We start from the raw sequence: 144,179 nt of genomic DNA, 5'->3' as shown, positions 1-144,179 counted from the left end.
TGGCTTTTGATTGCTTGTTGATGTCTGTCTTTTTGTTTTGGTTACGTACTGTTTCACAAAGACTTTAACCCATTTTATATATTTATTACTTGACAAAGTAATGAGGCTTGTTTCTTTTAAAGACACTAAAATAAAATAAACCTGAAATCATAATAAAAGCGGCTCAGTAGTCTTCAGATGTGAAGCTTGCAACAATTACTTTTTGGCCTCCTGAAACTAGATTTCTCCAAGCGGTGAGGTTTGCTGGACAGTCTGATCTGCATTGTTGGTGTGACAGCTGTTCTTTCTGCAGGCACACACTGAAGACCTTCAGAGGAAAGAGCAGCTGGTTCTTGATTCTTATAAAGGTATTTTAAAAACAAACAAACAAACCCAACACCAAACCACCTCCAAACAAACAAACCCAAAAAACCCTAAGGGAAATAAGAAAAACAGGGCTTCTATTAATCTTCAGATGTGAAAATGGCCACAGTTCTTTGGCCTTCTGAAACGGGATTTTCCAAGTGGTTTGTTTTGCTTGACAGTGTCTCCCTATTGGCAGCAACATCTTCAAAAATTCCCAGCCATCCACTGCTGATGGTGTTTGCAAGAAGTGCCAGTGCTCAGTTTCTCACAGTCAAGCTGCAAAAACACTGCCAGGACTTTGTCTCTAACAAGCTCAACTTCAAGCAGAGAGTCATTTTACTAACAGAAAAAGGCTGAGTGGATGATTAGGAATTTTTTAAAAACTTGGTGCCAGCAGATTTCCAATGTTGTTCTTGAGAATGGAGCAGTTTTGATTAAACTTACCTGGAGAGTTCTCTCTCCCTAACTGGAATTGGTGGTGAAAGTCAAAGGGAAGTGTCCCAGGCTAGCCAGTGGCTAAGTGGGTGAAGTCAGATTCAAATCATCCTCTTTTTGCAGAGGTGAATTGTGGTAACTCTGTCCCATTTAAGAGGGTGGCCAGGTCATCAAAACCTGCATTTAGTTACTTACCTAGAAGTGGTGCAGTTCTGATAGGAAAGACTTACTGTCTTGCTGATTAAGAGACTTTCCTGAGATGTGACACTTTGAGTAGTAACTTGAACCTACTTTAGCACAATTCTTGGGAGTGCAATGGACACTAATTCCTTAGGTATTTCTTGGGTTTTCTATTTTGTTATCTGAATAGAATGAAAACATTTTGATTTCATCCTGATGTGGCATGAAAGAAAATCCCTTTGAAGTTTTACCTTTTCTATAAAATGGATTCTTTTTTCCAGTCAGCTTTTGTAATGAAATGTTCTGATGTTGATGCAGGTTCCAGAACATGGTACAGAGCACACGTGAGCATGTGAGATATTGTGAATATGGTGACTAGGGCCCTCTTGTCTGAATCAATACGTTGATAAATCTGACATTCACTGAACTGACTGCAGTGGTAGTTCTCATCATGCTACTCTGATTTAGTTACTGGAATGCAAGATCTCGTGCTTCGTTTTCATCTGTATGGGGATTGCCTCATATTATTGGCTTGAAAGTGAATGTCAGACATGAGTTACTCTCCTTCCAACGTCCCACTTGCACTCCCGGAGAAGTTTAAGTGTCAGTGAGATTCACGTCCTAACTGCCATAAGCAGCCTGCTGTCCTGTGCAGATGCGGCACTGGCTGGTTTTAGCCCTGATGCTGTAACGTGTTAAGCATCTTCATGTTGGACTGACTTTAGAACTGAGTAGGACTCTGAGAAATTTGCAGTGACGTATATTGCCACTGCAAATCATTTTTATATGCCTCATATGGAAGAATGGGCCAAAGCCATGCTCTGCACTAGAAATGAGCAGAGCATTTCGGAGAATAATGTTGGACTGATTTGGTTTAAATATTTGTAAGTTTTGAGGTATTTTGCATAATCATTTTTGAGTATTGCAACTATATTGTTGGATTTATCACCATTATTGTGAAATAGGCAAAATTCTCAAGTATCTCACAGAAAGGAAGTCACAATAAATTGAGGTTTTCTGCTCAGAATTTTGCTGCTAGGATACAATCTTTAAAAAAGCAAGTGAACATGGAAAAAATAGGTTGTAAGGAGAAAAAAACTTCAAAGGAGTAGGATCCTTCCAGAAGTCAAAAAACCCATCAGATCTGAAGCATGGTTTGGGGTGAAAGATACTCTTTTTGAATGTATGGATCCAATTAAAATTGAGATGAAATCTGCATCCCTTACTGGAAAGTTGCATGTACCTAATTAACTAACAATGGAAATGAAGGTGAATGATTAAGGCAAGATTTTTTTGCTTTAATAACCAAGAATATTCCGTTTAGGAGAAGAGGGTATGGTGCGTAGGCATTGCAGAGCATCCCTGCACTTTCATTCTTATGTAAAAGCAAAATTTGGAGAAGGATTAGCAACCACATGGGACAATATAGGGAAAGATGAAGTAATGTTATCCCTTCTAAAAGTATGTGGATTTAAAAAAAAAAATCTTATTTGAGAAAAGTTTTAGGATTGTTCCCCTCATACCAAAACAAGTGCATTATTTACAGTCCCTTTAAATGTAAATGGTCTATGAGCTCTTGAACAGTATCAGCAATGACTAAGAAGAAAGATGAGTTCTGCTTTTTGGAGTTCGAATGGAGCCATTGTACAGACATGAACCAAGACCAGACAGACCTCAGGATCTTGAAAAGCTGCCCTGCAAGTCGTTGTAGGGGCAGCCTTTGCTTAATCTTCACAAAAGTGACTTTGATAACTAGCCCTTTTAAACTAAAACTTTACTGGAAGTAATTTTTTCCTTTTTTGTGAGAACAGAAATCTGGCTTAATGTGCATGCTGCTATCCCACTTGGGCTCAGAGTTTAATTTATGAGTGATAAAGATCACTTTGTCTTTCTGTTTCCTGAAATGCATGTTTTCCTACATGTCTTTGCTCTATTCCCTCCAGTAATTTGTTCTGCCTAATTACACTGAGTGTCACAGCACGAGCAGGTGGTATGTGCTGCAAAGAGCTGAGCTATCCATTTTCCCAACTAGAAGCTGCCTCTAGTGTCACTAAGGTTTCCATACGGCTTGTTTTGCAACTTGTTCTGTTTATCAGAGCTAACATTTTCACCAGAATACACTGATTTTTCTTTCTGTCAGTCTTCCAGTTCAACTATAATAGGACTTTACAAGAAACTCAGTGAGTTTTCACTGTCCCTCAAGATGTTTTGCTGAGCTATTACACAGTTTTCAGATTCTTGTGCCTTACATTATAAATCACTTGGTATAGTGCATCTAACTCCTGAAGGCAGCTAGCTGTATACGCCTCATTATAAACTTTCATGCTATATCTTGTTCTCATCTTTGAGCAGTTTTCTAGTTCTGCTGCAGCTCAGTCTTGCAGCTGTGCACGTTCCTCAGGCAGCAGGGCCAGTACTGATGGAGACAAAACAGGTTCTGAATAAGTCACTCTTGTTACTTGAAACATCGTGTTGTTTTCTCAGTGAAACAAGGATTGGCGGCTGACACTAGGGAAGGTGCCTGATCTAGTTGTTGTTCTTTTTTTCTCTAACTGTGGAAGCAAATATAAGCCTGTGCAGCTTTCTTTTTTGAGTAGGAAGTATGAGTTTGGTGAGTGTGGAACTGGCTTGAGTAACATAACTAGTTCAAAAAGAGTCACTTCTTTATAGTTGTCTTAAATTTAAATCAAATCTTGGCTTTTTATTTTTCTGGAGTACATATTGTGTGAATTTTATTTGTATGTTCTTGGCACGCTTGTCATATGCTGGAGCAAAAAATCCCCAACCCTTAGACAAAACAACTTTCTTCTAAATCAAAGAGGATCTCCTCTTCTTGGTAAGCAAACCACTATTTACTTTTCAGTATTTGAGGTTTGAGTGGCATGTAAAAGGAGATTGCACAACAAACCACGTTCTTAATTTACAAATGAATCAACATCTTAAGAAATAAGCCTTGTAAAACTCCAGCTAGTGTATTGATATATGCCAGCTTTTATTGTTGTTTTGATGTTTCTGAGGAGGTGCCCAGCCTAAAAACTTTAAAGGAAGTTCACTCTCATTTTCTAGTTATAAGGAGCAACATAAAAGAGCAGGCTTCATAACAGAACTTTTCTATTCTTTTTTACGTTCTCTGTCTTGGGTGACATTAAGGACACGCTTTTCACGCGTAGATTCTCATGTGAAATAAGAATTTAAAATGTCTACTAGATGGATATGTCTTAGAATCTTGATATGGTTAAAAGTAGGATAGATTATTCCTCTACTCTTACAACACATGTAAGTTTGTAATCTTGAGAAAACTGACTGCACAACCAAGAAAACTTGATCTTACATTTCCAAGCAGGAGAGGAAAATTTGCTATAGACCTTGGATACCCTGCTGTCACTCTGAGCATGTAAATCTACTGCATAGGTACTGCAGTTATTCTTTTTACTCTCACTCAGCTGGCAGGTTGCCCTGGTTTACCCCAAATCTCTGAATCTTAATTTTTTACTCCTAAAATCAACAGTGACTAAATTTCTGCCAACTTATATTCATCCATGTCAATACTAACAAAGCTGGCAGCTCTGTCACAGCTAAGCTCTAGTACCACCTACATGTTGCCTTCTCTAGCTTGTGTGTCTGATTCAGCAGCTGGACTTAGAGAGTGCTTTGACCCACTGGGAAAAAAATTCAGGTGAAAGTGCTCTGTAATAGCCTTCTGCCTGGCTTAAAGACTTGGATACAGTCTTCTCTAGCAGCTTATCTGGGGTGAGTTGCTCTTTTATTCCAAATCCTCCACTTGATATGGAATATGATACAAATATGGGAACAGCTTCTTGTCCTTGCTCCCAGAAATATTTAACTAGTGACACAAAGCAGAGCAAGTTCCTGAGGAGAAGCTGAGAAACTGCCAGCTGGTAATTAATGACTGCTGTGGGAGCTTCAACTCAAGGGTTCCCATCCTTCCTCCAAATCCAACGAAGCTGGGTCTTGGTCCTAAGTCTCCTTCACCCTGTGTGTCTTTGGCTCTTGACTTTGGGTCGAAGAGGATAGCACTAACTCTTGTCTTCTCGATTTTGTGTGAGATGGATTCACTTGAATTGGTGCTCTCCAGGAGACTGTTCTGGAGATAAGCATCTCCTTTCAGTCCAGAATTAAACACTTCAGAATCCACCTCTCTCCTAGTCATTTTTAATATCTTAGCGAACTGCTGTTCAATGTACTGGCTTCTTCCTGCAAAACCTTATGAGACACCTCCTTTGTTACTGTGATAATTAATGAAGTGTTTGCATTTCTCAGTAATCCCAAATGGCTAGGCATAGGATCAGAACCTGTCCTTATTTATCTAGTTCTTTGAAGATTTTTTTCTAAATGTGAAGGTTCTCACCTCAGCTGCAGCTAGAGACATGAATAGATTAGGGGCAAATTAAGTGCTGACATAAATGTAATTGAAAAAGTATAAATGAGACAGAAGTGGAATTTGAAGTGATATTTTTCAGCTTGCTCAGAAGTTTGCCTGCTTTTCTTGCTCTGACATCGAGGTATAAATCCCATTGGGCTTGATTTTAAAGCAGCATCTCCTAATCTTGAAAGCATTTTGCTTTGTGACACCACTGTAGGGTAGGATTGATGTTGGGGTTTTCCAGGTGAGGAAGAGTGGCATGAAAGGACTCTGCATCACCTGAAATCATACAGGATTTCTGGTGGGGGAGAAAATGTTGAATACACAACTTTGGTCGGTATCTTAATCTCTAAACCCTTCATTTCTGGAGTGAAGTCTCTATATATGGGAGAAGAGTAATAAATGAAGGTTAAGCAAAGCTGATTCCTATGTTGTTAATGTATTTGCCAGCTAAAGTTTTCCACTGCTCCTACAGTCATCTTTAAGTATTTCAAGTTGTTGTTGGGTTTTTTTCTTTTTTGCATCGTAATATTTTTGTTAGCAGTTAGGATATCACTGAGCTGATGACAAATACCAAGAGTTCTCGACAAGAAAGACGTGACCAAGGCTGACATTAAAATTCCATCTACTTCTACCTTCGTAAAAGAAGGGTGGGGAAGGTCCCCCTGTGCCTTCAAATGTGTTTCATTGCAGTGAAGTGAGGTATTCTTATCCGACCTTGAGGGAGAACCTCAGTCATGTGCACCTGGGCAGTATCCTTGGGTCAGAGCTAGCATATTCGCCCAGGCAGGATTACTCAGAAAGCCTCTGTGATTTATGAAGACACGAGAGATTGCACTATTCCAAAAGCTATGTGCCACAAACTTATTACCGGATGCACAGTCACATGAAAACAATTGTTTAAATGCTGAATGAAACTTCATAACAAGGCCCAAAGCTCCCCATTTATGGTCTGACTGGAGCCCCAGCTGCGTTTGTGAGTGATTTCCCTGACTTCATGGTCCAGAAAGCAAAGCTCCAGCTGTGTTTCTGGGAGAAAGATGTCCCATGTTGCCCCAGGAGTGCCGTGCGGAGGTGGCAGAGGAGGAGGAAGCCACCCCAGCCTGGAGCACCAGGGACGTGCAGAGGAAGTGACTGCGTATCGAGTTTGAGGGGGTAAGGTCAGAGGAGGAGTGAGCTAAAGCCCTGCGAATATGATTTGGCCTAGGGCCACGCAGAAGCTAGGAATGACCTTAAATAGTAGTCTAACTTGTGTTAGCATGTGCTGCCTGAACGGCAGCTAAGGGACATCCCGGAGTGCTGACTCACCGGCTGCTGGGGTGAGAGCTGGCGACACCACGGCTTGCACAATGTGGAAGATGAATGCTGCGTTATTCATCACTGTTCGGGATGGGATGCTGTAAGGTGTCCAAAGACTCTTGCAGGAATTGACACGTCCCAGTTTCCTTTGCATCAGTGCAGGGAGTCGGTGTTGCTGTGGAACAGAGGCTGCTGGCTACAAACTTCAGCAAAAGCCACATTCAGCTGAAATCTAGATCAGACTCTGGATGTGCTGCTCTGGTGTCTGATCTGCAGCATGGATGTTGTCTTGGTGTTTTAACAAGGAAGCTTCATGGGCATTTCCATTCACACAGAATGATTGTGCTTCAGGGGGAAAGACTCATCTGTTAGAAAAAAAAAAAAAAAAAGCCTCCCATTTTGAATAAAGTTTATAAAAGCGTGTACTTGGGTGTAGGTGGCAAGGTTTTGGTAGCGGGGAGGCTGCAGGGGTCTCTGTGAAGAGAGGCCAGGGATGTCCTTTGCTGGACACAGCCTGTTCCAGCCATCTCCAGCAGGGCACAGCTGGGCTACGCTGGTGCTGCCTCTGTGAAAAATGTATTTTAAAAAGGAACAAAACACCACACAGGCAGTGAGGATGAGGAAAAAAAGTGTGAGGAAGCAGTCCTGCAAACACCCAGGTCAGTGAAGGAGGAGGGGGAGCAGGTATTTCCCTGTGGTCTGTGGAGAGGATCACACTGCAGCCCCTGGAAGACCCTGTGCTGGAGCAGGGGGATAGTTCCTGGCAGGAGCTGTGGCCCGTGGATGACCCACACTGGAACAGGTGAAAAGTGTGAAAAGTGTCAGAGAGGAGTTGTTATGGACTGACCATAACCCTGCATTCCCTGTCTCCCTCCACAGCTCGGGATTGGGGGGGTAGCAGAGGAGTCGGGAGTGAAACTGAGCCAGTGAAGAGGTGGGTGGTGTCAGGGAAAGGTGTTTTAATTCATTTCTCACTTTCCAAACTTATTTTAATTGGCAATACATTAAATTACTTTTCAAAAAGATGTCTGTTTTGTTTATGGCTGTAGTTGGTAAGTGATCTTCCTGTCTTTCTCAGACCACAAGTTTTCAATCTTGTTTTCTTTCTCTGCCCTGTTGAGGAGGGGGAGTTTTCTTAGTCTCCTGATATTTAACCAAAACCTTTTCAGGAAGAACCAATGCCTCAGCATCCACATCTCCACCAGAACAGCCACCACTGCCCAAGGCCTTGGCAGCTGCTGCACCTCCCTGAGAGCCTGGGAGGTCTGTGAGAAGTGCAGGAGGTACCGTACAGCTGGAAGCTTGGTAAGCACGATTTACAAATGCACACTAATTCTAGATGGGAATATAATGTTACCTTGGGCTAATCATTTTAAAATAAATCATCTGAATCAGACACCTGCCTAGGTAATCACCATAGCAATTTCAAAACAAACAGTAGTAACCTTAAAATTACCAAGAGAACCTAAGGAAAATGAGGACCTGGGTTGCAGTTTTGGAGAGTATTTAAGATTATGTCTACATGGTCTTTTTGCAGACAAACATGAGCTTGTTTACCACATGCACTGAACTGACCAAAAGATACATGACTCTGTAGGACTCTGTGCCTGAACATGTCATACGTCTGCAGACCTCATTAACTTGGGCAAAACTATGTACCTGCAAAAGCTCTGCCACGCAAGGTTCAAAGGGACTTGTGGCTGTCTGGACCTGAACATAGGTGTAACAAACTCCTGCCTGTGTGCTGGGTACCATGTCAACATATCCAAAGTGAATCGAGAGCTGAAGCTCGATCAGCAGTCCCTGAGCTGCCCTGGTATCCACACGGTTCAGTGATGTTCAGCCCTCAAGCTGGTTAGGGAGTATCTTCCTAACTGTGTGTATACATATCTTTCCCTCAAAGCTATGCATGCAGCTGACTGAGCTGCTTGAAATCATCATCTGGATTAAAGAGAAAAACAGTAAACATGATTAAATGGATATTAAAAGGAGTCTGAAGGAAGGAAAAGGGCACAGACACCCGTATATCTCACTCTGGGGTATCTGCGTCAACAAGGCCAAAAAAGCAGCTGTTGGGATTGTTAGCAGAGAGCTCTTAAGCGATGATGTCTTTACATGAAAATGTGCAGTTAGCATCCTGCTGTGATTGTATCAGCAGCTGCTTCTAGCTTCAGCCATTCTCTGGAGTTCAGGCTCCACATGCAAACCAGCTGAACTCTGTCTGTCCACATCGAGGGGGGAATACTAGGCACTTGGACTGGCTTCCCTGCTCTAATCTGGAAGAATCAACGAGTTCACAGCTCAGGAATGCTCGTAAGAAACCACAACAAGGGAATATGAGCAACTGCAGACATGGAAAGTCTGTGCACCACAGACCCAACTTCCCTGCAGAGAAGAGGAAAAAGGAGACAGAGGTGGGGATGACCCAAAGAAGAAAAAGCTCCAGGATATCTGACTCATCTCCCTTAAGGGGTCTTAAAGCAGCACATCAGGTTGCTTCATGTGGAGAACATGGGATTTCCTGGTGGCACCTGTAATAGGCTGGGGCAGGTCTGGCCCCTCTAGCCTCCCCCTTGGTATTTGTGAGCTGTGGTGAGTGTGATGCACATGTGCATGTGCACTGTAACGGCTCTCGCAGCTGCACCTAGGGAGGAAAGGCATTGAAGAAGGAAGTGGCTCCCAGATGACTGGTGATCTTCAAAGACACGTGGCAAAAAGGATTGTATGCCACAGATCTGTAATTTTGCAAAGAACCAAACCTTCAGTGTGTGATTTATTAGAAAAACAAAACAAAACAAAACAAAACAAAACAAAACAAACCCACAACAAACCATAACAGAGAAAAAAAGAGGAAAAAACCCACCATTAGAACTGTTGGATGCCAGTATAACCTGGTTTTAATGGTATCGTTTCTTCATCCATCTTACAGAGCAGATGGGTGTTATTTTGCATGTAAGAAGATATAAGCTATAAAAGGCAATTAGTAGAAGAGTGTTTCTGGTTTTACAGATCCTAGAAATGTGCTAGCTCTGCACTTTATGATTTTTCACTTACTTCAGTTTTTTTTTCAAAAAAACCAGTGACTTTGGATACCCAAAACTGGAATGGTTGGTACATATGTGCAGGTATATACAGAAAAAAACATGCTGTGGTTGTGTTGAAAAAAGAAAAGAAAAAAAAAAATACAGATGTTTATTCATAATGGGAATGCTGTAATTTCTCCAACATGTTAACAGATAAAGGATACAGCAAACAGCAAAAGGAACACCATAAAAGATTTAAAGAGATTTTTTTTTTTTTTAACACTAGCCTCACTTAGTATTTGATTATTTCTTTTTCCAGTCAATTGTTTCTAATGGAAAATTACAATGTAGTATCAAACAACTCAAAGTTGATTAATGTGAATGGTAATTCTGATGTCACAAACACATGTTTATAAAGCATGATAATTATTAACAATTGTAAAAATTGTTGTGAAACTACTTTTTCTCTTTTCAGCATAGTGGTGTAAGTACCTACAAAGGACAGAATCTTTCAGCTGGGTTATGGGGGAAATTCTCACATGGGACCAAATACCACTTTGACTTTGGGCTATAAAATAGCAAAATCTCATTTCATGGACAGTTGTGTGTACATCATAGCTTTTAACAAGGGCTGTCCCAGCTTTGACAATATTCTTTTCATGCCCCTCTTTCCCCAGCATACCGAGCAACCCTGTATGCTTCCCAGAGCAACTCTGTATCTGCAAAACTTCTCTGAGACCGATAACCCTGTTGACTTCCTGTCTACAAAAGAAAACATGCAGGAGGTTGTTGCTCCCGCTAAAGAAGTCATGTTGTCTTGATTAACAGTTTCACATGGTTGTATATCTAGACACTGATGCCCTAAAAGCCATAGTCTTCTGAAGAAATGCATACTGCACATACTTGATTGTCTGACTCATAACACTGGTGCCAGGACTTTAGCTTTTCACTTCTATTTACTAACCATGGGAAACCTAAAGTACAAATACATTGGATGAAAGCCTGGCTCCAGTGAAGTCAAGGACAAAATTCTCATTGATTTCTGTAGGCAGAGAACTTCACTTCTGTGCTTTTGGTTGTACTTTACTGTTCCTGGCTTAGGGCTAAAGTGACATTTGAAAAGGCTCTGTTACCCATAGTGATGATGAATTCCAGTGGCACTTCCAAACACAGCCCATGTGTACAAGAAGCATCTGTTTCTAGCCTGAAGAGCTTGTAGCTTATGAAGTAAGCCAGATTCGAAGGAGTGTGCAGTAAGGATTTTTTCACCGCAACGCATACTCGGACCTTGAGTCTGTTTGAAGCTCCCTCATGCCAGGCCAATGGGGGGAAAAAGTAAATGTGGCTGACCTAGGTGTGGATTAGCTTTTAGCAGCATGCAGAAGTTTGGTAACAAGCGGTCTTCATGCGATGGAACTTGTGCCCGCCTGTCCTGCAAGGAGAGGCCATGTCCAAACAGCCCAGGTTTTGATGGTTCTTTCAGTGCTAGAACAGCCCCTTCATGGTGTAAGCTGCTCAGCATACATAGCAGCAGCACTATGGTTACTCTAACCTGTGCTGCAGGACCTAGCTTTGCTATTTCTCTACAGAAGTGAAAAGAATTATTTTGGATTATACTGAAGTGAGGGAGCTGGACTTGGCTGTAGCCTTCTTATTAACACATTGCAAGGGCTCACTGTCTTTTCATGTGCTTTGTCAAGTACAAATTCTGATAAAGAATCTTTAAAAAAAAACCAACAAAAAACCCCAAACCAAACCATGCACTTAGGAACAGAAAATTTCAAGAAAATAACCCAAATATCTTAAAGTGCTTAGATCCATTGGTTAAAAAAATAATACTGACAGCTCCCCAGTGCCCAATTAATCATTTGCTTTTAACAACAGGGACTCACAGGCAGACACAAAAGTGGAACAGGAAAGCAGGAGAAATGAAATGCTCCTTTGTCTTGTGGCTGAACTTGTTGCCCTTGCCGGGACACAAACAGTTCATCTGGGCAGAGAAACCCACTGGCCCACTTGGCATCCTGCAGCTCCTGGCATGTGTTAAACAGGTCGGTAGGTGGTCTGGCACAGACCTCTTGGACGTGCTTTCTCACAAGGTTCCTTGCTTTGCAGGGGGACAAACAGTTCAACAGAATGATCTTTTCCATAGGGTTCATAAACTGTTTCATGGTACTTAGAATACTCTGTTACATATGTAGTTAAACTTTAAAAACGCAGATAAATTCTGTAAGGCTGTATAGGTATTTCGATGCTACCCCATAGAATTTCTGTGGAAATCTGTTTTGTCTCTATGTTCTATACCATTTTAGTAGAGAAATTATAGATAAAACAGAATTTGTACATTCAGAAATCATTAAATTATCGGGTGAAATAATCCAGCTGAAACTTTCAGCTAGTCTAATTGAGAATCACAGTGCTGCTGCTGTCTGCCTTAATAGCTCACAGTGTGATTTGGCTGTGAAGGCTGTGACACGTTTCACTTGCTTACTTCAAATCTATGAGGGAGTTGATTATGCTGGTAGTTAAAGTGTCTTCTACTGCTTTATCATTTTTATTAATATATTATTATTGTAGGAATATATTAATCTTTATATAAATAAAGTATGCCTGATTTACCCTAAACTCTTGGAAGAACTTTCAGGCTTTAAGTAGGGAATCAGATGGAAAAAGGAGGATGGATGTGGAAAATTGAGGACATACTGGCCAATTTGACACACCTATTTTGTTTCAGTTTAGTGTTATCTCTTAGTGATTCTTCCTTCAGAGGTTGTTAGTGTAACAACTGACTGTTACTTGAAAGGTAACAATTTTCCTCTACAAGTTTTCACTTATATGCAGTGGTGGGGATGCCAGGTCATGACTTTCTGAGGCTGAGGCTGTGAGACATTGCTGAAGTTGATAGTTAGAGCCTCAGCAGTATTACTGTTTATCAGCTGGATCAGCAAAAAAATGACCCAAGGTGGAAGATTGTTTCTTTCATTGGTGTTTAATCTGGCATGCTTTCACTCGCTTTCTTTCAACAGCTTAAACTGGTGCATTTTGCATGTAATACAGAGGGATTGTGTGTGCTGATGACCTCATCAGTGGGTAACTCCTTAAGCAGATACAATTCTATTTCATTTCATAAAATTGTCCGACATTTTAAATATTCGAATTTACTTCAGTTACTGTTTAATATAAAGCGCATAAGGTAGGTACACCCTTGCGCTGTCAACTCAGTGGCTGATTCTTTTCTATGAATTGGCTTTAGATGGATTGTTCCACATCAGTGGAAAGGTGGAAAAGTGGCCCAGGGTTATGAAGAGCCCTTCCAAGTACGTGAGCTAAATGAACTATTCTGTGAAATTAAGAAATAGGGCTTTAGATATCAAGGGAGTTTTACTGGAAAAAGTGTCAATAACAACAAACTTAAAAAGGCTTTTGAAGCTGTTTGAGATGCCTGAATTCTGTCAAGATCCCACTTCAAAATATCTAGACCTTAGTTTTTCTGTGTCTCATATCTTTAGTGAAGACAATAAGTTGCCTTCTTTCAGGAGGAACGTTGAGTCTATACTCTCAGAAGCTGTCAGGCGAGTGGGTAGTGCAGGAAAGAGACTCCTAAAATACATATGAACAACAGCTTTTCATTCAGAGTCTGTTCTGTCTTCTAAAGCAAGAAATTGAATGTGCTGCACAGTAAGCTGAAAAATTTTAATTACTTTTTTTTTTTTTTAATAAAAGGGTGTGCAGAGAATCAGCTTAGTGTCCCACTATCAAGCATCGTCATCTCCATGAAATCTGACGGCCCAGACATTGCTACAGCTATCTTTAAACCGTTGAAGATTTCATGAGTTCCACTGGCAGACATGAAGTCAAGTCAGCAGAATATTTCTGGGAGATGTTCCTGCTTCCTTTCCAGCCAAATGTACCCACTTTGTTGGTCTGGATTGGCCTCCTGAATCTTAAAGTGTTTGCATCTGCTTCCCATTACTGCCTCCTTCATCGTGAATTCCGTAATGTCAGCAATGTTTCTGCCTGACTAGCTTTTGTACAAGTAGATAACACTATTCCTTAAGAATCTGTTCCTAGGGAGAAAAAGAGTCACTCTTTTCCAAACAATTGTCAAGAGCTCCTAAGCCTTCTGGAGCATCACAGAAAAGCGACTTAATCCTGCGCTCTGCAAATGTCATGTTGCCTTGATCTCTCTTAACAGGAATTTGTTAAGTTGTTGCTACAACATTTTCAACAATCATGTCCTGTGTCATTGCAGCGTGCCACAAATCACATGCAGAGAGCTGTCGGGAGTAACAATAACATATCAAGGATGAAATGGCTTAAGTCCTGTGTGAAAGATACAGTGCCATAATTCCAGATTGTTCATTGGGTTTTCTCTGTGTGCTTCTACTGGATCCTTTGAGACTGAATTAGGTCATGGATCTGTAGGGGGGGTGGAATTTGCTGTGTAGAGAAAAAAAAAAAAAAAAAATCAAAGTTTAGTGTAGCTGGGGCTTGATGCCTTCATAAGGATTTACTGAAAGTAGTTCTGCAGTGTGACCTAGTCTACAGCTGCAGAGCCAGCACAGGGAAAAGGGAATTTGTTACTGCCTTGCTGTGGGGGCAGAGCAGAAAGCAGACGAGCTCAAGACTTGTCTATCAGGGGATAACTACTGCCATTAAAGTTTATTCTCATACTTTTTTTTTTTTTTTGCAGTAAATCCTCCTATGGACATTCTTCAGAGTGTCTTCATGCAGTTTCAGCTCAGCTGCTTCCACACTGGATTAAGGTAAGCCTTATAATGGCTACACAGACAGGAGTAGACAATCACATACTGTACAGCATGAGCTCTAACCTGGCAAACGTGTACCAGCTCTAGTTAAGGAACTCTGTGTTAAAATGGCATTGAAATCCCAGGTAGTGCTGAGAAGGATGTATCAGCTTGGGTTTAGTGCTGGGCTCTTATTGCTGTGGATTTGCTGGCTTGTGACCTGCCACCATGGGTTGCAGGTGGAGGAGACATGCAATTTGCTTGCACGTGCCCTCGGATGTAAACTGTTAGTACAGCACAGGCATTTCTGTGGGAGAGTTAAAGCAAATTAAATACTTCACAGTAGTTTTTGTGAACTTTTTCTTCCTCAAGGCCAGAGGCCCCATCTCTTCCTTCGCTCAAAATGGGTAGTAGCTTACTTCCAAACTCTCTGCAGCAAACCTCCCTTTTCCCCTCTGTGTACTAGCCAGTTAGAAAGAGGAGTAATTGAGAAACCATCTCTCTCCCAGGCACATGCATGTCACTTTGATGATAAACGTGATCTTTCTTGCAGTTAGTTGTAGGGATGTAGACCTAGGTGAGCAGCTCTTTGTTAGTAGGTTTAGCTGAAGGTTCAGGTACTGTTCAAGAGATTACAGGTATTTTGGTTATAGTTGTACCACACTGCCAAGGTATTTACCTTCCCATGGAAGTTCTAGGTAATGCCTTGTTTCCTACAAAGCTTAAAATCCCTTTATTAGGAAAAGACTAAAATAGTATCGTTTCATTTAATTCTGAAAGATCAGCGGGGCTGAAAGTAAGCAAAAGATAAAACATTCCAAGCTGCTTCGTCTTTTTTATTGACTCTATTTTTAGCATGTTTTCCTAGGGAAATGAGATTTATACAACCTACATATTTGTGAATTTAAGCATCCAGCCTGCCTGGCATGTCTCCTCCCCCTGCACTCCACGTATGCCTTCAACTTGAACATATGGTCAGATTCTGATCAGATGTCTGAGGGGTGAAAGTCTTGATGTTAGTAAATCTGTACACATTCATGAACCCAGTGACTATGCAGACCAGAAGAGCCAAATTTGTGTGCCCACTAATGGAAAGACAGGAAGAATTTAGCTGTGACACTGCTTGGTCACAGTCAGCTGGTCAGTCAGCATGTATGTACTGACTGGCCAGTTCGGGCTCTGTCGGTCTTAAATAGAAACAGAACATGATGTCTTATGCTTGGTAGAAGTATTGTGGTAGGGAAGGGCAGAGGGGGAATTTCAGGAGCAAAGGACACAAATTGATAGAAATTCATTCTGTTCTGCTGCTTCTGGAACAACTTGTTTTGTAAACAGTGCAGTTGTGAACTGTGTGTATGTATTCGGAAGGGTAAGCTGCAAGACAGGATGAAGATTGAAGTTGTGGTTCAATACTCTAGGGCAGGTAACTCAAGTGGGCATTAGTACAATTGAGAATCTTTTTTTCAGTTTGTACAGAGAAGATTCATTCTTTTCCTGTGCAAGGAAAGAGATTTTTTTGTAAATCTTCAGTGTTTTTTTAATAGGCAAAAATAGAGTGAGAAGAAGCAAATGTTCATCTTTATAGAACATTAGGGAATTCACAGACATGGGATGATGGTAAGAGAGAGCTACTATGATCCACTGAAGATAACCTTCATCTTAAGATTACATGAAAACCTTTACTAACGTATTTTTAATGCATATTTATCCTTTTTCACCAGTAATTTCAAATGAATTACAATTAGGCATTACGCTTGCATCTCTACACCTGCTAAAACTACATGATATAGGCCCTGATTTGGCAAAACTCTTAAGAATATGCTGAACTTTAAAATTAATGTGATGTCCATGAATTTGAAGATTTTGGATTGCAGTGGTTTTTTGAGTAAGGGTAAATACAGGCACATACCTGAAGTTCAACATGTCATATGGCAGAGTCTGGGGTGTCACAGAGGCATTTCCACCCGTAACTTGTCTGCTTTCTGAATCTCTCCATCACTGTTTTGAGGAAAGCCACTTTCATGTCTCTGTTGTATTGGAAGCCACTGACTCCCTTCATAATTCAGATGAAGTCTATGATGTATGAGGGAGAAGCTTTTTTTCCCCTTAGCAGATGATATAAGTATTTCTTTTGACTGTGCTTGTACTGGTTTTGTGTTCTTACCTATGGTGCCAGTTTGTCTTTTAAGTAAGGATTTAAATTTGAGTATTTTTCTAACAAGCACCTGGTAAAGATATGGGTACCTCTTGAAAGAAATTGTTGGTCTGAAGTGTCAGAAACCCTCACAGATTTTTTATTTTTTTTTTTCTCTATTTTCACACATAGGCTGTACTCTGAGTCTCAGGTCTCTGTGATAATTTATTTGCTATAAAACACTTTAATTCTGTTTTTCATCTGAACAGTATCTTTGAAGTCCCCGCCCATTGCTACTCTAAATGTTGCTTTCCCAATGGTCTCCACACAGAAATCTGTTTCAATTAGAGAAGGAAATCCTCTGGAAATAATTTTCCAAACTGATTTTCACCTCCTTTGTTATTTCCAGTGGTAAAATGAGACTTTATAGCTTCTGGGGGATGGGGGCGGGGGGGGGGGCGGGGAAGACAGACACCTGAAGCAGGGCCTCTGCTTAGGTTGTGATCATCAAAATCCTTTCTTGGCTCTAACCCTAGAGCCTTGGCTAAAGGTAATGAAGTGAAATAATAGGATAAACAGCTTACCCCAGTCCTCAACTGAATTTTTTACAGATATATTCTCCTGGAGTGAGAACCCCACTGAACACATAAGACTTCCCTCTACAGCTCTTTTATTTAAGAAAGTGGTTTTCACATGTGAATTCCATTCACTTATCATTGGTGACTCCCTGACACCTGCTGTGTGACAATTCCCATCCTATGGAGGGGACAATTGACAGTGGATGTAGAAGAAAGTGCTGGAGTTAGGTAGGCAAGTGGGCTTTGTACATGCAGTTACAGATCATTAGTTGTCACTCAGTGAGTTTATTTTGGTCTAATTTCTACAGTGAAAGATACACAAAAGGTGCAAGGAGAGTCCTCATGTCTGTGTCCTGATGAAAGCATTCTTCATTCCTGGAAAAGTAAGTGGTAAAAGAAACATATTTATTTTATTACATCGTTGGGATGAAGTGGGAGGAGGTCCAGTTCTTCTAACAGGGCTTTGAAAAAAAATTGTCAAAGTGATTGCTTTGTCCATGCTACTCATCAAGGACCTCTAGGATTTGCAGAGAGCCTGAGTCTTCTGTCAGAGGGGTCTGGACATCTGCAGAGAATTAATAATATTACTGATTTTCAGATATACCTGCTAGATGCAGCAGCCCACCATCACTGTGGAAAAATAAAAATTAACTTTTTGTAGAGAGGATTAAAGGAAAGCAGTTTCTCCTTTCTCTTATAAAGTAACTGCTAATCAACATTTTAAAGAGAGTTTTGTAGAAAAGGAATTCCCCATCTGGAGGAAAGATGTGGTGTGCGGGTTCAGGTTTTCTGTTATAATAACAAAGCTGTAGAGTCTTCTAGCTGATTTTTGCAGCTGAATCACTGAGCCAACTGTTTTGAGGGGTGAGAGGAAGGCTGATCAAGAATGGTGCATAACGTTCTTAGAAAATTTTCTCAAGGTCTTGCAATTAGATTATTGTGTCATCACAGAGAAAGGGCAGCCTGGAGGTCATATCTGGTATGGGAAACCCCAGGCAAGTCTTTTAAAATAGCAAGGGCAAATCAGAATGACGAACTAATGAGAGAAGGCCAGCTTGTTACTCAGCATGACTTCACCAAAATCAGCTGTGCCGTATCAGAGTAGAGATCTGGCCCTGAATACAAATACACGTGCAGCATGCTTGGACTATAGGATGTCATATCCTTATAAAGTATAAATCCAAGGAGAGAGCTTCCTTGCAGACCTTTCTCATATAAATAGTCTATAATCACATGATTTATCAATCTGATTATTCATATAAGTAAAGATTAAGATCTGCTGCACAATTTCATATGTGTCTGTGCAATTCACAGTAGGGCTATGAGACATGAAAAGAGTATGTCTGCTGATGTGTTTGGAGGCCAGAGTGTCTGTGGCTGAGACATCAGGATGTGTTTCGATGTGGATAGCCACGCAGTTTGGGACATTAAAGAAATGATTCCTTCATTCTTCATAAGGCCAGAATATGCATCAAGTCAGCAGTGCCAGGCTAGCAGCATCTGGCATGCAGGGTGTGTGGTGTTTCAAGAAAAGCAGGACAGAAGGACACTTGAAAAAAACCCAAAAGGTTGAAACAATCTGGCTCCAGGCAGCCAGAAGAAGGAGAACTTGGGTTCACCATGTGGAAACACAGCCAACACATGCTCTAACCCCAGGCTGTGTGACGTTTCACAACAGCTATGTAAAACAAGGACTCTTTCACACTTCAGTCCCCCCACAGCTATGGGGTGTTTCACTGGGCTAAGTGTTACCTGACTTTGATGTTCTCCAGACAGACCCCGTATTTGTTCATGTTTACACATTTTGACAGGGAAGGAACAGCTCTGCTTAATATCCCCTGGGTTTCCTTGCAGCAGTTTTAAACACTGCAGTGCAAATAACAAACCCAGCAGGTCCTACAACAACTCAGTTCCCACTGGGCAGTTTGTCTCTGGCAGGGCAGTGGGCGAGAGCACAGATTGCTGATGTAGATTTCAGACCTAGAGCCTCTCCTGCATGCAGATATTTGGAAAGATCCCATTCCTTCCAAATAGGGATAGGAAAGTGATGGAGAAGCTATGATAGGCCAATCGGTTAGCTCCCTCCTCCTCCTCCTTTCTGTTTTAATCCATCTCAGCATGTTTCATAAATACTTTTCACAGTAGCTGGACATTGAGGAGCTATTCCACATACCAGTCGCAGGGATATACTGGAATCATAGAATCCTGGAATGGTTTGGGTTGGAAGAGACCTTAAAGATCACCTAGTTCCACCCCCCTGCCATGGGCAGGGACACCTTCCACTAGCCCAGGTTGCTCAAAGCCCCGTCCAACCTGGCCTTGAACCCTTCCAGGGAGGGGGCAGCCACAGTTTCTCTGGGCAACCTGTGACAGTGTCTCACCACCCTCAGAGTAAAGAATTTCTTCCTTATATCTAATCTAAATCTACCCTCTACTAAATGGTCAGTTTAAAACCATTACCTCTTGTCCTGTCCCTACACACCTGATCAAGTGTTCCTCCCCCCTCTTCTGTAGCCCCTTTAAGTCCTGGGAGGCCGCTCTAAGGTCTCCCCGAAGCCTTCTCTTCTCCACATGTACACCCCCAACTCTCTCAGCCTGTCCTCACAGGGAGGTGCTCCAGCCCCCTGATCACCTTCGTGGCCTCCTCTGGCCCTGCTCGAGCAGGTCTGTGTCCTCCTGATGGAGGGCTTTATCCCATGATACTCTACCAAGCAGACCCCTGAAGAGGCCCAAGTCAGCTCTCCTGAAGTCCAGGGTAGCAAGCTTGCTGTGCGCCCTCCTCTCTGCCCCAAGGATCTTGAATTTCACCATTTCATGGTCACTGCCCTTGAGCTTCATGCTCTCCACCAGCCCCTCCTTGTTGGTGAGAACAAGGTCCAACATAGCACCTCTCCTCATTGGCTCCTCTATCCTTTGGAGAAGGAACTTATCATCAACACATTCCAAGAACCTCTTGGATTGCTTATGCCCTTCTGTGTTGTTCCTCCAACAGATATCACGGTGGGTGAAGTCCCCCGTAAGGACCAGGGCTTGTGAATGTGAGGCTGCTCCTATCTGTCTATAGAGGGCCTCATCCTCTCGGTCTTCCTGGTTGGGTGGCCAGTAGCAGACCCCACTATAATGAATCACATGTTCAGTCAGTAGTATCCTGCCTTTAATATCATACGTGAATATGTCACTAAATCCCAGGTTTGTGGAATATTTGGCTTTGTGTAGCTGATGCTTTCTTTTCAATGTTGAACTTAATTCTGATTTGAGCCTTTATATATAATAACTGGGATGGGGCTAATGTACTGAACAACCTTGGTCAACTTTTGTCCTTGATTGCATTGTTTTTACTCAGTATTTGTCTTACTACAGGCCCCCTGCTTCAATCTGTTGTGTTATGTGCAGATGACCTGGAAAGCAAGGTAGTTCCTGCCCTGAAAAGTTGGAAGAAATAAAAGACATAGGTATGACTGTATTTCTGATGAGGGAACTCAGGCACAAAGAATATTAAATGATTTGTCTATGTCTTGGGATTAATCAGAGCATTTATTGCAAGACTGTCTTTCCTTATCCTTCTGAACTTTGATCATATTTAGTATCTTCTTTTTAAATGATTTTTCCTTTTGAGTTAACAAGGAGAAGCAACAAAGAAACCAAAAGTAAACCTGAAATGCGTATAATCGCTATACCTAAGACACAGCATGTCTTCCTCTGAAGGACCTTTCATCTAAATCCTAGGAAGCTGTATTATCACTAAAGGGAATAACAAAGAATTACTGTTATCTGAAAGACAAGATAAGGAAGGAATGAAGGCAAGGAATATATACACATGAAAATGAGTAGTGGCCTGTATTAGGGTTAAGCTTTCCTCTTTGCAAACAAGCAACAAAGAAGCATTTGGTTCCGTGAATACCAGCACTGGTCTTCCTGGTCTTCTCTTAATCTTTTTGAGAACTTGGGATTTTCTTGACTTCTCTTTTTTTTTTTTTTTTTTTTCCCCCCCTGCTCTGAATATTGTGAAATAGAACATTGTGTCACACTTTAAACTGGAATCCAAGTTGAAACTTTATTTACATTCAGGATCAATGAGGTTAAATGCAGCAAGCCAAAACCTTCATTAGGAGGTAATGTCAGTGTCCAAGGTGCAAGAATGCAAAGAAGCAGCAACTAGAAATAATGAATACACTGCACTGTTGAAATTACATGAGTCTATTTCTATGTAATAGCTGTATTCAAAAATGCAATCCAGTCTTACTCATAATTAGAAATACAGGACAAAACTGAGAGGGGTAAAGCCTCATTGTCTCTAAATAGATATTGTCAGAAAACAAACTGGCCTGCTGCTACTGCAATAAAATCAGTGTTTGGCTCTAAGGCCTGGGGTTTTTTTGCTGTGCAGAAGATGAAATGAGAGTGGATTTAGAGTTTCCTCTTCCCAACCCAAAGTTTCTTCAGTCTGTAAATAAACCATGGAAAAAAACAAAGTCCTGGGCCAAAAAATCAAGTCCAGTGCATTTGAAGAAAGCACCAATCTACTCAGTTTATACAAACATAATGGATAAAGAGCTGTCACATGGCTGAAAATCATTACAGTTCATAACTGGGGTTGAATCTGACATGCACTGGACTGGGAAAGACTGGACCAAATAACCTACCCCCATTCTTCTGTACGAGATCAGACAATCAATATCAATCCTTAACAAGACACAGAAAGCTTAGTGAGGCTAAGGTCTTTCAGGGCGTGGTGTGAGGAGGGCGTGTAAGGCTATGTGTGTGAAGCTTTTGAAGTTCAGGAGGGACTTCTCAACTAAACCATGAGAAACCATAGCAACCGAAGTAGACAAAACAGGTAGTCTGGATATCTCATAGTATACCAAGGAAACAAGTGGTGTTATGAGGTCCCAAATATAAAGTATATACAAAACTGGATCTGCAGCTGATGCAAATTGGCTGAACTCTATTTGAGAAAAGTTGAACTGTATTGCTTTATATTTCGTCAAGTTCTCTGTATTTGGCAGTGTAATAGTTTAGGCTCTCTGACACACTTAAGTGTAGATGGGTGGATGGAACAAAAAATGATTTCATTCAGTCAGTTGTTGTAAATGTTTATGAACATAGCAATCATTGGTAGGGAATGCGTTGTTGCTCGGCATTAATAAGAATGAAAAGGGCAAACATGACCGAGGCTCATAAGGGCAGATTTATATAAGGATCTGTTCTTTGCCAGATTTTACATATCCTTCTGAAGTTCTAGACATGTGGGTAAATAGCTATGCAGAGGTCCATTTCAAGCTAAGAATTATTCCTGTGTTGATATTAGTGTACTGAAATATTGGAGGAAGTATTTTGGTTTGTTGAGGGCAGAAAGTTGGTTTCAGTGATGTGTTTGTTCCCTGCTGGCTTTAATAACCCATAAGCTTCATTATCCCTTGTGCTTGGGGTCCCAGTGAGCCAGTATGACACTAATGAAACAGATTTCGTGATGTAGGTGGTAGTCAGCTGAATGTGTAACTGTCTGCAAGTTCAGGGTCTGACAGTTATCATGAGTCATCAGGAAAAACTAACCTTTAACTTAAAGGTTGGGAAAGGGTTGTTGGTTTTTTCCTTTTTGAAAAGCTGAAGCGTTTTCTTCCCAGATATGTCAATTCCAAAGAAACTTTTCTTCTAGTTCTGCCTTGCCCAGAAGCCACACATTCCATTGCAGACTTGCAAAATGATGAAGGATTTGGTTTGGCTGAGGCATCCTCCTGGGTGCAAGGAGATTTGGCTGCCTCTGGCTTTATCACAGACACTGTATGTAACCTCATTTATGTCATTTGGTCATTATTTTGTTTCTGTCTGTAACTATACAAAATGCAGTGTGGGTTTCAGGTAGAGGATTTTTGAAAGGCAAAGAACAGTACTAACAAACAATTCATTGTTTTACAGGCTCAACTTTCGAACTTAGCCCTGTCTTATTCCAGAAAGGACTTTGTTGTGGTTTGTTATACTGGGAAGAACAAGATCTGTATTATGAAATACTTATTCTTTTTCCTTTATGAGGCTATCTATACAAACATTTCCATCCTTCACTGCACTACTCTAATACTTTGATTATTTTACTGAAGTAAAAAAACTGCCACAATAATCTGAAGTAGATAAAGCTCAAACCAAACATCTTCACTTGCATAGTTCTAGCCTGACACCTTAGGGACCTCTTTTGTAGGCACAGATTCATTCGTCAGACTGGCTAAACCCTCTACAAAACCAGATGTGTTTAGCTTTTTGGCTTGCTGTCCTCTGGCTTCCAAACTTGATTCTTGGAGTGAGCGTCAGGAAAGAATGTCACCCACCCTCGCCCCCCACCCCCTTTTCCACAGCCATCTTCTAGCTTCCAGCCTGCCTTGCCGGCACCTGCCTTAGCAGCACGTGATTCCTGGAAGTCTCTACTCATTGGTGATGTTTCAAGACGATGGGCTTGGCCAGATCCTGGCCTGTGGAACTCAGTGGTAAACATTCTCATGAAAGGCTTACTGTCTGTCACAACAATTTGCTAATCTGTTTATAGCTGAGATTCCTACAAAATGAAATCAGTCCCCCACATAGCCTTTTCATCCAAATATCTCCAAGAAATAGACTTGATGCTTTTGATGACATCACTTTGTTTGCTGCTGCTTAACTTGATGACTGAACAATACACCTCCAGGATTTTTCCTACTTTGGAGCTCACAAGATGTAAGAAAAATTGTAAGTGTTCTTACATCCCCCTTCCTTATTGAAAGGGAACCCTAAATTGAAGATGGTTCAAGATTGTCTGCCGGAAACTGGTTTGTAATAAATGTTGGCCAGACAGCATGAATGGGAGCCAAAGCCATGTTTGTTGAGTACATATGAAACTGCAGTTTGTTAGGGAGTCATTAAAAGGTGACCATTAACCACTTAAATGATTGTGCTATTTCTCTTATCCTGTGTTACAAGTTTGTGAAGACTCTGTAGCCAGAGGGCTTATGGATGTCATTCATGCCATAACTTTGGGGCTTTTCCAGCTGCTTTGAAAGGAGCCCTCACTGAACTCAGAGTTCACCTGTCCTTCCTGTCCTCACATATTGCCAGCAAAACAAAGAGCTAATTGTACTATATACAGGCATAACTTCCAAGTAAGCTTCAAACTGAGTGGCATGAATAGTAAGGACTATTAAAATACATGACAGATTTTAGTACTGGAGAGATGCCGCATTATATAGCTACAGTTTCCAGTAGACTCTCAAAGCTAACTTCAGTTGCAGCCAAATCCCCCACTGCCATCTTCTTATTACAGCCATTATCTGCGTCACTAAGGTGAAAGCAATATAGCAAGTTACACCGACGTTTTTCTGTGCAGATGCATCCCAAGAACACATTAGTGTGCATGAACACTAACCTCTTCCTCAGAGATCATACGTCTGCAAGGCCAAGGATCACTGTTACTCTAGGGCAGAGCTAACCCAGAAGCCTCTATAAAGAAGCTGATGTTATAGATCTCAAAATGACTCAGTAACTGTCAATACAAAGAGTTTCCCAGTCTTTGCTGTGGAAAAATTTGCAAAGATTCTTAGCAACGTTATGCTGCTCTGTTACTTACATTCTTCTCTTAACTGATATAAAGGGATGAGTTTTACAAATCTGTGCACAGCTTTTAAAAAATACATATTTATTAGCAGTTTCCAATTCAGCTGTTGTGTTCCTTTCTTTTGTGTTCAAAGTGTATTTGAAAGTGCTCAGTAACTCGACAGAAGTCACTACAGCCAGTCAGGGATGATCATGGGAAATGGAAAATCCCTAGCTGTCTTGCTGAGGAAACTCAGACAATGCTGTGTAATCAGTCCAGAGCTGTTCTGCCTGCTCTGTGAAGGGACCCACGCAGAACGGTAATACCTGGCTCAGGTGCAGTCTGAACCCCTGGCAAAAGGGGAAAGCACAGGCCAAAAGTCATTCCAGAATATACTTCATTTTCTAGGAGTTTCTGGTGTTTGGCAAGTATCTTCGTCTTTTATTTTCTCTTTCTATTTGAAAGAGCCAGACACTTATATAGAGCCTTTGGGTATGTCTGTTCTACAGGTCAATGGTACGATAGTAGTTTAACCTTGGCTCAACTATATGCATATAAACTCCCTAGTTCTGGTTGTAGGACTGCAGTGGTGCTCAAAGAGGGCTTCAAAACTCTCCTGGGATTCTGAAACACACCTCAGTGACATCTATGTTGTGAGGCAACCTCTTACCAGTCTGCATGGAAACTTCAGTTTCTGTGCCTTCACATTCATTGCCATCTAGTCCAGAACCAGTTGGCATAAGTTGCTTCTCAATTTTTAAATTGCAGTTTGTCTAGATATCAAACCCATGTTGCATGTTTTTTAAAGGGGATAACTCAAGAGGCTGCAGCTGTTTGCAAGAGCTGTGTGTGATACAGGGATAGTTTATGAAGCAGGAGAAAACATCTTTACAAGCTGTTTCTGAGCCTTCCCCTGGATCCTGAATTGAGGTTGAATGAGGGGACATATGGCTTCACAGTGCCTGGCTGGTGGAACAGAAGGTATTGAGGGCCTGCTCCTCTACCTGTCATTTCCACTGCAGGTATGAGAAATAAAGTAATTTTGACTATGCAAAGAGTGTAAAATGAATGAGGTAGGATGTTTCTCTGAGGAGATTTTGGCAGCAGTCTAGTGTCGGTTGCACGTGCTGGACAAGCTTATCCTGGGCATAAGGTGCCAGGGGTTGCTGAACGTGCTGTGAGTCCTGAGGGTAAGACAAACATTGAGTTGATATCTAAGACCTCCTTCCCTCCTTAATGTTGTCATTGTGAATGTAAGCCTTTGTTTCCAGAAAATGTTGTTTCTGTAGTTGTGTCTCTGGCTAATACCTGTCAGGATCTGGTGAGGGGATGTCATGGTTTAGACTTGGCTGACAGCTAAACACCACACAGCCCCTCACTCTCCCTCCCCCTGCCCCAGGGGACTGGAATTGGAGAGGTAAAGTCACTCGTAGGTTGAGATAAAAACAATTTAACAATTGAAGTGAAATAAAATTGAAATAATAACAATAGTAATAGCAATAATAGAATATACAAATGAGTGATGCACAATGCAATTGCTCACCACTCACCAATCAATGCCCAGTGCTTTCTCAGCTAGTGAACCCAGAGGAGGGAAAATCCCAAAACTGCAATCCCGGAAGAGAGACACAGCTTCCCAGCCAACCTTCAACCTACTGAGCATAACATTATATGATATGGAATATTCCATTGGCCAGTTTGGGTCCATTGCTCTGGCCATGCTCCCTCCCAGCTTCTTGTGCACCTGCGCACTGGCAGGACACGGGAAGCTGAAAAGTCCTTGATTTCTTAGCAACAACTAAAAACATCTGTGTATTACCAATATTCTTCTCATACCAAATCCCATCCTGAACACAAAACACAGCATTACTCTAGCTACTAAGAAGGAAAATTAGCTCTATCCCAGCTGGAACCAGGACAGAGGGACAGCTAGTTAAGTCATGATGTGACACTTCATAGTTATTCAGGACTGGAGAGTCTGGCACTGACCAAGTGCTTTTCCAATTTGGTGGTGTACATGGTCTCAGACTTGCATGGCATAGGTGTGGCATTTCATGTCCTTTGACCACCTTGTCTGGAGAATGGAAATTGTTGTTTTTGCACAGTTATAATTGACTTCAGGATGGGTCTGTGATCAGGAACTTTCATCGGTGAACTTCTTGGAAAACTAAATAAGTTATAGTAATTTTTATTAAGTCTTCAAAACTCTTCTGAAGCTTGCATTTAGCAAGCAAAGGAAACGGTTCAAATTATGCCTAGCAAGTCCCATAGTTCTCTGAGGAGAGCTGGGTCTCATGCTGTGCTCAGCCTAGTTTCCAAGCCAAATTGACATGGGGGCATTTGGAGAAAGCTTTGTAGAAGCGTCCAAATTGTTGATGTTTTCTCCAAATAGACCTATTAACCTGTGAAGGAATTTGAGATTTGCACACCCTGAGTTGTGAGGGTCCCTTAGCCACTTTTTCAATGATCACATTATTCATATTCTCGAGGTAAAAAAATATTCCATTGACGTATTATGTCTCGCCTTGTGTTTCCTGATACTATATAGGAGACTGCACCTATGCATTTCTGATGTCAAATTTGACCACATTTAGAAACTTTCTTTCTCCAGGTGGAATATAGTCTATTGACACAGTTGGCTTTTTACAGTGCGGTGAAACATTAACCGCTTCCTCTCCTCCGGTCTAGAACATCAAACTTTTGACCTGTCATTTAGGAGGCAAGATCATTTACATCAATCAAAACCTGAAGTAATGTCATTTTTTTCAGGGAAGCTATTTTGGATTTACACCACTTTAAGAGCAGAATTTTCTCTTGAGTGCTCCCCTTCTCAACCTCTTCCTGCCTAGTTAAAACATTGACCTTTTTGTAGGCTCCCACATTAAATCCACACCAGCCTGGAGGTCAGGAGGTTCTATGTTATTGTGGTAAATATATCAATTCGCTCTGAAATAGATTTGCCTTTCATCAGATTCTTCTTTAATGTGGTAAGAGATTTAATTTCATGGTTAAAAAAATAAAATTAAATAAAAGATATGTGATACATGAGCAACTCCATTAGACTGTAAGGATATTGGAATTGCCAGACTAGGTCTAGACAGCAGTCCAGGCCGTCCTGTAACTTGTCTCTGATAATGGTTAATTATGGAACAAATACCTCACTTTCAGTGCTGCCTTGAGAAAAGTTCTGACTATCAGATAGTCCAGAAAGTGGAGAGAAAATTCCCTTCGTAAGAAATGCATCTCATACATTCTCGCCTTGGCAAAGTTCATTGAGCTTAAAGGAAACATAAGGACTAGAAACAAAAAGCGAAAGGGAAGAGCAGATGTCTCTGTGCAAAATAAGCAAGTGCATACATACGTGTGAGCGTGTATGCCTGAACCACCACCATCCTGTGCTGAACCCTCTGGCCAGCCCGTGGGCACAGGCCAGGGCAGTTCTTCGCTGGAGTGGGGGGAGAGAGCTCAGCAGTGTAACGCCCGCTGTGTACCAGGCTGTAAAGTGGCCACAGTGCGGGGGGGCTGGATGTGACCCTAGGAAATGCTGTGCACAGGGACTCCCAGACCTCTGCAAGCTTTTCATCATCTGAGTCTTTTATGCACAAGAATTTTTGTTGGGTTTTGGTTTTTTTATACACAGTACAAGAAGTATTAATTCCCTGGACTGCTTTCAGAACAGAAAACCTGAAAGGGGGTGTTGTTCCCCTCAATACAGCTCTCATACCAAGTGTGTCCTTTGCAGTCGGCTTCTGGAAAGGAAACGAGGTAAGTTAGAAAACTCAGAACATTTTGTATGTTCCTTGCCCTCATTACTGGGCTGTTTGCTTTTGTCTGTCAGTAGTTGTAAAAAATGTAAAATAATTTTTTCCTCTTTTACTGGGAGTTAATTTATTCATCTTTACCACAGTGTTGGAACTGGCACAGGTGCCAAGAGTCACTTCCAAGATTATATCTTAATAACTTCCTCAAGTGTCCCTTAGCCTGAAGATGCAAATTGTTTTACTGAGGCATTGCTTGTTATTCTCTCTGTACTTCTTGGGGTTTTTTTGCTGGATCTGAGACCTCCTGAATCCATGTCTCTGCTGTCTGAGCCAGCTGTTGAAAGGAGTAAAATCTATTGTACTCTCCTTCCTGAATTGTAATGTGTCTTTAAACATATGCAGCTCATAACAGAGGGCCCAATAGAATAAAAAGAGTATTTCTCTCTAGTTCTCTTGCTATCATTGCTGGCTGCCTGCACAGGGGCTTCTTACTTTAATGGTTTTTAGTACTGTAGGACTGTGACACCTCCCCTAAATAGGACATAGGCTTGCTTATACCTACTCATGCTCTTGGCTGGTTAGAAATGCCTATTAATCCTCCTAAATGTGAATATTGAAACGAGTCATTTTGCATTCACACATGCATGGGGCCCTGTAGTAGAAGAGTCAATGCAGGAAGGGTTAATATCCCCCTTACAGCCCTGTCCTGAGTGCCTGACATCTGGGAGCGTGGATGGGGAGGTGGCACAAACAGGAAAGATGCTTTCTGGCCCCATGAAGCCTTTCTGTGTTGCCTCACCTAAAGGAGGAGCCATCAGTGTTTTAATAGGGGCTCAGTGTCATTTTGTGGTAGTCTCTCAGTTGGGGCTGAGCATCCTCTACCTGCAGAGAACTGAGATACTCCAGCTCACTTCTTCAGCTACCTTATGAGATACTCTGAATGCAAAGGAAGTTATCTGACAGCTTGTTTCAGCAAACAAAATCATTATTATTGCCAAATGCTTTCCTCCTGGCTTGCCTTGGGGTGGGCAGGTGGGGGAACACCCGGAGCTAATTAGAAACAGGTATTTGTCTGCAGGTAACGCTGCCAGACAGAAGCCCTTTTGCATCTCACGGAGTCCACGCAATCTGCAACATCTGAACAAGCCCCATGGGGAAAGAGATGAATTTTTCACACCTGTTTCTCCAAATTTAATAATAATAAAAAATTCCATGCAAGCTCAAGAAGGCAACATTCCAGTAACATTTCGCTTTTACTGACTGAAATTTCCCGTAAGATGGGCCTCTGGGTATAGAATGGAAAATCTTTCCTCACTCACTTCCACCTCAGTACTGGGTGGACGTATAGAGTCTGGTTGCTTTTTTATTCTTGCCAGGGCTGCTGCAGTAGCTCTGTGCTTGTTAGTCCCGGGTGCCATGAAGTCAGAGCCACGAGTCTCCCCGTCGCAGTAGGCGGTGGGGGTTGGTAGTTTGTTCCAGGGGACGTTCCTAAGCCCTGTGTCACTTCATTACACAGCAAATTGGGAACAGACACCAGTAACGTAGACAGAAGAAATAAAGAAAAGAAAAAGAAGAGTCATAATACTATCAGAGAAGTATGTGTAAAGTCCGTAAGTGCTTTTGCACCTTGGCCAAATGCCAAGTTGAAATCCAAGATGCTTGATGTGTTGAATTCAGAGTTTCCCACCACACCGCTCTTTTTTATATTTTATTTTTATTTAGCAACAGGTAGTGAGGTACCAACTTTACTGTGTAGCAGTTACCATGTTAAGGTTGTGGAAAACTACACTAGGAGGACATGGGTTGAATTTGGCTATAATTGACTGGAATTCATGACGCGGAGTATCTTTTGTTGGCTTTACAAAATGGAATCACTTCCTAACTGTAATGAGCAATCTTGGACATGATCGTTTTGGGATACTAAAGCACTGGCTGTTACATGAGTACTTCTAATCCTTATTGCATAATGGTGTCTGTAAAAAGCTTTTAAAGAAGAAATAAAATATTTGGAATTTGATATCTATCTGAGGTATGAGGTTCCGAGTCCTCTGTTCTCCAGGCATCAGTTTTAGAATTCAGCCTCGTGGGAGGCACTGCCTGTGCCAGAATAAATGCAGTAGAAAAAACTCTCATAATGCAAATGTTTGCCCTAAAAATTTCTTTAGATGAGAGAAACCTAACTGCACTCTAACAAAATGCAGACTGTTCTGGAGATGACAGATTAAAGCAGAGATCTTCAGTACGAATTCTTTTTTTTTTTTTTACTTGGTTAGATCCTCATTTTAATTGTGTGCTTCTGTGCATTCCTTATTATAGACAACAACTGCCATTTGTTTGGGATAATCAAAAAGATGAATTTATCCCTCTACACAGCAACAAGACTTTTCTGATCTGTCTTAATTGTTTTGAAAATATACGTATTATTAAACTATTGATACTGATAGTACAAAAAAATAAAAGAAATGTCTGTTCTTTTGTGAATTGAACTTGTGCATTCAATTAACTTCAGTTTTGTAAGTGAAGTTTTGGAGGAGTATTTGCACAATATTTTCATATAATTTACACTCTGAAAGTATGGAAATAAAAGAATTGTACTTAGAATAAAAGCAGCATACATGATTTCTATTGTTCTGCTGTCATATAAATAGGTTGCAAGCAGCCTTATTTCAGTGTGGAATGATTTGGATTATTCTGTTGCGGAAGGTTTGTTCTGAAAGGCAGATAATCTTAAATCTGAGCTGAGAAAGGTGGTTGAGACTAAGAGATAAGGTTTAAACTGAATTTGCTCTTCTGTTGTTGATGTTGAGAGCCCCAAACTCATCACAAAATAACAGGGTGCTCCTGGGTTTTAGGGAATGCAGGAAAGGTGGTTGGTATAAGGAGTAGTCAGTTATGCATTTTTCTGTCTTACTCTGGCCTATATTTTGCTTCTGCTGTGTTATCTGATGGACTCTGGTCTCAGTCTGGAGTGGACTACACTGCCCTATTAAAGATCTGAAGAAATGGGAAATAAGAAAAGGTTGGTCAGAGCTGAATTACAGACTTGCATTTTTTTGTTAAATTCATGACTTAGTTGCTTTTGAGAAATTAACTTTTTTTTTTTTTTTTTTAATTTTTTTCTCAAAATTATTACTAAGCCTGGATTTCTAAAGATACAGAAGCAACATAAGAAGTGAGCTAACCTATTTGAAGAAGTCTGGGATTACAGCTGTGTTTAATAAAATCTGAGTTAGCTATAGAGAATGTAAGTAAGCTAAATCCCATCTGCTTTGAGGTTTCCCTTTGGTCCCAGAAGAAGCCAAATGCAGGATATGAGGAGAGGTGTATGGGCTCCTACCGGAAATGCTGGGAAAAAGGCAAGGAAAAAAAGCCTCCCTCTGCTCCTTTGGTCTGCTTTTATGATGTGACCTCACTAGCGACACGGTGCAGTGTGTTGAGCGATACGCAAGGAGAGAGCAGAAAGAGCTTGTGTCCCCCCTCGCTGCCATATAAATGGGATCAGAGCTCTGTGAATAGCCAGCATCACCTCTCCCTTTCCCCAGTGCTTTGCTGTGTCCATAGATATCTCAGGTAAAGCTGGCAGCACCAGGATTTGGGCTGGTAGGACTATGCTCCTGTCTCTTCATGCCTGGGTGCAAACTGGAGATGAACAGCTCGATCAGGCAGGACATCCCTGCAGACTCTTGTGAGTGATGTGGGATTAATCATGCAGCTGGCCCTTGCCAGGCTTTGACAACTTGGATGTGATATCCCAGCTGGTCAGGGGGCAATTCTGAGAAAAAACAGAGGAGAGGGAGACACTAATTCGCACTTTTCACTGCAAATCAGCAAGATCGGAGCCGGGGAGTCAAGTGGAAATTCTCCCAAGTCTGCTTTTCCTTGACCGTGTTTCTTGTTACATTATCAAGAAGTGAGGCAATAATTAGGCAAATGTAGCTGTAAAAACCTCTTTGTTAGTACTTGAGGAATCTAGAATTATATTTCAAGCATATGTGTCTATTGTACCTACCAGCCCCCCTTGCCTCTGCTCCTGGGATATTGCTCTTGAACCTGAGGTTCAACATCCAAAGTTAGTTTTTCCTTGAAAATGAACAGATTAGTTTCAACTCTCACACTGAAACCCTTCGCTGGTCTGTACAAATGCTGTGCAGGTCAAACAGCTCTGCTGTCTGGCTTGTCTCTAGTATTTCAGTGAATCCTTCACCTCTTCAGCTGATTGCAGAGGCTAAGAATTACAAAGCAAATGATTGGTTCTTCATCAGCCAGGTTCCTGAGTTTCACTAATGACTTTATCTGCTGCTCATCCCCAAAAGCTGGATGGAGAGGTTAAATATCCCCCTTGGCTAATCTGTGACCATGATTTATTAGTTTAAAACAATTTTAGGATATGCTTGAAGACTTGAGACGTAAGTGTCTATGACCACCATGAACAGGTAGATTTAGTTGTTTTGGGACATTTCGTGTCTTCTCAACCACAGCTCGAGATTTCTGGTACTTGGACAGACAGCTTTCCTCCAAGGTTTTGGGCCTTCTTTTTCTTTTTGACTAAAGGACAAACAAACACATCTCTTCCTCTCTTATCAGGATGCTTTGAGTAGAAATATTTTTCCCCTCTCTTTTATGTCAGCGGATCAGGACTGTCTTTGTAAAAGCCAGTCAAACTGTGTAAGATGGGCACAGTGTGTCTGCTTATCCTCAAGTGGGTCTTTTATGGATGCTATTGATAGAACATTGATTGGATTGACTATTGTGAATACTAACTTGTCTATATGCTTTCTTACCTTCACTCACAGGGATGCCGGTGATGATATGCATGATATGATATTTATAAATGTGGCTAAACAGCAGCTTTTATTTCATTTCCAGAGAGCATATAACTGAAGGTCCTTCTGCCACATTTTTCTACAGTGTCTTGCTGTGTCAGGGTTTTGTTTTAGGATTAAGACAGCCATTGTAACCACTTTCTACTTTAAAGGTTGGACATCGTTACCTTGACAGTCAGTGGGTCTTGTCTCTCCAATTAGCAAAAACTAATCACTGCACAGTGATCCAAATCCTCATAAAGCTTCTCTTTTGTTATGCTGGGAGGGGTTGCATGTGTACATTTGTTATGGGTTACCTGGTAAATAGCTAACCAGGCCAGGGACAGCTTTTAGACTAATTAACAGCGTTGACTGAAGCATGAGTGGCTGGGTATTAGAAAGTCTTGAACCTTGTCTTTGATTTCTCATTCTGCTACTGACATGTTTAATTTTGGTGTAGTTCTCCCTCAAAAAAGAAGTGCTGTAGTCTTTGCTGAACTTGTTTTACTAAACTGTATTGGTTTTGGTATAGCTTATTGTGCCCTAGGGAAAGACTATATTACCTTTAAGGTCGCATCTCATTCTTTTTCTGTGTGAGCTCTTTGACGTTTTTGGATGAAATGTGCAGTTGGGACTAAATATTGCTTAAACTCGTGAAACCATTTCTCTGTCTTTTAGTTACAGAACAGCATGTCTCTCACTATTTAGAAACATTTAAGGAAGTAATTAGCTACCAGAGTTAAATCTTCATTCTCCTTTTTCCTAAGAAAGTAGATTTTATATTTAGTAGCAGCAAAGGAATCTATCTCTATGTGACAGGTGTACATTCCTGCAGAGTAGTCTCATGCTTATGCTAAGTGAGTGGTCCATTTCTGGCGACCAGCTGGCATGTCTCTTAGTGATTGAACATATTTTCTGGGAGCAGCATCTCACTTGGGGAAGCGCTTCTTTCAGGCACCTTTTACTGCAGGGCCCTTCGGAGCCATCACTTAGTCCAGGACAGCATCAAAGATTATGGAGCGTCCACAGTGGGGTGTGGAGGAAGTGTATGGGAGGTGTTAATGTGGCATAAATGAGGATGTTTGGGTAGCAAGTGCCATCAAATTCCTACCCAAAATTAAGACAGATTCTTATTAAACAAACCATACTTGATATACCAAGATAGAGACCACAGGAACGTTGTTACCAGTCTCTGCGGAGAGCTACATTCTTCAACTACCACGTGCATTAGATGCCTCCATCTCTATCTAAGGGATTACTTAGGTAGAGCAGTCCTGTGCATAACATAGGCTACCTTCCTCCCAGGCCAACCACCTTGTGATGATAATTGGGTGAAATTGCATCACCTGTTCTAACAAAAGGGTACTTTAGTGTGCTCACATCTGTTGGTGCTAGCACCAACAGCATTACCAGCATTAGGAAGCCTCCTCACTGTATACAGAGGTGGCATATGCTGATACTGGCTACTGTTGCATTTGAATATGTTTCCTATAGAACGGATAAGCACTACAGACCTTTGCTTTGTTGGTTTAATTACTTAAGCTTCAGTAGGGAAGCTGTTTCTGCAAGACGTTTAAGGATGTGTTTAATGTGATTAACTGCAATTTTGACATCAGTAATCTTAAAGCTGCAATTTTGACATCAGTAATCTTAAAAACATGATTACAATGAAGTGCACATAAGTATTTAGGGATGCATAGAAGCCTGTGCTTAAATATTCTTATGAACTCAAGCACTTAGAGGATACAAATTGCTGTGACATGGTATAAAACCTTTAAGGCAGCTGAGTTACTTTCCCTGTGTCACCTATGGATTAACCATTTATGAGTAATGCTAACATGCTGATAAAAGCTTTACCCCATCCCACATAGCAAGCTTCACTTTCTCACTCATTCCTCAGCAATTTGGTGTAGTCTTCGTTGTCACTCTTCCTACCTTGATACGTAGTGAAAGTCATATTTTGTCTCATAAACTTCTAACAAAATCTACTGGAAATAATAAAAGCTAAAGATATTTATGAACATTAGAAGTCACTCTGTGTCACAGAGTCTGACACCAGCAGTTTGGACAGAAAATATTTATGTACTGGCATAGTTATTATTGTCTATTTACTATTTTTTGTGAAGCTTTGATTTTTCTTGAGTGAATTTTTCATAGTGCTATCTAGATTATTGTTGTAAATGTTTGTAGTATCACTACAACAAATTCTTGTCTAAGGTTATTATCAGTGTGTTGACGTCTACCTTGCAAAGGACATTTATTCTAGAGATCAGGGAAAGAGATGATTGAGGTCATCTTTTCAGAGCATGGCAGACCTTGCATTAGAACTCAAGTAATCTGGCTCCACTCTCATGTATCCCTTAACTGTTAAAACAGTTTGAAATAACTTTATTAAACACCAACATTTGCTCAATTACCTCTTTTTTGTGATTAAGCTTGTGGTCTTTCCAGGCCATGCAAATACTGCAGAGATGTACTTAGCTCTTAAAAGAACAGCTAAAGAAAGGCTGAATGGATATCTGTCACACCTGTCTTCCTGTGTAGAGGCAGCACACGAGCCCAGTGGGTCTGCTCTCAAACAGCTGCTTCCTCTTTCTTCATTTAGGGAATGGATGCAACCCTTGGGAAATGTCCTGATAATAATAATAAATTCAAATGATAGAGGAAATTTTCTTTTCCTTTTTGGAGATCATCTCTCAAAAATTCTAAAATTGGCAAGTATGTTTTTGTAATTTCATGTTTGGTGTGATATTTAATATTTTAATGGACATTATGAGGCCTCAACTTTACTGTCTTTACATGTGCAGTTCATTCTACTGAAGTTCTCAGTAGTGCTGATCTGTGCAGCACTTGGAAACTTGTACTTTCAGTTTCTGCATTTGTCTATTTAGGTCAGACTTCCCCTGGGTTAAGAATGAGCTTCTGCATTCTCTGATGCCAAAACAGTGGACACCTTTCCTGCAGTTGTCAGGATCATTCCAGACTCAAAGCAATGTTGTCTTCAGCATGGTTGAACATGGTCATACCAGTGTTTATAACATTTGGGGAAGGATGGTCTATGTATAACTATAACAAATCAGTGTTCTCACCTAAATATAAGCACTGGGCAAGTAGCCAGAAGTTTGCAGTGCTTGAAAGCCCTTATTCTGTATGAGAGTAATCCCATCAGGGAAGGGAGAATATTAGTGTAGAGGCAACATGAATTGCTGCAAATAGATATATAAAGCAATAGTTTAGATATTCAGATATTTTCTGGGGAAATAAGTTGAAATTTCTTCTGGTATATTAATGTTACATGATTCTAAATAACAAATGCTATCACAAAAATCAAAGTCTGTTTGAAAATGATTGTCAAGTAAGTATCAGTGAATGCACTGGGACAGTGATTTGCTGCAAATTAGTGGGAAATCAACTGAAAAGCAGCAGATAAGATGGTAGCCCAAGAGACAAAGTTTTAGCAAGATTGAGAGAATAGTACTCAATGTAAACTAGAATTAACTGAAACAAACAAACAAATCAGGGTAATGCAGATGTAAAGACAAAAGTACTGTGGACTTGATTCTGTACCAGTGAAATCTTGTGAATATGGTCTCAAAAGACAGAAAATGTAGGGAAAGGATATTCAGTGAAGAAGTATCAAAATGTCTCCGGAAATTACTTAAACTAAAAGTAGCAGCTGAAAGAATGGAGCATCTTTAAAGTCATGTCCCCTTAAGGATGAACCCTGTGACATTATAATCTCTCTTTAAATCTTGATTTTTCATGTTCCTCTTAACATTAAGTAAGATAAGCTTTCATCAGCAGGATACATTTCATTGTGACTAACTCGGTGCTGTTTCTCAAGCTGTCTGGCTTGGCTGTCTCCATGTTGTGGTCTTGGGTGCTGCTTTTGAGAACCATCCTACTCTAACACTAGTTTTCTTTGAGAAATATATTTCCTTCCAGCCACAGGCACTGAATACTTCTCCTGGCTCCTAAACTTGTTCAAATCAAATATCTGTTTCCTTGCCCCAAAGCAGCATCACCTGACCATGTATGTTTTGTAAGTTATATTCCAGTGGCTCACTGCATTCCCACCTGCATGTTACTGAAGTTGGCTGCTCTATGTGTGTAGCGAAAGACTTCCCAGGCTGCGCTAACAGTAGTGTTAACTCCCCATGTGTTCATGTCTTTGCTTTCAGGGCAGCTATTACTCTCTCAAATATGCTACCACAAAAGTAGTAGGACTGGGTGAACCAGCACAGGTATTGAATTGGAACTAAGTCTAATTACTTATGTTGTAGCAATTTTGTCCCAAGGTAATAATGAACATATTTTTTGCAATTCACTAATATTAAAAAAAAAATTTAGTTTGGTCACTTTTATGCTTTGTAAATATCAAGATATTCCCCGGTTTGTCTATATGTTATACTCTTCTCTGCGTCTTTGAATTTCATCTCTAATATGAGCATAAAAAAGTTCAGTGTTCATTTAGTTTCTCCCTGTTCCTTTCACTTAAAAAAATCAATTGCTATCAACATTTATCTAATGAAAGAGGATACCACAGGGCACAGAATTCAGTTTCAGTCCTGCTTGTTAGAGATCACAACCTAAAGCTATCTTTCTGATTAAAATACTTTCTCCCTGTTCTTTCATGTTATCATTTGCTTGTGACTCAGTGTATCATTCAATGTTTGCAACAGAGTATGATTAAGGATGGGTGATTCCAAAAAGATAAAACAAGAACAGGCCTGGACTCATATGGCATATTCTTTACCTGAAACTCATCTCATATGGCATATTTTTTTGAAGTCAGATAAGTGGGTGGAGAATTATTGGAGAAAAATTTAGTTTAAATTTTGATTCAACAACTGTTGGCAAAAAAGCTAGTGTTAGCGAACGCTCCAAAAACAAATCCTGCAAGTTGCTTTCCACAGTTTACACACAAGCTTTAATTATCTTTAGACTTGCAGGTGTGGACAACGAAACCAAATGTTTTGCAAATGTCTGTAAAATGACTACTGAAGTAAGAGACAGTGAATGGTTCATTTAATGGGGAACCATCTTCTGAGTGCCTACCAGATTTTATTGGAAAAATTGTGTTACATCTCACATTCATGGTTTGACCTTGAGTACATGTTTTAATTGAATTTCACTGGACTATATAATTGCAGGAGAGCTAATGTAGGCTGGTACCAGGACCATCATGAGAATATTCTGAGAATTACACAAAATTTGGAGACTTACTAGTGGCTGTATACAGTAACCCTATTGCCTTTGAGATTGAGATGTCCAGAACAAGATTTACTTTTATGAAATCAGCAACCAAAGAGGATCTGATGCTTTTACCAGGGATTAGTCAACATTTGTGGCCCGCTATCCGATACAGTCTCATTTCTTCTCTTGGGGAATGACTGCTGTGAAACACAGCATGTCAAAAAATTAACACAGAAATTGGAAATCAGTGTTCATAAATGGCTGATATAGATGCATCACTGATTTTACTGAAGCTTTTGATCTCTGTTTTTTGAACACTTCCATAATTGGTTGGAGAAGCAGCATGTGTTTGCTGGAAAAATAATTTGCAAAAACTTCTATGAGGTTTTGGGATTTTTTTGGGGGGGTGGGGAGCGTTGCTTGATTTTTTTTTTTCATCAGCGTCTATTTGGAAATGACTAAAATTTGTGCCTTCTGCTGAGGAAGGGAGCTTGGCACGAGCTTAGTGATATTATTAGACACAAGAGAATATACACATGGGGTCAATGTTATGTATAAAAGCCACAGCAAAGAAAATTTAAGTAGTTCAGTGAGCAAAAGAGCTTTACTTTTTATGGTCTCCCAAAATAATGATTTTAAAATGGTGATTCAGAATTTCAGGGTCAGAAATTCTCCCATCCTTTCCTAAATGTGTAGGATGGGCCAAATCTTCCTGGTAGTGCTGTGCTTGTGAAGCAGCAAAAAGGAAAAAATCCTGAAAATGATGTGTGAGTCAATGGAGCCTGGGAAAGGCCAGCTGGGAGAAGAGGAGACATTCAGAAAGAAACATGATTAGAAAGGCCCAGGTAGTCAAATTTTTATCCTTATGAGCATCCTTGTTCCTGAGTAGGATCCCACTACTTTCCTACTGGGCTGTCCCATAGCCTCTTGAAATCAGTATATTTTGTAGTATTTTGTGTTTTCGTTGTCTTCAGAGGTGTTTGGATGTCTTGCATTCTAAATCATCAAACAGAAGAGTGATTTCATGCTTTATCCTATAAGATAGATCTGAAAGTTAAAGATTTAAAGATTAATCTTCCTCTCTCCTCCTGGGCCACTGCCCAACCCCCCCCCCCCCCCCAAAAAAAAAAAAAAAAAAACCCAAAAAAACCAAAAAAAACCAAACGAAAAACAAACCAGGAGTGGGCTGGGGTGTGGTCAAGGGAGAAGTAGATTTTTAGTATCCAGCAGGAGAGAGATCAGTGTTAATGAGAGCCCTTTAACTGTGATCTTTACTTTTTGCCACAAGCCTGAAGTTCAAGGGTAGTCAGAGATAACAAACACCCCTGAAAAGGTCCCAGATGAACACTCTGTGTGTTACTGATAGCTCTGGGATGGGAAGCAGAGAGAATGCAATGACTGAGAAACCGTAAACCTCACAAAAGTGGCTGGATTATCTTTACACACACAGCCACGTAATCTCTTTTTATCAGATCTGAGAAGAAAGGGAGTCCCTCCTGTGTCATTCTCTCTGGGCTTTTATATCTTTTTTTTTTAATCTCTTTTTATTTTTTTCTCAAGAGCCTCTCTCTCTGGAGAGAGCAGGAGTGCAAAAGGACGCAAAGGAGATCACAAACTTAAAAATAGGGGGATTTTCCAGATTGTCTGTTTGTGTAAATCTGAATTTTTTAGTTGATTCCAGTGGAGTGGAGTTGATTTATGCTAACTGCACATTAGACACATTACATTCTGTAGGAGTTTCTGGACGTGAAATCCTGCTTGTGATTCCTCTGGTTTTATTTAAGTTTGCTACTCTTTCGCAATGTTAAAATAATGGGGATGAGGGGATTAAAACTCCTGATAATGTACTTCGCTGATGCTGTAAGGAAAATATTCTGCTTTCTGAGTCATTTGCCCTGAGCTGACTTTCTTTTTTAATGGTTCAGGGGTTTCCTTCTTTAGCCATAAATTGCATGCAAATTCTTTTTTTGTATGTGTGCCTGTGGATGACAGTGTGTGTATGTGAGTGTGCGTGTGTGTCTTTCAGAAGCTAAGCCAAAGAGCGAGGCTGTTCCTTTAAAGCAAAACTGAAAAAAAATGCCTTCAGGCATCCTATTACAGTGGAATGAGCCAAGGATCAGGATTTGCAGCTCAGCTATATAAACCCAGCAGAATCTGGCTGATCTGACCAGTTTGCCTTACTGTCAAACGTTTCTGTCTTTCACATGCTCACAAGCAAAATTAGGCAACGCAACTTCTCTGAGTTTTGACAGGACGGCAACAAAGTCAGAAGCCGATAGCTGACTTTAACATATTTATTTCATGGAGACTGCTCACAGCGGGATCTAATCTGTCAGAGTCTGTAAGGTAAGTCTGCTTCCTTCCTGAATTAAAAAATCAGGAGCTCTTCTCCCACACAAACTTGCAATGACACAGTGTTCTGTCATGACCCTCATAGTTATGACTATCAGGCTGAGTAGTCAGGGATCTTATCAGGGAATATTTTTGAATTGGAGCATGCCTGCCTTTAGTTTGTCTTTATTATCCGGTGTAATAATAATGTAAGAAATGTCTCAATGACAACAGTCTGATCCAGTGAATGAATGAAGGATGAGTTAATTGAATGCTGGACATCTACAGAAATATAGTCAGAAAGCTAATTGACAGAAAGGGTAGAAAATCAGATTTGGGATTTCTTCTTGGCTACTGAAGTGATATAAATGTCTTCCCCATCCTCACCTCGTGTACCAGACTAAATCCACTTGCAGATCTTAAACCTCCCAGGTAACTCCTCTTCCTGTGCTATTGTGTGTGACTTGAAAAGAGTCAGGCCCTTTTTCTTTTTTAATTTGCTGTCTGCACACTTATTTGCACTGAAGCCTTTGTCACCTTCCTCCCTGCCCCCACTGGGCTTCAGTTTCTTTTAAAAGTATGGTAACATTAGTCTGCAGTGGGGAGTAAAAGACAAAGGAAGATTCAGCTGGTATCTGATTACCAGTACTTAAATGGGTGGATTCTGGGCAGTGGGAGGGTGAAATTCTCCATCATCATGGAAAAATGGAGACACTTGCCTTACAGTGTGTCTTAACTACTTGCTCCCTTGTGCACTGAGTTTTTCTGCATGACTGTGTCTGCACTTACCAGTTAGGCTCAAACTGACTTAAAATACAGAAGCTGACTGGGAGAAGGTGGTTGCACTTTGCTTTATTTAGGAGCTAAGCCCACTTACTCAAAACTTTGTGTTACATCACCTTTGCAGAGTTTTCCCTGCCTGATTTGCTCTCTGGAGAGCAAGGAGGAGAGTTTTGGGCAGTTATCCTAAACTTCTGAAAAGTCTGTATCATACTATGCAGGAGAAAGATATGTTCAGATTGAAATGATGGTGACATGTCCTCTTGCACACTGAAGATGTTATAAAATTAAAAAGCATAATAAAGTTATTTATCACATTTTCTTTCATGAAAATAACAGAAACCAATGAAGTGCATGCAATTCTATGGACTGGGTAAAAGCCTTATTGTCAAGCTGTTGTGTCTGGTTTTATCTCCCAGTTTATTTTTTTTTTAAAAAATCATATTAAATAATGGGAATTCATTTTACACTTCTCCTGATTAACGTTATATGTGTGGTTTTTTTCATTATGCTGAATTTGGGCATTTGCCTTTTAAAGCCATGAAATCTTAAGCATGCTGTAGTTCAAGAATGAACTGGACAGTGGGGGCTAGCGACAGTCCTTGGAATTCTAGGAAGACTTTCAGAAAAGTGTTATGATGTCTTTCAGGTTTTTTCTTACTGCTATTAGAAACTCAGGAGCAAATGTTTGATCAAATGAAATTGTTTAGCCAAAAGAAGAGAATCTGTTTATCTGCAGTTCACCTTCCCTGGCAGTGAACTTGGAAAGTCTTGGAAGAGTTACCAGGGTGTTCCCAGTACATCCCCTTTGCCACCCCTCTGCAGCGCTGCTCAGGAGAGGATGTGCCTCTGAACTGAGCAGGGCGATTACCAGCTGCAAGGGGGCAGAGCCGGAGGGATGCTGCCCGGGGGACTGCTTGCCCCCACTGTCACTGACCCTATCACAGTCACTATCCTCAGCAAATTGTTATTCATTTCCCATATTTTTTGCTCATTAATTTTATCCTCCGGCTCAGCCCAGAGAAAATTCTTTGGAAGTTCCAGTCCTTAATCCTATAACTACAGTTACTTTATCAGTGTTTCCAAAGCTGTAGAAGAGCCAAAGGATCTGCTGAAAAGTGTGCAGCCTGCAGATTAGAATGTCTTGTCTCGTTTGGAGAGGAAGCTGATACTCTGCTGAAGGAATCTCATCCAGGTACATTGTGGTGACAGGCATACAAAAAGCAAACCAACCAGATCCAATTCTTCTGCTGAAATAACGATGCTTTATGATGCCTGAACTTACTGGGAGTATCCCTAAACTCAGGTCAAAAAGTGCTCGACAAAATTATGAGAAACTGTGTTAGCTGGAGATTTTTTGTTAATGGAAATCTATTACTTTTTTTGATCCCAGCTGTTTCAGACTGGATCATTTCTCCTCAATATTCACTTAAACTTAACTATCATGTTGCTAGAACAGCATTTCTAAAGGTGTTGAAGTTTAGATTAGGTGGCTTATTTTTCATATTACTGATTTTTATAAAATATCTTAAAAAAAGCCAAAGACTATTCATGTATGAAGATGTTCTGACTTGCTGTAAAGAGACTGTCAAAGTTTGATCTTGAGTATTGTTTCACTTTTTGATAAGAAAATGAGATCAGATGGCAGAGTCTGTGCTTCTTGGGGCTTTTTCATCCTCAAGAGTGAAGCAGAACTGAGAAGCAAGTGTGCATTTGAAACAGCATGTTGCTTTGGAGCCACAGCTTTAACCCTTTCATCCCCTCTGGTAAAACCATTTGAAACACTAGACCTGCCTGTGCAGTTCTCTGCCACTTTCCTTGTGTAGCACAAGAGTACCTCTGTTCATCTGGCTTTGTAGGGTGTCTTCAGAGGTCTGAGTGGTGCTAAATGGCAATGAAGTGTACTGGATTGTATAGTAGTTGTCTGGTGTAAGCGGATATCCTGTATTGGCAAATCTGGAAGGGAGAAACAGTGTTCGTTCAGTTGGCTGTTTCCATTAGTGAACCCTGGTACCTGTCTAGGTTGAATATTACATTTGGAAGTAAGCAGAGGGTGGTGTCAGCTTTGTTATCAGCTACACGTTTACCTGTCCTATCTGTGTGACATATATTGAAACATGAGAAATTGCGTGGTTAAAAATTACTTTAATTTGAAGCCTGTGACTTCATATATATTCATCCTTGGACACATGCCATCGCAGCCTGCTAAGCTGAAAGGCCATTGACAGTTTTAAGGTCCAGTGTCCCATAAAGCTCTAGGCTTAGAAATGGATGATTTATATTACTAGAAAGTTAAAAATCTCAGCTTTCCAGTAACAAAAAGGTATTTGTTTTGAACTGTGGCAGTTTGAGATATTGGTCTTTCAAATTGTGCTCTGATTTACCAACCTGCACTTTCTCAGACTTAATTTCTGGTGTGAATTCAGCACACCCATCTCCAAGACTGATCTCTGTTATCAAAACCAATGGTTATAAACTACAGAAGTCTGAAGCTACTCTAAAACGTAATAGCTACCCATAGCAGTAAGGAAGTCACTGATGTAATATTAGAGAAAAATCATTGTTGCTGAAGTAGAAAACTAAGGAAGATAGCAATCAGAGTGAATGAAGTTAATGAGTAAATATTTTATCATCACCCAGGCTCAGAAATAGGCAAAACTAGTGCAAGTATTTGTAGGGCTGGTAACTAGTAAGTTCTGGACAAGAAACATCATAACTTGAGCTCAAGAGCTGGAAAATAAGGGATGTGTACAGATCACTTATAAACTTATAAGATGTAACTTAATGCATTAAACTGCTTGATATCAAAGTGGACTTGCTGTCCATGGCTTCTATTGGTTTTGTGTAGGAGTTTATTGTAAGTTGATGATGATGTTACTATTGCTACAGCATTTTAGGGCTTCATTGTATTAGAAAGAGTGAATAGACAGAACAAGTGATGCTCTCTGCCACAAAGAGCTTACAATTGCTGTTATTAGCTGTTCAAAAAAGTCCTTTGTGTAGTGAAGAGAACAAAAGAAGGAAGAAGACAGTTCTTTGAGAAACAGGACTACCAGAAAGAAGGAAAATGAACAACCCTGAGAGACAAACTTGAGCCATCTCGGTTTCCACCGAGCTCTGGGGTTTATACAAGTGTGAAACTTCCCCTAACTCAGTGCTTACTGTCCACTCATGCGTTCGACCCTCTGTCCAATCTGAGCTGAAGTTAAATGCCTTCCACATGTGGGAAAAGTTAAAAACCGGGCATTCTTCCAGCTAGTGAAACCTTTCAATGTATGATGTAACTAAACTGTGTGGAATGGGCAGACTGGGGAGGAGGAGTCAGAATAGGATTCTGCCTGACAAGAGATGTCTCCTGATCCAGCAGAAAGTGGTCAGGCATTGAAAGAAGGAATATAATAGGGATCCTTCTGCTAAAAGGACAAAGTTTGAATTACTTAGTGTCTCTTTTTAACATTCACTGGAATGATATACGTGCCCTTATAACTAGACATGGCCTTAATGTAACATTTTACTGGATTTCTATATGCATCATTTATCTCTCTCTTATATACTGCATATCCTGTTGCTGACAAAATAACAACAAAAAACCCCTGCAGCTTCAGAGGGTATATCTGGATGTAGACTTTAAAGAATATTATATAACGTATGTTAACTACCATAAAGTACTCCTCATAAACAAATGTGAGATTTTGCTGCTCAGGTTGTGAAGTCAATGAGAATAACTTTCCATTTATGTTTCTGTTTGGCTTATGCATGAGTCTGTCACCAAAGAGAAATTCATCCTGAGTTGATCTTGTTGCAAGAAATTTCTCCAAATTCACATCCTTAATTGTCTTGCCACTGTAGTTTCAATTAAACTAAGGTGGGATGTTGCCAAGTTTTCAGAACTTCCAACTAGAGAGTGCCTGTGTACGAATAGCCTGTGGCATTTTGTATTCTTTGGGTAGCGGAGAACAACGTTGCCAAGTTTGCATTCAGTCATCCATCACATATTAGCCTACTGGAGGTCCATTCTTCCCTAGCAATAGGGGAGCTCTGCTTCCTACTTAGAAAGATTACTCACACAGAAAGCTCTTTCCCCATAACCAGAACTGCACAGGGAAGAGAAAGGAAGCTTTCTTCAATTCATATAAGTGCTCGGTTTCCAAACTCTTGACAAAAATGATATTGTTTCATGCTTAGAAAACATATTCTTTTTAGTAATTGAGTAGAAAGTACAGGGTGGTAGAACAGAAATCTTTAATACAGAATTTAAAAACAATTGCTTGAATCATAGGCACAACAAAGGTCTATTGTAGTAGTCTGCCTCTTCCCCATGCCAGGCTGTAGCATTGACTATATGTGTATAGATACTGGCCAAGATACTCAAAGGAGTCTGAAATTGGGTGCCTGGGGAAATTCCACTGTAATGATTTTGCTTCAGCTAAGTACTTGAGCTGTGCGTTGTCCCAAGATGCACCAGAACATGATAAGCTCATGAACCTAAAATTACAAATGCTACTTTTCTTATGGGATTAGGATATTAACTGTAATATTAATCTAAACTGTCTTGATTCTTCTTTAAATTTATGCTCTTTTACACTATTCTGGCAGCACAAAGCTAAAAGGGGATGTAAATATCTTCTTCTGAGTATACGTGAAAATTAAATTGTGAGATCGTTTCCCTGTGTACCCATCAGAACTGGCTAAACAGTTATTTCCACAGTCAAGGAACTCCTGCTGGAAAGGGATTTATAAAAAGATTTATTTCCAAGAAAGGAGTTAATATTTCATTCCCAAGAAATTAAAAGAACTGGAAACAGACAGATTTTGTCACAGTTTTGGGCTTGTCTCAAAGACAGTATGCAGGGTTAGCAGGTGACAGATCCAACTGTGAGCTGAACATCCTTGTGACTGTGGTTTTCTACCTCTTTGGTTTGATGAAAAGCCTTTATTTGGACAAGAAAGGTTCACTTTTAGTATGTGTTGTACACTTCAGTACAAGACCTTAATGGTTATCTTCCTTCTTGGCCGGGCATGATCTCATTTTGTCAGAAGTCAGTTTGTTAGGCTTTCCAAAGAGCTCAGTGTCCACTTTGCACTGGTTCTTTGTTTTTACGGGTTCTTTTGGAAAGCCAGCCTCTTTTGGATATGCTGAATCCTCCTAAATAGTTTCTCTGTGCTGTGTGACAAAGGTCTATGCCAAGAAAGATATAAAGGTAGCTTGTGATGTGTAGGCAATCCATTCCTCTTAGTGAGACACAGTGTAATGCATATTTTTCCTTTACTTGTGGCTTGTACTTCCCTTCTGCATTGCTTGTACTACAGTAATTCAAGTCTGACTCAGAATGAATGCTGCACACTGTAGACTACAAGTCAAATGAGAACAGGATGCATATTAAGGGAAAGGTCTCAGATCATTTTTCTTATTGAAGTATTTTGGCAATGTAAATAGTTTCCAGGAAAAAATGCTGGCATTTCCCATGGTGAGCAGTTCTTATGAATGTCCTATCTACTTTTCCAGTTTGGTGGCCAAGTGAAGTGTTTATAAGAGGATATACCATCTACAAGCCAGGGAATTTATATTTCCACTGCCAAGTGTTAATTATGATGTAGACTTAGACAATTTACAGGTTAGCAAGTCAATCACAGTGGTCCAGCACTACAAGTGATGCAGTTCCTGGTTTGACAGAAAGACTGCAGGACCTAGAGAGAGTGCCATTCCCAAATGCATTAACATTATTTGTACTTTATTTGTCATTCTCAGGCCGTTATTTCATATATTTGCCTTCATAGTAGTACAGTGGGATTTGACAGGGTTGCTGGCAGAAGCAAGGAAATATGGTTTACCAGCCAGCCACTCTTTACACAGCCAGCCATGTGTGCCTCTCTGCGTTTGCCAATCACTGGACATGGTGCCTAGGCTCTTGCATGTCTGGAAACTCAGTATCACTGCCTCATCTGCGTTCTCAGAAGCCCCGTGCTTCTGGTTTATGTAATGCCATGTCAGTGCTGAGGAAGGTTGTTTTGGACACAGAGTTCATTTGCTTTGGTTTGGTTGGGATCCCTCTAGATTTGGGTGTGATTACATTTCCACATTACCAGTGGTCGCACTAGCTCTATTCAAATGGATGAAGTCTCATCTGTAAGAAAAGGGAACGGATCCTGAATTAATACAGTGATTTCCAGGTTGTGGCCTGATGCTACTATTTATGTTGCTCAGAACATGTGCAGAAACCCTTAAACCATGTTTGTTTCTGTGTATGTGCATAAAACTCACATTTGATGTAAGAAAACTGCAATTCTTATAAATAGAAATATGCTCTATATATCCTATAATCCTGTGTTCTAATATCCTATTAATATGCCCTACTACACTGATGAAAAGGGTGCCTTAGTGTAGATAAAAACTGAGTCTACACTGCCTAACTGCAACAGTTTTACCCGAGGAGAAAGCTTTTTCTGCTGGCATGAGCAATTATTATTTCATTTTGATATGGGGTGTTGAACATGCATATAGCATACTAGCTTGGTGTTGTCTTAATTACATAGTAGAGAAATTTCTTTTTGCAGAGAATACCTTGACCTGATCTGATTTGGCTTGTGCTTAGATAAGTCATGGAGTAGCATAGAGATAAAACCAGTCTGACTGAGAGGAAATTAGAATCCTCAGAGCATTTTTCATGCGTAGAGTGGCCCTTCATTGTCTGCATTATTCCTTGTCCGCTTCACTTCAGCTTGCATTTCTGAGGGGATGGTTTTCTCCTATGCAGGGTTCAGAGGCTGCCAGCCAAATTCTCATGTGACACAATTGCATTGATTTCACTGGAGATCTGTTGCTGGATAATTGAGCTCCACATCCCTTCTTTTATTCCACAGCTCAAATTGCTGTCAGCTAAGACTTTAGCACAGACAGGCCTCGAGTCACTGTGGGTTAAGAGAACGAGGTCAGAACGCTGTTGGTGGAGGTCTCTCAAGTCTCCCATTAGTGTAACAGTGCCCAATTTGTTGACATTTGAAGCAGCAGCGCAGATTTTTGTCCGAGTTCAGTCACCATTGCGACTAATCACTTGCTCAGGGCTGTGTATATGGCTGTATTTTCCATTACATTACATAAGTGCTTCTGCTTTACATCAGCGCACTGAGAAACATCCTCAGATTTAGAAACAGTCTCCTCTCTTTTTCCAAATGCCTTGCACTCAATTTGTTTCATATTTTGTGAATCTAATTTATATTTTATTTTGTCTTGCCAAGCCATGGTTGATTTCACTCCCATCTTCACTCCTCATCATGTATTTTGTTCTACTAAGAGCTTGCTGCCCTTCCCTAGGTTGCCAAAGATGCAAATTCTTGATGCTACCACATCTGACAGAACTAGGCCAAACAGATATCCAGCCTGGGGGCTATTACTGGAAGTCAGATTTCAAGGAACTCCTTCTGTGGTCTTGTGAGTTAGAAAAATGTGCACATTCCTGCACATTTCCGATGCTAGTACCAAGGACAGAGGAGCTCTGGTGGGGAGGAAAAGCTGCCCAAGTAAACTAATAATTAGTTTAAACGCAAAGAATTATCTGGGGAAGGGTTACCCATATGTTTCCCCAGCTTCTTTTAAGATGATGACCAAAGTCTGCTAATGACAGGAGGCAAGTAATAATATTTCTGGTCGCCAAGAATAGTACAGGCTTTTATGACTGAGTTCTGAGACATTTTTAGAGATGTCATTTTCAGTGCTTGAATAAGCATATGGTTAAATCAAAGTAAAATTAAAAACTGCATTCAAATAACTGTAATTAATTCTGAAAGTACCCTGCTGCCTGCTGACCAATATAATTTGTAGCAATTCATACTACTTAAACAGTTTTAGTTATTCCAGACCAATATACACGTAAATTATTTATGCTCTTAGTTACAGCAAAGTCATTAAAACAGAATTCCTCATCACTTGTCTCTGTATGTGCCATTCCTTCAGCTAAAATCACTTTAAATATGAAAAAGTGTAATGCTGGGTGTATGGAGTAGAATTTTGGCTAACCTCTTCCTTCTGACCTCCAGGAGGAATTTAAAAAACCAGCTTCACCAGAGATGCTGTACAAAGCAATGTTGTCTCAGTGTGCTTAGCCTATTCACTTGTACACTATGTGAGTATTTGCTTAATGTGTCAGTGGTCTCTGGTTCTTATAAATGCGATGAACCTATTTTCACCAATATTTTTGGTAAATTTATTCATCTGGCATCTGCTTTTTATAGGAGATCACCTGTTTATTCACCTATTCATATTATATTTATCAAGAGTATTCTTGATTCATTTTCTACCTCTAATTATCTGCAGAAAAGCTGATGTTTGATACCCCAGTTGTGCATTTTAGAGACAAATGAGACTGTCCAAGCTCCTATCTCTAGAATTGGCTGCTGCTTTGTTTTCAGAAAGTCTTGCTCAATGTGAAAGGAGTGGGAAGAAAATTCAGAAGTCCTGAATTTCTGCTCTTCCCATCCCATCACAAAATCATCTAGAACTTTGTGAAATGGTCTCTGGAAAACCTATAGGTGGTTTTGGAAGAAACACTGTGGAGAAGGGTCTGGAAATGAAGCAGAGCTTTGTATGTGGAATGAACCTAAGTTACCATGATTCATGCAAAAAAGCACACAAACCTCATAGTTTGAAACTGCATAAGCAAAGACCTCAAAATAATTCAAAGTGAAGTCTCTAGTGTCTACCCAGAAAATAATGAACTCCTGACAAAGTGTAACTTGGCAAAGAAACTTTCCAAAGACAAGTTTAGAAAACTGTAGATCTTTTCCAGCTCTGCATCTTTGCTATGAGGAGGAAAAAGCCAAGAGACCAAGCAAATGCTTTTGCTATTAGGAAAGGCTTTATTAAAAGGTACGGTCCATACTTAGGAGTCAAGAGTGATTTCTGCTGTGAGATTATGTGCAAACGTTGCTTTTGCTGTGAAAGGGGTTTTTTATATTGGAAAAGGCTCTAATCTAGGCTTCAGTGTCTGTGGCAGCTCTGCTATGGACTGGATTCAATTCCATATTTAAGTCCAGAGTCCTACATGTGTCTTCAGAGACTAATGGGTAAAACTCGCTTCTGTGCTGTAAATGCAAATGGGGGTTTCAGTAGGAAAGTAAGCAAAAGGAAGGTGTGAACACATCCCTTTTGCTTTCGTGGGGTCTTTCTGAGATGACCCATTTCTACAGTTCTGCTTCTGTTTTTAGAACAGTGACAGTTTTTTCTGAGTCCATTGTCTTTACTGCTGTGCACATCACTGATGTGTCCTGCTGTTTCTAATGCACAGTTTTTGTCTAGGCTGTATCTGCTAGTGGCTTTTTTCTTCCAGCTCTGAAAGCTACAGTAAGAACAGAGATTGCTTTGCAGATGGGAGAATAAAAGCAGATGCATAGTCCTGTCTTTTTTCTTTTTTTTTTTTTTTTTTTCTCTCTCAAGTTGGTAGCAAATTGCTCTACTTGGCTGATTGCTGTGCACCCTGCCCTGAGTCTGAATGCAGCTCAAAAGCACCCCACTGACTGCCTTGTTTTGATTCTCTTTTCTGAGTTCCCATTTCCAGAAATTGATGCTCAAGTGTTCAAGCTCTTAACAAAAAACCAAGCTCCAAGGACAGACTGAATTCCCTGTTAACTTTTGCCTCATCTCAGTCGCTGGGAGCTACACCAGATGGGGTTGGTGCTAGTTGTCCCATATTTACCTCTTTTAATTTTGTTTCTCTTTTTTAGTTTATATGTAACACATTTGAATAATCTGCCCCAGAAAATAACTATTTTGTTTCTTGTGGCTTGTATAAAAATCCTTCTGTGGTTTGAGCTGGATGTAGTAGTATTCTCTACTTCCTGTCTGAAAGCATGAATCACTTCAGTTGTGTAACAGCAGAAGACGTTGCTACACAACAGTAGATACAGCTCATCATGGAGGAAGATTGTGTCTACATGTGTGTATGAATGATTCCTCTGATTTCATAAAATGTCCGGAGACTGTTATAGATGAAAGAGCATTCTGTAAGATAACTAGCTGGACCCATATATTTTGTTTCAGTTGCAGATTTTTCTCAAATATTCTGGTGTGTTTCTCTGAGGGTTTTGTTAACCATATCATTTATTTCCATGGATTCTTAATATTATTCTGGTAATTGACTTGGCACATCCTATATTTTGGCTTCAGAATAAGTCTTCAATTTTCTATTGCTACCCTAGAATTTCAAGCAGTCGTGTAGCTATCTGCATATTTGCTACACAGCTCTGGTCAGACGTTTTTGTTCAGTGAAAAAGATGCTTCCCTATCTGTGATTCTTTTTCTCCCTTACCTTGCAGGGGATAACACTCCAGTTCTTTGCCTTTTAGTTATGTATTTTCTGGCAATTTTATAGCACTCTTCAGAAACATGTTTAATTATGGAAATGAGAATTTGACTGTGAGGTCCTTGGAATACTTAATTCACTGAGACATACATTCCCCCTGTGGGGTTTTACCAGTGGAGAGACCGAGACACACCAGATGATTTATAAAGTAATTTCCATGCAGGATGCCTGAGTTTCAGTCCTCAGTTCTAACCATGATACCACACCATTAATCCCAAGGTTGTGAGCACTTTCTGGAGTCTCTGCCGAGAGCACATGGTTCTGTGGGAACTCCACACATCCAGCCCTAACAAGCCAGCTCTATTTAGCTTCATTTCTCTCGTTACAGTTCAGAAGACTCAGAGATGGCACATTCTTGGTTAGGAAGCTTTTGTCTGAACTACTGTTGAGAAGTAGTTTTTCCAGGCCTGGGGAATCCATTCAGTGGGAGACCTGTTCATTTCTCACTTTGCAATGATACTATAACTGTCTATGCCTCACTGTTCTGTTGAACTATAAGTCCCAGATGAACATATTCTTTGGCTGCCCTATATATCGGTTCATCTCAAATTTTATTTCCATTTTGATTTTCCCATCAGTCAGCAGTAGACTCCCTAGTAAGTCCATCTGGCAGTTTGTATTCTCAGTTTTCATGAAGGAGAGTTTCTGATCTCCAGAAAGATTCATCCTCACAGCACCACAAACCAAGGCTCTGTGGTAAAGCAGAAATGAGCTGCGTGCTCCCTTGCCTGCCATCGCCTTCTACATGTCCCTGCAGAACAAATCCAGAAGATACTTGTTCATTTTCTTATGCTGCCGGAGTAGCAGGGCCCAAATCATACCAATGTACAGGCCACTCTTGTAAATGTCAGTTGAAATATATTTAAAACAAAAAAAATACTCCAAATGAACTTTTCTTTGGCTTTTTCAGCTCAGCTTTCAGAGTTTCACCTTTTCACATAATAAAGGGAATAAACCTAATTTGTAAAAAAACCCTGTGTATTTTATAGATGCAGCATTTTAATTTCCTGGGCTTTGCACCTCTAAGGCAGAAAGAAGCAGCAACATAAACCCTGTGAGACGTTACTTCAGTCAACCTACTACAGATTGCATTATTCCCTTGAACTCATCCTTTTACATGATCTTATCCTTATTTTGCCTCAAACAAAAACTGTATTTTTAAAAAAGTAATACAGAGACATATTTTTAGCTGCTGTGAATCACTGAAGTGCCGCAGGTCAAATTCACCAGCTGGTCTAACATGCCTTGTAGGAAAAGAGAAAGTGGAGTTGGTTAATACACCAGAACAGTAAAATCAAATTAGAAAACTGAGAAATCCTAGTATCTGTCTCCCCAGCTCCCCCTCCCTGCCCCCTCCCCAGCTCTTCTTTCTTCTCTTTTCCCAGTCTTTCAAGCTGTTTGTTTCACATCTTGAGCCAAGATGGTTTCCAGCCAAACGTGCTGGAGGGTGCAGGAGGGAGTGTTATTTATCTGTAGTTACGAGACTTTTTTTGTATAATAAGCAGAACTTGCATTGCAAACAGAAGAATCAGTGTCCTCAAAGATAGTAAGAAACAGGAACATAATTGGACAATGAGTCCACCAATAAAAAGCTTTTTGTCTCTTGACCACTATTTCTGAAGTATTTTGCTACCTGAAAATTCAGTTTGGTGTCTAACGGTGTTTTAAAATGCACTGATGTGTCTTACTTCCCCATGGGCACATCTCTGCACGTTTAGAGTGTAAATGAACGTAAGATTAATTCTTTTTCTCCTCCTGTCCTGGGATGAAGAAGAGCATGAGTTTCACTTTCATAATACTTTTCACTTAGTAGTTGAAGTCCAGGCTGCTCTGTGTTTTATTAGAAAAAGGAGGTTGAAGAAATGATTGAGGTGGTTATTCTTTCAAAAAGGCCATTTTCTTCAAAGAAAGCCATAGCAGAAAAATTACTGGCTTGAAAGAACATTTTCTCAGAACGGTTTTTCAGGGTAGGATGGAATTTTTTCTTGAGAAAGGGAACTCCTGAAATGCTACTGACTATATTTTTGTTTTTCTTCTTGCTGAGTTTTCAGAATAGAATGAAAAATGGCATCTTTCAATGGCAAAATATGAATTGTGAAAAAACTTTCAACCAGTTGTACCTGTTACTTTATCATCACTTGGTCACAGTTCTTCTATAGTGCTTTTTTCATAGAGCCAACCTTTATACATCTACATGGTTGCTCAGACATCCAGTGGAGAGGACAGGGAAATACTGAATGCAATAATCCAGAATGAGAGGAACTGAGGTTTTTTTTCTAATCACTGATGCCACCAAATAACTAATCTGAAATAATGTAATTCTAATAAGTACAGGTATTTAACAGTAAGTATTTTACTGTTTATAGATGTCTTTGAGTGCTTACAGATAAATTATTGCAAAACAACTTGAGCTTTGCTCTTCTTAGACTTCAAAACCTAAGACAACCCTGGGTATGTGTCCTGCAAGGGAAATTAGTAATGATTTAGTTATAACTCACTCTTTCCCTGCTGTCAGAGCCGAGCTGGTGTTCCTGCCGCATGGCCAGGGGTACTACAAAGCATTACAAAAGTTGCCTGAGCTGCAGGATGAAAAATATTCTCATCCAAAGGGCTAAGTCTTTCTGAAGTCAAATAAAAATTGAGGGCACATTTTAATGTACCTCCACATAATGGAACAAAAGCCCAATGTTTTGGTAAAGGATTTCAGTGCCACAGAAGGTAGGTGCTGTGTCACTCCAGCAGTGAGAAGCATACGATGGCTTCTAGGAGGTTTGTGCTATTTGGATAGTGCACTGTGATCCTTTAAGGTGAAATATGCCACATGGATGTGTATAACTAGTATCTGCCACAGGGTTGGGCTCTCTAGAAAATTTGAAAATAGATTAAGACCTTTGTGCTGTCATGTGAGAACAATGAATCCCTCTCTTGTGCCCCTTTCCCATCTTATTCCTCTCTCCTTTTCCTGTTGGATAAAGTGAAGAAAAAAAAAAAAAAAAAAAAAAAGAACCCAAACCAAAAAACAAACCCAATTTATTTATTCACTTCTCAATTCTGCCTGAGACTGTTTTTTAAAGACCCTTCTTTTGTGAGTTTAATCAGATGCTTGATAACAGAAAAAGCGTTGCTAACTAACCCGGGGTACAAAGAAGCCCCTTCAGAGGAACACATGACCTCATCGACAGGATTACTCTATCACATGAATTCAGACTCCATCACACACCCAAAATAAATGTTAGGCTCCATTTGCAGCGAAGTGCTTTATTCACCTCCATTCGGCAGGGCATATGCTTTGCCAATGTCTTCCTCAGTCACTGGGATTAAACATGTATGGAAATTCAGCACAAGAGGCAGATTTTCCTGGTCACAAATAGCCTGCCTTGCACTCAAAAGCTGCTGGCTGGACCGTGCCTTTGGGCCATTGCCCTCCTGGAACCAGCGAGCTCTGGCACAGGTTTGTAGTTGTGGAGCAAGTCTGATTTTCACTCACAGCTCCCATTGTCTGTCTTGGTATTGTTGGGTGCTCAAAGCCTTGGCAGCCAGGAGCTGACTCTGGGAACACTTGTGGGGTCACACACAGCGCTCCAAAAACTAACTCTTTGCCAGAAGGTGGCACGCATCCCTCCCTGATATATAAGAAGTGACACCATTGTATTGCCTCGATGCCTTTGGGGTCTCTAGCACCTAATATTGGACAGCATTGATATCCTTAGGGTATCCTTTTTTTAGCCACTGCTCGGGAAGTATGTGGATTTCTAGCCCAGTGCTTTGAAATGTCAGTCTGGGTGTACAGACATAGTTCATGTTGCCCCTGTGAATGAAGAGGAGGACATGGAGAACAGTGCAGCCTCCCACGCTGGCACGCTTTTGCTAGACAAGGTATAGCAGCAGAGACTGTAGGGTCTTGAAGAGGCAGGAAAGGCTGCTGCAGTTGTTGAAGTAAAATTAACTAAAAAAGGCAAGATCCTGCCAAGTCACAAGCTGGAGGCATGTTTGATATAAGCCACATTATCCATAGTCGGAATCCCATGAGCGTGCTGGAAGGCAACACATCTGCATTTATTTGTTTCTAATTATACACATTTAACAGTATATTACATGAGAGATTAAACACCAAGTTATAAGCATGGTTTGATTAATTCTGCATTATGCATCTAAGTCACTCAGCAATTATCTTCATTCTTTCGGAACTCAGATAATGTTATTAATTCTGGTGGTACAAAAAATTAATTATGAAGAGCTTTGTAGTCCTGTGTTTAGTGTGGGTCTCCTTCTGAGTGTGGTTGGCTCTATAGAACTATTACGTAATGCCACGTTGGATGCTTCTCATATAAACAACTGTTTAAATGACCATGAGGCTCTGATACAAGCCAAGAGGAGCTGGGATATTCTAGGATTCAGCAGATGCCATTTCCTTAGGGTCTGATTCTGTAGATGTGAATTCTGCATAGCACTTGTGATACCTGTTGGTGGGACAACAGATGTTGCAAACCCTTGTTCTTGAGGTTTTCCAATTGATATTCATGATTGTTTTGATTAAGCAAGGGTTCAAGCTGTTATGAGAGCCTCATTACAACACATGCTGTGCCTTTACATTTTCTTAAGGGACAGCAGGCTGCTTTTTAGCATGACAGCCCGAACATACAAGTTTGAAGTTATTGGCAGAAGGCAACGTTCAGGGGTAGTGGCCCCTCACGCTCCCTGAGGAGTTGTGCTCGGGCCGTAAGCAGAGCAGAAGGTGTGCAGGTTCTGCCACATTATTTGCTGCCCTGGCATTGCTGGTGGTGCAAACTGCAGCAGGGGCTGTTGCTGCACCTCCCCAACACACTTGAAATTGAAATCTTCTTATAGTAACACAGAGCATTTCCATAAGACTAATCTTTTTAAAAACACAGATTTATTTAATTTTCTCCAATGGTGGCTGGCCTCTGGAATGGCTCCAAAGGAAGCATTGAGTTTATTCTATAAAGAATTGTGTGGGCATGGCCTTAACAAAAGTATCTTACACTCAACAGCCCTAAAAACATGGTAGTTGTTTCAGAGCAGCTCTGCTCTAGCCAGGCTGTATAATTTCCAAGGGATCTCATTTGCCCTTTTCACCATCAGTCCTGTCTACTGTCTACCTGTGCCCTATTTAGAAGGTGTCTGTGATTAAACCTTATTAAGAACTGTAGCCACTTGGCTACTGTTTTTTAATACACTTGGGGCTTCCTCTAGTATGTGTAGCATATAAAAGCATTAAGAGACAACCCCTAGCATGAAGATCCTAGAACTTAGGCAGAAAAATTGAGAGCAGGAAAAGCCTTTTCATAGGAGGTAAATTGAAGAATCTCTCAAGAGGAACAATTGAAACCCTGAAAATAATTAAGTAATTTAATTTACTTATTTGCACTTTGTTTAGGGTGCACATCTCCCATAGACTTATTAGAAATTGGGATGATAACTGATTTAGCTAAACTCATGCCAGAAATTAGGAATAATCTTGGATCTCACAAGTCCCAACACAGTGCCATCTCTACACACCTGGCTCTCCTCTGAGTTCTTGCTCCTTTGCTCTTGGTGGAATAACAATAGCAGCAGTAGTATATTCAGGCAGAATTTCTTTGCTTTTCTCATCATCAGCCAGGTAATTCCTAAGAAACATAAATCAAAAAAGTCTTTAGGACTATGAAACTGGAGGGCACCTCTTGGTTGTTGAGTTCAATATCCTGTTATTGCAGACACCTCATCACATAATTTGTTTTTCACTTCCATTTAATTATTTCATGTTTTTAGCAGTCAGTTTCTCCCAGCTGTATCTCTGCCAGCTGACTTAATTTTTCATTTAATTCATGAGATTTGCTCATTATATTTAATACTTTATTGATCAAAGGTGTTACTGATACTGGAAGAAGACCACCTCTGATCTCTGAACTTTTGCTCTGCTTTGAAAAACAGCCAAACTCATTGTTTAGTTTGGAAAGGTCCTTTCTCTCTCTGAGATCCTGAACAAGGATAGACCTAGAGAGATTTTTCCATGGCTAAGAGTACAAAACTTTTGAAACAAAGTAGTTTATAATGGAATAATCATGCTAATTTAACTCAAAATAGTCACTGTATGACAGAAGGTTTAGTCTCTCATGGGGCTCCTTTTATGCTTATCATTCAGCATTTGCTATAGCTCTTTCACATTTTTATGGGTGTTGGCTTCAGTAGGTTATTTTTCCTTCCCCTTTTGTGGCACTGTCATGCTGATGGCTTTGAAATATGAGCCTTTGCTAAATTCTAAATTGTACACAAAGCAATTAATTAAAATTCCTTCCAAAACAGCCTTGGCAAAGCCCTGTCTATGTGCTTTTCAGCCAAGGTAGAATGGGCGGAGGCTAAAATGAATCCAAATGGTTTTATTTAAAGATGACGTACAGTAGGATCTGCAAACCAGAAACTGTACAGCTTCCCTAAAGTTGAAATGTCGTCTAAGAGCCAAAGCCAACGATGAAAAATTAACTGGAATGAAGAGTTCACACTTCGCTGGGTGATGCTTAATGCAGGACCTCATGGGCTGGATGGGGCAAAAAATATCTTTGTATTTGTTTTAATTGCTATTCTCTGAAACAGTCTGAGGTATAAATCTGATCACAATTCTTGTGATCACCAGGATCTAACGTAGTGTTCATTTTTGGTAATCAAAAATTTGTTTTGTTTTTATTACTAATTCCAGTGACAAGGGCAAAGCCATCAGAGTGTATGACGGATGCATTCTGCACATGATAACTCTAATCTGTGAGAGCTCAGGAATCAATCATGAATTAACTGTGCAAATCAGTTCCCATCTCTGCATTCAAAGTGCCCTTAATTTGTAAGTGTTCTCAGTCCCATGAAGGGGGCTGCTCTTAAATGTGTGGTGCCAGCACTAGATGAAACACAGGTGCCTTCAGGGTGTATCCAGAGCTCTGCGTTGTGGATGCTTACCCACATCAAACACAAACTGCCAGTTTGCCCTTAAATAAAAAGGGTTGAAGTCATAAAGCAGACTCATGAAAAAGAAAGCATGGTATTAGGGTCTGGTACTGTAAGGTGCTGTAAATGCCTTCTGGGAGGTGTTTGTGTTTGAACTACTGTGATGGGACTCAGCAAAGCTGGATCAGCTTTGTCAGTCTTGCAGTGGGTAAAATACTTAGGCCTAAATGCAGAGGCTTCTAGGAGCTCGGGTGTCTCAGTTTTCCACATTTAAAGTGGAGGAAACGACGTTTTATTTGTCCATTATAATTACAAAATCTGTTGCAGAAAAGGGTTTCTGCCACACCTACAGCACACATGGATGCCATGGGGCCCTTGTTCTGGCACTACGGACATCCCTGAATCACTTCTGTAACAGAAAGTGGATTTTAGTACCTATACCACCTTGTATTTTTAGACTTCATAATTCTCTAGTTAAGCAAATGTGTTTTAAAACTTCCTTCCTTGTTGTTTCTTCTCTGCCTCTTTCTCCATGCCTTTGTTCCAGAAGGTACTTTCTCCCTCTTTTCACTATTGTTGGACATCCACAGACAGCAAGATCTTTTTGGTTAATGCTTTTCTTTCCTTTTGACTTCCAGGAATAGGTTCAGTTTGCAAATCTGGAGCAGGGTGGGATGGCAAAGGCTTTCAAATCAGTGCTTTTGCATTTTGCTATTTATAAAAGGGAGGGTGTCACTGAGTCTGGATCCATAGTTGTTTGTGGGTTTTCCAGATGTGGGATTTCTTATACAGAAAACCGTAGAGTATATGCAGGATGCTTTTTCTTCATGAACTGCCCATGGAGGCAGAAGTGAAGTTGGTTGAATATAGATTACAGGTAAGTCTTTACAGTGCAACTTGTAAACTGGATGGATTACACCTTATCACACTGCATTTTATCTGTTAGAAATTTTGGCAATGAGGGAATCACTTTGCTTCTTCTTTGATAGTTATGATCCTCTTTTCCTCTCTTCATGCAGTTGATTTAAGACTTTGAAGAAAATTTGTGAATTAGGAGTATTTTCCTTTGGAGCTTCACATCCTAAGGACCTATTCATATCTGTGGTGTCTAATTGGTGTTGAAACAACTGCAACATTTCTTTGCACACATGTTCTCTGTGAGCTTTGGGGAACACAATGGATTTTCTGAATTACTCTAGATTTGGCTGCCTTAAAATTCTTCTCCTTAGAATGAACACAATGTAAATAAAGAAGAAAAAAAAAAAAAAAAAGGAACAATTTGGCTTTGATCATTTCTGCTGGAGATATTCAGTACTGATGGTTTAGGACTGTTATGAATTTCTGCTCTCCACTGTGATTTAATGTAGTTTGACCTACAGTGAGTGACCCTGCTGATTCCTTTGCCCTGTTGGAATTGAGAATGGAAAGAAAATTATTTTCTGTAGTTATGAATGTATGGAAACAGCAGTGAAAGATGATGAAGTCAGAACTGTTCATGTTTCAGCCTGCCATATCAAAACTTTCAGCCACACCCCAGTCCCTTTCTTTGAGAATATTTCAATTTACCTCATTTGTGTTTGAGAAGATGCCTGGGGCCTCAAGAGTCACGTGCTCTTGGCAAAAGTACATTAGCACTTTTTCTTTAAAAGGTTGCATCTTTTGAAGCCTTGCCTTGTAAAAATGCACTCCAGTAGACAGTTTCAATTTATTAATACTCTGTAATAGCACTGCTTATATTCCTTGTAGAAAATGCACAAATTCCCCATGTCTGCAAGGAGGGAGTATTCCAGGTCGGATCAAATTGTTAACATGGCTCTTTTGTCTGCATGACAATAGATAAAGAGAAGAGCACCATGGTATGATGATGCCAGTGCCTACACATGTGCACTGCTGGATACCCCAGTCTTGAGGGAACAGAAGGCCAGATTATGCCTTGGTGGAAATTCTTGCAACATGAAGTTTCTTCAGTTAACAGATCACAGAAAACTATTTTAGGTTTCGCAATTAATAACTTCGAAATGCACCATTTTGTATTTTCTGTAGAGGGCTATGGCTCTTCTGCAACTGAGGCATCTTCTCTGTCAGAATCCAGCCCACTACTACTTTTATACAGACTTTAACAAGATGTGCTTGAGCCCAATATATGCTGACAATATTTGATCCCCCCCTGCTGTAATGTTGGAAGTATCTGTTTAGGGAATTGTTTCCTTTTTTTCTCTCTTTTTTCCCCTGCCTTTTTAAAGTCTAATTTTCAAGTCATGACTTGCAGAGGGTGTCTGAGCAAATCTAATCAGCCTTCTGCCTCCTTTAAGAAGGACAGCTGAGATACTTTTTAACACCTCCGCTTCTTCATTGCTGCAATCTGTTTTGATTAAAATCACACAGGGTTCTCATTTGCATTTTTATTGCTCCACATACCCACAAATCGTCTCACAACTCTGCCACTCCTGAATTTGCAAAAGAGACTGGAGTGGTACACTAAAACCTTAAACTATGCAAACATTGATTTAGTTTCTCACACCTGCTGGTTTCCAGCAAATATGTCTTTGGGGAAGGAAAATATTCATACATTACCTTTGCTTAGTATTCCCTGGGAGACAGGATTCCTGGGGTTTTTTCAAGATTGATTGAAAATCTCCTATTAAGAAGCAAATTTATAATTAAATTGAAATGTCCTGAAAAAGTTCTGATGTCGGGAGGGGGGCGGGAAGTGGAGGGAATGTCCAAACAAGAAGATAACCCTAACATTTTTTCAACTTTTGACAGCCAGACTATGATGTGCTTTCAGATCCTCAGATGAAAAGGCTGCAGTGGAAACTAAAATTATTCCTTTCCTTTGTGCTACTGGCAGTCCAACTTACTTCTACCACATATTATTAAAAGTATTGCTGGTTAATGATCAGGTTTTTAAGGAGTGTTTTTCTAGAAATGGTCTTTTTTCTTCTCTTTGGACAACGTCTAACTTTCAAAGTTAGTGTTTATACAAGACAAGGAAAATTTTTTTCTTGAATCTCTTTCTGCATCAGCTGGTACTGCATAGATGCCATGATTAGCTTCTCAATTCATTGTCTCTATTCTTTTTAATAGGCCAAAATAATTCTAAAGGTAACAGTAACATGCTTTGATCCAGCCAAGACCAAGGAGTAGAAAGGAGATAGCAAGTTTAGCCTGTGGCTGGGATGAAAAATGTGTATTATCTTCATACCCTTCTGACTTGAATTTGAACCTAACTCTCCTTGCAGAGATTCCAAACTTTCAACACCACTACTGCCACGGTGGCTGAGCCATTGCCAAACGCCCTCTTCCCCAGCCACGTTGATACTGACAGCACATTTATCAGAGAGAGACTGACATCTCTATCCTGGGCACCTAGACCAGTAATTTCAGATATATCACTTGCTAAGTTTATGTGCTCTAAAGAAGATCTTGCACAATTTAAGAAAAAAAAAAGTACTCTTACAATGATAGCTGGTGCATCAGTGTTAGTGATCCAAGGTTTCATCACTCAGCCTGTACCTGCACAAACTGTACTCAGCTGGGTAAGGCTCCCTAAGTGTTCTTGAAAGATGTACACAGCAGGCTGCAGATGACTCTGAGAGATACAGTCTTGGATCTATTTTTTATCTGACGCCAGTACGCAACTCATTAAGTGACGGGACTGCAAAATTCAGTTCTGCAGGAAGTCACTCCTGATCAAGGAAATTCAAGACGTGTGAAAGGCCACAGCACCTTTTGTTATTATTTATATTGTGGTTCTGCCTAAGAAAACAGGAGAGAAGTAAAAGATAGCTCTTGTCCAATGAGGGTGATGGCTGTGCAAAGATGCCAGTGATCATACTGGGAAAAGCACAAGCTCTAGACTTTATTGTTCTGCATGACAAGCAGAATATTTTGCAGACCAACCACATAATTAATGCCAAGATTTCTGAAGCAGTTGTGTTGTAGTCAGGATGGCAGGAAGACATGAGGGGCACAGTTCATTAGGATGGGTAATATTCTGTATTAGACAAACCACTTGTAAGAAATGGACACATTCTTGGTCATAAAAGCCTTTCAACATATCCGAGAGATATGCTACAAACATCACCCAACTCCTTTTATAGGTATTACAGCAAGGTCAAATTCACGATGAGAAGGGTAATCTTCTTTTACAAACCCTTGTTGCAAGACTTTTAGGTGCCTGTAAATAAGCCAGCAGCTAATGTCTGCAGAGAAAATATAGAGAGGATGTCTCCAAGGGGAAGATTTAAAATACAATCTATGTGAACTGTTTTGAAGGTAAGAAGATAAAGAAAAATGAAGGAACAACAGAGCCTGACAGTTGCTGTGGCTTCCATTTCTCTCTAGAATGGCCTGCTCCTGGGTGGTCCATTGTGGTCTGAGCTGTTGTTTAGATATGTTTGAGGAATGGGAGTTGGAGAGAAGGATGTAATCTTTGTTCTTCCAGCCAAAAATATGGCTGATTTATAAATATTTGTATGAAGGTGTCTCATTTTGTAGATCTCAGATCTAGGAGTTGAGCTCAGCTAATCATGCTGGGTCCTTGACAGATCAGATGCGAAACACCTGATCTGAATTAGCTCAGATATCACACTAGGTGTCAAAACACAGAGGTCACAGATCAGACACTGGGGAATGCTTCTTCTAGACCACCACAATGATGTTTCATAAAGTTGAAGACAGTGTCAGCCAAGATACATTAAGTCTTCCAGTATCATCTGCAGGCTGAGAGGTTTGGCTGACTCTAATGCAACGAGCATCCAGTAAAAGTAATAGTGTTCATGTGGCTTTCATCAATAATGAAGGTGACAGTGACTCTTGTCAGAAGCAGGATTTTCATTTTCCAGGCAGAAAAATCACAGTTTATACTGTAATAAAACGATACGTAAACTCACATCAGTCAGCAGAAAAACCACAATAAATTTTCTTGATTTGGGCAAGGCCCATATTCTTGTAGGTTGGGACTTACAAAAGCCATAAGGAAACTGATGCTCAGCTTTCACTAAAATTCAGTGAGAATTGGATGCAGAGCTGCTTCCAGTTTGTTCCATTTTCCATTGGTGATACATCTGTCAAGCAGCCTGTCCCTTAAATAACTGCTTGAGGATTAGGTACCAATTTTACTATATGACCTTGTTTCAGAGAAAAAAGTGTATAGCACATGGAATCTCATTGCATGGAAAGCAATTTGCAAACCATGAGTGGGAGTGCTTGAGAGTAAAATCCCACTTCAAATACTGTCCTGAACATGTTTCATGAACTGGCAGCCAAATTTAGCGATTGACCTGAGTCACAAATGAGACCTGGACCATGTCTGTCTTTGTTATTCTTTATTAGCTACCTTGTGTTCTCTTCTGGTGCAGAGAGGGGTTGCAGGCATACTTGAATAAATGGGGTAAGTGTTAGAAATGGCTTAAAGCTGAATGCTTTTCCATGACAAGAAAAAAGCTTCCACTGCTGCTTGTTTACTTCTGATTTATTCCCCAATAAAAAGGGGTGAAGTTCACTCTTTGTAAGCTTAACATTGTCCATAAAAAAATTAACTTCAGTGAAGTGTCTGATGTATTATTGTCATTCTTTCACAAAAGCAGCTGGGATAGCATGGGGAAAAAATGAACTCTAGACTTTGGGGGAGGCAGAAGAGTGGAAGAAGGTAGTCTCTCATCTGACAAATGAACTATCATCAAAAGAGTGGTGTTTAGAGAATAAATTCCTGTTTCCTCCGTTACTGGCATTTCACTAGTTTACAACTAGTGGAAGCACAGTCACTGACCTAACCATTTAACCAGGCTTTTCTGTGAGTAGAAAGAAAAACAAATGCTAAGATGACGTTTATTAGGTGTGCTTGTTTAGTCAGTCTGTTAGCTGCTTTTGATTCTTACTCTCCATGCTGAAGGGTTGATTCTGCATGGAAGTCAATAGATGTCTTTCAGCTCCCTTGGCTCATATAATTTGAAAGGAGCAAGGTACAGGCTGAGGAGGAAGAGGAAATATTGAAACTAATTGAAAAGAATGAGTTTCAGGAAGAGATAGAACAGCCCATCCAGGTGCTTGTAACCATAAGCAAGCTATCAAATTATAGTTGGTGAAAAATCAGACAGTGGGAAATGTTGCCTGGTGAAAAGGTGTATTGGTTGCTAAAAAGATGTTTTTACACCTGTATTGATGTAAAGCTTTCTTTTTCTTGAAGGATTTAGATGATCAAAGATTTTCTTTTCCTTCTCTTCCTCTCCATTTTGTGTGTGTGTGTGTGTGCACGTGTACTTCTATTGCTGTTTCTTACAGTGTGTCTCCCTTGTTGGAGTCTCATCTTCTGCTGTGTCTCACTACTTCTATGTTAAAATATTGCTTGCTGTGATACAAGCGCTGACACCAGAACCTTCAATCTGCAGTGTTCTCCAGACACCTCCATTTATCTTCATGCTGTAGACAAATCATCAGTATAGTGAAACTTACTATTGGGCTTCAAGCCCTGCAGTTCACATTCCCAAGCAACTGGAGTAATTTAAAGCATATGGAAAAGGGCTGCAATGAGCTTAGTAGTGTTGATACACCTTTTGACAATGCTTTGAGTTTCTTACATGATCCAGCCTTCAGTAGCCTTCAAGCAGTGAACTAATGGGTGAAGGAAATACAGAATTCTAACAGCTGAATCATAACAGAACATATATTTATTTTACCTACATCTGAACGTAGTGTTTTCAGTTGAGATGAGACTCAGCAGGCTTCTTTGCCCTGGTCTTCTGCTTGAAGCAGTTAAACTTACCATACTCCACTATACTTGTTTTAAATTGGAAATAATAGTAGCTTCCTTCACAATTTATGTCTTGTGACATTTTGTTCACAAGCACACTGAGATCCTGAAAAGAAGGTAATGCACTGTTATTATATGTAAGTGCGAGCTCAGCAGCTTGGGTGAAGTGAGATCGTACGTTGAGTAGCACCCCAGCCATGTTCTTTAAGGATGCCAGCATGCATCCAGTGTCACAGGGCTTTTGTTGGGTGGTGTAGCTGCGGTTCATCCCTTACACAGCTCCTTCTTCTTCTAGGAAACAAGTGTGCCAGGAAAAGAAAGGATATCCAACTTGGTTTGAACTGGCTCTCCAATTTCTGCTCCAGATTACAAAGGCCAAACATATATAAGACTCCATTAGCTTTGAAAAGGAACTGAACGCCGCAATGGGACTCGCCACTCGGGTTTTGACCTGTGCAATCTTAGCTTTGCTGTACCAGCACGTCAGTGGTGGACTCATCAATCGAATTATCCGGAAGAAGCGGGCGACTGGGCTAAATGTGACCTTGCCAGAGGAGAATCAGCCTGTGGTTTTTAACCATGTCTACAACATTAAATTGCCTGTTGGCTCCCTTTGCTCTGTGGACCTGGATACAGCAAGTGGTGATGCAGACCTGAAGGCAGAAATTGAGCCCGTCAAGAATTATGAGGAGCATACGGTGAATGAGGAGAACCAGATTGTCTTCACGCACCGTATTAACATTCCCCGCCGGGCTTGTGGCTGTGCAGCTGCCCCAGACATTAAGGATCTGCTGAGCAGACTAGAGGAACTGGAGGGGCTGGTATCCTCCCTGCGGGAGCAGTGTGCCAGCGGGGCTGGATGCTGTCCTAATTCCCAGGCAGTAGAAGGTAAGGCAGACTGGGGAGCTGCTCCCGGAGAAATTCTTGTGCTGGCTGTAGATCTTGTTTAGAGTAGATATTCAAATGTGTTTCAAGAATGAGCAAAAGTCAACCTGTTAAATTTGAAACGTAATCAAAACTGGGAATGTATTTGGCCAGCTTGCAAGATACGTTCATTCACAGTTTTGCACTTTGATGAATCTGTGGGTCAGAAGCCTGCCTGGGCCACTTTGTAGCTGTGGCATTGACCATGTACGGCACTTGGGCAGGGTGACAATCTGTGTCGGAGTTAAGATTAAAACTCACACAGTCCAAGCTCTTGGCTCCACATTTTGTCCCCTTGAGTAAGCTGCCAAAGTAACCATTTTCCTTTCCAAGTTTTCTTTAATAGAGACCAATAAAAATACAGCAGGACATAAGGCAATAGACAAGCACAGATAGTTAGAGAAGGGGAGAAAAAAAGTATCCTTCTGGCTGCTTTTTAAACTGAGGTAAGAGATTGCTCATACAAGAGAGAAAATACAGGTCTTCCCAGTAGTAATCTGTCCCTCTGAACACAGAGTCTGTCTTGCAGTTGATGATACAGCATGCTGCCTGACTTTTTGTGTTCTGGAGTGAATTGGTGAATAATGCTTCATGGTGTATGTCCTAATGAAGCATCAGGAAAGCTGCTCACTCAGTGCGAGAGGGATTTTGAGAAGGGCAGAGGAATCCAGCATGCTCATTTCCCAAGTAGCTGGCAGGGGCTTTTCCCTGGCATTAATGTTAATTAAAGCATTCCTGGTAAACTAAATCTCACTGGAGAAAGGAGGAGGTATTCTCATTTAAAAGATTTGGTGATTCTGGAAATTTTGTCCTGTAGGGAGCTAGGAAAAGCAGACCCCTTTTAGGTCGTGTGTGCCACAGTGGCCTAATGCATCCCAGATCCAAGGGGAGTAACGGGCTTTCTGGATCATTGGTACAGGTCACCTGGACACAACACCCTATTGTAGCGGACACGGCAACTACAGCATCGAGATCTGCGGCTGCATTTGTGAGCCTGGCTGGAAAGGCCCCAACTGCTCTGAACCAGACTGCCCACACAACTGCTTCAATCGGGGCCTCTGTGTCCAGGGCAAATGCATCTGCAACGAAGGCTTCACTGGCACGGACTGCAACCAGGCCACCTGCCCATCTGACTGTAATGACCAAGGCAAGTGCATGGATGGCGTTTGCGTGTGCTTTGAGGGGTACACAGGCACAGACTGCAGTGAAGAGCTCTGCTCCCAGGGCTGTAGTGTGCATGGGAGGTGCGTGAGCGGGCAGTGCGTGTGCCACGAGGGCTTCACCGGCGACGACTGCAGTGAGCCTCTCTGCCCCAACAACTGCCACAACCGCGGGCGCTGTGTGGACAATGAGTGCGTCTGCGACGAGGGTTACACTGGCGAGGACTGCAGTGAGCTTATCTGCCCCAACGACTGCTTCGACCGTGGGCGCTGCGTCAATGGGACCTGCTTCTGCGAGGAGGGCTTCACCGGGGAGGACTGCGGGGAGCTGACCTGCCCTAACAACTGCAACGGCAACGGGCGCTGCGAGAACGGGCTGTGCGTCTGCTACGAGGGCTTCGTGGGGGATGACTGCAGTGAGAAGAGGTGCCCGAACGACTGCCACAACCGTGGGCGCTGCGTGGGCGGGCGCTGCATCTGCCACGAGGGGTACCTGGGTGAGGACTGTGGGGAGCTGCGGTGCCCCAATGACTGTCACAACCGTGGGCGCTGTGTCAATGGGCAGTGTGTGTGCCACGAAGGGTTCATTGGGGAGGACTGTGGAGAGCTGCGGTGCCCCAGTGACTGCAACAACCGCGGGCGCTGTGTCAATGGGCAGTGTGTGTGCCATGAGGGATTCATCGGGGATGACTGCGGCAAGCTACGGTGCCCCAACGATTGCCACAACCGTGGACTCTGTGTCAATGGGCAGTGTGTGTGTGATGAGGGGTACACAGGGGAGGACTGTGGGGAGCTGCGGTGCCCTGAAGACTGCCACAATCGTGGGCGCTGTGTGGAGGGGCGCTGTGAGTGTGACAATGGCTTCACAGGGGAGGACTGCGGTGAGCTGTCCTGTCCCAACGACTGTCACCGGCGTGGGCGCTGCATCGATGGGCGTTGCGTGTGCCATGAGGGCTTCACGGGGGAGGACTGCCGTGAACGGTCCTGCCCCAACGACTGCAACAACGCGGGCCGCTGCATCAATGGACGGTGTGTCTGTGACGATGGTTACATGGGGAATGACTGCTCCGATGGTATGTTGCAATGTCCCTTTTGAACCGCTTCCCTGGGTAATTCCCTGTGTCCATCCAGCAGCCTCGGAGGCTCTGTGAACCTTTACCATAGAGCTGGGCCCTGTTGCCGCTCTTCTCTATCATAGTCCAAACAGCTGAATCAGAGAAGTAACAACACCAGTAGCAAGCTCTTGGCCTCCCTCACTTTTTAGGGCTATATTAGTGTAGTGGTTGCTGGTGACATTTGGTAGTCAGCGAGCCAGCAGGCTGATAATGATAATGAGCAGTGCATTTGTTATCTTCAAGTTTGCTTCCACCACAGTGTCACTGGAGCTGTAGTTAACATTGGCTGGGATTTGTCACCATGACCTTTCAGTTTCTCATAGTACCTCTTGATGTTAAAAAAAAAAGTGTCTGAAAGAAACTGTTGTACTTATGGAGAAGAGGGAGATGTGTCCAGAGTCTTCTTACTAGCAGGATTAGTCAAAAGAATATGGACTAGATTTTGACTAAAGAATAAGGCTTTGCAGGAATGAGATAATGTAGATAATGAGTGTCAGTGAATAAAGAGCCTGGGTATCAAAAGTTTCTTACAGCCAGGTTCTGGTTCCCAATCTCCTGCTGGATGGATAAGAAAGGGGTTTACATTTACAATGCCATCACTATTGTAAGAGCTGAAAATGAAACACTTAGTCCTGACAATATACACTGACAGACCCCAAGGGCTCACTGACTGCTTTGAGGGTAGATCTCTGAGCTGGAGCCCTGGTGGAGGCAGAGAGTGTAGTGGAGGCAAGGTACACACAGAAAATAATGTTGTCCTATCTGAGTGATCTGTATGAGACAACTGTCACGATGGAATTGCCAGATGTTGCAAATATTGCAGTGCAAGCTTTCAGGATTATTACAGGGCCTTGGCTACCTCTCAATTGGCCAAATGGATTTTTCTCACTAAAGTAAAACTTGATTTTATATCTATATATGTGTGTGTGTGTGTGTGTTAGATCTGACAAGAGCTTAGAATAAAATTGTGGAATCAGCTGGAGTGGAAACTTAGCTATAAAGCCACATGCTTAGTTTCCCAGTACCATTGACTCTATGGAAATTGATAGAAAATTTTGGCAGCTAGATAATGACGGGAATTACACTATAAACGAGGTAGTTTTCTTTAGTAGATCCCAGAGGAGAAATTTTGGAACTAAGATCTTTGTAGAGTAATCAAAGAGTACTTTGGCCTTGGGAACATTATAAAAGACAATTAAAACCCTTGAAAAGAAATTCCCATTTTTCATCTCTTCCCTCTGGAAGACTCCTAAGCCATATTTTGTGCTCTTGCTCATGCAGATGTGGAGTAATCTATTGAAAGTATTTACAAAAATAATAATGTTTTATTATACTTCGGAAAATCTGTGCAAACCTCAGGACTTCCAGCTATAAAATCATGTGTTGCTGGCAGTTGAATTAAACATCTGAATCCCTAGGGACCCAGCTATAGCAATCTTGTGCAGTAGCCATGAGAGGAGGAGCTGAAACACAGTCACCCATAGGTTGTGTGCAAGTGTGAGAGTAGAAATTGGCTCGTGACTTTTGGAAATGTCTGTAGTCTTCATCAGCTGAACATTCCTTTCTTCAAGCGGCTAATTTGTGTGACATGTCTTCCCCATTCCCTGTTTGTTAGATGATTCTTATAAACTGCTTCTGGGAAAATGTGAAACTGGGGAAGTCATTATTTTCTGAGCCTTGAAAACTTCTTATAAGTTTGTTTTGTATTTTCCCCCTTCATAGTGTCTCCTCCAACTGAGCTGACTGTGACAGATGTAACAGATAAAACCGTAAATCTGGAATGGAAGCATGAGAATCCTGTCAATGAGTACCTCATCACCTATGTCCCTACCAGCAGTGGTGGCTTAGATATGCAGTTCACTGTGCCAGGAAACCAGACAGCTGCCACTATTCATGAACTGGAGCCGGGTGTAGAATACTTTATCCGTGTCTTTGCAATCCTTAAAAACAAGAAGAGTATTCCAGTCAGTGCCAGGGTAGCAACATGTGAGTTTAATATTCCCTGTATTCATTCTTTTGTCTATTCTGTAGTATGTATTTATTTGCGTCCCTTTTTTGGGGTATTCTTTCTTTCTGATTTTCTATTTTTAATTCATCTTCTGTTCTGGACAAAGACAGCCTTCTGCACTTCCATTTTCTATTCATTTCCAATGCCAATCACTGTGTTAAAAGTACAGTTCACTAGCTCTTCTGCTCTCTGCAGTGCCTCCTAATTAATATCATGGGGTCTTCGTAAATTAAGACCTTTAACTTCTTCATAATAAGGTACATTTTTAAAATTTGGTACTGTTTCCTGAAAAAATATAAGAATGTAGCAGCGTGTAAAAGAGCAATATAAAATCACTTGGATTCAAACTGTTTTGACTAAAATGGATGTTATATTTGCTTTACATCTTCTATGTGTTTTACCACAACTTGCTTTCTATCTGCTTGTCCGTTCACTTGTTGTTCATCTTCCTTTTTGTATTGTGCTCACCACAGTCATATCTAAACGTTCCTGACTCAAAAGATGCTCTTTGACTTCTGCCACTGTGGTCATTTCTAGAGACCTGGGCAGGATCCATCTCACCTAACCTCAAATGTCCCATACTAGGCTTCTTTCAAGAGTGAAAAAAAGAAGAGATTTCTAGGGCGAAATTTGTTTTATTCTAAGGTGACCTCTAAAACAGGTCAGAGGAATGTCTCTCCAAAGATAGAATAAGTGGCTGTGAATAGGGTTTAAACATTTCAGATGCAGATACCTACATGGCAGATATTTATAGCGGTGGAAAGGTGTCCCACCAGCGTCCTATTTATGGGAACTTGTTGCTCATGTAACAGAATCCTTTTTTTCTGTCACAGATCTGCCCGCTCCAGAAGGTCTGAAATTCAAATCTGTTAGAGAAACATCCGTCCAGGTGGAATGGGATCCTCTGAACTTTTCATTTGATGGCTGGGAGCTGGTCTTCCGTAATATGGTAAGAAAGCAGTGTGTCTTGTATAGAGGCCATATATAAGTGAAAGATCCTGGATTTTTTACGTTTATACTAACCGACTGTTCCATGTGTTACAGAAAAAGGATGATAATGGAGATATAACCAGCAGCTTGAAAAGGCCAGAGACATCTTATATGCAGCCAGGTTTGGCACCAGGGCAACAGTATAATGTATCCCTTCATATAGTGAAAAACAATACCAGAGGACCAGGACTATCCAGAGTGATAACCACAAGTAAGCAGAACCTGTATGTGGTGTAGTGCCACCAGTAAAACAGCTGCTGTTTGATGTAGCCTAGGGAGTTCTTAAACAAAGAGAAAGACAAGATCTATACTGTGAATTGATAGGGGGGGGAAAAGGAAGAAGAGGAACTGCTAAAGAAGAATACATGAGGCAAAAATAATTCCTTTCCAAACTATCTGTTTGAAGAGGAAAGGAAATTTATATTTAACTAGAAGGTAACAAGCAGTATGCACTTTTAATCTTTTTCAAAATGTACATCCACAGTAACTAGAATTTCTTTCATCCTGGTGACATTTGTAATAAGAAATTATTTGAAGAAGAGTTTCTGTTGTGCAGATGGAGAACCTCTTAGAGTTCCTGCTTGTCTTTCTTTTGGCAGCTTCTGATGTCAATGAATTCTGATGAATTTGCTTCTGATGAATTGACTCCATTTGGCACTTTCTTCTACAGCTATAGAAAGTAAAAGAAGAAAGTGAATGAAGATAAGCTTCAGTTGGTAGAAGCCATTCATTTTAATTTTGCTCTGAATCAGTGATTAAAAGCAAAAGAAAGTGTATGATTTTTCTGGCAAGATTTCTTTAAAAAAACCACTGTTTTTCTCTTTTTATAACAGAGCTTGATGCCCCTAGCCAGATTGAGGCAAAAGATGTCACAGACACCACAGCTCTTATCACGTGGTCCAAGCCCTTGGCTGAAATTGAAGGCATAGAGCTCACTTATGGCCCCAAGGATGTTCCAGGGGACAGGACAACCATTGACCTCTCTGAAGATGAAAACCAATATTCTATCGGAAACCTGAGGCCACACACAGAGTATGAAGTGATGCTCATCTCTCGTCGAGGTGACATGGAAAGCGACCCCATGAAAGAAGTCTTTGTCACAGGTAAGAGGCTTGGATACCAATCCAAACTTCTGGGAAGGTACTGCAGTCACCATCAATCTTCCTGTGCTCTTTGCATCATGTTGCTTGAATTGATAGTTACTGCATCAATACAGAATCAGCATTGTTACAGAGGTACATGAAAGTAGAGAATGTTTTTCTGTGTCTTATATACCTTACTGGCTCAACAAAATATTTAGACCATCCCCAAGTATCTAAATGTATTTTGAAAATGGGAATTATATTATTAAATCTCTTAGAAGCTTTTGTTCATCATACCCTAAATCTTTACTTCAGGAAACAAATTCCTCTGGATTACTTGACTGTCTGTTGAGCTAAATAACTTCCATGGTTCCTATTTCATTTAAGACCTGATTTCTGTTTGTCTAAATGCATAACAGATTAGCAGAGAACTGCTTTTTTTTTTTCCTCCTTCAGTTCTACAAATGTTTTCTGTCATGCTTTTATAAATTTACCTTGTTCCTTAGTAATCCTGGGAATGTTTCATAAAAGTATGGGTCCCTAAGCATCTTGTCAAGGTTTGATGCATTATGGGAGCTGAGTAAATGTTACATAGAGAATTACTTCCCTTTTCCTAAAATGTAGTTGTTCATTCAGAGCAAGATTTGAGTCTACTATAGGTGTGAACAGTGAAAGCCCAATGAATTTCTACATAATATTCACCTTTTGTTTTGAGACTTAGAGTTCCTTTCAGCCATGAATGCAAGATATTTACTGAACAGAGATTCTAGAAATGATCAATACCTTTTTCTTAGCAGCCTTTTTCTATTTGAAAGCTGAGGTATTTATAAAGGAAAAAATAGTATTTTCATCCAAGTATGTTTTTCCACAAGCCTATTTTGTAATAAAAAATAATTACTAAAATTAAAAATGTTATTTTTGTCTTAGGAGATGAAAGTTGTATTCCTTCCACTGACATTTTCCCCAAAGCTTCTGAGCTCTCCATTTCATGCTAAAAGAAATGTGCTTGATGTAGTTAAGAAAATAGTAGTGTCATCTGAGAGGAAACTTACCTTCAGCTTTATGAATCATTTCAACCTTCTAAAAAGTACTGTTATAAGAGATTGCTGTCATAAGAGAATTATTCCTTTTTATTTATTTATATGTTGATTGATTACAGACTTGGATGCTCCAAGAAACCTGAAGCGGGTGTCACAGACAGACAATAGCATTACTTTGGAGTGGAAGAACAGCCATGCAAATATTGATAACTATCGAATTAAGTTTGCTCCCATCTCTGGTGGAGACCATGCTGAGATCACAGTGCCAAAGGGCAACCAAGCAACAACCAGAGCAACACTCACAGGTAGGGGAATGGAGAGATTGTCGTTAATATCATGCTGCTGCCATCACCCTAGAGCACAGTGGTGTAGTGAAAAAATGCCTTTTTGGTCACTATACATAAGAGGTACAAGCAGAGATTACGCACTTTGAGTACAAGCAATTAAATTAAAATACATATATTCGCACACCTGCAGATGGATAACTAGCCAGCAGAAGGTATGTAGCCATTTCACTTTCATGTGCACCTCTGAATCCCACTAGTCAGTTCCCTCAGTTCTAGATAATTACGTGTCTTTGTGGAGATGCCTTCACATCCCTGAGTTCAAAAGGATTTTACATGTGCTAGGGATGATATTTACTGATGCCAGTCTGCAACTTTTCCGTGTACCTGAAAGTTGTCTTACCAGCCTGCAAGGCTAGATAATGGTGCTTTCTCCATGTCACATGGATGTCTACCTGCTTTTCTCTGGCAGAAGTACCTGTACTCTTGAAAGTAGAAGCTATCCCTGATCATGCATTTACACAATGTCCAAAATTCAATCTCAGTCAGCCATAATTTTTATCCTTTGGCATATACACAGAAAAAGATTTATTAACATCAGGTCAGCTGGAGGGTAAACTGAAACCTCGATTCTCTGCATACACAGGAGAGTATATATCTTACGTTGTATACATTCAGGTTTCCTTATTTAACTAAATGCCTGTAGGCATATTCCATGGACAGGAACCCATATTTATATTCCTTATCTTTTAGGTTTGAGGCCTGGAACGGAATATGGCATTGGAGTGACAGCAGTGAGACAGGACAGGGAAAGCGCTCCTGCTACCATTAATGCTGGCACTGGTGAGTAGCTTGATCCCCCTTTGTGCTCTGGAGGAAGCAGCAAGTCAAGTGGAGCCACTCTGATGTTTCTTTCATTTCCAAGTGATGCTGTAAGAAATATTTTAGAAAGTTCTTGATTTCATTTTGGTACCAATGAGACATTTCCCCTCAAAGGAAAGAAAAAACATTTCCCCAAAGATCTTAACCTCTGAATCTGGCTTCCTTTTCCTGCACAAGGATCTCTTAATGTTCTGGGAGTTTCATCTCCGTAATTATCCTTAATGGTAATTATGCTTACACTGATTAATCTAGCCATCCTCTAATTGTGAGGGTTTCTGGCAGGAATGGTAGTTTTGGCCAAAAGGCTGATCTGACAAAGAGCACAGCTTCAGTGATTGCAATAGTCCTGACTGCCCTTCAAATCCAGGATTTTTCTCTCAGTATCCCCCTTTTCCCAGGTAAATTCTCTGAAGGCTTAAATTCTGCCTCTCCTCCATCCAGTGCTGATGTGAGTGTAAGGGGGGGAAATTCATTCTAGTGTGGTTTGTCTGTGAAAGAGAGTTTCATCATCCTCTACCTATATCAAGCAACGAGGCTTCAAAAGCTCCAAAAGATGAATAAGACTCTGAGCTGTTGCTAGACACCCAGTACAGATGTTGCTCTGTCTACAGATGCCTGAAAAACTGTCCCAGGGCAGTTCAGAGACACCTCAACTTTGCTTTTTTAACCTGTAGATCTCGATAACCCCAAGGACTTGGAAGTCAGTGACCCCACTGAAACCACCTTATCCCTTCGCTGGAGAAGACCAGTGGCCAAGTTTGACCGTTATCGCCTCATTTACGTTAACCCCTCTGGAAGGAAGAATGAAATGGAGATCCCCGTGGACAGCACCTCTTTTATCCTCCGAGGATTGGATGCAGGGACAGAATACACCATTAGTCTGGTGGCGGAGAAAGGCAGACACAAAAGCAAACCCACAACTGTCAAGGGTTCGACTGGTGAGTAACAGCTTTTGATGAGTGCTGGGCACCAGGTCACTGGGCGATGACCAGCTCAAGTACAACTTCACCTGATTTTTTAAGCCATGTCTGGGAAATGCTTAAAAACATCAATTACCTGCAGAGCAGACTTAGCTCTGTCTAGTATGATAGACTTAACTGAGGGATAGCTGTGTATTTCCTTACCTACCATGTATAGCTCCGTGTTCTCAACCATTTCTTGCTTATCCTTTGAGAAGACTCACAAAGAATGCAGCTATTTGTCCTGCAGGAAATACAGACCTCATCCTTTGTTTTAAATGCTTTTTTTGTGCATTATGTCTTATAACTTGTTTTGTTTTCTACAGCCAAAAACTAAGAGGAAGAGCAACTAGAATGTATTTAACATCGCTTGTTCCTGCCTAATGAATTCTCTTCACAGCATGCCTTCACCCATCATGCTTCAGCAGGAACAACAGGGCTCTGATGTTGCCCTTTTTCAGTTTTATCATCCAAAAGCAAGAAGGGCTACCACCACAAATCTGGTTACAGTCACTGTTTCCATTGGGTACCACGACTCTCACATTTGTCTACAAAGAAAGGGTCCATTTCTGCCATCTCCATTTGTATAAACCACTCCAGTTAAGCAGTATCAGTGGACTACTTATTGAAAGGTGTTTTATTCTTTGTGAAACATTTTGACCCAAAGCTTGTTGCATACAGAATTATACCTTGGTATAGAACACAAATAAGTCCTGAATCTTTACATGCCTTCAGCCTAAGTCCTGTGAGGCAAAGCCTTAACTGCTGTAAATAAGCAGAGATGGTGAAATCAGAATCAGTTGGGCTACAGTTACTGTCCTTAGCAGATATCAAGGTGTTTATCCTTTTCTCCCCAAAGACCGTTTATGAGGTAAACATATGCCAGAAGTTGTGGATTTTACTGATCAAAACTGGTTTCATATTCATGGTAGTGTTCATGCCAGCAGAACCTCTGAATGCTTTATCAAGTCAAGCAACCCAGTACAGCAGGGAGTTATATGGTATGGTGTAAACTACAGAAAACCATCACTACTGGATTACTTGTTTGATGTATAAGTCAGGCCTGTGTCCAGCGTAGGGAAATATTAGGAAGCCTCGAGGCACGCACTTACAAAAGGAAGCTGAAGATTTATGTGACAGGAGTGATCAGGCTTTGATTTTTCCAAAGTTATCTGTTTCTCTATCAGTCTGAAGATTGAGTGGTCTCAAAAGAAGTATGCATAGATGGTGAAAAGACAGAAACAGCATGCTGTGGAATTTCACATTCTGGTCTTTCCAGCACCAGCCCCCGAAGTCTCACAAGGTGGCTTTTTTTTCCTGATTTGGTTTTTGGTTTTTTTTATAAATACATTCATCTGGCCAGTGTATTTGTTTTAAGTCTTCACTCAGAGCAGCCAGTAAACAAAGAGTTCTCCGCAACGGGCTCCTTAGAAACAACAGCAGTAGTTGACATAACCTGTCTCTGTGACCTTCCTTCTGCGTAGGAATGGACAAATCCAAACACATGAGCATGGGGAGGCAGAAGTGCTCTGTAAGCCTGTGGGGTATAAGACAAGAGGTCTCTTCTTCAGTTTACTTTTTCGTCCACCCTCAAGTCAGTCCTCTTTATCCATGTTCCCAGTACTTGGGAGGTCCTGAAGTCCTCAGGCTAAGCCAAACAAACTTGTTATTTTACTGTCTCTTTCAGAGCTATGGGGGACCTCAGGTCCACTGCACTGCTGGGGAGAGTTCTTGGAGCAACCAGGGAGAGAGAGGAATGATTGAAGTGGAAAATGCCAGTAGCACAGCTAGGTCTGGACTAGCTCTTCTCAGTGGGTGGAGGAGACAGTCCTGCTGTTTGGAGGGGCATGTGCCATCCCTGCTGAACAAGGGAGCCAGGGACTGCGGAAGGGCTGAGAGTTTCTCTTTTCAGAGTTTGCTTTGCTTCTCCAGATTGCCAGTTTTTCATTTTATATTCTTTCCAACCTCTTGATGGTGCAGTCAGGCTTCTCTGCTGGCAGATATTCAGGAGTTTCCCACACATTATTTTTATTTCTTTGCATAGTGAATTTTCTATCACTGAGGGTAAAGCTTCTTTCAGCCACAGAGCTGAAGATCTTCTGTTGGTGCCTTCTCACCCCTCTCATCACATTCTTCTTCTTGTCTTTTTATGTATATCAACTCTCCACATACAGACAGCTGAAATGTTCCAAGCTCATGAACCTCTAGCAAAGGACATGTCACAAAATCTTCCATAGTACAGGATGGCAGCCTTCTGTTTCTTCTGTCTCTTCATATGGATGAAGTGCAGCTCAGCTGACAAAGTGGTTTTTTTTAACTGATGTCCATGATTCTGCATTCGAGGGATGGTAAAGATTATTAAGTGAATAGTTTGCTAAATGTTATTTTGTTTTGCTGAAAAGGAAAGACTATTTCACACTGCCATTTGCTTGTTTGTTTCTTTGTAGCTCTATATAGTCTAACCCTAATGCAGGCAATGACTCCTGATCCAGAGGAGCTTTCTGGCTCTGGGAGCTTTCTTGCTCCAGAGACCTCAGGGATGCAGGAAGATGCGCTGAGGGACCTTGTGGTCTCAAGGGTAACAGACCACAGCTTTAGTGTCTCATGGTATGCGAATACAGGAGCCTACAGTAGTTTTGTGATGGAGTACGAGGAAGTGTCATTGGCAGCTGGGCCCCCTGCAGAAATCTTCCTGCCCAGAGAATCCCTGGGTGCTGTGATTGACGGCCTCCAAGCTAATACTTCCTATAAAATCAAGGTGTATGGATTGGCTGGAGAACAGCGCTCTTCTCCTCTGGAAGCTGTGGCTACAACAGGTACCTCCTTTCTGTTATTAACGAGGGTATCACAAACTAGGGTACGGCTTATTTGTTAGAGGTCCCACCCAGCATCGCACTAAAGTTTTGGTTTAGAACCACTTCAGACATCAAAGAAAATGAGCCATTTTATTAGTTGGAGGGATCTTTCTGGCAGCATGTTTTGAGAACGTAACATCAGATTAACAGCTAATCTGTAGGGTGAGCACGTAACCCAGCTCTGAGGAAGCTGAGCAGTCAGACTGCAGCTTTGTTCTTTCTTACTCTGGTTCTGGAACTCTGCCTCCATAGCACAATGTGGGTCCTGGAGGAGGACTGATGGTAATACATCAAGCACGAGAGACCTGTGGAGATAAATGAGTGGACATTAGAGAAACCAAGTGCCAACCTTAAATTCCTCTGCTGAAGGACCCAGATTGTGCAGCAACTGTTGATGAATCGTGGATGCGATACTGTCTTGCCTCTGGAAGTGAGTTGCACATAGGAGCATGGCTTGGAGAAGTAACTTTCCCATTCCGTTGAATGTTTTTAAGAAGATTTATGCTGTTTACCAAAGACCCTTGTCTGTGTTGTGCGTCAGTCCCTCTTCCTCTCCTGGCTTCTACTGGTCTTAGATTGCACCACCCTTTATTATACAAACCCAAAGAAACATTAGGAAGAATGATTAGGTGAGCCAGTTCAATGGGAAACTGCAGTGCTGACCACTGGGAATTTGCCACTAAAGATTGTTCATTTCTTCAGCTGATTCCTCTGCTGAGATGAGAGTACCTGGAACCTGACTTCAATATGAGGATTTATAGTGGTAGCTACTGTAGTATTTCTGGCTTGTGATATACTGCAATGCTTTCTTTATGAAATTCAGAGGTACACAAGCACTGTAAGCCCAGTTTAATCAGCTGGTTGAGAGAGGGAAAAGCCATTTAGCCAAAAGGGTCTGAAAAGAATGCAAATACCTTGGTAGGCCATCATGTCTTACGGCTTGAGCTGATGAGAGGCTCTGCAGTGAAACTGGCTGATAGCCCCTCTTGGCAAATAATATAAAATCTGAGAGACAGAAGCAAGAAATAATGCAGAATACTGTTTGCTCTCTCCCAAGGAACTGGGGAAATGTCCTGGCAGAACATTAACATTCTTTTTAGTAAAATTGCCAATTAAGCATTAAAATAGAACTCCTCAAAAGGTTAGCAACAGCAGTATAGATGTATTTAGGCCATATTCAGCTTGAAGATTTTACTAAGAGAACGATATTCTGAAGTATTCCAGTCTGATAAGGAGCATATGTTTGTTGTCCATCCAGTTTCCCTTCTACATAGCTTTCAGCTCTCTGGCATCTACTATTCATTCATCTTGCCACCATGAATCATTCTATCTGGCTGTCATCCACCCACCTAGGGCTCCCGGAGTTCTCTTTCTCTTCTCCCCATCTATTCTCCTAATTGCTAAGTCAAGTGTTTGAACTCCGTTGATCTTGTTATCCTACAGTTTGATTCTTTTCCAAATTTTCTGTTATCTGTTATAGTATTCTATCATGCTAAACAATGAACACTGATACTGTCTGTGGTATCAGAGTATTTTTCATATATTCATATAATTTTCATTTTTCTGTCTGTTGTTTGTACACAAAGCCACATATTCCTCCATTACACATTAATGTGGGGTATATGTGCGTTTATATGTGTGTAGAGGGTAGACCACTCTCATCTATGAATTCATTTGTGGAGTCAAGTCATTAAACCCAAGGTAATATTCAGAATTAAGTCAGAAAAAATCAAAGGTAATATAACTACTTATAATTACATCTGCTCAATGAGACAAGCTGTACACGGCAACTTCCTACGTAGTTGCCAAAGTTGGCACAATAAAATTAATCGACTTGTGACAGCAAAATTCTGAATTAAAATGCCACTTAGGTGGTTGGTCCATCAGCTGTCGTGTAATACAGTTGAACTGCTGCTGTATTTCCCATTCCCATTAGAGTAGCCAAGTCCTTGTGTGGTTATACTAGAACTGGCAGGAATCTGGGAGAAATGTCAGTAGGGATGGTCAAGTAAAATGAGGGAAAATGAGAAGCCAGTTTTAACTAATATTACGCAGGGTTTTCTTACGAATCCTCAGTATATCAGGAGCGTAATGCCAGACTTCTTTTTTCTTTTTCCCTTGTATTTTTGTATGTTTCGTCCTCAGTTTCCAATTCAGGGTGCATGGCAGTTTCCCAGCGGGACCATCCACAGCATGGAGCTGTACCTGTGTAATGTACTGCTGCCCTTTCCTGCCCCTGGTCTGTTCACTCTATCTATGCATGTCTTCTGCAGAAATACTCCACAGTAAAGCCCAGCTACTGCTACGCATGTTAAGTAGGCAGCCTTAAGGCTGAACAAGTACCAGTGCACTTGCTTAATACCATAGCCTTTTGCCTGTTCCCAGAATAGGGAAGAGCTTGTTGGCATCTAATTGTGCACAAGCAGCGAAGAGTCGCAGGCGGCTAACGGTTCCACACTGCATGGCTTCCCGCTTTGTTACCTGAGCTCAGTAGCCCTGGTGCAGTCAGCTAATAGTTCTGACATTTGGTTTACTGAGAAAGAGGGAATTATGCTAGAGGTTACCATTGCAGGTATGCTGGTGTGATGACAACACGGTGTCTTCAGGTTGCAGCATATGTAGGGCCTGGTTCAGATCATGTGCTGGTGTAATTTAAGGAGGGCCCTTGCCTAAATCAGGAATATAAATGACATATGTAAATATAAATCACAATGGGTTTATATCTGTATTTGTTCTGAGAGTATATTTTCAAGATAACATTTCTGCATTTATTTTAAAACATTTTTAATTGATCTTTCTCCTCTGAAAACTTTTTTCTGATACATGTGTGAATTTGGAGACAGATACTGAATCCTGAGTACGTATTAATGCTGATCTGATTGATGGTGGTAGATGACTTGCTCTCTCTTAATTGAATGCAAGTGGAGCATGAAAGCAAGGAAGTCATTGAGGTGTGAAATGATGTGGTTTTCCACTAATGAGGAGATAATTCTGCATGTCAGAAAAATCACCTGCCTGTTGCCTTGCAGCTGTGATCAGAAACACATTCTCTGTGATCTCCACAGTTTTCAGATTTTCAGAATCTGACTGTACTACAGGATATATTCACAGATCATTCAGCATGTTGAAGGCCAAGTCTTTTTCCCTTCCGTTCCTTTGGATCTCTTTAAAGAAAGATTGCTCAAGTTCTTTCTGTCCTAGTTTTTAGGTAAGGATGTGTGTCCCCCCCTGCCTTTTTTGAAAATTCTGCATGTATCCAGATGGATAACTCCTCCAAGCCTGTTTTTGATTGGATAAGATGAGATTTAGCATGCTTCTGCTGTGGCTGATTTCTCAGTCTGGGTTTGGATATGTTTGCAGTATTTGGCATGCATTCCACTTACGGTTTGTATCAGAAGCAATAACTCATGTGCTGTAGTAAAGATAAAAGGCATGTTTGAGAGATTTAGGGTTCCAATCCTCACCGATGTAAATTAGCAAAGTTCTTTGGAGGTAATCAAAGTGTACTGATTTACATCAACTGAGGACGTGCCTGTTTCTCTGCTGGAAGCATTTCAGCTCATCTCTGTGTTTAATGGTTGTTGCTCTGGATCTGCTAGTTAGTGTGGTTGTGTGAGAACCATGCTGTGCTTGGTGATGCTACCTTTGCTCATGGCCTGGATTCAGTCTCCAAAAAAGAAGTACCCATCTGTTTTGTCTGTTCTTACAGCTCTTTAATGCAAAGCACACAAACTGTTTTGTAGCAGATGTTAGCTGTCTTTTGGTATATTTGGGGGTTTATTATCAGGAAATTTTAACTTGTAATTTACTTCTGTTCAGCACATCTAGTCACAACACCTGGAGAATCAATCAATGAAACATCATTTAATCCTACCAGTCCTGCACCTACAGAGCTAAGCTATTTAACAAACCCCAGCACTGATTCTCATGCTCTGCTTTCGGTGCCCACTGACCTTCCCATCTCAGAAGCCACTGGTGCTCTTCATGACCTTAATATAACACACAGGACTTTCAATAGTTTCACCCTGTCTTGGGCAGCGCAGGATGAGGTATTTGATCAGTTCTTTATCACTCTGAAAGACCTGTCCAGTTTAAACAGAACACAGGAAATCTTTTTGCCGGGAAATCATCGAGAAACAGAAATTACCAGTCTCACAGCTGGCACACAATACCAGATTAACCTTCATGGAAGCACTCAAGGTCAGCTCTCTTGGTCCCTGGAAGCCCTAGCTACTACAGGTATTTTCTATGGATTCATTAGCCATATGTTCCTTTTCTGCTTTGAAATAGAGAACTTCATTCTCATACTGCTGTTCCACTGCAGAAACGCTAGGCTTTGTGAGTGATGCATTTCTTCTTAGCTGTTATTTTTCTTTCTTCCTTTTGCACGGATAAAACTCTTATTGTTGTGGAATGAGAGCCTTGAGTGGTGCAGCATGGACAATGCCCCATGCAGCTTTTAAGGTGATGTAGCATCAATTCTCTCTTTTCAAACTGCATGCAGAGAGACATTGATGCATCTGCTATTTACAAGGCACATGAAAATAGCAAGATGCTACAGGTATTTATCTGGATTGTGGTTCAAACACACGAAAGATTGCAAGGAGGTTACAGTTTGCAGCATTGGCATGGAAGTGGTGATGTCAGAGAAAAAAAAAGATTGTAACACATTGGGAGTATACCTTTCCAAAAACTTCCACCTCTTAACCCTATTACATGAATTTCATGAGGAAACAGGCCTATAGTCACAGGGGTCTGTTCAATAATGATCAAAGTACCAGTGCATAAGTTCATATCTGGAGAGCCTAGCTGAAGACTAATGACTGTACCTGTCCATCACCCAAAACCAAATTAACAACATGAGATAAAATATTTACATAGAAACACACAGATTATTTCACACCTACTACAAGGCTAGAGTAGTCTCATCTCTCAATGGTTTGTTCTCTCTTTTTTTTTTTTTTTTTAAATAAGAAACATCATCCCTTGATATCATTTGCCATGACATAGTCATTGTTTTGTCATATGTGTTGGATGCTTTATGGATGAGGGTTTTGGAGGTCTCCAACAGTCCAGTTGGTGCATGATTTTGTATGAGAATCTCTTGGTCCCTAGAAAGCATGATGGGGTTGGTGCACTTCCATTTCAGACATGCATGAGAAACAAATGGGAGGAAAAGGGACTCTGCATCTTGGAGGTGAATGAAACTGAGCACTCTTCAGAGAAATCTAAATTGCTTTTAAGCTGTGATGATTACTGCATTACTATAATCAAACTTTTACTTAAAAGATTTTACCTTAGTGTAACTTTTGGGTTAGTTATATTTTCATTTTAAGGAAATGTGTTTGTTTTATTTGTTTCTGTTGCCACCAAAATATCATTATTTCTGATACAACCAGTTCCTTTTCTGTCCTGCTTTTTCTTTTTCAGCTAAACAGTGCTATTTTGACAGGATTCATATTTTGCCTCAATGAGTCTCATTTCTGTTCCTGATAAAGCCAAACAGCTCTGGATTCATGCTTTTGTTTGTTTGTTTGTTTAACATCACTGTGTTATATCATAAACAATCTCTTCCTTTCTGACAGGGTGGGAAAAGCTCATCAAAACTTTTGTGTTCCTGAGTAGTAGCAATTTACTATACATTAGTGAATCTCACTGAAGATAATTGACTGTGATCTATGGGTGCTCAACCTCTGAAAATATAACCTCAGCTACCTATATAAGGCTATGCAGCAGTCATACAATAAGTACTCTGTTTTCACAGGGGGAAGATTTATGAGAGTAATGTTGCTGAGCCTAATTTTCATTTATTCCAGGGCCCCTTTATCTTCTGCCTTAAAATATGCATAAATCTTGAAGTTCACAACTGACAAATTGTATCCATTTCCCTTCGTGCCTCATCTCTTATAAATACTTAGTCGTGCAGATTGGAATTATTCAGATAGACTGTTCTTATTGTAATGCTTATGTATAAGAGAAGTGCTAGAAAGTCATCGCAGTCCACAGGTCAATGATATATCACATAGCAAGATTTTCCATGTAGAAAAAAATAGGTATTACTCTATCATTTTTCCATACGACTGCTAATTTTAAGGAATCAGCTGTGTTTCCTCTGTAACAGAGGACTTTACTCTTGCTGAAAAAATGACCTAAACTTTCAGATTTAACAGCATCAGAGAGTTAGCTCTGATGGTTCCCAACTTCCTTGGCCACCCATGTGATGGTTTATGAGAATGTTGATTTCTGTGAATGCAGATTTCAATTTTAGATTAATATCAATAACTCTGAAAATCCAAGCTTCTCTGCCCCCAGGAAGGTTTCGTGGGCAGAATAATTTAATATAAGGAACACAAATCCATTAAACTGAAGATATGCAAACATGGAGGAATTTTCCCCTTCTTTATTGTTTTGGATTGGAAATAGTTTGGAAGAATAAACAGCATCCTTCGCGTGGACACAATTAAAAGCATAAATATCTGAATGTCAGCTCCTCTGAACTCAGTGTCTTCCTACCCTTACAACAGGCATTATTGCTGTGTTCACAGTCACTTCAGAAAGGCAAACACTGAGTTGTTAATAGTGCAGTAAAGTGGTTATAGTAATACTTATTTGTCTCATATGGAGTTGTATTTAATATTGGCAAAACACTTGCAGCTGTAAGATGGTCTATAAGCTGTTTTCTGTAAGCAGTCTTTTATCATTAGTCTGGTTATTATTTATTATTACATTTCTTTTCTTACTGTTCTGTCTTGCCATATCTCTGACGAGACTTTACAAGTTATCTGGGGCAGCTGAGAATGTGAATGTGTGTGTGTGGGTGCATCTCTGTGTCACTGATTAAGAGTGAAATTCATTAGCACGGAACATCATTAAATAATACGACATCACCACTAGTCTGTAATATGAGTAACTGATTGACTTTCTGTCCTTATTCAGAGGAGGAACCTGAGCTTGGAAAATTATCGGTATCAGAGACTGGCTGGGATGGTTTCCAGCTCACCTGGACAGCAGCCGACGGGGCCTATGAGAACTTTATCATTCAGGTGCAGGAGTCTGACAATCCCGAAGAAACCCGGAATATCACAGTCCCAGGCGGACTGCGCTTTATCAGTGTTACGGGCCTCAAGGCCAACACACCTTATATCATCACACTTCGTGGTGTGATTCAAGGCTACAGGACCAAACCCCTTTCTGTTGAAACCATGACAGGTATCTTTTCAAGTCACTCATCCAGTCTCATGGCTCCCTTTCTTCGCAGACAGGGATGTGAGCCAGAGCTATTGCAACTGCTCGGCAAAGCTTGCTCACTTGGTTGGCTTTGCATGGGGTGCACTGAACTCATTAAAGCTTGGCTGAACATCTCTGGCATGGAAATGTCTCATGATCAGACTTTCCAATAAGAGTCTCTGTGCCCCCATGGAGCCCTTCACTTTTAGGAATGCTTTTTTTTCTCCACCTCAGAATGGCTTGTTTTGTTCCCTTTACTCACTTTTCTGCTGGTTGACACTAACAGCAAACCCCAACTGTCTGTGGTACCTGCTTGGGAAATCCCAGGTTGCCTTGTAAAATTATAAAAATCTGTTCTTTATAGCCCAGATAATCAAAGTCCGAGAGTATGTTTAGTTTTTACCCTTCAGAAGCTACCTCTGAAATTATGCACTAGCTTCTGTGTAAATACAAACTCAGGGGTATAGTGTGTGCATCTGACTCAAGGGCAAGGACAGACACCTTCTATATGTTCACATATAGAAAAGAACACAAATGAACTCCTGCCAAGAGTGGTATCATATAATAAGACATATAAGGTTGTTAAACAGTCTGATTGGTCTCAAAAAGATGTAATGCAAGAAGAACAAATTCAGCAGAACTACCCTGGCATAAAACTGACCTGAAAGAAGGAAGGCAAGCCCCACGTTATCAGATAGTTGCATGAAACTAAACAAGCGCCACAAAAATAATTTTCTGGCTGATCTTGTGAAAGTCAGCAGTTTTAAATGAGAACTTACCATGAGCTTTGACTCTGAGATGTAAGTAGATACTTATGTCTATCCTGTATGGCTCACTGATTCCTCCAGGTGTCATGATCATTGGTAATGAACAGAGTATGAAGTAATTGGCAATAAAGGGGCACCAGTGCTCTTCCTTCAGATAATTTCTTGCAGAAAATATCTGCTGCCTCTGGGCTTCCTTACAGACCTTTGCAACCTCCTGTGATTGTGAGATAGCCAGAGCTTGCTCGTATTTGATTTCCCCAAGCACATATTGCCCAGAACAGAAGGGGATAAAAGTACACATAAGAACTAAACAGAATTAAAACATGAAACGCAGCAGAGCTTGCTTGTTTCACTAATGCTTTAGGCAGCCTGGCTTAGGTAGAAATGTGTCTGGCACAAGGCACTTGCCTTGGGCTGTGTCCTGCTGCAGGCTAGAAGTCCTGTGCCTTGGGAGTCCTGAGTGTGAGCTGGTAGCAGATTGCCCATTGAAAATAGACAAATGTGGCTAGACAAAGGAGCCTGTCTAGGGACAAACAAGAAAACAGACAGCATGGGTGTCCTGCCTAAATATGCAATGTGCTCTCTTTTTATTAACTTAATGAAAACAGCAGAAGATGCCCTGCTGAGGTTTTCCCTTCCCTTTCTGGGTCATGCTCAGCACCCGGCTTTTCAAAATTTTCCCTTCTGGGGGCTTCCAATTGTCAGAATTTTCTGAGCCTTCCTGTAACGCATCAGGGATGTCTACAGAGAGGAAGAAACCCCAAGGCAACTATCACTGTTTTGCATTTTGGCTCCAGCTCCAAAATTGCATGCCAGCTTTCATAGGCTTAAGCTGAAAGGGAAAGTAGAAGAGCAAACAAAACACAACCTTTTCCTTTGGATAAAGCAATAGCTCTAGCTTTAGCTTCTCCTAAACCTGGAAGCTGACTTTTCCAAGTGCCCCAGGGGCATTCGGAAAAGTTCTTTTGCATCTGTTTTCATGCTCAGACCTCAAAGATGCATGGCTGCTCCTGGAGGTAAAGGGAAATAGCCATAGCTTTAAAGCTTATTCTTCTTTTTTTTTTTTTTTTCCTTTTTTTCTTATTTAACATTTCAAGATTCTTTCATTTGATTTCTTCCCCTTAGTACCTGTCTGCTTGTAGCAAGCTTTTACTCAAACCCTCTTCTCCAATGGCAGATTGGAGTGCTGCCAGCATGAGCAGAGAGAAACACAGCATTTCTGACAGGAGGAGGTACAGGGCTGTCCCCTTCTGACCAATGTTGTTTCCCTCCTCAGGAGCGCACCCAGAAGTTGGTGAGCTAACCGTTTCCGACATTACTCCTGAAAGCTTCAACCTTTCTTGGACAACCACCAATGGGGACTTCGACGTCTTTACTATTGAAATTATTGATTCTAACAGGTTTCTGGAGCCCATGGAGTTCAACCTCTCAGGCAATTCAAGAGCTGCTCATATCTCAGGGCTTTCCCCCAGCACTGATTTTATTGTCTACCTCTATGGGATCTCTCGTGGTTTCCGCACACAGGCAATAAGTGCTGCAGCTACAACAGGTATATGAAACCTACCTCAATGCTAACTCTCCTTTCTTCTAACTCTTCCTTACAGGTTGTACCCCTTTCCCTGCCCTCAGCTACCCCATCAGTCTACCCATTACCAAATCCTCTACCTCATTGTTTGACACCTTCTAAGGAAGACCTGCCGGGGACATTTTGAACTGTGAATGTTAATCCACCATTCCATCCAACAAAGTCAGTCAATCACATTGTGATGTGATTTCATTCACACAATGTTTGCTCTTGCTCGAATGTTAAGGTTGGGGCAACCTCTGACACAGATGAGAAGCAAAACAAATTTCCCAAGAACCAGGTGGGAGATGATTCATTATGTTAGCCTTGCAACATGTTTTTGCATCTGTCACACAGTATAGAGTAGACACTATTTTTCTCAGATAAGCTGATTTCTAGATACACTTTTTATCCTGATTCTCTAAATAGATTTCAGGGACATTTTTGTGACAGCAGACTCCTACAAGGCAGATGCATTGTTTGAATTCAACTTCAGAATTCAGTTTACATTGGGTGAGAGATTGAAAGAGTCCATTTGACTTGATGTTGGTGAAAGAAATAGGTAGGCATTTAGTTGTTGGCACATTGCACATCTCGACGTTTTACAGTTGTCAGTTTTTCCAGACAAGACGAGGTTGCCAAATGTTTGATGTGCTCTAGTCAATTACAGTATGAAAGTGAAAGGAGAGGACTAGACTACAGAAGCAGAAGGTGATTCTCATAGTAGGCATGTAATAGCTCGTGTTGTGATCATTTAATATCTCTACCAAATTTTGCCTGCTGACATGATCTTAGGAAAAATTGTCATAGCAATTTATCATAGCAATAGATTAATGTGGTCAATGACATTAAATAGAATATCAAATTTCAGTGATCAGATATTACAGAATTGCAGTTTCTAGCATCAGCAGATTGTGAATCACCGAATCATGGGTAACATGGGCAGGGTGACTGCAGGGGTGGTGGTATGAAAAACATTGAGAAACACAAGGCTAGATGATCTTCGTGACCTGTGGCTCATGGGAATTCGAACTTCTATATTATTTTTTTTGTTGCTTTGGGTTTTAATAATCGCAATACATTTCCATTTGTTTTTCTTCCCGTAGTAGAGGAACCTCTCCTTAGCAAACTCACTGTATCAAATGCTACCTCAGACAGCATGTCACTCACGTGGGAAGGACAGGACAATGCCTTTGACCACTTTATTCTAGAAGTCAGAAATTCTGACTTCCCTTTGGACTCCCTGGTGTACACAGTGCCAGGGGCCTCCCGGCACTATGTAGTCACCAACCTCAAAGCTGCCACTAATTACACTGTTCAGCTCCATGGTGTAATTGATGGGCAAGGTGGTCAGACCTTGACGGCACTGGCAACCACAGGTATTTCACTGTTTCACCTTCCAGGTTTGCTTTTTTATCTTCTTTCTTTTGCTGTCCACCGAACTGCTCTAAAACATGGCTCCAACTCATCATCGTTCCTTTGGTAAATTAGAGGGAGATCGCTATAAGGGGAGGCTGAAATATGCTGGTCTTGAGAGCGCTCAGAAAAGAGAGATCTGAGACAATGGAAAAGGCTGAAAAAGTGCCCCCAGCATTAAGGGAGCCAGTAGTAAACCATGATTGGTTTTCTTATATATACACTTATGTGCAAGTTCTGTGTATATATAATTGACTTGCTCCAGATGGTTAATATTTTTGAGAGTATTTTTGCACTTGATCTGGAATGAAGTTCATGTTCATCCCACCCTCACTCACTTTGTTGTGGGTGGGAGGCTTTCATGTCTTTATCAGCCTGGAGAGGCACCTGCATGTCATTTTGGTTCTTCGTTCTTAAAAGCCAATGTCTTTCAAGACATTTGCATCTCTCGTGGGCGTTTCATGCAGCATGCTAAATGACCAGCCAAAACTGCATGGAGTGGTCTGACCACCTTGTGCTGGTTCTGATGTTCTTCTCTGCCTAGAATTTTTATGTGTTCCCAGCAGAGAGCAGGGCTCAAAAAGCAAGTTCACCCTTTCTTGATGGTCAGCCCACCACTCTGTCACTTGCATTGCTACCTTTGAGTCTCTAAGACCTGTCTTGTTTCACTGGATGTCAGAGCTTTTCCTATGGTGATGGTGATTCCAGGATAGCGGGAGATCACTAAGGCTTGCCTGAAGAGATAATTTCAAATTATTTTGCATGTAGTGTTCTTTGGAGTCTGGGTGTCATCATATGAACATGTCTGACTGGATGCAAGTGGCATGTGAAGGAATGTGGCCATTTCAGGATGAGGTTGGAAAGGATCAGTTTGTCCTCTCTGACCTGCATGCGGGGCTGATGGCTCCACACTCGGTTTCCCTGGGTTCTCCACCCAAGCCTGTTTGCTTTGTGGATATTTTCTCATCTTCTCCCCTGTCTTCAGAAGTACCATGCTTACATGGTGACATCTTCACTGTCAGCCATGAAGGCATTGACGGTCACTGGTTGACAGCATGACAACAGCATGTGTCCTTAATTGGGGCCACTTGGATTCACCTGTTCCTAGGCAATTCTCAAGAAGGTGGTGGACTATTATTTAAAATTCTTGCAATGAGGGACGGGAACAAAAGTTGGAACATCTTGCAGCAGTTCAGGTTTTAGTTAAGAAAAGGATTTCTTTCTTTCACTGTTCTTTTTGTCAGTGGGATACATCTTTCCTACTTTTCTCCCAGCATGAATCATTCCATAGTTATTTTCCTGTATTTCACTGGTTGCATTTCCCAAGGTGTTCTTGGTTTATACTCAATGAAAAACATTGAGAAACACAAGGCTAGATGATCTTTGTGACCTGTGACCTCTATTCCCTGGCAAGAGGAATAGTAGAAAATCAACCCTGAGAGCAGACACAGGATTCTCTGACCACCTGATGGACAGGCCATGTTTGTGCTCTCCCTGTGCTCTAATGAATTTTTAATGATTTTATGCTAAATGGAATAGCTTTAAAACAGGATGCTTAAGGAGCTCCCACCTCCTATAGTCTGAAGGCCAAGTTTCTCCCCTGGCAGGGGAGAGATGTGATTTTGAATTTCCTTTAGCAGAAAAGGAAAGTCTGCTTCTTAAGGAAGTTCCCTGACCACTGAACAGTCAGAAAGAAGAGCAACAGCAGTGTTGTGGGTTTTTTTGTTGAGTTTATAGTAGATATTCCCTGATTGTGCCTAATCAGAGGATGAGGAACACCTTATCTGTGGAATCCAGGAAGGTTTTGGCCTGAGATTAGTGCTGAGATAATCACTGTTAGTGATAAACTTCATAATAAACTTCATAAACTTCAGGGTCCAAAACAAAAGTATCTACAACTCCAGGCAACAGAAACACTAAACAGAAGCTGAACTAGGATTTCAAGGATGTCTGTTTTGGACTTACCTAATTCCTGCCTGAATCCTACTTTATCTACTTTGGAATTGCTGTGGGTTTGTATTCCTATCAAATTCCTAGTGCAGAGTGTGGTTTTACCACAGGACTGTACGCTGTTGGTGCCTCTCTAAATCAGGCCCACATTTCATTAGGAAAATTGAGTTTATTTAAGAAAATTGAATGAAAAAATAAATTAAAAGTCAGCACTAATTTCAGTGGCTTCTTTCCAAAACCTTACAAAATAGCTCTTGCTATGCTCCTTTTTTTTCTTCAATCACTTAACAAAGTTAAAACGTTCAGCCTTATCTTTAAGCGTCTATAAACCCCCATTGCTAATACCCCCAGCCCCCAGGAGTAACGCTGTCTCTTCACCTGTGTTCCTTTCTCCTTCAGAGGCTGAGCCACAGCTGGGCACGCTCACACTCACAAACGTTACCCCCGACAGCTTCAACCTCTCATGGACCACAAGAGATGGGCCTTTTGCCAAGTTTGTTATACACATTAGAGATTCCTATGCAGCACATGAACCCCAGGAGCTTACGGTGTCAGGAGGTGCTCGCAGCGCTCACATCTCAGGCCTGCTAGATTACACTGGCTATGACATTAACATTAAGGGGACCACCAATGCAGGTGTTCACACAGAGCCCCTCACTGCTTTTGTCATGACAGGTACCTGCTTAAAGGTTTGGAGTCTATGTATTGACTTATAAAAATACATATTCCAGCATGGATTTAAAAAAAGACTCTCTACAGCACTGAATATCTTGTCCAGCAACAATGGTTTTGTTTGCAAACTTAGTGCAGGGATGGGTCAGACTAGTCATGTTGACCTTAAAAAATATTTCTAGGATTACTAGTTTAAAGTGAGTTAAGAGCCCTCTGGAGTCTTTCTCCCATGTCTAATAATCTTTCTTAACTCCTGAAGTTTGAAGGGAAAAATTGCCAAATACTCAGTAGTTACATCTGAAGGATCCAGAGGGGACTGGATTTTAGGACACCTCTTGTCCTCTAATGTCCCTTCAACACATCACTTATGTCTGAATATTTTGGCCAGATTTTGACTGGGATCAGTTGTATATCCTATGCCTTCTAGATGATCAAATAAATGCCACAGAGCTCACCCTCTGTATTATGTGGCCAGTATGTGCTACTAGGGCTTGTCACATAGATGTATGGACACCCTAAATAGTATTAATGGAGAAACTGAGGCTTTTTCCTCTCTTCCTTAACATGCAGTGGCAACACCAGTTGCAATAGCAGCATCTCTCACAGCATCTGGGCTGCCAGTTCTGTAAAAGACAATGTCCATGATCATTTTCCTTAAGGCAAATTGTTACATGCCCCCTGATAACATTCAGTCACATAGTCAGAAGTGAGAAACTGCTTTCAAAACCCCTGCTCTTTTGCTCCACCAGAGCACAAATGCTTGCTTTTTGAAAATAAACCATGGACATTGGTATTTTGAGTGGAAGCTTCCCACAGCAGGGTAAACATGTGGCACTCTCCACACAGCAGAAGGATGTGCCAGCAGTTCACATAAACCTGCTGCATTTAGAGTGTTGGTGTCACTTAACACCTATCCCAGGAAAATAATTTCAGCATTTTGGGCTCTTAATTTGTTTATCCATCCTCCAGGAAACTAAACCAAAATGTGAATCTTTGGGGTTGATTAGTTAAAACCAAGTAAGCTACAGAAATGTTTCCAAATTGAGTAAATCTGAGTTGAATTTCTGGCACCCAAATGTGTAAACATCAAAATGTAAGGACTTCCAAATTATAAAACTTTAAGAGGGAATTTTTATGTCAAATTCTAATAGAACATCAATTTCAGCAGTTGTGAAATGTCAAAACCAAGCCCCGAACCCTTTCCGGAGAAAGTTTTGTGTTTAACTAACGGGTATTTTCTTACAAGTGAGTGGAATTTGAGTGATTGGAAGACCAGCTGAGTTAGCTCCTGAGCCAAAGCAAGGTTTGACAAATAGTTTAGAGAAATACTAGTAATGCCTGGGATCCAAGATCAATGCCACGGCTTCACAGAGCCAGCTGATCTTGCTATTTGACTTGTCAGATTTTGAGTGAAGCAAAATACACTGAGGAACTATCTTGTGGAAATTTGGCCTTTTTTTTCAAAGACTTGGTGGGAAAGTTTTGAGGATTTGATCCTCAGCCTCTAAACTTTGACAAATGTCATGCTGATGTGAAAAAAAAAAAGACCCCTCACTGGAATTTCTTTAAGTTGTCAACATACCACACTAGCAGCTGCCTGTGAAGCTCTTTGGACAGATTATTACTCTGTTCTGTAGTCATTGGCCCCTGCCCTTAGCCAGTGCAAACTCTGGCTTCTCTCCTATGCCCCACAAAAAACAGTCTTGCAAGTATTTAGTATTTGCACTGGCTATGACCCTGACTGATAAATATCCTGCTTCTGTCAGTCCTTCTGGCATCTCTGACCCCTCCACATTGAAAAGAAAAGCTGGAGATATTCATGTGAAGTAGAGAAGTAAAGAAGCAAAATATAGGAATTGTGAATGCAAAGTTGAGGCTTGTCCCTGAAGCATTGGTGGTGGAGACAAGTGGAAGGAGGTGAAAGCTTTATGCATAGCATTTCTAAAAGTTTTGGTTATAACTGTCTTACAGTGCATGTGTAACAGAGGAAATGTACTTACACAGTGAGCTTGGAAGGAATTTCAATGGAGCTTGTGAGATGAGGTGCTGAGACACCCTTGGTGAAAATTGAGAACTGAGCACGTAACTTCTGGAGGCTCTGTTGAAAGTCTTAGTCTTGTGGTCCTAACTATGCACTTCTATTAAATCCATACTTTGGGGAAAAATGTGATTTATGTTTGGTGGAATCTGTGACACTTTCTAATTTGCAATGTTTTTCGCTTCTTTTTTTTGTGTGTTTTTGCACCTTCCCTTCTTTTAGAGGCCATGCCCCCACTGGAAAACCTAACTGTCTCTGATATTAACCCTTATGGGTTCACAGTGTCGTGGATGGCATCGGAGAATGCCTTTGACAACTTTCTAGTAGTCGTGGTGGATTCTGGCAAGCTGCTGGACCCACAGGAGTTCCTCCTTACGGGAGCCCAGCGGCAACTGAAGCTTAAAGGCCTTATTACTGGCATTGGCTATGAGGTTATGCTTTATGGTTTTGCCAAGGGGCACCAAACAAAGCCCCTGAGCACTGTGGCTGTTACAGGTATTTTAATGTGAACAATTTGTTCTCTTCCACCCTTTCTTTCTTGCTTTTCTTCTCACATGGAAGATGTTTCTTGCAATCCATTTGCAAAGCAAACTTTGGCTTTTGCATCCTTTTCTGCATCGTGGCTACACAATAACTCCTCATGATTGATAGGTTCAGCAATGAAATTCTGTTCCTTTTAACTTGATGTTTCCCTTTTGTCTTTATGAGGGATCCTGTAGAGGCGCATGACGTGGGTTGAGGGGTGAAAGTTTCTGGTATGGTCATGCAGGTACTTCTAACCGAAGTCTTTAAAGAAAAATGGCTGCATGCGGGAGCTCGTCTTGTTAACAGCTGCTGGGCACATCAACATTCTCCAACTTACCACCTGTCAGGACCTTCAAGAAGAGTCATGGATTTCTTGCCCATGGTCTCCTTTCTTTCACTCTCTCTGTGGGTAGTACCCAAAGACCATCGCGCGTGATCATTGCCACCAATAAAGTTGGCATCTCTCTCCAGAAAAACTTAGCTCACGTTTTCAACCTCATCATAGCGGCCATTTTCCAGCAGCACTTGAGCCTTCTTGAAAAATCACTGCAGACTGATTCTCTAGCCCCATAACCACCAAGTCTTATCTGTACATTGCTGTCTATGCAGCAGTAAAGCTGGGGCTTACCTGATTGGAGGTTCATGAGAAAATAAATAGGAATGTCTTTCTGCAGAAAAAGAAGTGCATTGGAGATGCTTTAAGTAACCACTCCAGTAGCATTTCTGTAGGTGATGATGCCTGACCATACTGAGCTAAAGATATTTTGCAGGCAATTAATAACTTACAGCTCCTGGATCCTCTTGAATGGGTTCTTTCACTAAAGACAGTAGGTCTCGCATTTGAGTTTAAGTGTGCTGTTTAAGGGATCTGAATTTTCATGGTTCCCCTTTGCTGCTTCAGCAATTGTTTAATATCGAAGCGAAGGATTCATCTGATCAGAAGCATCACAGATGCCAGAAGTGCATGAAATAAGGGGTTTGCATGAAGAGAAAGACTTTGAAGTGGCTTCTGTGTTGTCCTCCTAACAGACAGAGACCTGACAATATTACAGGCATGCCTGCGGTTCTATAACAAGAGCTTGTTTTTATTGTACATAAAGGTTTCACATAGGTAGCAAGGGAGAAATGCACATCAAACTTACTGTTAGCATGTGTAACTTTGCATGTCAGAGGCAAATGGTGTATGTCCATGCAGTGGATTTGCTATTAAGGAGTGAAAGTTTGAATGGGCCTGCACACACTCACATATATCTTCTTCAGTATGTGTATAATGCTAATTTTTTTTTTTTTTTCAATAGCTGGCAGATTGTTTCCCTTTCTTTGAACTGTGGTTGGATTCTTGCAGTATGCTCTAACCAGACCTCAGACAGGTCTCTAATGAACTGTTTAAAAAGTCATTTCTTTTCCCTACTACTATCTTCTCCATTTTTAGAGGCAGAACCCGAGGTCGACAACCTTCTGGTTTCAGATGCTACTCCAGATGGCTTCCGTCTGTCCTGGACTGCAGATGATGGGGTTTTCGACAGTTTTGTTCTAAAAATCAGGGATACCAAAAGGAAATCTGATCCACTGGAACTAATAGTGCCAGGCCACGAGCGCACCCAGGATATAACAGGGCTGAAAGAGGGTACTGAATATGAAATCGAGCTCTACGGAGTTAGCAGTGGACGACGTTCTCAGCCCATAAATGCAGTAGCAACCACAGGTATTGTCTTTGCAGTAGGAAACATGTAACATGTTCATGCCTGTTTTTTTCAGCATCTCTCCTTTTCATAGCCAGCTTGGGCTGTTACTGAAGTGTTTGAACTGTCTCCTGCATGTCCCTTATCCACGTTACTGGTTCAGTGAGGTGTAGTTACTTATAATCAACCATCTCAGATTCCTTAGCTTTATCACTGTCTATTTAATGTGGTTTTATTTAATTACTTTCATGATCTGGAATTAAGCAGCGGAGTCTAGCAATTAAAGCACTGGCTTTGAGAGCCAAGAAATATTGTCCCTGTATCAGCCTTTTTCAGTCATTTTCTGGGAGTAATTACATATACTCCACAATAATTTACCTCTCTAGAAAAGAGGTATGACAAAATTAATTTACCAGAGCTATTGAGAAGTTTGTTTATGGCTTGATCAGCAAAGCACCATTAACTTACACTGATTTTACCAGGAGCAACACGTGCTCGATAATTCAAAATAAACCTGAGTTTCTTGCAAAATCAAAGCTTTGAACTCCCTCAGCAGAAATTGCTTTATATTCTTATTATTGTGTGTCAAAAATTCTGATGTAAATCAGCTTAGTGACTTACCCAGGTAAAATCATCCAGAAGAAAACACACAGGTATGACTGCCAATTCATGCCATTTCATTTTAAAAATACCAAGGCCTTAATCCTCAGTTGCAGCATACCAATTCCACAAAGCTAGAGTTCTTGCCCTTCATAGTATCACACTAATGAAGAAACATTGTAAACATAACTACAGATGTCTGCTGTCTGAAGTTATCCTAAACCTATATATGTTTCTGAAAAATCTCCACCAAAACAGAGCCTCATTTTCTCCGTGCCAGGGAGAAGAAGGAAGTTTTTGCTATTTATAACTGGAATATTTTTTCTTATATTAATTTTCTATGAAAATAAAAGCAGATATTAGTCAAGTAAAAAGCTCTCGAGGCTTAAGTTGAATTCCTGAGATTAATTTAAACAAAAAAAAGGTTTATAATTTGAAGCATTTCATTTCAGCACTTTTGAACGAAGCTTTTCAATCTTTTTCCACCAACATCATGGTTTCATTTTGAAACATATTTAGATCTAAAGCAAATGAAGCAATGTCCTTTAACCCAAATTCTCTCTTTTAAAAATGTTGAGCTCGCTGACATGAAAAGATCATAATTGTGAATCAATCTAAATCTGGGAGAAGGGTTACAAGAAGGGGACAGGTAAACTCAGTGTGTGAGGAAGCCAACAGAAATTCATAAAAGAGGCATTTGCTCAGCCGTAGCAGTGCACTCCAGACAACACACAGAAAAGGGACAACAATAACACAGAATTGAACAGCCTTTCCTGAAATAGCATGGCCTCATGATTCACCTTAATGTCTGTGGTGGCAGTTGTTAGCATGCAAAGGCACATTTCTGACCAGTTCCACTGACTGCCATCACGTCCCTTGAATAAACAGCAAGGGCATATATACACTCACCCAGACATTTACATGAAGCAGAACATGCATCCATCACGAGCCACCTTTCTCCAGCCTCATGTGGATTGACTCATAATGGAGAGGGATGTTTAAAGTCAACTGCACTTGTTAGCAGAGTGTCCCCATTTCCACTGACTTCCAGGATATTTATGGTAAACCACTAAGAGTTATCATTTTCCTCATGACTACGTTCTTATTCAGTTCTTTCAGGGAGATTTAGCACATGTCACCTACTGAAGCAAATACCCCAAAAGATGTTTGTCAGATGTAAATAGCCCATGGATAATTGATAACAGAGCTGGAGCTACAGAAATCCAGCTAAATAATTCGAACTGCAGGTTACACACCACTTTGGGTAGCTGGGGCCACCAAGGCATCTCACTAGTTTCTTATTTAGGAGTTGATTATTAGAGAAACACATGTATATTTATAGCATTTCTAGTCTGATTGCAAAGAAACATTTCTATCCCTGAAGGGGGTAGCTCAGGCTTATATTCAGCCTTGCTTTATTCTGGCCCCTGTACAAGATACAAGCAAGCAAGGAATAAATTAGCTAGACAGTCTTTAGTAGAGGAGATAGATAGAAAATAACAGCTGGGACAAAGATAGCAAACAGACCAGCAAACCAAAACCAAACACTACCATGGAAATGAAGGCAGTAAAATAATCTAGACTGAAGACCCTTCTCTGTATTCATCACCCACAGCTTCCCCCTTCTTCCCTCCCTGGGCACGTACCTGTCTATACACAAATGCAGTCTTCGGGGATCAGGTCCACAAATGGTGTAATTGGTGCAGTTGAAGGAATCTGGTTGGAGCACTGCCAAGCAATCCTCTCTGAGGGTCTGACCGTTTCTCTTTGTACAGCAAACCACCCACCTGCTGTGAGAAAGGAGGGGAGGAAGGATCTTGCAGTGTTCACCTTTTGCTGCCTCCTCCTCTGTGGTTTCCTTTCCTTCTTGCTCTTTTAAGAAGTCAGCAAGGCATTTGATCTAGTGACAGCCATGGACTTTGGATGAGGAAAGAATGAGTAGGAACAGGACTGGCATTTGCCATTTTCTCCATGTAGCTTGCACTGGTCCTGCATCTGGTAACTTGCCCGCAGGCTGAGATATTCTCCCTTGCTCCCGTCACACCAGAAATGTGGTGTGAAACTGCTGGGCATGGGAGTTGACGATAAAATTGTATCTTCGCACACCCATCACAAGTAGTTCTTCCTCTGTTATTTACTTGTATGTACAAGTGAACAGCCATAGTTTTTCCCCAGAACCGCTGATGATAATGCTGTTAAAAGGTTATCCTGTTTGGGGTGATGATGGTACCCACTCTCCCTACTCTCTGCATTTGTCTGTTTGTCATTTTACCCTCATCAATTCTGCTGTGATAGAAAACATTAATTGTGAAATCACTGTAGTGTGAAGCAGCATCATACAGACCTGCAGTGTCTAATTAAGATGGCACAAGGGAGTTTGTCCACTGTTGCTTTGAGAAGGACAGTTGGTATCTTTTGGAAATTAATCTGTATAATGTCTGTGAAGGTGCAATTCAGCCCTTACTGGTGGACCACAACACAGTTGTGTGCCACTTAATATCCCTGGTAGGAAGTGTGAGTCTCATGCTGCTACTTTCCTCTTCTTCTAACGGTGTTTCACCACACTGTGAGACCATTTTTCATCTGAGAGGATCACAAAACACTTCACATGCTCTTTATACTTGCTAAATGCAATTTGATGTTTCCTGTTGCTTCGGAGAAGAAAGCCAGTGACCGTATTCACTGTTAGTCAGTAATGAAAGAACAAATTTTTTTAGCAAAAAAATCCCCAAAGAATAGCAGCTACTCAAGTACCATGGGTGCTTTAGCAGCCTCACAGGAAATCTCATCTGTCTCTCATACAACTAATGGGGAATGATGCTGAAAGATAATGGCAATTACCTGTATCTGCCCAACAGATAAACTGAGGTTTTTTATGAGTGACAAGACCAAAGCACACTGGTTGTGTTTTATGCCTGCTTAATTTTGGCTTTCAGGTAGCTCAAGAAGATGGTTTCATTTGCTCCTTTTTCATTTCCCTGTGCTCAAAGGTACCGGTCTCTTACATCTCTGGGACACATTTCAGGACTGATTCTTGCTCTGATGGTCCATTACACTTTCTTTGCCAGGTTTGCTCCCAGGAAAGTAGCCGCAATTGGGGTAGTGGGGGATGTGAAACTCCCACGTAGTCAAGGCTCTTCTTACTACTCTTTGTTATGCAGCAGTCCACCTGGTACAGAAAACAAGCATTAATCCCATGGAAGTGTGCACATGAATCCCATGGAAGTGTGCACAGAAAAGTCCAAGAGGGATAGATTTTGTACTTTATTTTCTGTGAAAGGCTGAAATTCCCTGTGTGTGTGAAAACTGAGTGCTGGTCCACCTCTTTGGTCTCTAGAGTTATCACTAGTACTTTTCACCAGTCACTAAGAGCACCTACAATGTGAAACAAAATCAATGTGATTTTCACTTCTCTCTCTCCCAGGTTTTCTTTATGCTCTTCTGTTTCCTTCAGACTGTACCTAAATCAGTAGAAACTTTGTGTGTGATGTAGCTTTACCAACTCCACTTTTCTTTCTTCATTATCTTTCTTTTCATTCTTTCTTTGGCTTTTCTATGTAAGCAAACCCCACAAACCCAACATGTCTAGTGAGCTCCAGAGAAATAATTTACATTTCTCTGGAGAGCTCAGTTGTTTTTCTTTCCTTGCCTTTCAGTTGATTTAGTGCATTGCTGCTAGAGCTTTGGGGACACAGGGAACAAACAGCCCTCTGACTTCTTTCCCGCAGACACGTTCTTTCCAAGCTATTTCAAGCACAGTCACTTTTTTTCTCCTCTTGCCCCCCTTCCCCTGCACTCAGCCTGTCTCCATTGCTCTTAAGGTGGTTGATGTTTGGTATCTCTTCTCTTTGTGCTAATGGCCTACTCTCTGTGAGCTGAATATTTTGTTAACACGTGTCAGGGTTGTTTTAGTTACAGTCAAAAAAGCAAATTGGAAGTGAGATGCTCAGTGTAACTTTGTAGTGGCAGGTCTCTTTACCATGTTCTTCCAGAAGCTCTTTCTATGTTTGTTTTGCAGTAGCTTAATTAGGCCTTAAACTAGAATGTTTCAGACACATGTTGGTTTGCATTTTAAGATTGGGTGATTTTGGCAAAACTTGGGCTTTGTTTGCCCAGCTTACTGATCTAATTTATATGGGTAAATGTAGTGCTCAGGTTTATACAGGGAAAGGCTGGATTTTATGACAAAGAGCTGCAGTGGAACCCTCCTCATAATGGGTGTACTTGGATGTCTTCTGGATGGATGTACTTGAATGTACCTAAGAAAAACCATGGTCTCAGATAGAAATCCCAAGAAGAAAATCTTGTCACTTCTAGTTTGAAGCCAAGGAACTTACAGGCAGTCAGTGCTTGAGAGGGCGGACCCTTGATGAACTTGGATAACTGAGTCCAGGTCTTTTTTAGGCATCCTATAATAGAAACTTTATGCTCAGAAAGAGAGATCTCTTCGTTGCTAAGGGCTGCCGTTGCTGTGTATCACAGGTAGAGCTTCAAGACTCAATGAAAAAACTAAAAATCATCCAAGTGAAAGTGGGGTAGAAAAAAATGGTAAATACAATGACTCCTGGGTAATAGAATAGTATTCCTGTAAGTATTCCTCCATACTTTTCTATAAACTGAAATGTCTGTTTCTTCTGTGTACATGATATGTAGATATACGTCTGGGGTATTTTTTAAGCTATGCACTACCATAATGTTACTGAAAAAGGAAAATTTAGACCAAATAGATTGTTGCTGTCAGTATGTAACAAAACCATTAATGTTTGGTACTCCCAGCATTAGTGTTGTTTAGGACAGAATATCGATAACATCAGCTCTTGGAATAGAGGGGTAAGACAAATCAGTGTTCCAGCACTAAAGACCCATAAACAAATGATTTACCTTTTCTTTCTATGTGGTGTGTTTGTTCTCTGGTCTCCACTGACAGTTGTTGGATCTCCCAAGGGAATTACTTTCTCTGACATCACAGAAAACTCCGCAACAGTCAGCTGGACACCTCCTCGCACCCGCGTGGAGAGCTACCGGATCTCCTACGTCCCTATCACAGGAGGTGAGTAACTGCAAGGAGGGAGAGGGACGAAGATGGTAAAAAGGAGAGCAGAAAGGGTTTGCTGTGCTGATATCCATCTCTTAGTGATCCTTCCAGATGATCTTGCACAGATCATCTTTTTTTTCAAACCGCAGACCAGGAATGTGGGTGTGCCTACATGGTCCCAGTAGCCAATCTCTGTTGGAACATAGTGTCCCACATCCCATGGACGACTTGTAAGAGAGCTCAGAGCTAGATGCGGGAATGGTTGTACCCCTAATAGGTCCACTTTCACAACAATCTCTGTTCCCGCTGACCCTCCTAAGTAAGGATTTATTTCCCAACCGTCTCATTATTTTGTAGGGACTTTATGAGCTAAGCATATTTGAAAAGATGACACTTGGAAATAATAATCGTAATCCATGGTTATAATAGTTTTCCAAGGTAGTGATTTTTCTTAGTACTCCCCAATGTTGTTTCATTCCATCCATTATATCTCTGTTTTAGTGTTCGGCTTAGAAAACTTCCTATACTTAAACAGATTTTTAGCATAATTTAGGGATATCTCTGAAAGGAAACAGCTAAAGAGCAAACACTACAAATGTCAGACCATAAAAGACATGCTATTGACTAAGACAAGTAAAGATATAGGTCTTTAGAAAATATAGTATGTAAGCACACATGCACTATATATTAAATATATAGTGGTCCCACAGAAGAAAAGGAGTAACCCACAGTCATAAAGTTAGGCACTTGTCTAAGTGCTTTCCTAGAATAAACACAGAATTTGAAACAAATATGTGCCCTAAATCCTCACCCACACATGCAGCACCTCTTAAAATAATATATACTATATCTATTTGAAATGAGATGGGTGAAGGAGAAACTTCCAGCCCTTGCCAGAAACAAAGCAGGTCTAAACTGCATCCCCACAAGTGTATGAACTTCCATGTAGAGAGTTCTCTGTTTTCACCTTACATTTTGTTTGTTAAATTATATTTTTTCTCAACAGAAATGTTAATTTTTCTTACTGTTGGCATACCACTAGGAATAAATAAAAACCAATGTCCTAGATTTAGGTGTCATGGCAACAATACTTTTTCCTGAGGCTGTCCTTTGACATTGGTGATTGTAACTAACTGGGGAAAATTCACCTCCTCCTGTACAAGTATGTCCATTTTGGTCATAATGTCTTTAACTTAAAACACATCCTCCAAGCATTTACTGGAGTATTGTGCCACTAATCCTTGGCATTTGGCTTCATCCTAGGTACTCCAAATGTTGTTACAGTCGATGGAAGCAAGACAAGGACCAAGTTGGTGAAGTTAGTCCCAGGTGTAGACTACAATGTCAGTATCATCTCTGTGAAAGGCTTTGAAGAAAGTGAACCTGTCTCTGGCACTCTGAAAACAGGTAATATATAAAGAGGAAATAGCAGGTTTTCAAATGTATTGTCTGTGCTGTAGGAGAGACTTGGGAACTGGAGCTGAAGAGCCACTGAGATCCCATTTTTGCTGTCCACACAAACTGTAGGAAGTTTTTTGCCCACTCTTTCTTTATGTCTTTGTATTTCAGGTGAGTATAGAACTTGTAAGGCTCCTGTTTGCTAAGTGCTGAACCAAACTGCAGTGAGACAGAGACAATTCATGTACTTATAGTCCTAATCCATCAGAAAAAACCTCAGAGGTTTAATTAATACCATTTTACAGATGAGGGAGCAAAGGGCAGCTCAGCTGAACAGTCCAGACCAGTTTCTGTTGTGGACCCAAACGCCACATCTCACAAGTTCCAGACTGTATCCTAAGCAGAAAAACATTCTCTCTTCTGTTTTTTCTTCAATATAGATTTAAATATCCCTACAGGAAATGAGGGTCCACTATGCCCCTGCTGACCCCACTCTGCAGTCTCATTCATTCACTTTTTTGGGGGGGCTGACAAATATTCAGAGAACTGAGGCACGAAACAAGATGATGAGGATTGGATGATAACATGAAATGTATAACCAGTTCCAGCTGTACTGGAGGCAGATATCTATCCCAATTCAGGAAGAGCATAAAACTATGTGCAAAATAGAGTCCCATGAGGAAGCAAGGCAGGACGTGTGGGGATTTTGGATGGTTGGCTGGCTGTTTGATTGATTTATATTTAAACTTGCAGAGAAGCTGGTGGAAGGTCACAGTGGCTATCAGTTGCCATCACATTAGTTATTTTTCCCAGCTCTGTCTCCTGAGTTTGCTCCAAAAAGCAGTCCAGATTTGAGAGTGTTGAGAGAAAAATGTCAGCTCTGACAGAGCTGTTAAGATTGATGATATCAAGACTGATCTGAGAACATAGTTAGTTATGTCTGTTCCCAGCATTTAATCTTTTCACGCATTGACCTCCCTTTCCAGTGGAGGCATTTGATGTCTCTTTATAGGCACTGACGTCTTTTCTGCAGAGCTCCACTATTCCAAAGGGGATCATAACAGCTGCATCAAACAGCAGTGTTTGCACATTTTATATCACATATTTACAACAGAGCATTGCACAGATCTGAGAATGTTTGTCAGATTCCTTCAATCTGTTATTCTTTTGCTTTCAGCTCTGGACAGCCCATCAGGCCTAGTAGTGGTGAACATCACAGACTCTGAGGCTCTGGCAACCTGGCAGCCAGCAATTGCTGCTGTGGATAATTACGTTGTCTCCTATGCTTCTGAGGATGGTAAGAAGAATTGGTGATGGATCAGGGAGCTGACAGCATTACAGCTCTCAAGAGATGCTCAGAAATAGGTGCAGCAATGTGACGCCAGGAGGATGGCAGGGGGCTGTTATTTGAAGGAGATGCCTCGCTGGAAGCATTTTAAAGATGATCATTTTAGTTAAGCATTCGCATTTCAGACACGAGCAGAGATAACTGAGATTCTTGAAAAGAAAAGATGGTGTTATAATTCATATGAACACTAGAGAGTGCTAATACTTTTAGATAAAGGACTCTGGCGTTAATTCAGGTTCAGCGTAGGTGTAAACAGAGACATGAGCTCTGGGCTTTTACTATTTTGCGCTTGCTCCCAGCGAGTAATAATATCACTGAGTGGAGCGTAGAGGTGAGTACATCCTGACATGTCTGAATAAAGCCGGGACCTGTTCTCTTCTGTGTTTTCTTCTTAGAACCAGAAGTTACACAAATGGTATCAGGAAACACTGTGGAGTATGACCTGAAGGGCCTTCGACCTGCAACTGAGTATACACTGAGTGTCCACGCGCTGAAGGACACGCAGAAGAGCGAGACCCTCTCCACCCAGTTTACTACAGGTGCTATGTCCCACCTCACTGTGGGGAGAACTGCCATCTCTTCTAGTCCCACCCGGCTTACATTTCTCTAATACCATGAAGTCAGCCAGCACATTGTGTCTTCTTTACTAGAAACCTGAATTTTCATAGTATATGCACCAAATTTTCTCTGGTGGAAGGCTGGTGTGACTGACACAGAAGGTGGGGTTTTGTCACCAATTCTAGAGATTCTCACACAAAGCAGAAGCAGGAGCTCTTCTCTGGGGACTGTTGTTGGGGTACCAATGCTGAAGTTATCCAGTTAGTCTAATACTTATGGCTTTCAATTAGCATCAATGAAATCATGGACGTTTTTCATTTTCCTGACTGTTACTTGACTTGTCCCAGGGTGTTAGCTAAAGAATCAGGACCTGAGCCATACAAATACAGTGTTATGATCACAGTGGAGAAGGGAAGCTGTAGCCAGAGTATGAAAAATTTTCCTATTCAAAAGAAGCATCACTGGAACCAAAGCTTTTCTTCCTGGGTATATGTAAATACCAATTTGTTTTCTTGTGTGAAATAATGAAAGGCCCAGTTTTGTTTCAGAAGACATTTCAGTGCAGCTGCTTATAAATTAAAGTGGCTGAGACAAGCCAATATTTTCACTTAAATAGAATAAATATCTGTATTTTAAAACTTCCAATGGGAAAATTACTTTTTAATCACAAAATTTATGTTGAAATATTTTTTAATTTCAAATTTCTGGGGAGAAAATCTTTGCTTTTCTGGCCTGTTTTAATATACTGCCCATAAGATAGCCCATAAGATAGTGCACTAAACTCCATATACATGTGATTGTAATTGATCTGTTGTCTCCTTCAGGAATGGATGCTCCAAGAGATTTAAGTGCCACTGAGGTTCAGTCAGAAACAGCTGTGATAACTTGGAGGCCTCCGCGTGCTCCTGTCACTGGTTATCTCCTGATCTACGAGTCCATTGATGGCAGAGTCAAGGTATAGCACTTGTAAACAAACCAGAAGGGTTGTGCATCAAAACCGGGCAGTAGAGATGATCTGAAGTGTCCAGTAATGGAACATAATCATATGGTTAAGATAAACATGGTAAAATACTAAGTACCTGTTTCAGTCCTAGCTTGAACACAATTGCATTTAAAACCTAAGTACTTTCCTGTATCATATCCTGAAGCAGAAGTTCACTTGCTTCATCTCTCCACAATACAGATAAAGGCACAAGCAACTATTTTCCCTCATTCCAAACCTATATCATGGAATAAACTCACACACCCCAAAGAATGGAATTCCTCTTTCTAAACTCAGGAGAACCCACCACTGTGCAGGTGTCTAAAGCAGGCTGAATCACCTCTGAAAGTGCCTCTTGCTCTCCAACAGTTTTATTATGTTTCTACATGACTAGATTACACTAGATGCTTAAATATGAGTGAGGTGAATCCCAGCAAAAATGACAGATGATTTTGAACACCCAGCCTGGGACATCAGAAGGGGTTCTGATTTTCAAGAAGGCAAATTCCCTAAGCATACTGAAAATCAGTCTTCTAAAGTTACAGAAAAACAGCCTTTTGAAGACCAGAGTATGATATTTCCTTGTCCTAGGGTGATTCTTCTCAATTTTTTATGAGTTTCACAGAGACATCTACACCATGTGTACGTTCAAGGCATGTAAACATTTATGCTGACTTGTTTTTAAACCACACAGCTTATACATTATGATGGTAAACTTTCATTTCCAGACAACTTTTCTCAAACTTCTAAAGAAAGTTAGCTTGATAAAAATCTTAAAGGACTAGAAGTTTTGTATTAAATAATTTAGATGGTTAAAAATACTATAAATAATTACCACAAAAAATTATGTGACAGACTAAAATATGTAACAGTTTGAGTTATTATTTTCTCACTGAGATTTCCCTGTGTTATTTCTTCTCCCCATAGGAAGTCATCCTAAATCCTGAGACAACTTCCTACAGCCTGACAGAGCTGAGCCCATCTACCCAGTACACAGTGAAACTCCAGGCGCTGAACAGATCCCTGAAGAGCAAAACGATCCAGACTATTTTCACCACAAGTAAGGACCTTAGAGCACATGCACAGCTAAAATAGCATATAAGTAACTGCTCTCAGGACAGCGCTGAGCTCTGCAATAAGCAGTCACAGACCTCATAGAAGATTTTTAATCCAGCTGTCAGTATGCACTTCACTTGCTTTTAGTGTCGGTGCTAAAGTCCCTGTTTGCCCTGAGCTGTAGTGTCATCTGCTTCCCTGGCCTGGCAGGATGAAATTCTTTTCTTTATATCCACCCACATCACCTCTATAGTCCTCTCTCCCATGAAACATCCTGCCTTTTCCATGTAAAATATCAAAAGGAACATTACTCTTCAAAATCCAAACTGACACCCTGATTTACCTCTGTATTAATGCATAGCAAATTGTTGAAAAAAATCAGCATATTAAGTCGAAATGAAGCAAACCACACACACACACAAATCAGTTCAGTGGTCCGAGGAGATGAATTTCTGGGCAGGTTTTTTTCTCCTCTGTCTGAGATTGGTTTTTGCAAAGCCACACAACATGTCTGTTCCAGCTCTAACAGGACAGCTCTCCAGTGAGCTGAATGCAAGAATAGATTGGGTTCTCTGAAGGTCACTTCACAGCTGACATTAAAAAAAAAAAAAAAAGTTGTTCAGTATTAACTGTGAAACCTTGCCTGTCATTTGTCTCACTTTTCACAGTTTCCAGCCTTTCAGACCCCGTAGGACCTTCAGCCATTTCCATTCTTCCTTCTGCCACTTGTACCACCTTCAGCCCAAGGACTCTCAGAAGTGCTAATAAAAGTCACGTAGCCCCAAGTCTGCTCACAGTCACTCCTTGTGTAGAATGGGGTGAACTCCACCAACAGGCGGCAATCCACAACCAGGAATAGGAGAAGAATTAAATCTGGGTGTATTTAAGTGACGTTTGGCAAATTGACCATAAGCAGGGACTGAATGGGGTGCCTTCACCCATACAAAGAGTGTCAGCCTCATTCAGGCAGATGCTTAAGCCTGGCCTTAACTCTAAACATACATATGTGTGCTATTTAGAGAGAGGAAAACACTGAAGTAGCTCCCTGCAGAGAGTGGCTTTTCTCCAAATCCCAAAGCTGATGCAAATTCCCTGTAGCTGAGGCACAGGCAGGGATGTGCAACACACTGGAAAGGGAGCAACAGCCACTCTGTGAGCAGCAACAGTTAAAAACCTTCCTATGGACACACCTGGAACATCACTTAATTAGACCATTGGCTGAAAAAGTTCATGGCCTAAGTGAACGTAAAAAGAAAAAAAGAAAAGCTTTTATTGGAGTTAGAAATTATTCTGACTGTGACAATTCTATTAGCTTGTTGTCAGAAGGAAATGTTTAACAACATTTCCCTGCAGTTTCAATGGTTATTGTTCTGGTTTTTAAAAGCCTAGTTTTATAACATATTTAATATACTACTTGCTAGCAAAATATTTCCAATTTATTTATTTTTGGTTGTAGTCATGTCTTTGTATTTCCTGCTCCCTTTTCTGTCACATCATCAGAGGTTGGTAGATTTGGTTTTACCCAAAAGTTGCTGTAAACACAACTCATGCTATTTAAATATTTAGCTGGAGGATGCACTCCCATCATAACAGGGAGTAGTTATCTGGCATTCACAGTACTTCCAAAAGTGTAGACAGATGTGCAAAAGCATATTCAAAAGAAAAATTTACATAATCTGCTGTTTACTGCGTATCTTTTGTATGTAGGATAGTAATTACAAGCCTGTTCCTGGGCTCTGTACCTGGCTGTGCCATTGACCTACAACAGGTTTTCATGAGTCATCTGTATTCAATAAGTTCCTTGTAACTGCTGATTTCTTAAGGACTGCTCTCTCTTTTTTTGTGTGTGCAGCTGGTCTTCTCTATCCTTACCCTAAAGACTGCTCCCAGGCTCTCCTGAATGGAGAGACTACCTCTGGGCTCTACACAGTTTACGTGAATGGGGACAAGGCTCAGCCTCTGCAAGTCTTTTGCGACATGGACGAGGACGGGGGCGGATGGATTGTGAGTAGGGGGGCGAGGGCCTGCACTGCCCTTCATGTGCATCTGCCTGTGCTTAGAGCTGGGGCAGCAGATCTCATCCCCTGCTCATCTATGGCATCCCTCATAGTGCTCTATCATCAGAGTAGGCCTGACTTGTCTATAAATTTGGGGGATTTTATCTCAGGTAGGACACCTAGGTGTCTAGAAGGAGGTTACCAGCTCTTTCTGTAGTTGGAGAAGGGAAAGGTGTTCCCAAGGGATGGGTCGCATCAACGGTCTCTCTCCACTGGCTATAGGAGATGCTGAAATGACCATTTTAGATCAGGTACATACCTTCTGAATGTCATACCTTATGAATGACAGTAAAAAATGCCAGGTCTCTGTACTGACATCCTCAAATCTGAACATGCCAGAGGGACCCAGGGCACAGAAAGGACAAAGTATCTGGAGAAATACATGGCTAGGAGGCTGAGGGATGTAGAAAGTCTTGGCTGAGAAATACGGCACTGTGAGGGGCTGTTAAAAAAGCCAAGAACAGGAACTAAAAGGCCACATCACATGGTGTAGCCTGGGAACCCAATGGAGAAACTAGAGTGAAAGAAAGCAAGGAGCATTCAACAAACTTGGTACAATTCAGTAATTGCAGTGAGACTGCTGCTTTGGGTGGTAGGAGCGGGGAAGCAGCTCTGCATTTGTAAAAACCACGTTGCTAGTGCCCTTTCTGTCAAAGGCAGTCTGTCGATAACACTTCCTGCATGCGGTGGTTGTAGGTGTTCCTGAGGCGTCAAAATGGAAAGGAAGATTTCTACAAGAACTGGAAAACTTACGTGACTGGTTTTGGAGATCCTAAAGATGAATTCTGGATAGGTAAGTGGCAAGAATTTGTTGTGGTTTTGTTTTGTTTTTTTAAATAAAACATGAACAAACCCAAAAGACTAGGAGCCGCTTTGAAGCTTCCATTTAGTGGCAAGAGTATTTGTAAAGGAGAACATAGTCTGGGCAAAGGAGGCTAGGGACAACGTGCTGCGAGGGAGATTAAACCTGCCAGGTGGAAGGCAGTCCCTCCGGCTGCAGTTCAGAGATGTCATGCTTCCTGGGTCACTCAACATACCAAACCAGTGTTCACTGGTGCTCTGTAAGAAGTCAGAAGGTAACCTGAGAAGCAACTGCAAACCTTGTTCTTCCTGTACTCCTAGGACACCCCTAACAACAAAAGTGTGTGACTCAAGCACAGTGGGGAAAATAGACATAAAAAGAAAATTTTCAAAGATTGTGCTACATTTTCTTTGGTTGTAAATGAAAGACAGTGATGATCACACAGCACAACTTTGATTGCTTTTCCCGAAGAGCTACCTGCTACTGTGATTTGAAGGGAAGAGGTCTCTCAATCAGCCTGGTTTTATCTATTTGTTTTTGTGCTACCATTGTGCTACAGCTGAAATAGCTTACTTTCCTCACCAGTGTTCATGCCCTGGTGTATCTATACAGGCCAGTACGACCCCCTTTATAGCGTAATATGATGGTAGACAAATAAAACATGGGGAGACAAATGGATTGTTCATTTATTTCCACAGGTCTGGAGAACCTCCACAAAATCACTTCTCAGGGCCAGTACGAGCTGCGTGTGGATCTGCGGGACAAAGGTGATACAGCTTATGCTGTCTATGACAGGTTCAGCGTTGGAGATGCAAAGAGCAGATACCGGCTAAGAGTGGATGGGTACAGTGGCACAGCAGGTGAGATGAAATATTTTTTTTTCTTCTGATTTGCAATTTCCTCCCAGTTGGCTTGAGGTAACCGTGTGAACGTTGCAGATTGGCATCACAGCAGGTACCTCTTATACGTTAGGTGTTTGAAAATACAAACATATCAATATATTTTATGTTTCCGTTTTAAATCCTCCAGTCATTTAGGTGCCACATTTTATGGCATGCTTATGACAGAATATAAACGAGTATATTAAACAGTCATATATCTCATTTGACCAATGCTTGACTGTCATTTATACAGCTAATAATAGCTTGGCACAACCTCATCTCTCGTCAGCAGAATATGCAGCAAAGTCCTGCTGTAACATGATTTGTAATTTTACTGAACAAATCATCTGCCTTTTGTAATCATACTGGGGCAAACCTTGTAGCCCTTATTGAGTCCTCTTCTGGGCTTCAAAGGATTAAGAGATAAATCCAGCTCCACAGGATGTCTTAAAAGGAGATAATTTCATGCTGCTAGGCGCATAAAACAGATCACAGAGATGCATGTGTATGGACTCTGCCCTGTGACCATCACACGAACTTTATGCACAGCCTGCAGGGATACAGAGAGGATATGTAGCAGTAGTAGAATTAATGTCTATTTAAGGCAAACACACTGGTGCAGAGCAGTAGTGGCTGCTATAGCTAGTAGGAGTCAGTCCTACTACTTCTTCTTCCAAAGCATTCAAGTCTAAGTTTAATGGATGGAGCAACACAGATCCTAAGTCATGAATGTGAGCTCTGCTTCAGGCATACAGTGGAGGCTGCTCCTACTGCACCCAGACCCCAGGAGTGGGAAGTCAGCGGTAGGCAGACATCTCTCTGTGTTTCCAGCTAAAGAAGATGGGTATCTGTACTGCATGGACCAGATAAGTGTGGAGACTCCTTTGGTCTTGTTTCACTCCTTGTGGAGGTCTCTACGGACTTGGTTTGTCCACACTACCTTCTGTACAGGACCAAAATCCAGTTTTCAGCAGGAAGTGCAGAAATTGAGCTGCATAAAAACCACTTAGTAAATTGGGGATTACAGACTACCTGGAAAAATATTTTGATTTGCCTCCAACAACAAAACTTGTGTACTTCCTTCCGTATTAAACCAAGTCAATTTTTAAAAACTTAGATATACACGCAGGCTTTGTAGACGGTGTATGGCACAGTCCAAACATTTTCTGCAGAATAGTCACTCTCGTGTAATCTAAACTCGGCAAACCACTGACCTTGCTCCTTCTTCTGTCTCCCCTGTCCAGGTGACTCCATGACGTACCATAACGGAAGGTCCTTCTCCACCTTTGACAAGGACAATGATTCTGCCATCACTAACTGTGCTTTGTCATACAAGGGCGCATTCTGGTACAAGAACTGTCACCGGGTCAATCTGATGGGCAGATACGGTGACAACAGCCATAGTCAGGTGAGTTTGGTGTTTGAAGGCTTAAGTAATGCATTAGAGGAAGGGGAATTAAAATTATGAATCTGTCTGGTGGTTCAGCTAGCCAGCCATCAGAACACCAACCAAGCCTACTTTCCAGACCAAAGGGTCCTAGGGAAAGATACGGGAAGTTGCTCACAGAAGAATTATTTAATGTCAGCTGGTGAAATACTGCTGTTTTTGTGTGATTTTCCAAGGGAATATCCCAAGTGTGCAAGGAACAATTATAGACTTCAACATGTGAAACAAAATGTTCTTCCTGCCATGAAAGCCAGACAAAGAGTGACAGCTCTGGGATCAGCGTGTGGGCTGGTTTGTACCCGTTGTGCATGCCAGTGGCCAGAGCCCTGCGCTTCCCAAAGCCCCTCTCTTTGTTGTGCCTCTGTTCCCAAGTTAGAAACAGCCTGCAATCTGAAACGAGAGCAGTAAATGCTGACAACAGGAGAAGTGGCGAATGCGTGACCTCCCACACTTCATCTTTGTCTTTGCAGGGTGTTAACTGGTTCCACTGGAAGGGCCATGAATATTCCATCCAGTTTGCGGAGATGAAGCTGAGACCCTCCAGCTTCCGAAATCTGGAGGGAAGACGAAAGCGAGCGTAAAGCCCCAGAGGTGGCGAAGAGGCTACGGGCAGGGTGATGGGGGGAGGGATATAGAGTGGGGGTGTGGGGAGATCCTCTGGCATCACTGGGGTGGTGGGGTGTGAGGAGCTGGCAGTCGTACCAAAGCGTCGGTGACCCTTGGCCTAACAGAGGCTTCTGCAGCAGTACAAACAACAAGCCTTAAGTGTCTCAGCTTTTCCAGCAGAGCAGCTCCAGCTGCCCACCAATAACGTCCTCCACACCAAAGACAACGATCTCAAGGGTTGTATGTTGGTTTATTAAATTTTATTTTCTCAGAAAGCCTCTGGGATAAATTTATTCCACAGTCTGACTATCTCTTGGGTGGCCCAGGGTGGGGGCGGGGGGTGGGAGAAGAGCTTTGTACATTGGTAGTTTGTTTTAGAACCAGCCATATTTTAAACACAGAAAGGTGTACGGTTAATTATCATTATTATTATTATTATTAGTTATAATTGAAATTGTCTGGTTGTTGCAAAGCCATTTTTTTTATATATATCAAGTACCACAGAGAAGGAGGGGATGGGAAGGGGAAAGCAGTATGTTTTTAAACTTAAGCATAAGATTAATATTATTAATATAATGACAAATAATAATAATGATAATAATAATAAACTAAGTTTCTGTCATTTTTAAGAGAACCATGCTTTTGGAAACACAGCAGGACAGTGTCTGATTGTAAATTTTTTTTTATAAATAAAAGCACAATTACTTTAAAATAAATTTCTACCTTCTTTCATACATGTTGAGTTTGTGCATGTCCAGGGTATATTTGCATAGATGAGGAAGTAAAAGAAAGGCTGAGAATGATCAGGCTGCTGAGCCCGTACCAAAAACTGTTCCTTTTGTCAGTGATTGGTTGTAAGTATTCTGTTGGGTTTGTTATGGTGAAAAGCCCATAAAGATTCGGTTTCTTTTACAACATATTTCTTTATTTTCCTGCCCAAAAGCTTCTTACGTGTTTTTCTAAGTGTTACTGACCAATGCTTGCTCCATCTAGGTGGGAATAACTAACAGAAGAATACAAAGAAAGTACAGAGTCGTTGTTAGGTACCATTGGCAAGTCTGAACACTTGTGTAAATAAAGGGCTCTCTTTTTTTATATGAATGAAAACTATGTGTAGTTCCTCTGTATCATACTCTTCAGCTGAAGACAATAAAAGATCTTTTGTTTTAATCCAGTCTCTCTGCCCTACTTCAAGGTCGCACTTTTCAAACAGAGCAAATGTTTCTGCCTCCTCCTTGGCAGTCGCTGGATGGTGGCTGGGAAGGAAGATGCTTTCAGTCGGAGTGGACATGATCAGCTCTGTGAATAAGACTCACTGTGAAGTGCTAGCTATTAGGTACGGACACAGGGTGTAAAAAGTGTGGGGGCATGGGAAATACCACTAAAAAACTTCAAAATCAGGAGGGAGGAAAGGAAGGAGGGAGGAAATCACTTTACCCTTAGGTCTTTTTCTTTTAATATTATTAATTTCAATCCTTCAAGTATTGCATTTCTGAGCTTTAGCTGAGCGTTAGCACTTAGGAATGGTTATGTCTCAGGGTCATCTTGTTCACAATCTTGACTGAAACTCTAGCAATGCCCCCGAGGGGAGAGCGTGGTGGGGACCCCCCATGCTGGAGGGTGCACTGGGACCAGCTTTGCTGTGAGAGATCCCTGGGACAGCAGGAGTTGGTGTATGGAGACACAGAAGGTGCAGCGGGCAGGAGCATCAAAGCCTGTGTGCTGTGCTTTATTAACAGCATCTCAGCAACCACATTTCAGAAATGTCCAGCTTCTGTAGGTATTTATACTGTATCTCCCACAAACCATCTCGCACAGTGCGCAGCTCTGCATTGCTGAGCCGAGTCTAGGACCACAGACTAAGGAAACGCACGGGATGAGGCAGGGAAATTTGACTGGGAAGAGGCTGGGGAAGTGGGAGAAGTTCCGAACAGAATTAGTAAAACCTTGGAGGTCTCCTGCTCACACAGTTCCTGTTCCAGCATCTCTCGGCAGCCCTGCTCACTCTCCCCGTCCGTTTTAAGCCTGGCTCCCGGCAGATGGCACAAGGAGTCCGTCTGTCTGGGTCTGTGCCTGCTCTGCTGGGCAGCACTGGGGGAAATCCTGCAGGGATCCAGCATCGGCCCCCCATGCTGCCATTCTTCACTGTTGGCTTCTCGCGGGGTGATGTCCAGCTGTCCCAGCTCCCCGCTGTCCCTGGTGTCTCCGCAGCAGTGAAAAACCGGCTGCATGTAGTAAAGCTTATGGCCACGCAGCAGGAACTCTGCAAGGACACCTGTGAGAAACACTTTATTTTTGGCTTGCAGGAGCTAGGTCACAGCAAAAGCACATGTCAAAGAGGAACTTCCATCATGAATATTATTCCATGTACTTTGAATTTCTTTCTTCCCCCTTGCCCCCCATTGAAGCTATACTAGTGAATATTGTTTATTGTGCCCAGGGAACACAAGTTTTTGACCTTCCAGAGCACTGGCAAGGGTCTGAGCTGCAGCACTATGTTAAATACATTCTCTGTAATTAAGAGCCCTTCTTTGGTGTTTATTAGAGCAAATGATTGGCAGTATAAAAGAGAACAAATTCAATAATGAAAAATATGCTCCACTCAAGATGCTTTTCAAGTTATTAGGAAATGGCACTAAATCTGCATAACTGGGCACTTGAAAGCTCTTGCAGTCTGTTTGCAGACATTCAGAGGAAGAATTGACATTTATGAAATTATTTCCTCATTTCTAGTAACATCACAAAGCTGACTGTATCTGGCTGTGATGTCATTGAACTTGCCAGATCCAAAGAGAGCTGCTGGAAACAGCTTCAGATTTGTACCTCGCTCCAGAAATGACGCAAAGACACTGCACACAAGAAAGATGGTATTTCCTGTCTCACTGAGAGATGCCTGCTTCGTATTTTGATGATTACCACTGTGAGAGAGAAACTAGCAAATTCTGGAAGGAACACATGCCAAAACACCCTTCAGAGCTGACATCAGCTTCATTTGCTACCAGGCAGCTCCACCACTGGCTATTGTAAGGGATATTCACTGTCTGTTTTCTCTCCCCCCTCTTTCCTGATTGTGAGAATAGCTTAAAACCACCCTCAGTTTTGAAATTTATTTATAAACCTGACAAGGATGCATCAAATTGCTGTCTGGTTGGTTTGTCAACTTAAAAACCCATAAACCACCTTAGTGCTGGTGTTAATACTTGACGTGACGAAGCAGTTTAGGTGCCTCAAGGGGGCGGGAGAGGAAGGGCTTCAAAAATACAGAGGCAGCAAGATCCAAGGTCTCAGAGGCACTGAAGGAGATATTTGGGGAAGTGAGTGGGATTTATGGGGTTAGAACTGTATCCATAAGGGGTATTTTTGAGACATGTAGATGGAAAGCATCTTTTCCAGTGCCACTGTACCTATCCTCCCTCCCTCAGTCGATGTGTGTGCCCGGCCCTGCAGAGACCCTTATTCCTTCTGCAGTCCTAGCAAGATCTCAGACTTGGATTTCTTAAGTTTGAGTGAGGTGAGCACTTCAAGCCAGTTGGGCAAAAGACAGCTGGATACATAATTTTTGGGGACTGAGGCTTAAGTCGATGGCAGATTTTACGTTATTAAATCCTCTGGCTTTTTGTGGGACTCAAGACTACTAAATGATGGATTTCCTGAATCCAGGCGTGAGTGTGCAGGCACACTGAATGAGTGGCTGGAGCACCCCAGTGTGATGTGGGAGATGACAGATACTTTTAATTCCTTCCTCTGCCTCAACCAGAGGAAGACCTTGATGTTGTTTCAGTTTGACCCCAGGCGAGCACCCTCCTCTGCTGCACCATCTCTGGGAGCAGCTCCCTTACCTCTCCTGATGCTATTACATTTTGTTCACTCGTCAAGGGAATTGATCTCACCCACTGCTGGGCTAAATGTAACCGCAAAACCAGGGCATCTTGCCTGAGCCTACATTAGTGAATAAGTTGCCCAAACTATTGCAGTGATCTGTAACAGAAGACACCATCTATTTTCCATCTTTCCTGTACAAGGATGTCAATTCATTCAAAATTACAGGTTTGACTTGCTTTGCTTTAAGAGGAGTTGGGCATAACTGAGGGTTAAAAAGCAAGCAAAAGTAGGAATTGAGCATAGTGTGATCTGGTGGCTGCCCCCCGCCACCCATTTGGTCTCAGTCTTCACTACCTGAACTACAGCCTTGAAAAACCTTCTCACAGCTGCCGCATTAACTCTGTTAAACTCTGCAGGAGCAGTACTTTTTTCTTTATTTTTTTTTTTTCTTCTCCTCCTCCTCCTCCTTCTTCTTTTAATCATTCTTTGTGCTTAACCTAATGAACCTTCTCTGTCAGACCTTGATTAGTAGAAAAGAAAACTGAATAGAAATGATTAGGTGTCATCAATAAGCAGCAGTTTGATCCTCCACCCATAAACTGTCAATGTGGTGGCATCAGCCTCATAGTACCTTACCACTTCATACTTCTGCCTTCCAGGGATGTGGGCAAGGTGACACAGGCCTGTGGAATAGAGCTGGGATTGCTGAGATGGTGCTTGGCTGGTTCTCTGCACTCCGTCAGGAGATACAGGCAGCTGGAAGTAATGAGCAGATATGAGACACCTTCATATAACATTACAAATATAAGATCTTGACAAAATGATCAGGCAAAACGATAAAATGTATTTTATGGGAAGTGGGGGAAAAAAATTATGTAAAACTAAAACTAAAAAAAAAAAAAAAAGAATACATGAAGCCTTAAGCATCTTTAGAGCTCCAGGTGGGGATATCCCCTGTTCAGGATTGCCTTACCATTTTCTTTGAAAAAAGTCTGCTCAGAAACCCTCCGGACACTAGTGTTTGTTCATCTGCCTTTTTCTTGGGTATTTCCCCTGAAGCCTCCTCAGGTAAAGAAATCTCAGCCTGTATTGCCATAGCAGCTTTGTGTGGGTGCAACATATGTTTGTCTTGATAAACAAGGTGTGGTTTGTCACCAAGAGACTGCAAGCAAATATCAGCAAAAGCTGCACATATGATCTTTGTTCGTGGAATGCTGACAGCCTCACTGTAAAAAAACACATCTTAATCAGACCTTCAATCTGGAGAATAACATGACCTCTCTGTGGTGAGGCAGCAGCTGATTTAGGTGAGAGAAAAAGTCAATTTTCAGAAAAAAAAAACAATAAAAAGGTCACCTAAGAACAGCTCTGGTTTTCTGGGTCATCCTCAGCTGCTCACAAGCTGTTTCTGGCTCTAGCACAAGAAGTCTAGGAGTAGCAACACAACCCTGATACGATTGTAGGTAAGAGGTTTTCACTTGACTAGAAACCTTGGTGAGGAATTTCCACAGGGTTGAGAATGAGTCTCTATCCGGGCTTGTATCAACCATGTTCCTTCTGCAAAATGAATCAGTCCTATTTTGCAGTGGAAATGACATCCCAAGTGGAGGATGGAGCAGGAAACTATAACCACATGCAAGCATTTCAACACCTCTGTAATTTAAAGGAAAGTTTTCTGGAGGTAGTAGGAGTTGGAAAAGAAAGATAGAAGAAGTTATTGCATTATAGTTAAACTAAGAGGCTGATGTTCTACCCAAATATGCAATCTCTGTCTGTCTTTCATTCCTTCTACTCCTACATTTAAACACATGCACACTGAAAAACCCACTTCAGCTTTAGTCACTTTTAAAGTGTGGGGAACTCATAGTCTCATTGAGGTGATATCTGAAGAGTTACTCACTTGTGCCCTTTTAGCTGACATTGAGGATAAGGGGTTTTATAGGGTAAAAGTCCCTCTTCAGGACCTCTGAAAGTGAAAAAGTTTGGGCTGAACTTTTCAAAGGGGTCTTGCAATGTAGGAGGCCCAAGTTGCATTCTTTAGTGCTGATGTTTTGCTTCCCCAACTTGGCTTCTCAGAAGACTGTGGAGAGGAATAGAGGAGACAGATTCGAAATGGCAGCTATGACTATGCCATACAGACAGGAGCTTGCAAACTGCCACCCCCCACCTAGTCCCCCATTGCAGCTCCCAAGGGTCAGCCTGGCAGGCTCACACTCTGGAGAGGAGCCTCCGAAGCCCACACACTGTGTGCAGAATGACCACTAGCCATGGTGTGTTCATGGTTACAAGGTTTTTTGGTGTACAACATGCAACGTAACTAATAGCTGCCGTTATTCACAAATTCAGGACTCCCTGTGCTTGGATTGCCACAGGGAAAAATTCAAGTCTCGTGTACCTCCTGCCTGCCATGCACTGGCAAAACCACTTCAAAGGCATCTCACTGCAAGATAGCATCTGTGCTCGAAACCATTGAGGATACATGGGTAGTGATGAAGTCAAAGGGCCTGATGATTTTACTAGTTCACCTGTTTGTCAGGTACTTTCCTCAGAGGAAATCATTCAGCTTCCTGTGTTTTTACTGTAAATTATATGCTTCAAAGAGGAAAGAAAGGAAGAGACAAAGACAGACAGACACACTAGGAGGGAAAAAACCAACACATGGATGGTTTCAATACAGATAATCCCTTTCACTGCCACTTTGTGGCTCCCTTTGCCTAAGGCATCCCCCTTCTTTATAGCTCTGCAGAAAGGGTTAAAAACAACAGCTAACCTGAAATTTTGTCCACTGCTTAAACTGAAACTACTTTTAGGACTGAAAATGCTCATTTCCTCCCCGCCCTTCCCCTGCCTCTTTACTTTTACTTTACTTAGTGCCTTGTCCTTCTATTTCTGTAACTGGCAGAGAGAGAGGACAAATAATGAGAAAAAGACCGTTTCTTGTCCAAATGGAAGAAAAAAATTCCTGGCTATGTCACTAGAGAGCACAACCATTCAGATTTATTCTCAGAGATCATTTCCACTTTTTCATCAAACCAATTATAAAAGTCTCAGCTTTAGGAAGAGTTGGGATTTTTTTATTAACAAGATGTTCTAGGTTTCCATGCAAATAGGATGCTGCTTGCAAAGAAGGTACTTAGCCAAAAAAAAAAAAAAAAAAAAGCTATCTTCCCTAGAAAAAGGTTTTGAAGGGAAATTTTGCAGTAGCCCCCACAGAGACTTTTCAAGCTTATTATGATAGACCCAAGAAGTATAACTGGCTGAGATAAACTGAAAAAAAAATCCATCATATTCTGAGTAGGCATATACCCTGAACCATTTGACTTTTTCCCTAGAAAATAAAAGAGCTAAAATGAACTTAGACCCCCCAAGATTCCAATTTTTATATGTTTTAGATACAAGGTATGTGCATCCTCTACATTACAGCAAACTCTGACTACCTGGAAATAACACACCCCGCTGCAGTGCTGGCACATTAGTCCAATTAATTGCAGATCATTTTTTTAATAAGTTCATCAGCCCAATGATACAAGCAGCAGCTCTGGGTTTTGGCAGTCTCCCATCAGTCAAAGGACTCTCCTCTGAAGATCTATGTGTTGATATATTCCAGCCATGTTCATAATTGGATACACAGATACCTGGGAGGGCTTAAGAGGGAGGATACCCTGCTTTCACACTTGTGAGTGCATCTGACCAGCCTGATCTTTGCTTTCCAAAAAGCTTTCCAAGCCCTCACAGCTCCAGCCACTGCTCTGAACTCTGCTCACTGAAACGGGTTAAGGTCTCTCAGTTACCAAAATTTCAGTGCCCCTGAGCAAAATGTCAATTCTAAGCCCTGCTTCACCCCAAACCATCTCCCCCGTCCCAAACCCTTGTCATCTCACTTGGCTATGGAGCTGAAAAAAACCACTTTGTTGAGGTGCTTCTTCCACACAGTAACAGGAGAGCCTCTGTGCTGCAAGGGGAAACAGGAGTGGTCTGCATATAGAGTGCAACACTCACCTATACCAGTGCAGATGGAAGTGTGCGTGTGTGTGTGTGTGTGTGTGTGTGTGTGCGCGCGCGCCCTTTAGCTGTGCTGCCTTACTTCTGCCATCAGACCAAGGGAAGAATTCAGACAGGAAACTCCCCTGGTAAAATCCCATATGCTGGAGGACGATGTAATGTCACTTTAGGTGACACATCCCTGGTCACTTCTTCACCACCCCGCGCAGCAGTGCTAGAGGGTGCAGTCCCTTTAGCTTGTTTTTTTTCCTGTTTGCCTGGCACAGGCTCATGTGGGCTGTTGTGGGTTTGTAGAAGCCCTTGGGCTATGGCTCTGCCAGGGTGAGGGCTCTCGCCAGCAGCTTTTGGGGCTGGGTTAACATCCTGCATCCCTGCCAGCCTTCCTTCTTCTAGTTTAACTGATGTCCCAAGTGCAGGGGGAGCACTGCTGTGAGCTGCTAAATAGTTTCAGCCTTTAGTGAGTCAGCTGCACTTCAAGAGGTGCTATAGATGCATGTATGTATGCATATATGTGTATACCTATTCATATGCAGAAACTATCCATGCTGTGCTTGCCCACAGATCCCCATCTGTACTAGGGTGTATTCACTGTGCACTAGAGAGAGTGTGTGTGTGTGTGTGTGTGTGTGTGTGTACACGTGAACAGCATGCGCACACATGAACACACATATACATACATACATACATACATATATTTAAAAAATAATCACAGAATCATTCAGGTTGGAAAAGACCCTTGGGATCATCGAGTCCAACCATCAGCCCAACTCTACAAAGGTCTCCCCTACACCACATCCCCCAGCATCTCATCCAAACGACCCTTAAAGACATCCAGGGATGGGGACTCCACCCCCTCCCTGGGCAGCCTATTCCACTCTCTGACCACTCTTTCTGTGAAAAATTTTTTCCTAATCTCCAGTCTGAACCGCCCCTGCTACAGTTTAAAGTCGTTCCCTCTTGTTCTGTCATTGCAAGGCTAGAAGCATCACTGGTTTGGAGACCCCAAGGTGCTACCAGCTCAGCATAAATGTTCAGTATTTCTTGCAGCTTAGAAAGCGAGCAGAAACCACTGAGGTTTCATGTAGCAGCAAGGATCTCAGCATCGGCCCTGGTGAGCTGACAGCAGCTGCCTGTGGCTGCTGGGTCCCACCAGCCCCACACCACCTGCAAGCAGATATTACCAGTACTCCAAAGGATTTTGACGGATAGTTCCCTCCACTGCTCTGTTAGTGTGTGATAAAAACATGTTTATCGGTCTTGTTATAGTGTGTTTATGAGTAGGAGTTCTCTGATTTCTGTAGCAATCAGTTCATTCACTTATGTATATGCTTCAAAGTACATTACAGAAAAAGAAAAGGTGACACCAAAGAGGTGTCTCAGTTCTGGGAGGGATTCATTCCAGATCAGAGCTTGCTTCATGTGCTTAAGGCCATAGCAGCTGGGGAACGCAATCAAAGTAAAGAAACAATAATCATGTACTTGTAGCTTTGTTTAATGCTCCTAGCTGGAAAGCTTTGCTCTTCTCCCAGGGAAGGATTTTAACAATCTGTACCTGTAGAGCTTCTCTCCTTGCTACAGTTTGGCAATTCTCATCAAACTTCCCATCTCAATAAAGGATTGATTTGGGAGACTTTGGGTTCTGGAGCAGTCTGTTTTCTTCATCTTAGTTGAACATTGAATAAACACCACCTGATCATGTTACCTATGTGGATACCCAGGGAACTTTACAGTACAGCAAAAATGGAGACACATGGCACCTCTGAGACAAGAGACCAACTTTTCATCTAAATGGGGGGCAGTAAAAATGAGGATTTTCCCTCGGCCCTATCACAACAGCAACAAAACCAGAGGCAGCTGCGACTGATGAGCTGTCTGGAGTTGTTAGAACAGAGCAAGAAAGCAAATCATCGACATGCTCAGCTGTCTGAACAGTCAGTGCACAAATGAAAAGTGGGTAACTTGTGTGTATACTTTGTTAGACCATGGATCTGGAGAAGAACCAGCAGAAAGGCTACACGTGGTTGACAAGTGACCTTTATTCCAACTGCAAAGCAAACATGATGAGAGTTTAAGGTTTCTGCAGAAAAAAACCTCTGAGCTTTGCATATGTTACTGGCCAATGAAACATCAGCTGCTTTATTTTTCAGTTGAAGGCTGTATGATTAGTCGCAAAACCGGAACCTAATGTGAGGGCTTTGCTCCCTCCCAGGTGGTCAGATTTTCAAAGTACTGAAGGTGCAGCAGATTTTGGGGGGCTGTTCTGCACTTAGAATTTCTGGAACTAAGAGCACCTCGTTAAGTGGCCATCTAGAGATTTTAAAACCCTCACTGAGAATCTTATTTTACATTAATTTAGTTCTGAGATAAGTATCCATGTGCATACAGATTAGGAATCAGATTAAGAGTGTATATAAAGTGAATATATGGTAATAGTGTGTGCTGTTCCTGCTAGGAAATTGCTTCTATTTCAGACAAGTGGGTGTATAATGATAGTTTTTCAATCTTTTATTGATCATCTGCATATGTGAATATGTGTGGGTATTTTTTTTATATCTCTCTCTCTCTCACAGAAAGATGTTATCTATCGCCTGTAAACAGCATGGCAAGAAATGTCCCATCAGCACAAGTGTATTGTGTGTGATCCTTCAGAGTTAACAACAGTGTCTAAAAGCAAGAATATCCTGTGGACTTTCAGTGAAAACATTTCACAGAAGGCTTCGGTTATTATTATTGTTATTTGCAGTGCAGTGCTTCCTAGAAGCTCCAATGGAGAAGATGTAGCTTTTTAGGGGGACCATTGTGGGAGTATGTAACACCGTGCCTGGCATTTAGCCCTGATGCCCTTTTCTCAGAACAGGACCTTCAGAAGATGAAGGCAGGATATCTTGAGTGCACCATCCCTTAGCACACAAGGCCATCTGTAAGATGTTTTTCCACTGATAGATTAACCAAACACCTAGGCTGGTGCGGCACTGCCACGTTTCTTTGAAAAATAACGTCTCCTTCCTGGGAAGACAGGGATCAAACACGCCGAACAGGCTAACCGGCCGAGGGTGTTTGCAGGGTCTGCAGCAGTGGCAGGGAGTGGAGCTACCTTTTGTGGTCATCACAGCTCTCCCCAGGAGAAAGCTGGAGAGAAGCTGGCAGGTGTTGGCATCTGCAATAGACAAAGTGAGAAAATAATAAAGGAAGGCAGGCTGTCAAAGAGGATTTTGAGCAACCAGTGCTCATGTTAATCCTCTGACCTAGTTTCTGAAAGGTCTATATAAGGAAGAATATTCTCCACTGAGCAAGCAGCTAATAAGCAGTGCCAGCATTTAAGAGTTTGGAGTGCACCAGTTCTGAGATTCATCTCTGTGTTCCTGGAAAAAAAATAAAATACAAAAAACAGTCTTCAAACAAGTCACCGCGCCCCCCCCCCGCCCCATTTTCTAACAAAATATTTGCACCTTAGCAGGGTTGTGAGTGGGCACCATGGCCCCAAAGACATTGTTGTGTTTGCCCACTTGCGGGTAAGTTACCAGCTGGACTTTACTGAAAAGGAAAATTCCTGCCCTCAAATTACCACAGTTTATTTTAATAGAGTTCCTGCAAACATACATCTCTTAGAACCACATGTATATACAAGCAGCCATTAGTGCAGTCTTGGCAACATACTCTTCAATTTCCCTTGTGGACTCCTTTTTTTTTTATGGTTTAAAGATGTTTGACAGCCTTAAGCCTACAACCATTGTAGGTAGGTCCAAATCAGGCAGAAAACACTCTCACTTCAGCCAGCATGATCACCCTTTGGAAGTCACCTGTGACTTTGGGAGCCTTCATTTCCACTTGGGCGATGTGAGATGTTTCAAGGCTTCTTTCTTCAGTCAGGTTTAGCTGCAGGACTTTCCCTTTGACTTCCACTGGGGTTGAAGGTACTCAGCAAATTAGTATGAAGTTTATCAAGTTGGACTTCAAAAAGCTGGAAACCTAGATCTATTGTCCAAATCTGATAACTTTTGGACAGTGTTCACAGCCAGCAGCTCTTCTTTCACTGCTTACATTGGTTCTAGCTGGGTGTACAGCAATTTACTGTACAAAAAATTTCTGTACAATTTACTGCAATTTACTGAACAAAACCTTCTAATTTACTAAGTTGAAGACTACACAGTCCTTATAAGAGTCACAAGATTATTTTTCATGTCATTGTCTTTTCAAGAGATGCTTCATATATTCTAGTGTAAGAAACATCATAGTGTGTCAGTGCTTCATACCCATCTATCAAGAAACAGCTATACCAGAAATTATACAGAAGTGCCTTCCTTTCTGATAGCCCCAGTCCCTTTCTGTAAACTGAGGTACAGAAACATCAGCTCGAAACAGCCTGCTCCTCAGGATGAGGATGTTTTCAAGGCCATTGGAAGAAAGTGAAAACCAGTTGTGCAGTGCTGTGGTTGGGGGAAGAGAGATTGTTTGGTTCATTAATCATCTAGTATCACTGATTCTATAACTTTCTTGCTTTTTTAGGTGAACACTTAAGGAAGAAGGCTTTCCTTATATTTTTGCTTGTATAATTGAAAAAAAAGCATAGCCAGATATAGGTGTTCTCCAGGGACACGTGGGCATTGGGAAGAGTGCAAAATAAGAGCTACTTACTGCCATTCTGTATTGTAAATGTTTTCCTAATCTTTCTTCTTCTTACATTAATTTTTTTTCCCATAGAGAAATCTGATAGAAAACACTTTATATTGGAATCTCTCAAACACAAGAGACAGCAGCCCCACAACAGACCTCCTCACTCCTGGGGATTTCCATTTTATCTGTGTCAAAACCCAAGCACAGAGGCACTAAATGCCCAGTTCAATATATGCAGCAGATCACTGCCAGAGTCAAAAGCACCATCACCTTCCTCCCTCAACTGCCATCCCCATTGCTTCAACCGTGCGAGCGTCTGCTCTCATCCTCAGGTCTGTCCTCCTTGAGGCACAGGGATCAGGATGAGCTCAGCACACAGACGAAAGCTGCCTGGCTCCTTCCTACAATGCTGCTGTAATAGTTTCCACTGAATGTCCCCTGTGAAAGAAAAAAAACCCACATGAACGCTAAAGATTTTTTTTTTTTTTCAAAAATAAAATAGCAAGCCCCAGGGGAACATATGACACAATCACCTCCCTCCTCCTGTTCTTTCTGCATCATCTTGTACAACACACGCTGCCTTGTGGGAGGACCTCTGAGAGGAATTAGCCACAGGTGCTAGTAAAACTAACCACATTTTTCTTGCAGCTTCATAACCATCTGCCTCATCAGTGTGTCAGAGTCCGTCGGCGCGGCAGGCTCGCTGCAGCTACAAGTAACCCCAAAGCCCGTTTGCTCAAGGGGCCACCAGACAAGCCAACTGCGGCAGTGCTACAATTCTTTGCCCCTCGCTAACCTTTCACAACACCTACCTGTTTATTAGGTCTTTAAAACACTTAGGCATACTTGTGGCTTTCTGTAAAATTGCAAAACAAGAAATGTCTCCCGATTCTCAGGAAACCATACAAAACCACACCAAAAATCTGCCAGCTAGTCTGAAGTGTGTTCTCACTGTGCCTGCCTGCATAGGGATGGGGGGACTAATACAGATCAAAAGAAAAACTGACCTGGCATTAACTGAAAACAAACCTAAAAACCTGCCTCAGCTCTTTTAACAAGTAAATATTGTTTCGTTTTAATTTTTCTTCATAATTTTGACCAGTGTGGCATTTCCTGCTCTTGGATAAACCTGAAGGTGAAAAAACCTCTCAAGACAAAGCAGAGATGCTCAGCTTTTCCCTGCCAGGCATGGGGGAAGGGCTGCATCCCTCCGGGTCTTCGTAGTGAGGATGGGGCTCATGGGCATACAGCCCCGGTCGCCCCATGGGACAGGTAGGGAGTCCTGCCTGCTGCCCGTGCCGCTTCCTTCCAGAAACCCGCAGCAACACCTTCCCCTTTCACCGTGCTCATTTTTAACCAAGTCAAAACACCAGCACCCAACTCCTTTTGCTTGTTGTCTCATCGGGTTTCATTAGCAGCCGGGAGGGCTGCTCCTGGGGGGTCACAGTCCTGCAGGGTTCATGATAAATATCACACCTTGCCTTTGATTTTCCTTATTCTTTCCCATGGTCTGAGATTTCAGGCAGCTGCTCCCCTGTACAGCCGGGCTCTCTGTTTGCTCGGATGTTCAACTGTCCTGGAGACAGAGCCCTCTTAGCAAAAGTGGACAGCAGCTGAGTCACTGGGGAGAGATGGCTACTGCCAGGGCATCAATCATCCCCTCCTGAAGCAGATATATGAAATAAGCTAGATAATCCCCTTCTGAAAAGTGTCTATTTCTTCCTCTTGATTGCAAAGCAAAGAGCACAATATGCAGGCAAGTCCCACTGCAGATGTGTAAAGCTGGGTGAAAGTAACTCTCTCGTGTCCTCCAAAGCCAGCACCTGCCAAATAAAAGGCTCCCGGTGCTCTCCCAGCTCAGTCTTTGTGCCATAAGAACTTCAGCATAGACTTAGGGGTCCTTTTGGTTAAGGGAAAGCTCCTTATCGACACCCATCTCCTGCACCCAGAGGGCTGCAGCTGTGATCTGCTTGGGAGACCCTCTTGTACCAAGGTCTGATCACAGGGAACGCCTTGCACAACGGGGCTCATGCTCGTAGCTATTTTTTTGCCCACAAGTGTTTGGGCAACATCATCAGGTCCTGGAAAAGGCACTTTTTAGTGCTGTAGCTGCTGTCTCACCCTGTGGGGAGCTGGAAGGTCTGGAAGGGGACCAGGCAGAGGGGACAGTACAGGCAGAGTTAGAGGATGCAACAGATTCTGGGCTTCCCCGCCGTCCCTAAGAGAGGAGGTATGAAAGAGCACTATGAAATATTAACTGCATGGAGGCAGCGAGCCAGAGATGAATCCAGTTCTTTATCTAACAAGCCTAAGGGGCACTCCAGGAAAATAAATCCCTCAGAACATTTAAAATAAATGAAAAGAACATTTGCTTTATACATTGCATGATTAAATTATGGATCTCATTGTCACAGTGTGTAACTGGACTCAAATAGGAATTAGATAACTCAGGTGAATGTCCACTCTGTATTGCTTGTTGTTTATACTGTCCCCCAAAGCATCTTGTACTTAATTACTGTGCTTGCAGGTGGTATATTGGGCTAGATGGGTGTTTGGTCTGATTCAGTACAGTGCTCTGATTCATCGCAGTGACCAAAGACAGCGGATGGTGACCTATTTGATGTTTCATTAAGTGGCTGTTGGCAATCTGCATCCACTGGCTCCAGAATGGTTTTACTGTACATATGGAGCACACCTTTCTAGTGCCTATTGCTGCTGCTGTTCCTGGCATAAAAATAAAACTCCAGCTCTCTCCTTATGCAACTAATACTGAAAAGGTTCTTGATCTCCTGTACGGTCCAGGTCTTAAGTGGTTGAATTCACAGACTTATCTAATAGATACTCAACCTGTAAAAGTGAGGCCCAGGGAGGGAGTTTTAACTTGAAGTTTTCAGGAAGTTATTAACAGATATTTTCCTACCCTTTCATTCAGCTTATGGTATTCTGGTTTGTGTATGCTATTTAATAACAATGATTCCTTGATGATGGTCGAACATTGCTCAAATCTGTGGTCTGAATTACTCAGAGAGGGAGATCATATCTACAGCTATTATAGTATGCATTGGTACCTTAATCAAGCCAGTTAACGGATGAGGAACAACGTGTCCATCACCTAGCTCATGTTTTGGCAAGAACCAAATCCGTCAGAAGTGTAAAAGCAATTAAACTTGGATCTGTCTAAACCACTGTTCCATCTTGTCTAATTCCAGTGTTTCAGCACTTCCAAAAGTTTTCAGCACTTGTGGTTTCACTTCACCCATTCAGCAAAATTCAACTCAAATTCATGAGCTGGCTTAGCCTACCCGAAAGTGCCTTTTCCAATGAATTGATGATTCATTGAACCATTTTCTCCCAGCTCTAGAGCCTCAGCATTTCATGGAAGCCAGTCCTTTGCTCAGAGAGATGGCTATCGCAACCGATTCCACTGTAGGAGTGTTGAAAGCGCAGGCTGTGGGCTGTGCAACCGTCTAGGATTATCATCTGTGGTAACTTGAAGAGTTGTGGTACCTCCTCCTCTAGCTTCTTTCAATTAATCTAACAGATTTATTGCCATTCAACTATTGCATTCAGTAAACTATTTACTAGGGTTAAGCTTATCAGACTTTGCAGTTTCCTTATGACTGGGATGTGCTTTGATTTGTGGATCCATCATGTCCTCTGTCACGTTGCTTTCCACCTGACTGGTTTCCCTGCCTTTACACTGTACAGTCAGCTGTAGGTTAGGATAAATATTCAGATTTTAACATTATAAAAAAAGAGAGGTAGAAAGTCTCAGAGGTTCCCTATAGAAAACTCCCCTTCATGTAGAGAGCTGCTGTCCCAGCTGCTGGTTTTAACAAGAAAAATGGCCCCCACACCAACAATTTCCCTACGAAATAAAGCACGGACACCAGTGTCTGACTGCAACTCTGCTGGAGTAATCATCGGAGGAGCTGCCCAACCTCTGCTTGTCTCCATGCCCAGTGACAGTTGCCTGCAAGAATGGGCACCTGCTCCCCGTGCCCAGGTCCCATGAATCCTGGCCAAGCTGTGCCCTCAACTGTCTCCCCCCACTGCTGCTCACTCTTCTCCAAAGCAGAGGGGTGAGCAGGAGCTGTGGGGTTGGGTCTTCCCCGCTCCGCTGAGCCATGCACCACATCCTCCACCTACATAGTGACTCAGTCACTCACATAGTGGCAAATATTTCACCAGGAACTGGCTTTTGTATTTGGGTTGTCCCATCCAGCGCTGTGCATCACCCTGGTGTCAGCTCAGGGCACACGGCCTCGCTGTCCCCTCTATGCTACCTTTACCCCCAATGACCTCTTATTCTCTGTTCCTCTTCAGTCCCCCAATCATATGTGTAAATGTCCTGTACAGTTCTGGGCCATACCCATACAGTCTCTTCATCCTTGGTTTGCCCACACACCCCTACCTTGACACTCATCCCAGGCACACCGTGGCTATTCCATCACCCCAGCTCCCTCCTCCAGCCCTCTGCCACTCTCAAGTGCTGCATCAAGAACAGAAGCTGCTCCCTTGCTAGCAAGACAGCCCAGTCTCTTGTTGCTTTAATAGACTCACTGATAGTGCAGCAATTCATCTGGGATGTGTGGCTGCATTGTGCATAGCCCTGACACTTCGGTGGCCCTACACTCCTTTTCCAGTGCATCTGACAATGTTCCCAAGTGAGATGTAGTGGTGGTAGAAGCAGGGAGCCCTGGCTCTAAGGCATGTCATGGCAGACTTGTCTTCATGAAGAACATCCTTTCCATTCCTGTGGACCCACAAACTTAATCTTTCAGCAACCTAGTCCCTCACCTATTGTTACAGCTCCTTACTTCTCCAGCTCTTCCTATATTCCACCTACCTTGCCTGTCTGCTAGTCCCTGACCCCTCTCCCCATGTCTTTGTGCACCATCATCGAATCCTCATTGCACTGAGGTGTCTCTTCAGGAAGCAAAGCAAACCAATCATTTTTCAAAGCATTATGAAATTCGTTAGATTGGCAGTAAGGGAAGGCTTCCAGAATTACTGAATAAAAGTGCTGACAGAGTTTACTATCACTGGAGAACCACTGGTCATGCAAATATTTCATCAGGAACTAGTTTTGTGTTTAGATTGTAATGCTGTAATTTAAGAATAACATCTATTCAGAAAAAAAAAATCCTAGATATATATCACAAAGAAAAAATCCCTTTCTCCACCACCAAAGTGTAGCAAATAGAGATCAAAGGGCTTAATTTTTCCCATAGTTTCAAGCTGAATAAATACATTGAATAAATAAATTAGCATCAAGTGAAGTGTTCCAAAACAAAATGCTATTTTTATAGAAAAATGAAATCATTCTATTCCCAAAATGCTGACCTTGCGTCTTTCAAGCTTATTAAAATGTAAGGGTTTTTTTAATGAAAGTTTTTTTGTCTGAAAAGTTTTATCAGAGTGGCCATCTTTCCGAAAAAAGGGTTTGATTCTAATGAAACAGCATTTTTGAGTGAAGGGGAATCCACTGTAATATTTCCACCTGGTTGCACGCCATTTTGGACTCAGAAGACCAGAGTCCCGGGGTGAGATCTGACGTGGACCTGCAGTATGACTGTCACAGGTCACTTCCTTCAGGCTAGCACTACCCTGATAGTTAAGATTGCCCCGAATGTCACTCTAAAGCCCGCACTGGCCAGATATATCCACAGTAAACCCCAAATATGCCATGGCACCCATAGGATTAAGGTTACCTTGGGTTTGGTGGACCTACTGGAACTTATCTACCAGCTAGCACTTGCTGTGACTCTCCCCCATGCCTGGAGCCCAGCTGGGCATGCAGAAATGCCTGTGGGTGCCACAGGAGCCCCATCTCCAAAGTCTCTGCTCCTGCCGGTCCTCCCTTTCCCTCTCCTCAAAGCCAGACCAGCTCCCTGCAGGACCATCCTTCATGCACCATCACTGAAGTGCTTTGCTGCTCACCCCTGGGGATGCTCCAGGCAAGCAAGAGTAGTTTGTGCACTTCAGGGTAGAAGATGGAGCCTTAAAGACCAGATAACCAGTGCTCTGTGCTTTTGCTTCCTATCAGACTTTGCATCGCCTGTTCAGACTGCAAATTCACGAGACTGCCTTGTAATATGTTTGTACAGCAACCAATACCGCATGTTTCCATTGCTAGCTGTTACCACGACAAAAGCGAGGCTTTGTCAAGGCTAAAAAGCTTTCTTAAACAAGTGCACTGGTAACCCTGTCTAGCTGCTTATCGATGCTTTTATGTCTCATTGCCGGTTTTTAGACTTTAAGGTCTTTGCGTCTCTGCCTAAATTGCCTTTTGGCAAGAAAATTGCTTATAGGAATATAGATAGTATTGCAAAACAACAATAATCACAGCCACAGATGAATGGTTCGGCTGTCCCTCCTTCACTGCAGATGAATGAATGACCTATATTTGGCTTGTGGCTAGCACGTACCTGGTACATCACATCTTCAGCCCCTGCCGTCCTGTGCTTCATATTGACTAATATTAACAACTCCTTTGCGAGCTGTTTACCACCCACATATATCTACCTCCAAAAAACCCCAGAGGAAATAACATGAAGTAACATGCTTTTTCTATTTATAAACAGAAAAAGATGATTCCCAGTAATAAAACAGACAGATGTTTATCTGCTATGGCAGAAATGTTGAGTCGATTTTTTGAAATTCCAAATGTGAAGTTTCCTTTCCTTGTGTCAAAGCTGTTTCATCTTCTCTCACAACCTACACCACCACCTCCTCTTTCTCATTATCTTCACCAAACTCCTTCCCTCATTCCTTGCCTTGCCTGGCTGCATGTGAAGAGACTGCTCGTGCTCAGCTGGGATGGCAGAAGCGCTTGTGGAGCTTTTCTTGAGTCCATGATACTGTTTCTGCAAACTGTTTGAGTCCAGGGTGGAAACCCACTGCAGCTCCATGGATCTCACTTGTCCAATGCTTCTGGCAAAGGCTTTGGAAAGACACGGGGTGTCTCTGCTTCGTTAGTCACCTCTCCATCCTCTGTCTCAGTTTTTCTGTCTGAAAAATGGTATAAATCAGGTAGATCTTTCTTGTTAAAGGGTTTGAGCCCTGGGGTGAAAAGGCTGGAGTTAGTTATTTTGCAATAGAACAATGGCATTAGCAAGTCCTTCTGCTCAGTGCTGGGTTCAAACATTTCTCTTCCCAAAGTGTTCACAGAAGAAACAGATAAGCACAGAGCATGTGTTGGTGGCTTTTCTTACAGCACGGTCATTTGTTCCCCTCCCACCCTCTTCCCTTGGGCTTTTGGCCTAAGAAACTCCAGTCAAAGTCATTACTATCTTGCCTGAAATTATCCTCGGCTTTCAAGGGATGCTTACAGATGGCAAGGCCGTGTGTTTGCACAGCTCCCACCTGGGTGAGCATGCTGCTTTCCTCCCAGAGCGCTGGGGAAAGCGGGGCACAGCAGGTGACAGGGCACTGGTCAGACTGGACGGCTGTGGCAGGGACCAGACGTGAAACCAGTTTGCCTTTCAGTCACAGTTTTACCCACAGGCCAACCTCCTCTAGAAAACAGCTAAAACAAAACAAACCAAAACAAACCATCTTGTCAAGACACATCCTGAAACTGCCTCATTACGTTTAGCAGTGGCCACAGGGGGATATTTTCACATTTTAGTGGGTGCCTCTAACTTTCAATTGTTTGCTGCGTTTCTTTTCATTCGAAGCACTGTTAGAAGCTACAGTTTGCAGTTTCCCGTCCTGCGTATTCTGAGAAACATACTCTGTTACAGATTTTCCCTGCTAAACAGATTGCAATGACAGAATCACAGAATCACAGAATCGTCTAGGTTGGAAAAAACCTTGAAGATCCTCCAGTCCAGCCATTAGCCTAACATTGACAGTTCCCAACTCCACCAGATCCCTCAGCGCTGGGTCAACCCGACTCTTAAATACCTCCAGGGATGGGGACTCCACCACCTTCCTGGGCAGCCCATTCCAACACCTGACTACCCATTCTGTAAAGAAATACTTCCTAATATCTAGTCTAAACCTTCCCTGGTGCAACCTGAGGCCATTCCCTCTTGTCCTATCACTTATTACTTGGCTAAAGAGACTCATCCCCAGCTCTCTGCACCCTCCTTTCAGGGAGTTGTAGAGGGCGATGAGGTCTCCCCTCAGCCTCCTCTTCTCCAGACTAAATAACCCCAGTTTGCTCAGCCACTCCTCGTATGACATGTACTCCAGACCCTGCACCAGCTTCACCAACTCCAGACAGGAGTGAGCAAATGTTTTGGGGTCTAGAAAATACCTTTACTGAGACAAATTTGAGCAATTTGGTTTATTTATTTATTCAAACTGAGGAAAGAAGGAAATTTGAACCTGGGTCCATGTGAATTTAAGTTAAGAAAAGGAAAATTTTAACCAGTGGAAATGAGAGTTAATGACAGATGAGGTAAAAAAAAATGCCACAAGGCTTTCCTCTTACCTACCTTTCTGCCTGACTATCTGTCAAACTAACAGAAAAGAAGCAAATCCATGAGACTGAAGTTAGTTAAACATTGACATGACTCCTTGCAAGAAATGGCAGGTCCATCATGACTTGAAGTCTTTGAAATGAAAGCTAGCTGTCTTTTGAAATGAAATCTTCCAGGCTAGTTGACTTTCCTGGTTCAGTTGTGCTCAATAAGGTAATTTCTAAGGAATTCAGCAAAAGCATTAGTACTGATGTATCCTGGATGACAGAATTGGCTCAGTAGGTGAGACACAGCCTTTGGAAATGTATCCAGCAAAAACACACGCATATCTTTAAAAATGCATCATATTTCAAGACAAATTTTCTACAGTATAATATATCTCCAGTACTGCCCATCCTTCATCTCACTCCTATTTTCATTTATCTACTATCTGACTGTCACGAATTCAAGGCTGAAGCTATCTTTTACATGCACAGACCTTGCTGCACCACACTCACATGTGTGCCAGAGGCCTGAGCTACCAAGTGCTTGATGAGTTCCCTGGCCTGACTTATAAATGATCCAAGTTTTATTCTCTACTGGAAGAAGCCGCTATCAATCAATAAGAGAGAACAACACTAGTCTTAGTATTTTCCCAGTCTCTTTAAACCCTGAGATCTAAAAGATGTAGACTTGTCTATGCCATGCCTGCACCATCCATAGATTTCCCACCATGACAAAGAGAATCCTTGATTTTTGTCTCCCAGGTATGTATTCAAGGCTGAAACTATACTAACAAGACCAATACAAGGGCCAAAACCCTTAGGAGCCAAGGAGGCCAATAAAACAATCTGTTTTCATTTAAAGCAAAGTGGGGGTCCACACAGTGCAGAGAATTGTCCCTTTGCAACTGGAAAACTGATAGCAAAGACTTGCGTGGTCAACCATTATATTCCCAGTAGATGGAAGTGTATAGATAGCAATTCAAAGTGCTTAAACTTATGCTTAATTTTTTTCAGACTCCATGAAACTTTCATAATGAAACCCCCAAAAAATAGGTGAAATGTATGGTTTAGTCTGGAAACCATGAGCAATTCTGTGGTTTTGCTTAGGTTTGTACTGAAACTAATCCAAACTAGGTAGTTTCTTCTAGCTGAATTTTACCTAAAGATTTTGAATTCATTCATACCTGAAACTGAGAGCAAAATCTAGGGGACATGAACCTATATAGTCTAAAAGAAGGAAAAAGTGTTTGCATGAAACCGCAGGTCAGGTTTGCTGAGTTTAACACCACTTCAAGTTGCTCTGCGAGGTGTTTGCTGCTGACTCACTGAACCATGGCTGCTGGTTGGTGGACCCCATGAATCTTTGGCTACTTGTGAATTGTTACGTTGCTGTGAGAACACACAGGTTCCCAAGTGCTGTTGTTTTCATGGTAGCATCTTTCAAGGCATGGCTGAGCCTCGCCTTGTGGCATTCCTTCTGCTTTGCTCTGATCAGCTACAAATCCGCATGGCAGCTGGTAGGCCTCCAGTGTGGAAAAGTCTGGGGAAAAACTATAGAGGAGCAGTATTGCCAGAAAAATGTTTGCTGTTTGGAAGAGCGGATCATGTTGATGGGTTCTCTTGATTGTCCTTTGGGAGTCTCAGTGTCCAGCTCCTTCAGGCAGGGTGACAAACCTGCTTTTCCATCAGCAAAACTGGCTGTGTGTTGTATGCCCAAGGAAGTACTAAGACATTTGCATAAAGGCATCAAAGAAAGAAATAAAGAAAATCAGAGAGGGGGGACAGCGACAGATGACATGGACAGGATGGGGGAATTCAAGAACAGACAAGATTAAATATTTGAGCATAAGCCTGCATCAATTGAGACTGACATTGCTAAGGTTCCTGGGTTACATTAATTCAAAAGAAGCTGAAGTAGAAGTATCAATGGGAATACAAAGAGCTTTTGCACACTGTGGGAAGCAAAGACAGAAACATCAGGTGTAGTTCCACGGAAGGCAAACAAAACAGGATCCGTGGTGGATAAATCCTTGTGGATAAGAAATACAGCTTTGCTAAAAGCTTTGGGTGTTTTTAGGGTAACTGTTCTAGTGAATATACTGGCAGATGCAGTATTTTGCCTGACAACTACCTTTGTAGGTACAAAGAAGGACGGTCATTCAAGGCTGAATATTTTGATTTTACTTTTTCATTCTCCTTATACATTTTACATTGTGACTTACACATTTTCTCCTGGTTACGTAAAAGAACAGCCAGTTTTTACAGAGGTGATCATGCCCTGACAGACATGGCTGTTGTGTGACACAGTGATGCCTCAGTTTCCTTATCCTGCTGTTACCACACATCCCTGGATGCACCCCACTGAGATAGCTCTCAATCCCTGGGTCATCCTTATCATTTCATTCCCAAACATTGTGCATTATGCTTGTTTGAGGGCTGCCACCCTCAGAAGGGTGATGTCAGAAGATGGGTGTGATTTTTCACAAGAACCACAATGATTAACCTCCCAGCCCTCCGCCTGCTGCTGAGGCTCTTGCTCCTAAATCACAAGTGCCCCCAGTCATTTTCCATGCCTTTAGCTATCTATTTCCTGTACTCAACACTGGTGAGTCCGCACCTTGATGACTGTATTCAGTTTTGGGCCCCTCACTCCAAAAAGGACATTGAATGACTCGAGCGTGTCCAGAGAAGGGCAACGGAGCTGGTGCAGGGTCTGGAGCACAGGTCTGATGGGGAGCGGCTGAGGGAACTGGGGGGGTTTAGTCTGGAGAAGAGGAGGCTGAGGGGAGACCTCCTGGCCCTCTGCAACTCCCTGAAAGGAGGGTGCAGAGAGGGGGGAGGAGTCTCTTGAGCCAAGGAACCAGCGCCAGGACAAGAGGGAATGGCCTCAAGCTGCGCCAGGGCAGGGTCAGACTGGCTCTTAGGAAGGATTTCTTTGCAGAAGGGGTTGTTGGGCATTGGAATGGTCTGCCCAGGGCAGGGGGGGAGTCCCCATCCCTGGAGGGGTTGAAGAGTCGGGTTGACCCAGCTCTGAGGGATCTGGTGGAGTTGAGAATGGTCAGTGTGAGTTAATGGTTGGACTAGATGACCTTCAATGTCTTTTCCAACCTAGATGATTCTGTGATTCTGTGATTTTGTGAAGATATCTAGACCAAACAGCTTTCCTGGGATGTTTCTATAATCCCTCCCTGATACAGGTTGGGGACACAAACATTACCAGATTGATTCACCCCACCTAACTCAACTACTTCAAGCCATGAGGAATCACTTACCAAGAAAGGATGGTCTGCCTTAAGAATTGGCCTGGGAAGCTGAGAAGTATTTCATCCAACACATTTATGAAAATCTTGCCCCTTTTCAATGAGTAGAGCTTGTGAGAAGCCAAGCAACTCTAAAAATTCACTGCAGAAAAATGCTCATCCAGAGTTGTAAATTAGCACAACTGTAAATTAACATAATTGTAAATTGCATAGGGCTGGAATCTGAACAGCTCTGTTTAGAGACATTGATTGCAGCCAAGTGTTACGTTGCTCCAAGGAGGGAATGTGCAGCTTTTCTTATGGTGATTTTTGTCTTTGACTACAGTTATGGTACACTAGAAAGCAGCTACTTCTTGTAGGTGTCCCAGGCCCAAGCTCATAACCAAGAGCTACCAGTAGCTTCAAACTGACCTTGTGCTAATTGCCATGAATAAAAAGCTCCAGATGACCTTCATCATTTAAGGCTGTTTGAAACATGATTCTTGCCTCATTCTTAGGATTTCTACCAATTCCACATCTAGAGAGAAAGCTCTTATCTCCCTGAGGAGATAGGATTTATTTCCTTTTACCATTGATTTTTTTTTTTGTGGATTTTGACAGATCACTTAAGCTAAGATGCCCTTGGCTGCAGCTTTTCTGTGTGTGCACAGGCTCCTGAGTCTTGTCACATCAACTCTGTAGAGGCCTGAGGACCTCTTCAAGGAGCCTCTATGGGCACCAACACCTGAAGAGGGTCCCCAGACTTGAGTGCACAATATTTAACCACTGAGCCCATATAGAGGCACTTTCAGCTTCTGATGCTTCATTACTTATCTTTAACAGGAATATAGAGGAGAAACACCAACATTGACCTACCTAAATAGGTGTTGTGAGGATAAACCCATCCCAGACTGTGAGGTGACATAAGGTAGCTCTGGTACCTAAGGCAGCTAACTGTCACATATGCTACAGTGGAAATTTTGCAAGCTCTTTCCTTCCTTGCACTATAGGGATGGAAAAAATAAATAACTTCACAGTTTCTTCCCTGGGAAGAAGAGTGATGGAGTTTTATTATTTTGAGAAGGTGAACTACTGAAGCCTTTCAACTTGCCAAAGTTATAAATATACTTTCGCCCTACATTCCTGTTCTTCCTGTGATGTATAGACTGCATTTCAAGGTAGTTGCGACTTTGGCTTTCCGCTGGTTCTCATATTATTTCCCAATAGGTTTTAGTGTATGACTGCCACGCTGAGCAGACTGCATATTTTCCTCTTTATAAGACGTAGGGAGATTTAGCAGCTGTCAAATGTAGAATGTCGTCCTTTCATGTGATCTTTATTTCTAATCTGGATACATTATACTGTCAGCTAAATTCAGTCGTGGTGCAATTCTGCTCTTCTAGTGAAGTTTAACCAGAGATGATGTGCTCCCTATGAAGGTTTCATTATTTTCCATCTGACCTGCAGATCACTCATCTCTCCTCAAGCAAAAGCTTTCAACACACTTCTTATGCCCAGCAAACACAAATACTGGCTTTTGACATAAATCAGACCAACTAGTCTTTAGTTCAGGATTCCACTTCTTACCATGGCAAATTACTAAAAGTTTCTTATTCACACACAGGAAAATTCTTATTATTACAGACTAACATTTTCCAGATCAATGCCTTTCCTAACCTAGACCCTTATATCTATATCTCCAAAGACACCTGAGTTCCCTTTTCCATCTAAGAGGCACTGTCATAATTTCCAAAACCATTGCTCATCTTCATCCCCGGATGTCTACATGGCTCACGCTCTTCCTTAGGTGGGGTGGGAAGGTCACACACAGATGCAAAACACTGCTCAAGTCTGATCCCATCCCACAACTCACCCCACCCCATCCCACCAGTTTATTTGACGGTCTTATCAGAATTACTATTTTCCAGGTAAAACTGTGTGCCCTTTTCCTGAATAGCATGTCAGGTCATATGATCTAAAGGCCCTTTTCTGACTTAAAATCTGTGGCTCTTTTACACACGTTGAGTGTAAGATCCTTTTCTGTGATGCCCCAATCGCAGTGCTGCATTTCTCTGCCAACCCTGGGTATATCTAGAGACATCTGGTTTCAGTGCTGCTTCCCCTCATTCAATACCTGGTCACAGTGTGTTCTCTGCAGACCTCATCCGAAGTCCAGCACAATGAAATGGAGCCATTCCCTCCATTTGACTGAGTTTCACTGATTATGGTTATTTCTTCACGCCACCCAAATCCATTTATTAGAACTTCCTCCTGCTGACCCAAAACCACTTCATGGATTTGCTCAGGCCAAGATTTTCAGGCATGTCCAGAGACTTTAAGAACCATACTCAGACCAACAAGTGTAAATGTCCTTCTTCTCTCTCTTAAGGAACTTGAAATTGATACAATCCTCTTTCTTTTCAATTTAGACCCCAGAGTAGGCACCAGAGTCTGAATATACTTCTGGCTCAATTTTTTATTATGCTGCTTGAATCACACAGAAATAGCCTGGTTTTCAGGAAATTATGAGAACCATGCTGGAAATTAAGATCCTTCTGGTGTTTTGTAACAGAATAACTGGAATTTCAGATATCTGAAATCTCTGGACATACCTGAAAATCACATTCTAAATAACTCTGCATTTTTTTTTATAATTTAAGCTATGCTATTAATTATCCCATTTCTTCCAGCTTTCGGATTCATGCGTTATAATCTTCATCTTACTCCCAAGTCATTATTCAGAATACAGAGGGGTTTAATACCCAGAAAAGAGCTTTTCCACTTGGATTGACTCTCACCAACAAATGCTGCTGAAAGATACCAAAGATTTTCCAGCAAAGCAGGCAGTTCCCTGGTTTGGGGAGGATGCTGCATGGGAAAAACTGTTGCTGTTTGGGCACTCCTACTGAGCAAATGCAGTATCTGACAAATCTGTGGAAGTTATTGCACTTTTATAACTGTTCCATTTGTACTGCTTTATTATTGCATTTTATTATCATTCCTAATGCCTCTGATTTCTACCTGCACTTTCAAAAGAGATGGATGGTGCATATCACCTACAGTATAAAAAGATGTTTTTCCCCCTATAGCAAATTTTCGGCTAATTTAATATACCTGTTTTTCTATTGCCTTAAAAGGCTGAGTGATATAATTCATTTGAATAAGGAAACAGTTGCACAGCACGAATAAACAGTACATAGCTTCCCGAGGAGATAACACGGCGCAATAGCAGCTCTAACCTTTCTTTTTTTCTCTTATTTTCCTCACATCCGATGTCTATTTTTATTCAGTAATTTTATTTGAGAAAGAAAATGAGAAGAGAACATTGTTATTCTTGGAAACCTTCCAATATGTTGCAGGAGCAGAAGGCTTGGATAAGAGATACACAGCATCTCCCTCAAAAGACCATTTTATGATGACAGCCAACAATACCATTGCAACAGCATTGGGAGTGTGATATTGGAGTGCTATTTACTTCACTCTCTGACCAGCCTTGGATTAGGACCACATGAATGGACACAGATTCTAATAAATATAATTTTAAAAAACAACTTTGTCAACCCTAACCCAGGCACCCATCTCCCTTGGCTTGGACTGAGATGTGGAGTACAAACATAACACTGAATTGCAATGTGAGGGAGTGATTCATCGGAGGAAACTTAAAACATCCAACAACAAGATGATTCATACTTTGAGCGCTGATGGCATTATGCAGTAACCTCAATTTACTGGTTTTGCATTTCCGTATCAAATGATTTATAAACGTCCACATGTGCTCACATGTTTATATGTGCACTCAGGTGCAACTCAGCTGATGTTAAATAACCCTATATTTAGTGGGGTCTCTCTTTGAAAATAAGAAGCCTAATAACATCTTTGCTATCTAACATCCTTAATTAGGAGGGTACTAAGAATAACTCAGGGTAATAAATTATACATTATGGTGCATCTTCTCTGAGCACTCTTAGATCTTGAAAAGCTAAGGACAAGGTTCTGGTAGCAAACTCCATGGATGTAAACATGAATGATAGTTTTGATGAGAGATGGACCCAGTTCCCGTAGAGGATGAAACCAGAAGCTTCTAAAGCCATTTATATACTTCACACCCCTGGATTTCAGTGACATCTGGGTACCTATGCATCTTTGAAGAACTGGCCATTAATGTCTTTCACAAAGGTTCTCACAGACTTCTGTCAAGGGTGAATTTCCACTGACCATGTGGATGGGTTTTCAGTTCTCAGCAAGATCATTTCCCTTCAGCAGAGAAGTAGATAAATAAATATTAACAAGGGCCTGGGATATTTTGTATTTTTCTGCTAAACACAATCACTTGTAATATCTACCAAGAAATAATTAGAACCGCTGGTTTTGTGGTTCACTTGTTTTCTCCCTCTTCATCCTTTCGTGCAAAGCTCTTTGCTGCAGAGGATGCAGCACGTGCCAATGCAAATACAGGGTAAGCACCTGCTATTGAGCCTCCTGAAGTGGAGCTTGTGATAATTGATGCAACATTGGTCAGAAGACATGAAAGCAGTGAACTGTGCTCTGGAAATCAGGCATAATCAGGCAGACGATAGTGTGATATGGTTTGTAGAGTGACATTGTTAGGAACTCGAGGGTAACAGAGCGTTGCACTAAAGTTATGTTTGAAAGTGCATCACCACCTACAAGCCAGGATATGCAGACACAGTAGCCCAAGAACACCTATTTAATGGAGAAGTGCAGTGGTGTATTTACTTTCTAAGACAAAGCTACAGAAGTATCCACTCATTCTGCAATGTTATCCTGTTTAAAAATTACTGGCTGCCTTGACAGTATGCTGTCTTAGCCAAGCAGTATTTCATTTCTACATGTCAAGATAGTTAACCCACCACAAAAGGTGAATCATTCATAGATCCTGCTTTTACCTGGGGAAATCTTAGGTCTTTGCCTTTGCTGTCTTGTAACACTGATATCACTGCATGAATGGCTGCTCTGTGCTCCTATGTATTATGGTATGACCTTCCCAGCAGATTTCAGCATTTCCAACTCCGTTGGCTCTGTGGGTTTCCAGTGTTGCACTAGTGGGCTAAACAAATTTAGTTTAGAAAATAACAGGCCAAATTCAATCTGAGTTGCACTTGTTTACACAAGGGATTAATTTGTCTGGTTTTTCCCTCACTGGCCTTCACTGATCTCTTTTTCTTTCGTAGTTATCACCACTGCAGTACCTGGTTGTCTGCTTGTAGGTCAGTTTAACACAAGTGTTTTACAGTTTGAAGAGCTGACCATGCACATCCATGTGCAATCTTAAAAGCCTACAAGGTCACAGAGGACCATGGCCTCCGCACAACTCCAAACATGATGTGACATCCTTAAAACTACATCACCATTATTCTCTTGAAAATCATCTTCCTTGGTGAGGTATGATCTGCTCAGCCATGAACAAGTGATCGTGAACTGTGTTTTCAAGAACAGTAGGCACTGCCAGTCACTGCAAGGTCTTTGTAATTTGGATTTTCCTGCATTTCAGAATTGTCACATTGTCAAGGAGGGTTGGGGAGCAATGATGGTGTTAGAGGACCTCCATGTTCTGCTTCCTAAAGGGTGGGTTTGGTGCTCTGCAGGATGGCTGCTCTAAAGGGTCAAATGAAATTTCATAGGCAAGACTGTAAATCTTTCCCTTGCAAATCAAGGTTAATTTCCAGTACAAACCAGGGTGAAAACAACTGCTGCTAGTGGCTGTCCAGAAATTGTGCATCCACCAGGCCAGACCCAGCAGGTGAGGATCCACCTCATCCAACCTGTCAGGCTTGAGCAACAAATTTCATGAGGAAGGCCTGGCCAAATGAAACTATGCTTTCATCCTTAAGGAGAGAAGGCTGCTTCCCTTTGTCTCTGATTAAAATAGATTGTGCCTGTTTCCATGGTGATAAGAGATGCTCTGAAAAACACTACTTTGGAAATCTATAGAAGCCTTTGTAGTGCTGTGCTCTAGTGATTTTATTAAAGATAGTAGTAATAAGAGTAAGATGCCAGGACTCTGTAATGTCAGGGGTGTAAAGAACTGGATTAAAATAGAAAGGTACTACCTCTGGTTTGGGAGTCCCACAAGCTCAAATCAAAGGAAACTGGAGAATTACACTCAATAAATACTTGGTGCTTCTGTTCTGATATTCTTCCCTTGGCATCTCTTGTTGCTTCCTACCGAAGGCAAGATGTTGAGCTAGATGGAAGTCTTGGGTTTGTGTGTGTGGCAGGGGTTTTTGGTAGCAGGGGAGGGGGTTACAGCAGTGGCCCCTGTGAGAATCTTCTTGAAGCTCCCCCTGCTCCACATCGGACCCACGTCTGGCCAAGACTGAGCCCATTAGCAACGGTGGATGTACTTCTGCAATAACATTTTTAAGAAGAGGAACCTGTGAGGAGTTGTGAGGAGTTGTGAGAACACCTATGCAAACATCGAGGTCAGTGGAAGAAAGGTGGAGGAAGGGGGGGAGATGTGCCAGAGCAGAGAGCCCCCCTGTATCCCGTGGTGAGACAGCAGGGCCACCCCCCTGCCACCCATGGACGTCACCAGTGGAGCAGATGCTGAACTGCAGCC

The 144,179-nt window shown here is 41.6% G+C and overlaps 2 protein-coding genes across 4 annotated transcripts; both read left to right on the top strand.

Annotated features, from left to right (window-relative positions):
* Window positions 1-40,643: 40,643 nt before the first annotated feature.
* LOC141932550 (tenascin) lies at window positions 40,644-114,676 on the top strand. Of its 3 annotated transcripts, XM_074846256.1 has the most exons (24): window positions 40,644-40,786; window positions 65,892-66,484; window positions 67,440-68,753; window positions 70,518-70,781; window positions 71,637-71,752; window positions 71,848-72,004; window positions 72,627-72,896; window positions 74,035-74,220; window positions 74,953-75,042; window positions 75,756-76,019; window positions 85,832-86,104; window positions 88,166-88,438; window positions 96,487-96,759; window positions 102,264-102,386; window positions 103,635-103,778; window positions 104,947-105,066; window positions 105,513-105,656; window positions 106,500-106,630; window positions 107,585-107,717; window positions 109,566-109,717; window positions 110,467-110,563; window positions 111,271-111,432; window positions 112,698-112,861; window positions 113,371-114,676. In XM_074846256.1, the coding sequence occupies exons 2-24, from the start codon at window positions 66,022-66,024 to the stop codon at window positions 113,479-113,481; spliced, it is 5,424 nt and encodes a 1,807-aa protein (XP_074702357.1). In that variant the 5' UTR covers window positions 40,644-40,786; window positions 65,892-66,021; the 3' UTR covers window positions 113,482-114,676. The 3 variants fall into 3 exon arrangements, with proteins under 3 accessions (XP_074702357.1, XP_074702358.1, XP_074702359.1); XM_074846257.1 differs by lacking the exons at window positions 85,832-86,104; window positions 88,166-88,438; XM_074846258.1 differs by lacking the exons at window positions 85,832-86,104; window positions 88,166-88,438; window positions 96,487-96,759.
* Window positions 89,383-96,378, top strand: LOC141932717 (tenascin-like). Its single transcript, XM_074846711.1, has 5 exons — window positions 89,383-89,386; window positions 89,560-89,832; window positions 92,219-92,494; window positions 94,752-95,024; window positions 96,353-96,378. The coding sequence occupies exons 1-5, from the start codon at window positions 89,383-89,385 to the stop codon at window positions 96,376-96,378; spliced, it is 852 nt and encodes a 283-aa protein (XP_074702812.1).
* Window positions 114,677-144,179: the final 29,503 nt, after the last annotated feature.

This window comes from Strix aluco, chromosome 20 (genome assembly GCF_031877795.1).
Source record: "Strix aluco isolate bStrAlu1 chromosome 20, bStrAlu1.hap1, whole genome shotgun sequence".
Classification (NCBI taxonomy): Eukaryota; Metazoa; Chordata; class Aves; order Strigiformes; family Strigidae; genus Strix; species Strix aluco.
The sequence above is the reverse complement of the archived record's forward strand: the minus strand, read 5'-3'. Positions and strand labels throughout refer to the sequence as shown.

Excerpts from the sequence above, each read along its gene's own strand:
- LOC141932717 (XM_074846711.1), top strand. Across the intron at positions 89,833-92,218 it reads GACGGCACTGGCAACCACAG|AGGCTGAGCCACAGCTGGGC; the intron begins GTATTTCACTGT and ends TTTCTCCTTCAG. Across the intron at positions 95,025-96,352 it reads GAGCACTGTGGCTGTTACAG|CTGGCAGATTGTTTCCCTTT; the intron begins GTATTTTAATGT and ends TTTTTTCAATAG.
- LOC141932550 (XM_074846256.1), top strand. The coding sequence starts at position 66,022 with ATGGGACTCGCCACTCGGGTTTTGACCTGTGCAATCTTAGCTTTGCTG. Across the intron at positions 71,753-71,847 it reads AGCTGGTCTTCCGTAATATG|AAAAAGGATGATAATGGAGA; the intron begins GTAAGAAAGCAG and ends CATGTGTTACAG. Across the intron at positions 112,862-113,370 it reads GTGACAACAGCCATAGTCAG|GGTGTTAACTGGTTCCACTG; the intron begins GTGAGTTTGGTG and ends TTGTCTTTGCAG.